This window comes from Carya illinoinensis, chromosome 15 (genome assembly GCF_018687715.1).
Source record: "Carya illinoinensis cultivar Pawnee chromosome 15, C.illinoinensisPawnee_v1, whole genome shotgun sequence".
Classification (NCBI taxonomy): domain Eukaryota; kingdom Viridiplantae; phylum Streptophyta; class Magnoliopsida; order Fagales; family Juglandaceae; genus Carya; species Carya illinoinensis.
In genome coordinates this window covers 9,425,158-9,569,336 of record NC_056766.1, presented here as the reverse complement: position 1 = coordinate 9,569,336, position 144,179 = coordinate 9,425,158, and the positions used below count along the sequence as shown (strand labels likewise).

General features: G+C 35.9%; 6 protein-coding genes, 1 long non-coding RNA gene and 1 other non-coding gene across 13 annotated transcripts; 3 read left to right on the top strand and 5 right to left on the bottom strand.

The window, feature by feature from the left end:
* Positions 1–12,042: 12,042 nt before the first annotated feature.
* On the bottom strand, positions 12,043–12,963 carry LOC122297663. The gene is made up of 2 exons (XR_006238852.1): positions 12,595–12,963; positions 12,043–12,234 (listed from the first exon to the last, which is right to left on the bottom strand). It is a non-coding gene; the product is annotated as an uncharacterized LOC122297663 (long non-coding RNA).
* Positions 12,964–67,169: 54,206 nt separating this feature from the next.
* Positions 67,170–69,437, top strand: LOC122295859. Its single transcript, XM_043105112.1, has 2 exons — positions 67,170–68,303; positions 68,682–69,437. The coding sequence occupies exons 1-2, from the start codon at positions 67,388–67,390 to the stop codon at positions 69,179–69,181; spliced, it is 1,416 nt and encodes a 471-aa protein (XP_042961046.1). The 5' UTR covers positions 67,170–67,387; the 3' UTR covers positions 69,182–69,437.
* Positions 69,438–80,490: 11,053 nt separating this feature from the next.
* On the top strand, positions 80,491–94,726 carry LOC122295992 (kinesin-like protein KIN-4A). 5 transcript variants are annotated; one of them, XM_043105308.1, is made up of 26 exons: positions 80,491–80,996; positions 82,289–82,435; positions 83,177–83,326; positions 83,892–84,145; positions 84,700–84,887; positions 84,974–85,098; positions 86,376–86,412; positions 87,323–87,414; positions 87,543–87,653; positions 87,930–88,043; positions 88,157–88,250; positions 88,471–88,586; positions 89,011–89,109; positions 89,191–89,304; positions 89,416–89,532; positions 89,607–89,687; positions 90,717–90,788; positions 91,275–91,368; positions 91,640–91,671; positions 91,757–91,854; positions 91,934–92,032; positions 92,213–92,434; positions 92,648–92,810; positions 93,188–93,358; positions 93,441–93,743; positions 94,151–94,726. In XM_043105308.1, exons 1-25 carry the CDS (start codon positions 80,874–80,876, stop codon positions 93,651–93,653), a joined length of 3,126 nt encoding a protein of 1,041 aa, XP_042961242.1. In that variant the 5' UTR covers positions 80,491–80,873; the 3' UTR covers positions 93,654–93,743; positions 94,151–94,726. The 5 variants fall into 5 exon arrangements, with proteins under 5 accessions (XP_042961242.1, XP_042961240.1, XP_042961244.1 ...); XM_043105306.1 differs by having other exon boundaries at positions 80,493–80,996; positions 94,158–94,726; XM_043105310.1 differs by having other exon boundaries at positions 80,495–80,996; positions 93,203–93,358; positions 94,158–94,726.
* A 600-nt stretch (positions 94,727–95,326) lies between these two features.
* LOC122295993 lies at positions 95,327–97,995 on the bottom strand. Its single transcript, XM_043105312.1, has 2 exons — positions 97,645–97,995; positions 95,327–96,079 (listed from the first exon to the last, which is right to left on the bottom strand). The coding sequence occupies exons 1-2, from the start codon at positions 97,810–97,812 to the stop codon at positions 95,711–95,713; spliced, it is 537 nt and encodes a 178-aa protein (XP_042961246.1). The 5' UTR covers positions 97,813–97,995; the 3' UTR covers positions 95,327–95,710.
* Positions 97,996–101,860: 3,865 nt separating this feature from the next.
* LOC122297670 (probable inactive receptor kinase At5g67200) lies at positions 101,861–105,852 on the bottom strand. The gene is made up of 2 exons (XM_043107808.1): positions 104,227–105,852; positions 101,861–102,517 (listed from the first exon to the last, which is right to left on the bottom strand). Exons 1-2 carry the CDS (start codon positions 105,659–105,661, stop codon positions 101,940–101,942), a joined length of 2,013 nt encoding a protein of 670 aa, XP_042963742.1. The 5' UTR covers positions 105,662–105,852; the 3' UTR covers positions 101,861–101,939.
* A 14,102-nt stretch (positions 105,853–119,954) lies between these two features.
* LOC122298041 lies at positions 119,955–120,093 on the top strand. The gene has a single exon (XR_006239098.1). It is a non-coding gene; the product is annotated as a small nucleolar RNA Z247 (small nucleolar RNA).
* A 3,226-nt stretch (positions 120,094–123,319) lies between these two features.
* On the bottom strand, positions 123,320–124,804 carry LOC122295633 (uncharacterized protein At4g06744-like). Of its 2 annotated transcripts, XM_043104712.1 has the most exons (2): positions 123,849–124,804; positions 123,320–123,767 (listed from the first exon to the last, which is right to left on the bottom strand). In XM_043104712.1, exons 1-2 carry the CDS (start codon positions 124,681–124,683, stop codon positions 123,352–123,354), a joined length of 1,251 nt encoding a protein of 416 aa, XP_042960646.1. In that variant the 5' UTR covers positions 124,684–124,804; the 3' UTR covers positions 123,320–123,351. The 2 variants fall into 2 exon arrangements, with proteins under 2 accessions (XP_042960646.1, XP_042960645.1); XM_043104711.1 differs by having other exon boundaries at positions 123,320–124,803.
* Positions 124,805–125,982: 1,178 nt separating this feature from the next.
* On the bottom strand, positions 125,983–127,710 carry LOC122297662 (uncharacterized protein At4g06744-like). The gene has a single exon (XM_043107797.1). It carries the CDS (start codon positions 127,652–127,654, stop codon positions 126,299–126,301), a length of 1,356 nt encoding a protein of 451 aa, XP_042963731.1. The 5' UTR covers positions 127,655–127,710; the 3' UTR covers positions 125,983–126,298.
* Between the last annotated feature and the right edge of the window lie 16,469 nt (positions 127,711–144,179).

The window sequence follows — 144,179 nt, the reverse complement described above, 5'->3', positions numbered from 1 at the left end:
TAAAAAAAGGTTATTTCTTTAAAGGGGAATTTCATTTTTTTTTTTAAATAATGCATGAGATTTATACATAATTATATCTAATATTATTCATTTTAATAATCAAAATCGATCAATAGTAATATTAATATTTTAAAATTAAAAAGTAAAAGAGATCAGTTTTAATAATTAAAGGTATGGAATATAGAACACCTAAAGGTTACATGTTACAAATATAATAGAATATTATTCCTCCGTGGAGTGGTTAGCTGGCAACAGGTGACTAACCATGAACAGACGTGGCAAGTGTGAAATGGTTGGGCAAAAAGATCAGAAAATTAAAGACTTTTTTAACACTTTAAAAGCCTTCAAGACAAAACTCACCGTCGAAGTGATAAATTAATTAGCATATAATTAAAATGGAATCAACAACTTTAACTTCATTTTTCTTGAGAAAAATGCAAAAGACCGTAGAATTTCAGGAATTACAACATCACATTTCTCAAAAAGAAAAGGAATTACAACGTCACACTTCGAAAATGTACCATGAAACAGTAATTATTGGAAAGGAAAGAAAAGGAAATTAAGATTCTATCAGTTGAGCTGTTGAAATATCTGGAATCAATAGAAACTATTCATGATCGGACTGATGGCACCAAAATTAATGCTACCAACACCATTTGCATATCACGATGTGGATTTCTGAATGGTTTGTTCTACTTTTAATGTAAAATTGTGAATTATTTGGAGAGAGAATTCTTTGGAGTTTGGCTTTTGTCTAATTCGTGGGAGAGGCATTTTATTCCGTTTAGACATTTAACTGAGAAATTTTATATATAATGATGAGATAAGACGAGGGAATAAATTATTTAGAGAGAGAAATTGTGAGAGTTTGGTTTTCTATTTAATTCGTGGAAGAGGCAATTTGTCTAGTTTAAATATTAAATTGAGTTGAGTTCTTTATAAATAATAGTAAATTTTAAAAGATTCATTTAAAATGAGTTTAAATGTATTTAAATGTTAAGATAAATTTAGATGTATTTATAAGAAATTAAAAAAAGTTCTGAATCTTGCGAGTAAAATGTGTTAAGGTAAAAAAAGTTATAGATTTCACGTATAAAGAAATTTAAAGTTGAGATAAATTTAATAATTTAAGAATTGAGTGTTTAGATATTAGACTCAGTTTAAAATTGAGTTTAATCCAAATTTCAAACGGGATCTGGCTCCATTTGGATGATGGGATCTTCTAAGAATATATTATTATTATTTATTATTTTATTATTATTTTTTAATATTTTTATTATTATTTAATATTTTATTATTATTTTTTTAATAATATTTATAAAATATCTAATATCACCTCACTGTCAATACACAGCCTAAGTCGGCAGTACCCAAAACCACACTAAATATATAAACATGTGGCAGTTGAGAGGTTCACTTTGGTTTGCATCTTAATGCAAATCATGTCAGTCATGGCTTTGATATCTCAGCTACTAGTGGATTATATTCTAATCAAGGAAGTGCTCAACTAAAAGAAAAGAAAAAGCTTTCTAGCATCAAAATTAAAGTGTACTGGACAGCGTACCGACACAGTCACTGATTTATATAGTATTCTTATAAAAGTAATTTTATAAATTAAATAAAATTTTTGGGTTAATTTTTTAAGATTTATATTGTTATTATCAAATCAACTTACATGGACGTACCGATTCTCATTTTTAATTATATAAACCTATTGTAATCAAAAGTCGGTAGAAAAATTCAGTATTAGGAATGTTCATGCAGCGTTTGTCAAAGTTGCATTGTCTTTAATCTTCTGACACAACTTCAATTCCGAAACGCCATTAAATTAAGTGGGTGGTCGGTCGGTTCCAATTGATCAAATCATGAGGTCAGGCTTCATGCATGTGCGGTAATTTTATCAGTAGCTGGTTTGAGTGGAGTTTTGATGATCTCTCCCCACCACAAGGCCTTTTGCACGCTCAATGAGTTCTTCCTTATGCACAGACTTTTCTCTTGCGAGAAAATGATAGGGACGATGAGGAAGAGTAGGAAGATGCTTTGGATCAGGGAGACAGAATCCTTAAGAAAAAACACGACAACGTTTAGACTTCTGATACTACTAAGTGATAACACACATACAGTTCCCTTGCTTCATGCAAATATATAAATCCTCCACATTGAAAGCTTCGGTCAACAATCCCATGAATCAAGCTCCAACTCACAAGCAGATATCATCCCCTTCAATTCATGCGGACAGTTAGCTACCATTTATATTTATATTGACAGATCCCCTCCTTTAATTATGGGATCATGGTTGACATACATTTGTATTTATTTGCCACCACATATCCTCTTTAATATTCATTGAAGAATAATATACAAACATTATTTTCAATCTCTTTTACTAAGAAGTAGAGTACGTAGAGATCTCTCTTAAATCATTAAAAAGATGAACTTATACATGGAAGAATGTAGTTTTTGGGGCTGCATGTATTATCCACTGCACTTGGAAATCAGGTCTAGCTGCTGTCCTCTACAATTAAACTGGGTTTTATTCACCTCTGTTTTTTGTAATGATTCTCATGCTATAGAGTTGTAAGGGCTGCTTGGACAAAGGATCAATGCGATGGGTGACCACACTATAATAGTCTTATGCAGTGCATCTTCACAAACTAGAGTCTCGAGAGTCTCAACAGGCCGCCTGTCGACTCGGAGGATTCTTGGTTTCTTAGCCGACTAGGATCGGGTTGTAAAGACTTATTTTATCGAGAAGTGTTAGATCCACAAAAAGAAGAATTACATAGATGATCCTACCATGTTGTAAATAGTGTGAAATAGGTATTGCCACCACTACATGGATCCTTGTATTGCAGCAACCTCTAAATACCATCGTGTCTCTTGGTCAAATTTCAACAAGAGCTTTAACTGGCCCCCTTTATTGAAAACTTTTGACCTCCTTTAAGCGGAGACTTTTGTCATTGCCGACATTCAATGAACATATATACCCCTCAGCCATTACTCTTCCAATGATTAATCTTTGAAATACATGGTCAACAAACAATTTCTTCGAGACTAAATGCATTATATAGCGTTTTATGTCCATAATCAAAACAAAGCGGGGAAAAGATTCCAAGACTATATTTAGCTTTCTCCTTTTGTTTTTTGAAGGGTGAATTGGTGTGTTGATAAGGGAGTGTTTGATTGTTGAAATCAACTCAACTTATCTTAAATTAATTAATAATGGGATCCACTATTTCTTCAACTTCTCATAAAAAAGTTAAATAAATCTTAACCGGCCTATTTCTTACATTCAAACACATCTTAATAAGACCTACAAAATACCACTATTCATAGATGAATTAAGATCATATGAGATCATCTCATCATTCAAAAGTAGAAATCATTGCCCAATTTGTGAAAAGTAATATTAGAAGTGACCTATCACAAGTGGACATGATACACATAATGATTGGTCGCTCGACCAAGTAAAGAACCAACCCATTCTTCAATGTTAATTGTGTTTGCCTGCAACAGATCATATACAAAACCCCAAAGCAATGCATCTTGTTTGCCTAAAACCTTGTTGTGAAGCAAAAGACGGGGGAATCCTAACTCCCCACTTGTTGATCAAGCCATATTTTGGACCCGATAGCCAACGTTTGGTCGGATGACATTAGAGATGGTGGTGGTGGAGGAGACGAGCAATTATAAACAAGACAATGAAGGAAAATGATTCAAAAAATAGGAGACATGAATTTATTTGGTTTAGCAGTAAATTCTATGCTCACAGAGTCTGGGGGAGAAGCTCCATTATGCAATATTTATAAATTAGGACATGTTTGGATGCTTTGAGTAGGGCTGTTCATCTGGGCCGGACCGGATTCCGGTTCCGGTTTTCGGCCCGGGTCAAATCCGGGCCAAAATTCGGATTTGAAAAACCGGATTAATCCGGTCTGGGTATCGGATTTAAAATCTGGAACCCGGGTTTTATAAACTAAAAAAAAGAAACCCTACTTCTGTTCTTCTACTCTAGCACCGCCCCCCCCCCCCCCGGATTCAGATCTCTCTCTCTCTCTCTCTCTCTCTCTCTCTCTGTGCGACGCGAACTCTTTCACCTCCCTACCCCAGTTTCCTCTCTCTCTCTCTCTCTCTCTCTCTCTCTCTCTCTCTCACTCTCATCCCTTCAAGCGCTAGCACTTTTGTTTTGTTCGGAACCTGAATTTGATCAAGCGGCTCACCGATCATCTTCTTTTGATCGCGCGGTTCACCGAACGGTGGAAGTGCTTTTGTTTGCAGCTAAGTTGATTTTGGTTTTTTTTTTTCTAAATATGTTTTCGTTTTTAAAATTATTACTTTTTGCTCTTGATCCCTTTCTTTGGCATTGATTCGTTGTTTTATTGTACCTTGATCTGTTGTTTTTCGTGGTCTCTGTTTGGTTGTTGTGGTGAAAAAGAAAACGCCGAGTAAAAGAAAATAGAGGTAGAAAGGGGAAAAAAAAAAGTTGTGGGTATGGGAAATAATATTATTTTTCAATTTTTACCCGTTTTTCTTGATGTCGATCTTGGTCCTCTGGGCTAAATCAGTTGCAGCTAAGTTGTGGAGATAGAAAGATTGTGCATCAGAATGAAAAACTTTACAAAAACCTGTCAGTAACAGACGATGTCTCTCATTCTAGTAAGACTTGATTTATGCAAAGCTAAAAAATACGTAGATATGGTTTCCAAGCCGCAAAATGCTTAATTTTTCTAATTATTTAGGTCCCTTTTCATTTTTGTTAAAATATCGTTTATGCTAATGAAGTCACTGTGAAACACGTTTGAACTCTGAATGATAGTTTTGGGGTTTTGAAGTTAGTCTTTATCTAATTGCCATTGATTTTTCTTTGCAATAGTCATTGCGTGTCTTGTATTGAATACTGCAATAAGACTTTTCTGAGTAATTATTGGAACGCCCTTTTGGCATGCTTGCGTATTTGTTGGTTTATAGAAATTGCATTTTGCCATGCTTTGCATATGAAACTTGCACCAAATGCCATTTGTTTGTTAAGCGGCACATAAATTTAGTAGTCTTTTTTTTCAACCAGAAGGCAATAGTAACTATCAAAAAGTAACTTTTAACTTAAGTTGCAGCTCAAACCCGGAGAGAAAACAACCAAAATGAGAGACAGACTGAAAAGACTTGGTGATTCTCAAGATCAGTCTCCCAACTAATATTCTTAGAATGCTGCGTGCGTGTGTTTGGGCTTGTGTTTGTCATAACTTTGGCAGGGAAAATGGGTTGGACCTGGTCAATCTTTTTGTTCAATGGCTTAAGTTTTATATCACTGTTGTTTCTTATATTTTTTTTTAACTTGTAATGTCATTATCTTTTGTTCTTGTAGGACATGTCATTCCATTTTTGGCCTGGACACTTTCTTTATCTTTATTATTATTATTATTGTTGTTGCTGTTGTTAGTATTATTACTATTATTTTTGCCTAGAACTTTTAACTTGTAGATAAGTCCAGTCCATATGGGTGGGGAGGTTGGAGCATATACTGTAGTAAACAAATTGGACTTGGAGACCGAAAGTAATGGTTATATATCTTTTAAGTAGTGGAGGATACATGTAAGTGTTAATGGGGATGGTGAAAATATACTCATCACAGAAGATCCAAATGGAGCAGTGAAGAAGGATATCTAGATCTGGCAGAGTATCGCAGAAGCTCTTCTGATTGAAATGATGATACAATGACTTGTAATTTTTTATTTTGTAATGTAATTAAATACCAAATAATGTAATATGAAGTAAGTTATACATATTGAATTTCTATTTTTTAGATGCATTTAGTTAAAAAGATAATTAGTTTTCTATATAAAAAAAAAATGTTTTTCAAATGTAATAGACTATAGGCTTTAGATTAAAACAAAAATGCTTTACAAGAACATCTTTTTCTGGGAAAAACATTTCATGGTATATAGCCTTTGTAGTGTTTTAAAAAAAAAAAAATCCGGGTAAAGGCCGGAACTCGGATTCTCGGGTTATCAAAACCCGGATTCATCTGGGTTTAGGCCCGGGTCATAACAGGGGTAGATCCGGTCCAGAACCCAATCCGGGTTCCGGGCCAGGTATATCCGATGAACAGTCTTAGCTTTGAGTATCTCATAACCAGTTTTGTGAATAGTAGTCAAATAGTTTGAGTTAAGATGTTTTATTAGATTTTGAAAAATAAAAATATTATAAAATTAAAAAATTGTTTGAATATAATTTTATTAATATTATTTTTGTTTTGAAGTTTATAAAAGTTGTGTTTGGATAATGATTAGATGAAAATATTACAAATTTGAAATTAAAAAGTATTTTATATTTGAGTGATATTTGAGAATAAGATTATGAGAAATTTTAAGAATTTTGAAAATTCTGTGTCTCATCTATGTGTCCAAACCCCTAGTCTCTCATGTGTCATCATGTTATAAGGTGAAGGGGAAGAGGATAAGAAGATGAAGGCAAATGTGAAATGGAAGAGGAAGAGCCCTCTATATATAAGCCGTAGTAGACTCTTTAAGAAGCCATCCTTTGCATGTCTTGTCGCTTTAAGAGTCATCGAGAATACCCTGCCCTTGGAGATGGATATGCATGCTCATGCGAGCATAATGTTCAAACAGCCATTCATAGACAAACAATATTCTACATTATATGATGCTTGTTAGGCATGTAAACTTGCTTTCTTGCTTGTTGTTCGTGACCCCAAGCATTGGCCTAAAGATGTCGTTTGGCACTTGCTGGTTTATCAGATTGTAATATTACTTTTATTATAAAGCAGATTTGATGAATCACACAAAATCATGTCAGATTATGAGATTATTTTTATGTAATCTATTTCTGACTATAGCATTCCTAACAAATAAATAATCATATTTAAAAAATTTGGGAATGAAGAAGGTTAAAGATCTGTATCTGACAATCAACCACCATGAGAGACTAGAGTCAGACATGCTTGGTTTCACCTTCTTTTAAAAAAAATTTCAAAATTTTAATTTTGTCCAAAAATCATCAAGAATCTTTGCAGTCTGCACCTTGTTCTATAGTCCCTCGATATTGGAGTCATTCCAACGTTGGCTTCCTTGGTCCTCGATCAACTCCTCAATAAAGCTAACATTTATGTTAGATGTCAATCGAAAATTACTGCCAAAATGTTCAACAAAAAGATTCAGATTCCTCCGTTAAGTTCTCTCTTTACTTCACTATCAAACGGGTTTTTCATTGAATTATAGGATTAAAGTGAGAGATATAAATAGAGTTCGTCCATAGTTACTGAATAATTCACTCCAAAAAGTGTCTCGAACACTATATTATATTTTTTCTTTTTTTATGAATTTTTTAATCATTATAAACATTTAAAAAAATAAAAAAAAATCACAACATTATTTAAAAACACTTCTTTAATCACTAAGTATATATATAAAAAAAAGACTCAGAACACTCAGACACATATTCGGGACAAATAGTATTTCTGATATAAATATATCAAGTGGATTTTATAGTATTATTGGATGTGTATATTTGGTAAATGAGATGAGACGAGAAATTCTTAAAACTTTTCATAATTTCTTTCTCAAATATAACTCAATAACAAAATATATTTTAATTATAAATCTTCAACTTTTTCATCTAATCATTATCTAATTATTACAATTTTTACAAGTTTCAAAACGAAACACAAATATCAATATGACTTTTTTAAATTTCAAAATAAAAATAATATTCAAATAATTTTTTAATTTTATAATATTTCTATTCAAAATTATCTCTCATTTTTTAAAATTTAATAAAATATCTTAACTCGAATTATTTTACTACTATTCATAGACTATTTTGCTATCATTCACAAAATTTTGAGATACTCCTAGTGTCGCTATCTGAAAAATTGTTCAAACAACTATAAATGGCATGTTGTGGGATCTATCTCATATATCCTATCTTTCTTTCCACTCTAGAAGTCTTAAAATTCGGTCAAGAGCTCAAGTACCGAAATTTCAAATGTTGGACCACAAAATAGGTCGAAATGCAAAACCAGCTAGCATGAAAGCTCCCACTTGGAATTTGGAAGCGCTTCTCATGGATCATGGCTTTATCCATGATGTCCAAAAGTTAACGGAGAAACGTCTACTTTAACAAGGAAATATTGTCTGATCCATGAGTTTCAATGAACTGGACAAATGAACAGTCTTCTGTGAACAAAATGCTTACGTCTTTGCCATTCACACTAGCTATCTCGTGGCTTTTTGTGCCAGCCCTGATCCAGTACTCCTGCCTGTAACATCTTCCCTGTACATGAGGAAGGATTTTTGATAATTTTGTGGAAGAAATGATTGGATATTTGATGCATGGGACATTAGTGTGCTGCTTTATGGATTTTGCATTGTTTTGGTTTTACAACAGTACTTGAGATTGTGCACAGAAGATTACAACGAAATCTTCAAGTGTTCATTTATTCAGATGACTTGAATATTCTTAACAACGTTGAAGAATGCTATATGGAGTGTATGTGTTTAAAACACACCAACTTGCACATCCAAGAATGAAAAAGACCCGATAGAATTGGCTTGGTCAACATACAGCATATCAACAACCTAATTTTCAAATGTAACATGCAAAGTATGAATGATGCTTTCTTGGATTTTATCTTGGAGAGTCAGATAGGATGACAATCGAGCTCAATATGTTTAATTTGTATGTTCTCTCATAAAATACAAGATTGGCAAAAATATGAAAGGTTGCTTGTTTATCACATAAGAGTAATACAACTTTATTACAACTGGTAGGAAAATCTTGAAGCATATAAAGAATCCAAGTGCATTGATCCATAGCTAAAACTATGGATCTATACTAAGCTTTAGTAGTTGATTGAGATATAGTGTATTGTTTCTTTGATTTCTAGGAAATCTAAGAGTCATTGAAAAACACAAATTGACCTAAAATGAAGAATCTAGTATCAAGGCAATTGGCTTAACCGGAGGAGTATGCAAATGCCTTAAGATGTATAGAAAAATGTATTTGAATACACTACAAGAAATATTATTATTTCCGGTGACTATAAATCGTTGCAAAAAGTCTCTACTTCGCCGCAAATACTTATTTGCGACTATTATTTCCCGCCGGTCTTGTGTTGCAATTGTTAAGTGCAGAAAAAAAATCACGGCGTGAGTTATCATAGCCGGAAATAGTTTTTTTTTTGCGGCGACAAAATGTGGTTGCTAAAACTCTAATAGTGCGTCGGAATAACATTTTAGTAACCCGTAGATATAAGAGTAAGCTTAGCATTTTGCGGCGAGAAAATAAGTATTTGTAGCGACAATTTGTCGCCGCAATAGCCTCTGATATGCCTATAGTCACGGCAAAAAGTTTTCCTGCTGAATTTCGAGATTTACCATTTTGGCCTCTCTTTTTTTAAACACCTGTAGTCCCCCATTAAATACAATAGCCAATGCATGTAAATTTGTAATAGATCAACATATTCCCTAATGAGCATACAATATCATGAACTAATCGTTTACATGATATAGATGTTTCAAATTCTCCCAACATGTATCGGTATATCATTCATGTAACAGCCCGCTAGAAATTTAATTGTGAAATTTCTATTAGCTTTAGGAACCTCGTGAAGACCCCATAAGTTTTCACGAATTGACTAATCGCATAGGTTTTAGCCTGTTAACATAGTTAGTGTTATCATTCACTATGGTGCCAGAAATGCGATTTTAATTATTTGAGATAGTTAGAAGTGTCAGAATACATTATAGTCTACATTACTAAACTTAATTGAATATTTAAGATTTTTCAGTACTAAGTTTATTACGTTTATTTTTGGAGTGAATAGTAACCTCGGTAAACGTACTAAGTGCAGTGTTTTCAAAATCAGAGTGTGTAATGTCCAAATTAGGTTAGCGAAATTTTATTTGGACACTTGGCAAGATCTTAACCACACATAATTAATAGTATTAGATACTTGGCACAAAAAGAAACCATTAGATGGAATTGTGAAGGAAATTAAGGTGTGAGATCATGACACCTAAGCAAAATTTTTTTCATCTGATCAATCAAATTGAGGCCCACTAAGGCCCACGAATTTGGCCACCTTGGCAAGGCTTCTTGGAGAAGTTTCCTCCCCCACTTGGCAGATCATTCATTGCCACAAGCTACACTCAATAGTATGGAGGAACCCACCCCATCAAGCACCCCCATAGCTTTTGTCCTTTGCCCCCCACTATCCTTCACTTCATGTCACACGTATACCTCCACTCAATGATCATTAAGGTCCAAATAATCCCCCTACAGAAGTCTTGAGTCGTGCAAGACACACTTACTTCACTTTAATAATTTCTTCACCCCGTTCTTAGAGAGAAACCCAAAAGAGCTCTCGAGCAGATTTATGGGTCTTTTTGCGTGGAGATTTTCAACCATTTTTCCTCGTGATCGCACTTGAAGTTTTATAAGAAATGCGGAGATCGATGTAAGTTAGCTTTTAACTTACTAGCAGTCTACTGTGTATGTGTGCTAAGTAAAGGAACTACAGTGTATGTATGTGTGTTATCATATATGTCATGCCATGCCAAGTTATCACGTAATTGTCTATTATACAGATTTTATTCTGTCATCAATTTTTATCTGTTACATAATATATTCTGTCATGTATTACTGTACCTTACAAGTACGTCATGCTAAGTATGTCATCTATTACATGTATGTCAAGTTATGTAATTTTCACTGTTACAAGTATGTCATGTTAAATATGTTGTCTATTATATGTTATGTCATGTTATGAAATGTTTCTATCTCAAGTTGGTCATGTATTTCAAGTTATGTTCAAATCATGTTATGTTACGTCAGGGCTTCAGTCCTTTCGTATTCCAGTCACGTTTCATCTTGAGTACATTCAGTTTGTGTAGAATACATGGGGCCACAACAATTGTGGAGTATGTATTTAACTACATGTGATGTGTAGAATACATGGGTCCACAACAACTGTGGAGTATGTATTTACGCGTAGAATACATGGGGCCACAACAACTGTGGAGTATGTATTTTTCATGTTAAGTCAAGTTTGTGTAGAATACATGGGGTCACAACAATTGTGGAGTATGTATTTACACGTAGAATACATGGGGCCACAACAACTGTGGAGTATGTATTTTTCATGTTAAGTCAAGTTTGTGTAGAATACATGGGGCCACAACAACTGTGGAGTATGTATTTTTCATGTTAAGTCAAGTTTCCGAACAAGTTCATGATAAGTCAAGTTTCATATCACGTTCATGTTAAGTCAAGTTTCAGAACAAGTTCATGATAAGTCAAGTTTCATATCATGTTCATGTTAAGTCAAGTTTCAGAGCAAGTTCATGCTAAGTCAAGTTTCAGATCAAGTTCATGTCAAGTCAAGTTCAATTCATGTTTCAATTTAAGTTATGTCAATTATGCTATGTTGTACACCAAGTTATGCTTTAATTACTTATGAATTTGATTATGCAATTATGCTTTTACTGTCATCCATGCATCATTAGCTTGTGTGGAAGTTTTTGTTAACATACTGAGATTTGTAATCAAATCTCACTGTGGTAGTCGCAACTACCATTCCTCCCGAATGGTAGATTTTGTTACAGGACCTGAAGGAGAATCAGAAGCTGACCAACCAGACACAGTTGACTGAGCGACGATGCGACGTCAATATTAATATAGTAGTTAACGTAAATTATTACTTGTACTATGGAGTTGCATCTCCAGTACTTTTTGGATCATAAGCATTTTGGACTAGTGTTATGATCTTAGCTGTTCAATGGGTATTTATGTATGAAGTATGTTTTAAGTATTTGAGATATTTTTAATTTGGTGCATAGTATTGCTAAAGAAAAAAATTATCCACTGCGAATATTGCATAATGTTAGGTGCATGTTAGGAATATTGCATCTTATATGTCATGAACGGGGGCAGGTAACCTTGTGTTGCATGTCTCGATGCTTCAAATGTCCGTCTGATCCCAAACGGAATTTGGGGGCGTCACAATTCATTTATCATAAAAAGGACTATTTGAAATTCACCCCAACATCCCACATTAATAGATCAATGTAAGTTTACATGTGTACTCCTCATCTTTATTGTGTAACAAGGATTTCCTAAGCAAGTCTTGATCATCATGGAAGCTGCCTTCTTCATCTCAAAACCTAAAGGTATACCTCTTCATCTGAAAATTGGAAGCCTCCTTCATTGATCTCAAAGCTGCAAAAATTTAGATTCACAAATTTTTCTTTAGTTTCCAAAGCCCAACAAAAATTTAAATTGCAACTACAAAATTGGAAAACCTAAAAACCATTATAAACCAAAAGAAAATGGGTGCATGCATGCTTTTCTTCACTTGTGACATGAGCTCAGTGTTCTATATTATGATTTATTCTTAAATGTTGCTTAATTAAGAAGTATAATTAAACTGCAATATTAATTATTGAGGTACTTAGAAAATCACAAAAAAATGCAATTCTGTGATATGATAAAAAGAAGAGCAATATTTAGGGGGACTAATTAATATTTTAGATGTGTATATATATATATATATAAGGTTAGAGGATCATAGATATGCACCTTTTCCACTTCTTGATTTGGTCCCAGCCTACAGAAACCAAAGTACTGCAAAACCAGACTTCCACATCAAAATCCTTCACAGTGAAGGTTGTACTGTGTGCAGCTCCAAGTCAGTGTAAACCATTTCAAAACATACAACCTAACACCAAATATCTAATAATCAAAAAAAGTTATACTAGGAGACACTTTTCTATGACATGTAAGGCACAAATCCATCTCCGCACAAAAAACTTATTGACTAAAAAAGGAATTGCCTATGCAGGTCCTTGAGTTTCTCTATGAGACTCTCCTTGGGTTTGCCTCTGTGATTCCATGTATGAACTTAATAATTTGTCGTACTCAGCTTGCTTCGCCAACACTTTCTCTACATTCCCCTGTAATTCTTCCAACTGATTCTTGTAATACTCAACATCCTTCTCATGCCTCTTTGCACGTTCTGTTAATGCTGCAAATTTTTCTGCAGTGTTCTGTCTAGATGACTCGGGGATAACCATCTCCCCCAACCCCCTTGCATACACTGGCCTGTGGCCTAGTACCTCCCTAAAGATTGATGCAACAACATCCTTAGTCTGTTTCTCAGGCTCTAACTTAGAGTACTTGGCAACCATTTCATTCTATTCAAGGAAGTGAAATCACATGTTAATATGTACACATGGATTCTTTCAAAACTACAAGGTAAATAATACGTACACTCGGATTCATTCAAAGTCACTCACATGTTTCTCTTCCATCGTTGGAGTCACAAATTTACTCTTCTTCTTACTCCACCTCACCTCTTTAAAAAAATCAATAAGGTGCTCATCACTCTCAGACTACAAATACAAGCAGGGATTAATACCATTTGTCGGTTAAAATCAGCAAATAATATGTTACTTCCTACATTTACATGTACAAATCTGAATAAAATTCGTACCCTCATTTGCATTAGTCTTACGAATGAGGTTCGTCCAGCCGTGTGGTTTGTTTGTTGTTTCGCTCTATTACTTTTATTTTTTTCAGATATCATCTACAATTCACAAACTTGTATTAACACAACTAGATCATAAACATATAAAAAATAGCACAATCAACATCGATTAGACTTACCCTAAATTCCGCGCTTGACCATCGAGCGCATAACTTCACCCAAGTAGCTGGTGTCACCAACTCTGGCACATTCGCAAGAGCTTCTTCGTTCGTCTTGTAACTCTTGTATATTTTGTGAAGTTCATACCGAATATGATTGAACCTCTTCCTAAGTGTCTTCGTTACTGTATCGCGGTGATTCTTCTTCGTCCAGTCAAGGACAAAGTCGGCCTAGAGACAAATAACAAACACATTAATTATTTGGTAACACAAATAATAACTAAAAATACACTGGAACATGTGCTAATATGAGTTTGTGTTATATTACCCGGACAAGAGCAATCAACTCTTCCTTCTCATTATCTGGTAAATCATGCTAGCTCGGGTGACTCAGGTCGACATGGTGCTTCACCAACCATGTAAGCCTACTTGTAAATATTGTATAGTTTTCACAACATGGTGATGTCTCACCATCCTTTATGGTTAGCGCTATCGGTCCAAACTTTCGAATCTTGTCAAACTCGAGGTTCTTTGAGGCTCCTCGTCCACGTTTTCGGGTAGGCGGTCCACACATTCAATCACATATTAAAGATAAAATTTGAAATAAATACAAATAGCAAACCATTACCATTTGTCGGTATGATTGAGTCCACCTCAACCCCCTGCTCTTGCGGTTCGGTGCTTGAGACGACATTTGGTGGCACGGTTGAGTCATCTGAGGTTGACATGCCATCACCTCTAAGATTCAATGTAGCAACGGGTGCTCTACCTCTAACGCTTGGTTCGCAGGAAGATCTCCCTCGACCATAGCATACACCACGTGATCGACCTCTACCTCTTCCACCTAAAGGCATGTTATGCACTGACCTGCATGGAAATATTTGTGGCTATACATCCAAACCATATAGAGTACTAAAGCAATTAATGGATGATGTAGAAAATAACAATAATCAATAGAAAAAGAATGAATAGTTCGACATTATCTTTGAGAAAAAATTTTACATTCAGCTAAAGTTCAACATTATCTTTGAGAAAAAATGAACATCTAGTTTGCCTCTTCGTCCATCGAGAGACTATCTTCTTCCGTGCTTCCCTCGTGTTCGGTGGTGTAAGGGGAACTAGATTCACTGCTATCGTCGTTGATAAATGTTCTGACATCAAGGTTGTGATTTTCAGCTTCCATTACTAACGATGCATCAATCTGAGTGGGCTCGACATCAAGCCTGTGCATGGGGTTAACTAGTCCATTGTCATCAGCATGGACTAATATGTATTCTTCAAAAGAATCATCCTCTTGGTACGCCTCCACGTCACTAGCATCATAAGCATCTTCTTCAATCAAATTTCTGAGGGGAAGATCATACACATTTCTATTGACAACCTTTTGTACTACATACCAATTACCAGGGATCATACGATTTTTTAAGTAGAACACCTGTGAAGCTTGACACGCCAAAACAAATGGCTCGTCCTTATAAAATGTTAGAGACATATTCACACTAGTAAGATGATCATCCAAACGTATCCCTCATCTAGAATCAGAGATGTCGAACCAGTCACATTTGAATAAGTACACACGGCGCCATCCCATGTAGCGAACTTCCAAGATGTCTATTAGGGAAATGTTTTCAGTTTAGAGTATAGAATCCCCTATTCAATTGTTGGAATGATATGTAATGTTAGAAGGCACATGTTGGGTGTTATATGACAGTTTTAGGTGTTTTTTTTTTCCAACTTTTTTATATTTAGTTTTTTTAACACTTTTAAATATTTTTTTAAAGAAAATTTACAACACTATTAAAAAAATACTTTCTTACTCATGAAGTAAAAAAATTTAAAAAAAAATCGGGAAGCCTAACATTATTCATCATTTTTTTATGGAAAGCGAAGCTGAACACTGGGGTCATGAAATAGGAGAGATGGACAGATAATGCCCAACCCACACAAATTGGGTGGCATTTTCAGAGGTGAGATAATGCTTTTGCCATCAAAAATTGGGAAAGGAGCACGTGTTCTAAGGTAGGTGAAGTCCATAAAAGCAAGCAGGACCCATTGTACAGCTAAGTATACAGTTCATTGCGGGATTAAAAGGTTGCTTTGTCCAAGATTCAATACTGGTGATTAATGCATATATGATTCATAGATCTAAGATCTAGACCAAACAGATGAAACTATTTTTGGTTATGATCTTCTTTGTTATTTCAACATCAATGGACAGCATGTCAGCAACCCAAACAAGCTAAGAAGGAAGTGCTATCATCTTGTCAAATAAAGACCATTGGTCCTTTTTTTAAAATTATTGGAAGTGGATGTTGAAACAAGTCTTATCCAGATTCCAGATAATGTTATGAAGAATGTGGGTGCTTACACTTGCTATCTGCCAAGAAGCTATGGCCTATCAAGCTTTGGGAGATTGATTATCATTTTCCTTTATATATATATAAACAAACGCAAATCTTTGAAAAAAATGATCGATTATCATTTTCCTTTATATATATATATATATATAATTTTGGCTTGTTTGTGTGATACTTAGAAATTGTCTTGGAGAAGGCTGCTCTTCCAGAAGAATCATATATATATATATATATATATATCCTTGTGGAAGGAAATATATAAACGTGTTAACCATACAAGTGGGTTTATCAAAAGAATAATTGAGAAGCTTCATAAACCTTTAAGATTTTGCGCAATGGGAAAATTGTTGAACAAAGTTGCATATTTTGACAGTTTGTAAGGTTGAATAAATTCAGTCTACTCTTTTAGTAGTCACAAAATGTCTTCACAGCTATCCTACACATTTCTATTGTGCTCTTTCAGTCATTAGATGAAACTTCCTATAGATCCCATGAGGTGGTGATCATTAATTTTCTAGCAGGATATAAATTCAATACTCTCGAAATTACAAAAAGAATATGAGTGAAGTCCTCAAAATTCAAGCAGAAGAAAGACCAGAACCTGTATAACATATATGACAGAGCATTCAAGGCATGCACAGATTAGCCTATTTTGACTTTACAGAAAAACATATGTACTCAAGCTTTGATTTAAAGTAGGAGATCACAAACCATAAGAGCAAGGATGGGTCAATTTCTGACTTCAGATCATGTTTACTTGAAGGAGTTAACACTGGTTGACTAAGTAGAAGTGGTGAAGCTGAATTTATGACCAGAATTTGATTACAGCAAATACTACCGAGCAGCATACTACAATTTCTTCTCAGCGGTTAGTTATTAATAAAAATTCTAGCAACAGTTTGCATACTTAATGATTTTAAACATATCAATAGCAAAATCACCCATTGCTCATGGCCCTAAATGCCTACGCATCATTTAGGATAATATGGATCATGGCTATATAAGGGTCTGAAATCCAGTCCACCAATAAGGGTCCTTGCAGCTGGATCCTATATGCAATGAAGATATGGGAATTAGGGAATAAGGGCAAGTTAACTTGTTACCCTCCCCTTCCTAATCCTATAGTCCTTTGAAATTTCAATTATATAAATTGAATGTATGTGCATCTAAAATTAAAAAATAAATAAACATCTCTATTCACTGCTTAGTTTTACAAACATAGCAGAGACATTATAGAAAATATCAAAGAAACAGTGGATATTCAATTTTGAATACTTGGCAAACAGAACTGGAATGAAGATCTGAATATTTAAGACAGTTTGCAACTCTGTATGTGGTCAAACTAGCTAATTACTAAGAATTATAACTAGAAATTCACCAAAAACAAAAAGTAAAAAGTAAATGAAGCAAATACCAGAAGAATAACATTAAAAAGAAGAAACTCAAACCAAGAGGCTATACAATTTCAGAAATTACAATCAAGAGGCTATACGATTGCATTGTATATATTATACAAAAATGCATTACAATCAAGAAGACAATTTCAGAAATTAGAAGTGCTTTGACAGAATATTTTGCCATTTCAAAAGCAACAGACCGAGAAAGCCCTAAGTACCAAGAGAGAAACATCGTTGAGACAGCTCGGAGAGTAAGAGAAACATGAGAGAGACTCACCTGCGTCGAGAGGGCACAGCAGCTGAATCGACGGCATACACAACCGGCACACGGTAGAGAGACAACGGAGAGAACTGAGTCTCACTATCGGTAAAGGATTAGGGGAAAGGAAAAACGCGCGGGCCGGTTGGGAGTTTTCCCACCATTTAACAGATTAAAGACTTGTTGCGGCAGTATATAGGTCGCCGTAATAAGCATTCTCATGCCACAATAAAAAACTTATTGCGTCGAAACTTATTACCGCGACATGAAACGCTGCTAAACGTACTTGTTCCAACGGCACTTCACAATGGACATATAATAAACGTGGAAAAATGGAAATGGTCTATTTCCGGCGGAATTTTACCCGCTGAAAATGTTTTCAGCCGCAAATACTAATTTTTTTTGTAGTGCTAGGAAAACTTTTGATGTATTGTTAAACTCCACGAGCAGCTTAAAAGTTTCATTTTCTATAACTTTACAATTATTATTGTAATTGTAAAGTTTCATTCTCTTCATATGCCTTGATGGTGAGTTTTACTTTTGTTAAAGTTGTGTTTCGCACACATTTGGACCGGGTTCTCAGTAACTCGGGTTTCGGTCTTGGGCCTATGAACATAGAGAAAGCTCCAAGAGACAGGGGCCTTGGTGGAGGCTAGGGAGTCTCCAATGCCAAAGTCAGTATAGTCTTAGTATTTTGTGCAAGTGAATATGGAGTTCAGAGAGACTTCTTTATACCTGATGATTGCTTATTTTACCTGGTTTTTGGGGATCAACTGCCCATACCTCGTGTCAGGGATACATGTCATTGCAACTGTCCCCTTGGTCAGAGTCCATTAATGCGGCGTGGCCTTCTAGGGTGGTAGAATAAATGTGGCTTGGCTTCCTATACCCTCTGCCCACTTGTAGATGCACTCTATCAGTTTCCTCCTTACTTGTTGTTAGAGAATCAAGGGCTTATCATGTTTACCGCCTGCCTGCCCACATAGGCTATCTAAGGCTAAGTGTCGTAGGGGAGGTCGGGGTGATGTGTCCCTTCCTTCCTCGTCTTTAGAGACTTTCCACACAATTGCAGCCATAGGCCAACCTCAGCCTTATGGTCGGGGGCCCTTGATGGGCCGATGGGTTGTTCGGCCAGTCTAGGCTCCCTGTATTTGGGCTTGTACTCTAGGCCTTTGGTTTGTAGAAAATTTTCATTATAGTTACCATGCGAGTTCCTATTGGACTGGTCCGATGGGAATTTCTATTTCCCTTTGTTTTCTTGTCTTCCCGTAGTTTTAGCCATTTGCTATCTTCTCCTTTCGGAGAGGGCGGCCATTTCACTTCCCGGATTTTCCAAGCATCAGGTCATAGGTTGCCCTTGGTTGGTCCTTTCATCTTCCAACACGTTGTGTGACGGTTCTCCTCCCAACTTTATTGGCATGTTTCGAGTAGTTGGGTTCAGGTACTTGATTATGTCTGTTACGTCCCCTCTGCATTGATGGTGTCAGGCGTCTCCTACCATGTCACGTCGTGCTGTGGGATTTGCACTGGGCTCGCTATCTCTATGGGGTGCACGTGTTCCCACAAATTTCGGGATATAAACCATCATCCAAGTCTATATAAATCCCTTCCCTTCACAATTGGTAGTCTATTTACTTCCTCTTCCATTCTCTAAGTGTTTTGAGCCCCTGTCTTTCCTTCTCGAATCCTTTCGTGTTTGTTTCACCTTTTGTCTCCATATACTCATGGCCTCAAAGAGTTATTCTCGTGCTATCCCAAAAATCCCCAAAGATCCAAAGCCCAGAGATTCGATGGCTTCTCATGGTGGTCGGTGGTGACTCCTAGCTAGTAGGAGTCGCTGAGGATGAAGTACAAGGTGCTCGGTGTCATCAATTTGGTGGTACCATCGCTGGACGGAGGCTTCGTGGACTCTGAGGGGTTCACGTCAAAGGTTTCACTATACCCTACCATGTTTTCTAGTGGTCTTAGACTGCCCTTTTGCTGTCCAATTTGTGGTCTGCTAGACTTCAAGGGCATGGCTCCTGCCGAACTCCACCCTAATGCATGAAGGATCCTGGTGTTCTGCTGCATCATTTGGCAGCATGCTCTGAAGGAGGCTGGGTTTGATCTCCCTGACCTTACTAGTCAAGAGTTCCTCCTTATCCACAACCTTCTAAAGCAGAACGAGAACGCCTGCATTTTCCACTCCCTCTAGGCATGGGCTTGTTTGGAGTCCCAATATAACAGGGTGAAAAGATGGAACAGATGCTTCTTCTTCATGTCAGGCAAGGGGTGGGAGTTCCCCATTGGGCAGGCTGATCGGGTGGAGTACCCTGTCTCGCTGCTGTTCTTGCCAACCTATTTGCCTTGTGGTTTTTGGCACTCTGAACTTACTAAATCTAGAATTATTTGAAGTAAGTATGCTTGGCCTCTATTAATGTTAAGTACTTTTTCAACTTCTCGCTCTTTGCAGCAAATTCCCCCTTGAACTTGGCTAACCACCACATGGGAATCCACTTGTACTTCTACTTCCTCGGTGCGCAAGGACTTCGCGATCGTTAGGTCAAGGAACAGCCCCTCGTATTCTACCTCATTGTTTGTAGTTTTGAACGTCAGTTTGATAGCGTAGTTATGCTCTTCGTCCTCGTCTGTAACCACATGCATTCTCACTCCCCCTTCAGTCCGGCAAGACTAGCCATTGACAAAGGCTTGCCAGGGCTTCACAGAATGTGCATGTTCGGCCTCCTCAGGGAAGCATGTGAATTCTACCACAAAATCCACCAACACCTACATCTTGATCGAAGTTCGTGGTGTGTACTCGTTGTCGTATAACTCAACTCCATGGCCCAATTGGTGAGGCGGCCTGAGGCATCCAGTCTTTGCAATATCTTCTTTAGGGGGGTCTCGGTGGGAACCCTGACTGGGTGGGCTTGAAAATGTGAGCGGAGTTTTCAAGTAGTTACCACCAAGGCAAAGGCGAGTTGCTCTATGTGCTGGTATCTGGCCTCTGCTCCCCAATAGGATCGGCTGGTGTAGTATATACGTCTTTAGACCTCGCCTTCGTCTCATATCAAGGCCGAGGAGGCAGCTTGTGGGAAGACCAATAGGTACAAGACCAAGAACTCTCTGCATCTAGGCTGGCTAAGCAACGGAGGGTTAATGAGGTGCTTTTTGAGGGCATTGAATGCTCAGTCGTACTCTTCATCCCAATTTTGAGCCTTCTACAATACTTTGAAGAAAGGGAGGCACTTATCAGTGGATCTTGACACGAAACGATTAAGGGCCGCTACCCGACCTGTGAGTTTCTGTACTTCATTTATTTTCTGAGGGGCGAGCATGTCTAGTATACCTTACACCTTCTTTGGGTTGGCCTCAGTTCCTCACTCCAACACCAGGAGGCCCAGGACCTTCCCAGAGCCCACACCGAAAGCACACTTTGTCGGGTTAGGTTCATCTGGTATTGCCTCAACACCGCAAAGACTTCTCCAAGGTCGTCTACATGCTACTCAGGAGTTTCACTTTTGACCAACAAATCTTCCATGCATACCTCCGTGTTTTTCCCGATCTGATCTTTGAACATGCGATTGACCAACCGCTAAAAGGTGGCCTCTGCGTTCTTAAGCCTGAACGACATGGTTAAGTAGCAGTATAGCCCTCAGTAGGTGATGAACGATGTCTTCTCCTCATCATCTAGGCTTATAAGGATTTGGTTTTACTCGGAGTAGGCATCCATGAAGCTCATCATACGATGACCCGTCGTCAAGTCAACAATCAGGTCAATGCAGGGAAGCGGGAAATTGTCCTTTGGGCAGGCCTTATTTAGGTTGGTGAAATCCACATACATTCTCCATCTGTCGTTTAGCTTTTTTACCAATACCACGATAGATAGCCAGTCTGGGTAATGGGCTTCTCATATGAACTCCATCGTAAGTAATCAGTCGACCTCCGCGGTGATGGCACCATTTTTCTCTATGTTGAAGCTTTGACGTTTCTATCTTACCCCCTTAGCCTTGGGGTTGACACTCAATGGTGTTGCATGAGATTTGGATTGATTCTTGGCATGTCCTCGTGACTCTAACCGAAGACATCCTGGTGCTCCATGAGGAGCCGTTGCATGGTGCCCCTCATTTTGAGAGTCATCCTGGTGTTGATCCTAGCAGTGGCTTCTAGGTGGCTCGGGTACAGCAGGACTAGCGCTAGCGGCTTATATGGCTCCACCTTCCTAAAAGCGTGCTCGTCTTGAATCTCGCCATCTGCTAGGGCACACTAAGGTGGGGGTGGGAGGATGTCCAATGCGCTCTTCCTTTTTCCTCGGTATTGGCTCCCCCTCCATCATTACCGGAGCCTATGCACTCATTTGGCTCCATGTTATCTCTCAGCTCATTGGTGGTTTCGTCAAGTGCCTCTTTCTCCTTCCCTTCTAGCTGGTCCATTGCCACGAGCCTTGCTTCCATCTTTACTGATGTTGCTTTCTCTTGTCCCCGAGTCGTCTGAGAATGGGTTGTTGTCGGCATATGCAGGACATGTGAAGTCTATGGTAATCCCATGGTGCCACTGTTAATGTCATGTTTCGCATACTTTTGGGCTAGGCTCTCAGGAACTTAGGTCTTCAATTTTGGGCTTGCGAACACAGAGAAAAAAACAAGAGATGGGGCCCTTGGTGGAGGCCGGGAAGTTTCCGATGTCAAAGTTAGTATTGTCTTAATATTTTGTGCCAATGAATAAGGAGTTTAGAGAGACTTCTTCATACATAAGAATTGCCTTTTATACTTAGTTTCTAGGGTCAATTGCCCATATCCCATGTCAGTGGTACATGTCATCTCAACTGCCCCCTTAGTCAGAGCCCATTAATGTGGTGTGGCTTCCTATCCCCTCTGCCCACTTGCAAATGCACTCCATTAGTTTCCTCCTTACTTTTTGTTAGAGGATCAAGGGTTCATCGTGTTTACCGCCTCCATGCCCGCACAAGCTCTTTGAGGCTAGGCGCCGTAGGGGGAGGCCGGGGTGACGTGTCCTCTGCTTCCCCTGCCTTTAGAGGCTTCTTGCACAATTGTGGCCATAGGCCAATCTCAACTTTATGGTTGGAGGCCCTTGATGGGCCAATAGGTCGTTCGGCCAACCTGGGCTCCCTGTATTAGGGTTGCACTCTAGGCCTTTGGCCCAGGAGAAAAATCCCCTTACAACTCTGATCCTCTTCAAAACTTTACAATTACAATAATGGAGATAGGATAAAGCATGGTCAATATTTACAATTACTTGTTGATGTAATTTTATGTCAAAGTCTCCTTGGACCCAATTCTAGCATTCGAAGTAAAGTCATGTCTTTGAACTTGTTGTGGTCAAAACTTTTCATTCTAACTCTTTAAAAGTCATATGTAATTTTCTCCCTATTATCCAAGTTGGAAGTCAATAGAACATCCATAAAGGTAATTTAAAATTTTGGCAAGACAATTGAGCAGGCAACAACTCTTTAGCTTAGGAAGGTTTCCCAGTTTTCAACCTTGCCTTATTTCTCAAAGATGTTTGCTCTACCTCTACGTTGATCACTAATAATCTCCTGAACACTGTTGACAGATCTTTATTGTAGGAAGTTAGCAACTCCCTTGTAACTCATAAATCGGGTTTTGATATCAGAGTTTGGAAGCATACTCAAGGCAATTTTACCTTAAAATATGTTTGGAACCATTTTAGAGACTAATTTATATCTTCCCTTTTAGGTCTTTTATTTGGTTTTAGGGGATCCCCACCAAGATTTCTATCTTTGTTTGGAAATTGTAGCACAATGGTATCGCTCTCAATGACAAGGTCCAACAATGTGGTATTCCCATAGTCTCTAATTATTCGTCTTACTTTGATGGCACTCTAGAGATTGCGAAACACGTCTTCATTTACTCCATTTTTAAGAGGGTGTGGCTTAATTTTGTCTCTCTCTTTGGCTATACACATATTGCTTCTAGCAGTTGGAACACCATTCAATGATGGTCCTCATTCCGTGGCTCTGATCAATTCCACTTGCTCACCCACTTGTTACCTTCTCGCATTCCTTGGGAGGTTTAGTTAACTAGGAACATGGCTAGGTTTGAAGATACCCACACTAGTGTTATCACTATAATTTACAAGAACAACAAATGGCTGTGTGATCTCAAACCCTTGCTTAAGCCCAAGTCCTTATTGTCTTGTTCCAATGCTTGAGTTATGTATGATTTCAACAGTAAGCAAAGTCCAAAAACTTTAAACAGAGTGCTACTTTTAATATTTAGTAATCTGATCAATTTAGTATAAAGATATAATATTTATATCATTTATTGTTCCAAAACTTTAGCCTAATGAAGAAAATATAAATTTAATCATTTCATTTATATTCTATGAATTCCCACAAGTATGAGTAATTAGGATTTTATATAATTTCTTGACACAAACATTTTTTAACAGTATAGAGATCAGACGTTAGACACAATACAGTGTAGGGAACCCCAGTCCACATGCAAGCCAAAATGTAATTAAGAATGATTCACTATTTTCGTACCAAGATATATCTCTCAACATCCAATATTTTAAGACAGAGTGTAATCATTTAATTTATAATATAGCACATTGGTGGTTGAGAACTCATTTTCCAAGAAACTCTAGTTGTCTCCCCTATATTTATTTGCTTGCGTTATTAAACTTTATTGACAAAATTTATCGGGAGAGGAGAGGAATTGAGAAGAGGAGTGGAGAGTAAATCCGGACTCAACAAAGGAGATAGAGAAAATTCTTTTAAATGCTTAAGTATCTGTCTGAATTATATGCTAAAACATAGGTTAGAGGTCAAGGCCATAAGATTCTTCAATATATTGCTTGGTCCCTGCATATTATGAAAATTACATGCTTGAAAGTAGAGGGAAAAAAAAAAAAAAAAAAAAAAAAAGAACCAAAAAAGAGCAGGCTTCATTCATGATAAAGAAAATCTCTGCCTACATCGGACAGTGTAGTTAAATATTACAAATAACAGGAGGGTCTTTCCTATTATGAAAGTTTAACATCTAAGGAAGTATTGAAAAAATGGGTATGCTTCCATAGAGCCTATTGGAAGCTGTCTACTGCGCAATAGAATGTGCGTATCGATTAAACTCTCAATATATTTTCCTGATATGCCAGCTTTGGAAGGATTGCAATGCATTCCTGATATAATGAATTATAGGTTGGACAATCTAGTCTATAATGTTTTCTAGTTCATTCACTGCTAACATTGTTCCCAATGAGTCGCCTACAGTCATAATCTTCTCAATAAGTTGTTCCTTTGCTTCCATTATTCCTATAAGCATTAATGTAGCCTCTCGCTAGTTTGGGTTCAGGCTTTGGATAAATTTGGTGATGACAAATATTGGAGAGCCATCCTCTGATCTCCATATGGCAACTGCATTGTTGCCGAAGCTTCTTGCCGCCACATCAAATGTTAAAATGTAGTGATCTCTTGATGTCGCACTCCAAGTATGGCTTATATTAATATGTTTATTGCTCTGATTTAGCTTAAATATTACATATTTTATACATTTAGAATCAATATATTTTATTTATTTTATTACATTATTATTAGTTTTAGATGAAAAAATGGTTAAGATGCATAAATCCAAATCGTGATTTAAATTGGTTAATAGCATGATTTATGCTTAATTTTATAACTTGTAATTTAATTATACTATACTTTTTTCACATGCATAACACATCTTCGATATTTTATTCTTCATTTTATTTTTTTTGATTTTTATTTATTTTTATATAAATAGATAAAGCATGTGGGTTGAAAAATATAAAAGTAAAAGGAAAAGTGGGCGCGCTTCAGTCTATTGGGTCTTTGATGCAGGAAGTCTTTGGTTTTTGCACACCACACGAGACCTGAATTCTAATGCCTAGCTTTTAGGTTTTTGCACGCCGATGGGATAGGAGAAAAAGAGTTTTGTTATATACAAGTACAGTTGCGCACTAATCTGTGTACCAATATTGATTTATTCATACTTAAGATTTAAATTAACACTATTTTCAATAAAATCTATTTTTTGACCAATCACATCACATTGGTGCACAGATTAGTGCACAATTATGCTTGTAACTATATTTTTTCGGAGAAAAAAGACTTCATTCGGGTTTCCAGAGAAAGGCACACCGCATGGATCAGAATTTAATTTTTGTGTTGGGTCTTCACAAGAGGGACTGAAGTTTTTGAGAAAAGACACTCTAGCACCGCCGTTGAAGAACTCCTCTGGGTCCAACATCTTCCGTTGCCTTCACTAATTTTCATCTCTATCTCCATCTATTTAGTTGACTCTTTTCATTCTCTACTTTTTATTTAATTTCAATTTAAATTTTATAGTGTATTTTTGAGATCTTTAGTTTAGAATCATTCAATTTTGGATATTTTATTTTCAGTATGTTTAAGTTTGATATCGTTATTTTTATGCTCTTTTAAGCTTTCATTTAACAATGATTACATTTGCTATGGATTGATTTTGAGAATATGTAATTTGAATATAAGGATGAAACCTAGAATCTTGATATTAGGACTTTTCAATTTTCAGCTCATATCTTGTCAATTACTTTCTAATCTAGTTTAATTCTTGATTTACTTTTATTAATCTCTTAGTTCCATTGCATTTTAGATTGATTAAAGGTTAATTATGACTTAAAAATTTTCAGTTTTATTATTTAATTTCAGGTTAATTAATGATGATTGTTTAGTTTAGTTGATTCTTTAATTGTTAATTTCAATTTGTTAGTTTTTTTACATTCCATTTTGACACTCAAAAATCCAAAAATATGAATCTAATCTATGACTAGTGCCATTTTTATTTTCGTTGCACTCTTCCATTCATTGTACATACCACCAATTTTGTTTGTGAAACTTTTTACCATTTTATACGAACTTGAATTTAGGCAAATTTTTCCGAGGAGACGATCTAGAAATTTTATTCCTAATTATAACATAACATCCTCCTACACTTGATATAGCATTTGTGCTACTCATTTTTGAGTAAGTCAAGTATTTGGCGCAGTTGTCGGAGATAGTTATCTAACTTAAATTTAAACTCATTATTTATTTTTTATTTTTTATTTTCACTATGTCATCTCTGATTACACATTTCATTTGCCATCTACTATTCAGTCACTTGAACCTTATTTATGCTATTTAGATTGATGCTTTATGTCATGGGTGAGAGACAGTTCAAATAGGTTGCTTAGAGTTGCATCGAGCATTGAGAGTAGTATACACAGCTCATAGATAGATAGCTTTCATGTCTCTTCTATGAGCGGGGATATTGAAATTGAACAAACCATGGCTACACTTGCACCACGCACTCTTAAGGATTATTTGCAACCCACTTGCACCACTACACCTTCATGTATTGTTTTACTCAATGATGCATTTAATTTTTCTATTAAGTATGGCATGATATCAGTGATATCTCAGTTCCACAGAATAGATTTTCAGAGTCCTTACTAGAACTTGACAGACTTTGAGTTGGCCTACACTACTTTTATTACTAGAGCTATTACTGATGAATTTATTAGACTTCGTTTATTTCCTTTCTCTTTAAAGGATAAAGCGAAAATTTGATTTAATTCTTTGAGGCCTAATTCTATTTCTAGTTGGTCTAATATATAGTGAGAATTCTTAAAAAAAAAATTTCCTTTTCAGATAACTCAGTTTTTCTAAGAGTAAATCAACCAATTCAATCAGAAACCTAACGAGACTTTTCAACCCAGTTGGAAAAAATTTAAAGATTTGGTAAACATCTTTCCTCATCATGGTTTCAAATCTTGGACGTTGGTGAGATATTTTTACACTGGTCTCACTTCAAAATGCAATCAGTTTGTTCAGACGATGTGCAATGGGGAATTCTTTAGCAAGGAACCCGATGAAGCACTATCATTTTTTGACTATCTTGATGAGAGTGCACAACAGTGGAATACTTGGACTGATTGAGTGCCGTTAACAGCACAGCTACTAAGGGCTATTTCTGGTGGAGGGATATATGAGCTTAAGGAGGAGACTGATGTTCAAGTCTGAATAGCTGCATTAACTAGAAGATTGGAGGTCATGGAAATGGAAAAAGTGAAGGCTGTGAAAGCAGTATAGGCATGCTCTATATGCACTAATTCGAACCATAAAACCCAGGACTGCCCGATTATTCTAGTATTTCAGGAAAGTGGGTCTGAGTAGATGCAATCAGCTAACTGAGTTAACAAAGCCCAGAATCAGCATTTTTCCAACACATATAATCTGGGGTGGAGGAATCACCCAAATTTATCATGGAGAAATGATCAGCCTGGCTGGTCTCCACCATCTTCGCAGCAGCCATTTCATTAGGGTGCTCCTCAGTACCAGTATCAACCATATCAGAGTTCCCAGAGCTATCCTTTTGTAGTGCCTACTGGATTTCAGCCTCACATAACTGCACAAAGTTCTTAGCCGTAATCATCTGCAAAAAAGTGTCAAGACGACAGTATGACATAGATGGCCAATACACTTAAGCAATTCATGCAGATTCAGGCCACCACAAACAATCAGAATACTCAAGCCATAAATGAGTTGCGGGGCACCATTAATAAGATAAGCACGACCTTGAGCACTCTAGATAAGAGAAAATTTTCAGCACAGCCTCAACCTAATTCTCAAGTATACAAGCAACAATAGCAAGTGCATAATGTCTGAGGGGACGTTATTGAGACAGTGAAGGTTGTTCTTACTTTGAGAATTGGAAAGGAAGTTCCCCAACCTGAGATGACCATGGACAGACAAGTAGTTGATTCTAAACATGAAGATATAATAGAGACTAATGAAGCTGAGAAAGAACTAGAGGAAGTAAGGCTAGAGTCAAAGAAGCCTGTGAGTGGAGGGACTGAAACTAGTAGAGGGTACCAACCTGTGGTTTCCTATCCTCAGAGATTGGCAACTGGCTAAAAGAATAAATATCACACTGAGATTCAGGAGATTTTCAAGCAAGTAAAGATTAATATTCCACTCTTAGATGCCATACAACAAGTGTCTTCGTATGCAAAATTTGTACACAGTGAAGAGGAAGTTGAATGTAAAGAAGAAAGCTTTCCTAACAGAACAAGTTAGTACATTGATATTGAACGAGACTCCTCAGAAGTTTGGAGATCCTGGCTCTTCCCACATTTTCATTATGATTGGTAAGTCATGCATTGGAAGAGCTTTACTTGATCTGGGGAGTTATGTGAACTTGCTACCAGTCTCAGTGTATGAGCAATTGAGATTGGGTGAGCTAAAAAAGACCTGCATCATGCTACAGTTGGCTGACAGATCAGTTAAAGTGCCAATGGGTATAGTTGAAGGCGTGCTAGTCCAGGTGGACAAATTTTATTACCCAGTGAATTTTGTAGTTCTTAACATGCAGCAGCTAGTTTCCATTATTCACCATGCGCCTGTCATTCTTGGGTGCCCATTCCTTGCTACTTCCAATGCATTTATCAATTGTCGAAGTGAAGTATTGAAGCTCAATTTTGGGAATATGACATGGGAGATGATGTGTTTAACGCTTGCAAGATAGCTTGTGGATGTGATGATTCAGATGTGAATACTATTGATATGGTGTATGATTTTGACAGTTTGAAGTTGTTATCAGTATTTGATTCTGAAAGTGAATCTGAATATAGCTTTCTTGAGCAGTTTGAGGTTCTTATTGAGACAATTCCTACATCATTAGAATTGACAGAATCAGATGGGCAGTTGACAGAGACAATCGGGTTTCTTCAGTTATTATATGTGAGTTACACAAGTAATTGGCATTGGCCAGTCTTTGAAGCTCTTGATTTACCAGGAGCCATGAATTCATAAGAAGAAGAAATCACAATACTAGAGTTGAAGCCACTACCCGAAAACTTGAAGTATATTTTTTTGAGCCCAATTGAGGATACATTTTCAGTTGTCATTTCTTCTTAGCTTACTTCAAAGGAGAAGCATAAATATTAACAATGTTGAGACATCATCGAGGTGCGATAGGCTGGACTATTGCAGACATCAAAGGTATTGATCCTTCAATTTGTACTCAAAATATTTTTTTGGAAGGAGATGTGAGACCAGTTCATGATGTACGGCGGAGGTTGAATCCTATCATGAAGGAGGTGGTGAAGAATGAAGTGCTAAAATTGTTAGATGTGGCGTTTATCCTATCTCCGATAGCAAGTGGGTAAGTCTGACACAAGTAGTCCAAAAAAAATCTGGTTTAACTGTTATTGAAAGTACTAATGGTGAATTGATCCCGACTAGGAAGGTAACAGACTGGAGAATGTGTATTGACTACTAAAAGTTGAATTTGGTCAATCGAAAAGATCACTCCCCATTACCTTTCCTAAATCAAATTTTCGAAAAAGTAGTTGGTAATGTTTTTTATGGTTTTTTGGATGATTTTTCTAGTTATTGTCAAATTTTCATAACACCAGATGATCAAGAGAAGACCACATTCACTTGTCCCTTTGGTACTTTTGGATTTAGAAGATTGTCATTTGGTTTATGTAATGCACTAGCTACTTTTTAGCGTTGTATGATGAGTATTTTTTTTATATACTTGATGACGTGTGGGGTTTTTATGAATGATTTTTCTGTATTTGGTAAATATTTTTATGTCTATTTAAAAAATCTTACTGTTGTGTTGAAAATATGTAAGGAGAAGAATTTTTGCTGAATTGGGAGAAATGTCAGTTTATGGTCACTAGTGGTTTGGTACTTGGACATTTACTTTATGAACGCATCATAGAGATTGATAGGGCCAAGATTGAATTAATATCTTAACTGCCTATTCCTAAAACAGTGAAGGATATTTGCTCTTTTCTTGATCACGTTGCCTTCTTATTGAGTTGAAATATTACATATTTTATATATTTAAAACCAATGTATTTTAATTATTTCGTGACATTATTATTAGTTTTAGATGAAAAAATGGTTAATAAGCATAAATACGAGTTGTGATTTTTAATTGATTGATACCATGTTTATGCTTAATTTTATAACTATAATTTAATTGGACAATATTTCCTCATATATATAACATATTTTTGATAATCTATTTTTCATTTTAATTTATTTTTGAGTGTTATTTTTATCTACTTATTTTTAGCTTAAATAAAATTCACATGGGATCCAGTTGGAACTTTTGACCAAAAGTGCATGCTAATTGAGAGGAATGAATATAAGGAAGGAAGCGGTGGACTTGGGCAGCTGAAAAGTACACAAAATGAAGATGACTTTGAACGTTAAATAACTTTCGGTGTTGACTTTCATACTTTGGTTGTTCATAGATGCATGCGGTCTTGAGTTATGGTTTGAACAAAAATCACGAAGGCAAGTTGAAAGTGGGTTTTACGTAAAGAAGAAAATAGTTTTTAGTAGACAGAAAAAGAAAGGGTTTACGAAAATGAAAGGAGGCTGAGGGCAAGGAGATCAAATAAAAAGAAAAAGACACTCTCCCATTCTGACTTTGGATTTAAAAACAAGGACTTATGTGAAGGAGGGTTATCATTGAGGAGAGAGACTGGTTTTACGAAAAAAAGAAGGAGAAAAAAATCCTTCTGGTTCTCGACGTGAAAACGAGGGGACTCAGCAGAGATAAGTAGTGTTATTATTGATGGAGAGAAATGGGGACTGAAGAAAAATATAGAAGGGAAAACAAAAAGGAAAAAATAGAAGGTACGAAGAAAAGAAAACACACAGAGATGGATGTTTAGGAGGGAGCGTTTATCTTTTCATTGGGGACCAAGAGGGAGTGATAATTTTTGTTTGAGGGAGAGTGAGACGGAAGAAGCAAACTGAGCACCTGGGGGGGCTCTGGATGTGAACAGAAACGAAAAAAGAGAGGAAAGAGGAGTGTGTTGTTTCTTTTTCATTCGGGTGAGAGAGCTGGAATTTCGGTTCTATTATAGAGGAAAGAAACAGAGCAGCTGCAGACTGCCAAATGCAAGTGTTCATTTTCTTTTAAAGTGGACATAAAAGAGGCTGAAGGACGTGAAGAGTTTTTCTTGGTTGAACAATACACGGAACTGGGACTGGTTTGGTAGGAGGGGATCATGCTGACCGGAAAAAAAAAAAAAAAAAAGGACTTCAGGGAAAAAAAAAAAAAAAAAAAGGCTGACGAGAGAAACTTGATCGTCTAACACAGGGACCCACATTTGAATGCACTTCATTTGGGGAGTTATTTTTTAGCTCAATCTTCTCTCCACTTTTACTTTATTGTAGTTATTTTCTTGTATTTAATTTTTGTATTATCATGTAAACTGTTTATTTAATTTCTACAGCACTTGTGATGAAAATGGTTGGCTAAATTTTCATACTAAGGTTAGAGGTGAAGTTTAATGATTTCGATATTGTTCTCGGATTGACATTGGAATTTCTATTATAAGCTTGACCGATTGAAGGATTTTATTATTGGATATTTTGATTATCTATATATTTATCTTGATTCATTGTGATTTTTGAATATAGTAAATGGTTGAAGAATCCCTGTGATAGTCAAATAGATTTATAAATGTTTTAATCATCAATCACTCTTGCTTAATCATTAGTGATTATTTTTTCTTAACCTTAAATGCTAAAATTTTCAATTAAACAGAATCATTATTCTAGTTTAATTGAAGTAAATCAATCGGAAACAATATTCTAAGTTATTAGACGAAACCTCAAAACCTTAGCCTTTCTCCATATCAATTCATTTTTTTTATTCTAGTTTTATTAAGTTATTTTAAAAAATTATCATCTTAGTAATTTTATTTTATATTCGAGCGCACGTTTCTTTTAGTATTTTCTTTTCATTTGTTTGAATTTATTTTCTTTATCACATAAGTCAATCCCTGTGGATTTGATCCTGTGAGGTACTACAATAATTGTATACTTGCAGGTAAAACTGTACTAAATTTTTGGTTCATTAGTTGAGTCAGAGTCTAGGCGCAACATCTTCTATCGACATTTCATTCAAGGCTTTAGTAGTATTGCAAAACCATTGTGTACTTTGTTGCAGAATAATACTACTTTTGTTTGGATTGATGTGTGCCAACATGCTTTTGAGACCCTGAAGGAACACATAATAGTTGCATCTATTATGCAAACTCCTCGATTCAACTTACCGTTTGAGATTATGACAGACGTTAATGATTTCGCTCTTAGTGCCATTCTTGGCCAAAGAGTGGATAATAAGTTTTCAGTAATTTATTATGCAAGTTGTACTTTGAATGATGCACGAAAAAATTACACCACCACTGAAAAGGAGTTATTAGCTGCTGTGTTTGCCTTAGATAAATTTTGTTCTTATATTATTGGGTCTCATGTTATCATTTTTACTGACCATATTTCTGCTCTTAAGTATTTGTTGGCAAAGAAAGATGCTAAACCCAGGTTGATTCATTGGATTCTTTTGCTCCAAAAATTTGACATCATTATTTGGGATAAGAAGGGAGTCGAGAATGTGGTAGCCGATCACTTGTCACGACTGCAGCTACCTGATGTGTCTACATCCATTCCTCCCTTGAATGAAGATTTTCCTGATGAGCATATTTTTGCAACGTCGCGCCCTCTATGGTTCGCAGACATTGTGAATTACCTTGTCACTGACTGGATGCTGAAGCACTAGACAGCTCAGGACAAGCGTAAATTCCTTGCAAAGGTACGATTTTATTACTTCAACACTCCTTATTGTTTTAAGTATTGTGTTGATTAATTGGTGTGTCGATGTATTCCTAATAATGAGTTTACCTTTGTTTTTCACTTTTGCCATACTGGGGCTTGTGGAGGCTATTTTGCAGCTAAGAAAGCTATTTCCAAAATTTTGCAAAGTGGACTCTACTGGCCTACTATTTTTAGAGATGTGGAGTCTTTTTGCAAGGCATGTGAGCCTTGTCAGAACTTGAAAAAATCACAGCATGTAACATGATGTCCCTTTCCCCTATTCTTACACTTGAAATATTTGATTGTTGGGGGATTGACTTTATGGGACCATTCTCAAATTCATTTGAAAATTCTTACATTTTAGTTGTTGTGGATTATGTTTCAAAATGGGTAGAGACCATACCTTGTAAAACAAATGATCATAAGGTTGTTATCCGTTTCTTAAAAGAATTATTTGCACGTTTTAGCATGCCCAAGGCGATCATTAGTAATGAGGGTTCACATTTTTATAACAAACATTTTCAAAAATTTATGTAGAAATATGGAGTGACCCACAAAGTCTCTACTCCATATCACCCCCAAACTAATGGTCAAGCTGAGTTGGCCAATATAGATATCAAAATTATTCTTGAAAAAACAGTTCGTCCCACTCGAAAGGACTGGCTTGAAAAACTGGTTAATGCTCTCTAAGCTAATAGGACTGCATTCATTACTAACTTAGAGATGTCACCTTATAGATTGGTTTATGATCGGGATTGTCATTTAACTGTTAAGATTCAGCATCGTGCTTTATGGGCTATTAAACAAATTAACTTTTCACTTGATGAAGCCAAAGATTTAAGAAATTTGCAAATTTTAGAACTTGATGAAGTAAGGAAGGGAGGCCTACAAAAATTCTCACTTGGCAAAGGAGCGAATGAAGGTCTGCATGACAAGAAGATCCATGATAAACATCTTATCCCTGATCAAAAAGTGCTCCTCTATAATTCTAGACTACATCTTTTTCCTGAAAAGCTGAAATCCCGATAGAGTGGGCTATACATTATAAAGGAGGTTCATCTTCACGGGGTGGTAGGCATTGTCAATCCGAAGAATGTGAATAGTTTCACTGTCAATTGACAACGTCTAAAGCCATTTATGACTGCTTTCGATCCAAACGAATAGATCTTGCTTGTGCAAGACCCCGGGGAAGTTTTTTGATTTTGATTTATTTATTTCTTCCTTTTACAACTTTCTTTAATTGCATTTTATCTTTTATTTATATTTGTTGTTTTGCTTTCATTTTATATCACATGATTGGTTGTCTGTGTTGCTTACTTATTCTTATTCACTTTGTTTTCTTTCGTTCGATTAATTGAGGATCATGTCTCTCACTAGTTGGGGGTAGCATGTGTGCACAGATTAAAAAAACAATTGTATTAATGTGATGTGCATTGATACATATATGATTCACATGCACTTTATTTCTAGTATTTTGTGAACTATGAGCACCTTGGTGGAGTGGTTGAGCAGAATTATTTTGTGAAGATTTATTTTCAAGCCTGAGCATAGAGCATGATTCTGATGTATCATATTTTGTTGATATATGGTTTGAAACGCTAAGCTGCTATATTTATTGAGATGAGACTTGGTAAGATTATATATAGAACGAAGGGAAAAGTTTGAAGGACATTTTGCACATGCTTACACTTGTAGTGTTCATCATTTACTGTTCACTGATTTAACACGGGAAAAGTAAACTGCATGACTACCGAGCTATGTTGAAAAAGAAAAAGAAGAAGAAAAAAAAATGAAAGAAAAAAAGAAGAAAAAAAAATGATTCAAAAAGAATCGAGAGAAAGAAGAAGAAGAAGAAGATAAAGGCAACCTAGTGAACTTTCTTAAGTAAAGGATTAGAAATAGTTACCTAAATTTGGGAATTGAGTGTTTAACCTTTAAACAGAATTGGTGTGAAAGCTGCTAGTCCTTTGGGCTTTGAGGTAGTTAGAATCAACAATTATTAATCTTAATGTTGAAAAATCCTATAACAAATCATGGCTAGTAATGAGAAACACACAACCGTGTAGCTACACACATCTAAATTCTGAGACATTTTCCTCAATTGTACGTGAATGATTGTTGAGATAGTCTTTGTGGGTATAGCTCCTGTTGTTTAGTAGTCATGGATCACCTTTTGTGAGAATTCAGAATTATGTTTGATTGCTTTTGTTTGGATTTCAATTTTTATGTAATGTTCATCTCAACTAATTTTTACTATTTTACTTAAGGATTAGCAAAACACTAGTTGTGGGTGATTGATCTGAAATATTATATATTTTATACATTTAGAATCAGTATATTTTATTTATTTTATTACATTATTATTGATTTTAGATGAAAAAATAGTTAAGATGTATAAATCTAAGTTGTGATTTAAATTGATTAATAGAATGGTTTATGCATAATTTTATAACTTGTGATTTAATTGGATTATATATTTTTTTCACATGCATAACACATCTTCGATATTTTATTCTTCATTTTTATTTTTTCTAATTTTTATTTTTTTTATATAAATAGATGAAGCATGTGGCTTGAAAAATATAAAAGTAAAAGGAAAAGTGGGTGGGCTCGAGTTTATTGGGTCTTTGACGAAGGAGGTCTTTGGTTTTTGCAAGCCCCACGAGACCTGCTTTTTGGTTTTTGCACGCTGCACAGGACAGGAGAAAAAATAATTCCTTTAATTTTCAAGAGAGGTATGCCACACGGATGAGAATTTAATTTCCATATTGGGTCTTCGCAAGAGGGACGGAAGTTTTTGAGAGAAGACACTCCAGCGTTGCCGTTGAAGAACTCCTCTGGGTCCAACGTCTTCTATTGTGTGACGCCCCCAAATCCCCACGCACGGACACGGGAAAATCGAGACGTCCGGATGATGACATCCCGGGTCACCACCCTAACAACGTGTGCCAAGTGTGTGCAAAAGCAACAATGTGCACGAGAAATACGCAGCGAAAAGCAAGTCAATAACTAAGTATCAGAATTTTTCTTGTTTAATACAAAGCTATTCCAAAACGTACATAAATAAAATATTACAAAACACGCATATAATATAATATCACATACAAAGCATAACATCAGCAACCCGGCGGAGCAGCATCCTCGGGCTCAGCCTCCTCCTCCTCATCCTCGAACTCTGCACCAAAAGCTACGGAACCAAAAATGGTACCGTAGGTAAGTAAAACCCAAACACCACCAGATAAAAACACATAGAACTCAAGCAACATGGATGCAAGAAAAGCCAATGCACATGTCCCGCAAAACCACATTTTTACCACGCACGCCAAAAACCCATTTGGCCCATAAAAACATATCCTCAAAACCAAGTCTTGCCATTATCCCAGATAATAGCCCAAACCACCATTTTCCCAGAAAATGGCCCACATCCGAAAACCATAAAAACAATCCAGTTATGCATGCACCATGATCTCCCCTAGGGATCATCCGCACACCCTGGCTCTGTGCCACATCGCAGGTAACGACTACGCATGTGACACCTAAACGAGCGATGCCCAGACTCGCGCCCCGCGCGTACCTGGCCAGGCCATCCTCTAGCCCTCGCCATCGAAGGGCCACGGAGTCGGTGAGTAGAGCGATGCCCAGACTCGCGCCCAGCGCGTACCTGGCCGAGCCATCCTCTAGCCCCGCTCCCGTCGTCACCCAGCGACAACTCAGGGGACGTCACTCAGTATTATCCACTCCCGAGTGACCAGAGGAGCTCCACCGAGATAATAACTCATCCCGGCTTGGGCTCGTGAGACACACGCACCCGAACACCCATTCACGCCAACAAAATAGGATTTCTCAAATAAAATAAAATACACGTGCATGCACCATGCAAATGCAATTATCAATGCACAAAACAAACAACCAACCATAATACAATAAATCAAGCAACTCCGTCCTCCATCCATCCGACCCCCGAACTCCTCGGACTCAGTCCGGAATCAACCAACCAGCAGATAAAATAAATTGAATGAGCGATATATATTTAAATCTGAAAATAGGGTTTGGAAAATACTTACAGCGCTATACGGTAATTTTAGAAAACACCCGGCGTTGCAAACGGCGGAGAAAAAGCAACGTTACAGTGAAAAATCACTGTGACCGTGGGTTGTGAAATACCCACTTTTGAATGGGGACAAACCAGGGCTTGGGATCGATGGGGAATGATCTAAGGATGATTGTGAAGCTATTGGAAGTGGTGGTTGGCTGTGGGTGGCGGCGAAAACGCCGGAGAGAGGCCGGATTTCCCAAAAAGGAAAGCTAGCTCGTGGGAGCTGTTCCGGTGGTCGTTGGAGGCCGAAAATAGGTGGGTTAGGACGGCAAGGGACCGGTGATGAAGTGGTGAAGAAATGGTGGCTGGAGGTGGAGCGACGGCGGCGGATCGAGCTAAAAACCGTGCAGGCTTTAAAGGGGTTTTCTGGCCAAACGGCCGGCCGGATGGGGCTGGAAATTGGTGGTGAGGTGCGCCGGAGGGAGGGGAGTCGACCGGTGGGGGCGGTGTGCCGCACGGTGGCCGGACGGCGGCAGTTCGAGGGCGGGAAGGAGTTCCGGCGTGGAGAGGAAGAGAGAGAGAGGGACGGGGTCGACGCGGGGAAAGGGGAAGAAAGAAAAAAAAAAGAAAAGAAAGAAGAAAAAGAGAAAAAGGAAAAAGGAAAAAAAGGAAAAGAGGCGTAGGGAAACAAAACTAGACCGCCACAACGAGATTTAAAAACCGTAAAAAGGAAAAAAACTAAAAGAAATAAAACACAACATCAATTAAATAAAAAAAACAATTTTAAAACGCAATAAATTAAAATACTAAACTAATATATTAATTAAAATAAAAACAACCATTTCAGTGAAAATACACGTGAAAGCGGGTCATCACATCCTCCCCCCCGTAAAAACAAATTTCATCCTCGAAATTTGCAAGATCAACCACCAACTTAAAAAGCCACATAAAAACACACAAACCATCTGTGACTAAGATTATGATACATACCTTCATTATTCAAACAAGTATGGGTACTGCTCCCTCATGTCCGCTACTCGCTCCCAAGAGAAGTCTTGAGCTAACGGATCTCCCCAAGCCACTTTAAGCAAAGGTATCGCCTTGGACCTCAACTGTTGCTCCTTCCAATCCATGATCTGTGATGGAACAACTTCATAAGTGAGATCCGGTTGCAACTGAATACCCTCTGGGTCAACGAAGCGTGGCTCTTGCTGTCCAAAACTCTTCTTCAGGGATGATACGTGGAAGACATTATGAACATCCCCAAAATATCCTGGCAAAGCAACTCTATAGGCGACGGACCCTACCTTCTCCAGAATCTGAAAAGGTCCGACATACCTTGGATCCAACTTCCTCTTCTTACTAAAACGCTTAACACCTCTCATGGGAGAGACTTTGAGATAAACTTAATCACCAACTTCAAAAGATAACTCTCTCCTCCTAGTATCAGCGTAACTTTTCTGGTGACTCTGAGCTGCCGCCATTTTATCTCTGATGATCCGGACTTGGCTTTGCATCTCTTGAATTATTTCGGGTCCAATTATCCTACTCTCCCCGACTTCATCCCAACACAAGGGCGACCTGCACTTTCTCCCATAAAGAGCTTCATAGGGAGCCAACTGAATGGTCGCATGGAAGCTGTTATTATAAGCAAACTCGATGAGCGGCAAATAGTTTTTCCAACTCCCTTGAAATTCCATGACACATGCTCGCAACATGTCTTCAAGGGTCTGAATGGTGCGCTCTGACTGGCCATCTGTCTGCGGGTGATATGCAGTACTGAACTTCAACTTAGTACCCAAAGCTGCCTGCAAACTCTTCCAGAACTTAGACGTGAACCTCGGGTCTCGATCCGACACTATACTCTTTGGTATGCCGTGTAGCCGCACTATCTCCTTGACATACAAGCGGGTCAACTTACCCAAAGAGTCGGTGTTATTAACAGGCAGAAAATGAGCACTTTTCGTTAATCGGTCAACAATCACCCAAAAAGAACTTTTCCCACTAGGCGTTCTCGGCAAACCCACTACAAAGTCCATCGTGATGTCATCCCATTTCCACTCGGGAATAGGGAGGGGTTGGAGCATACCTGCAGGTCTTTGATGCTCGGCCTTCACTTGACGGCATGTGTGGCATTTCTCAACATACAAGGCAATATCCTTCTTCATTTCATCCCACCAGTAACTTTTCTTCAAGTCCCGGTACATCTTTGTACTGCCGGGATGAACTGAATAAAGGGCCGCATGAGCTTCTGCCATGATCCGTTCTTTGAATTCTGAGTCTTTAGGGACCACTCTGCGATCTCGGAACCGAAGTATCCCATCGTTATCCATGCTATAATGCAACGGCCCTCGAGATTTTCTGACTCTTTTCCTGATGTTCAGCAGCTTCGGATCCTTCCTTTGGAGAGTCTTCAATTCTTCAAAATCAGTTACTCGAATATCAAGAACTGAAGATAATATCTCTTCTTGCTGCGAACTCTCTATAAGGAGCCTTCTCATCCCACAAAGCAACGAATCCAACTCTGACGGCTCGACTTCATCCTCCAAGTGTGACTTACGGCTCAAAGCATCAGCAACTATGTTAGCCTTCCCTGGATGGTACTTGATCTCACACTGATAGTCACTGATTAGCTCCAGCCATCGCCTCTACCTCATATTCAGATTTTTCTAGGAAAACAAATGCTTCAAGCTCTTGTGATCAGTAAATACCTCGCAAGCTTCCCCATACAAGAAGTGCCGCCAGATCTTGAGAGCAAAAACAATCGCAGCCAATTCTAGATCGTGCGTCGGATAATTCTTTTCATGGTCCTTTAGCTGACGAGATGCATAGGCAACAACCCGTCCTTCCTGCATAAGGACACAACCCAAACCAAACTTAGACACATCACTGAAGACTACGAATGGCTTATGCGGTTCTGGGAGCGCTAACACTGGTGCAGTCGTCAACCTGTTTTTTAATTCTTGGAAGCTTCTCTCACATTTTTCTGACCAAACAAATTCTGTATTCTTCTGAGTCAAAGCTGTGAGAGGTCCGGATAGGCGAGCAAAAGCCTCTACAAATCTTCGGTAGTACCCGGCGAGCCCCAAGAAACTCCGGATCTCGCGCACTGTAGTCGGGCGCTGCCATGACAAAATGGCTTCTACCTTACTAGGATCAACAGCCACTCCGTCTCGGGAAATTACATGCCCAAAAAATTTAACTTCTTCCAACCAGAATTCACACTTGCTGAGCTTGGCGTACAACCGGTGTTCTCTCAATTTCCCAAGTACCAGACGAAGATGATACACATGCTCTTCAACATCTCGGGAATAAATCAGAATATCATCAATAAATACTACCACAAAGGAATCCAGATAAGGTTGAAACACTCGATTTATTAAATCCATGAAAGCAGCAGGGGCATTAGCTAATCCAAACGGCATCACCTTAAATTCATAATGCCCATACCTCGACTTGAAGGCAGTTTTAGGCACATCCTTGTCTCTGATCCTCAGCTGATAGTATCCCGACCTCAAATCAATTTTAGAGAACACGGCTGCTCCTTGAAGCTGATCAAATAAATCATCTATCCACAGAAGAGGATATTTATTTTTTATAGTCACCTTGTTCAATTCCCGATAATCAATGCACATACGGAGGGTTCCATCTTTCTTTTTAACAAATAAAACTGGTGCACCCCACGGTGACGTACTAGGCTGAATAAATCCCTTCTCTACCAGCTCTTGCAACTGAGTCTTCAACTCTTTTAATTTAGCCGGTGCCATGCGATAAGGAGCTTTATGCACAGGAGCCGCTCCAGGTTCCAAGTCTATAACAAACTCCATTTCCCGAACAGGGGGTAGTCCGGGCAAGTCATCCACAAACACATCGGGGAATTCTTCCACAACTGGAATGTCTGCCAACGACTTCTCTTCAGACGGCGTGGACACCATCTGAACCAAGAATGCATCCGCTCCCCATGCAATCTCTCTTCTTGCTTGAATTGCCGATATAATTATCGGCTTTTCTTTTAATTTACTCCCCGCAAATTCCAGACAATCACCATCTGGAAGCTGAAAGCTAATTATCCGACTTCTGCAATTAATATTAGCAGAATATCGGTATAGCCAATCCATTCTGAGGATGATATCAAAACCCAACAGCTTGAATACCACCAAATCAACATCCAAGAACCTTCCCTCAAAATTTAACGGGCATCCCAAAGCAACCTTGGAACACCACACCATTTCACCATCGGGTAGAGCCACTACCATAGCCTTCGGCAACGGTTCCGTGACCAAATTACACACCCGTGTAAACGTGGAAGATACAAATGACTGCGACGCACCGGAATCAAACAAAGTACAAGCATAAAACTCATACAAACGGACTCTTCCTGAACCAAACACATCAACCCATGAAATCCAAAAAAAAACAAAGAAGAAACCAAATACACCAAAAATTAAATCCAACTTAAAATTAAAGTAATCCATACCTGTAATTGCTCCAGCATCATGGGTCGCTGGCGCCTCATCATCCACCTCTCCGGGTGTGACAGCATAAACCCGGGCTTGCACTATTTGTCTCAGGTTTGTTCTTCCACCGCGTCTACCTCCACGGCTTCCTTGAACTGTTCTTGGACATTCTCGGGCAAAGTGACCCTGCTGGCCACAATTATAGCATCGAGCCCCACCAGAAGGGCACTCACCCACATGGGCTCTATTACAAACTCCGCAAACAGGCACACGTCCTCCCATGCGAACACTTGAGGATGCTTGCGGTCGAGTCCCGGTCCGCTGAACAAATTTCTGAGGCGAACCCGAACTGCTTCCTTCACCAGAAAAACTCCGCCTCTTATGCCCTGGAGGGGAACCCATACTCAGATTATTTTCTCGTTCCACTAGGGTGGCCACATCCACTAATTCCTGAAAAGTGGATATCCGATGGCTGACCACCATACGGCGTATATCAGGGCGTAGTCCCTCCTGAAAATGATCAGCTCGCATCTCCTCTGTGGCGATAAGGTGAGGAGCAAATCGCCCAAGTTCTATGAATCTCCGGGCGTACTGTTCCACCGTCGCGCCCCCTTGGACCAAATCTGAGAACTCTCTCGCCTTTTGCTTCCTTACCGATGCGGGAAAGAAGCGGTCATTAAATTCCTTCTTGAAGCACTGCCAAGTCACCGCAGCGAAAGATCCCAATTCTAATTCCAGCATCACCCTCTTGGTATCCCACCAATCAGAAGCGGTACCTTGCAAGAGATAGCTGGCGTAGAGTACCTGTTGCGCCTCGGTGCATCCACACACCTCAAATGTTCTCTCGAGGTCTTTGATCCATTTTCCAGCTTGAAGTGGATCCTCTTCTCCAGTGAAGTGTGGAGTCCTATGCGCTAGGAAGCGCTCATAGGTGCACCCGGCTTGCACCATGCTACTGGACCCTCCCGGGTACATCCAAGGCCCTCCCTGATATGGCCAAGGACCTCCTGGTTGCGGCCAAAATCCTTCTTGTTGTGGACAAGGCCCTCCTTGTGGCGGCCAGGGACCCCCTTGTGGTGGCCAAGGTCCTCTTTGTGGCCAAGGCCCTGCCTGTTGTGGCCTAATATTCTGCTGCATAAACTCCGTCATCTGCCGTATTGCTTCGGCTATGGAGTCATCCCTTGAGGTATTGTCTCGTGGCTCCTGAGTAGATTTCTTTGGCCTTCCCATTTTCTTGCCACCACAACCTTTGACCCCCTTTCAGAAAACAAAAACAAATAAAACCAACAACAAACAAAAACAGAACCACAGACCAACACCACATCATAGAAAACAAGAGAAACCAACTTGCAAAAACATAACCAAATAAATAAAAACAAACAAACAAGCTCAAACAAATAAAACAAATAAAACAAATCAAATAACTTTACTTAACATAATTTTCAAAACACAACTTTAAAAGCATTCTGGTACTGCCTACGGGACATGTGGTTTTACCCAGAGCCAAACCGCTCTGATACCACCTGTGACGGCCCCAAATCCCCACGCACGGACACAGGGAAATCGAGACGTCTGGATGATGACATCCCGGGTCACCACCCTAACAACGTGTGCCAAGTGTGTGCAAAAGCAACAATGTGCACGAGAAATACGCAGCGAAAAGCAAGTCAATAACTAAGTACCAAAATTTTTCTTATTTAATACAAAGCTATTCCAAAACGTACATAAATAAAATATTACAAAACACGCATATAATATAATATCAAATACAAAGCATAACATCAGCAACCCGGCGGAGCCGCATCCTCGGGCTCAGCCTCCTCCTCCTCATCCTCGAACTCTGCACCAAAAGCTACGGAACCAAAAATGGTACCGCAGGTAAGTAAAACCCAAACACCACCAGATAAAAACACATAGAACTCAAGCAACATGGATGCAAGAAAAGCCAATGCACATGTCCCGCAAAACCACATTTTTACCACGCACGCCAAAAACTGATTTGGCCCATAAAAATATATCCTCAAAACCAAGCCTTGCCATTATCCCAGATAATGGCCCAAACCACCATTTTCCCAGAAAATGGCCCACATCTGAAAACCATAAAAACAATCCGGTTATGCATGCACCATGATCTCCCCTAGGGATCATCCGCACACCCTGGCTCTGTGCCACACCGCAGGTAACGACTACGCATGTGACACCTAAACGAGCGATGCCCAGACTCGCGCCCCGCGCGTACCTAGCCAGGCCATCCTCTAGCCCTCGCAAGCGAAGGGCCACGGAGTCGGTGAGTAGAGCGATGCCCAGACTCGCGCCCAGCGCGTACCTGGCCGGGCCATCCTCTAGCCCCGCTCCCGTCGTCACCCAGCGACAACTCAGGGGACGTCACTCAGTATTATCCACTCCCGAGTGACCAGAGGAGCTCCACCGAGATAATAACCCATCCCGGTTTGGGCTCGTGAGACACACGCACCCGAAAACCCATTCACGCCAACAAAACAGGATTTCTCAAATAAAATAAAATACACGTGCATGCACCATGCAAATGCAATTATCAATGCACAAAACAAACAACCAACCATAATACAATAAATCAAGCAACTCCGTCCTCCATCCATCCGACCCCCGAACTACTCGAACTCAGTCCGGAATCAACCAACCAGCAGATAAAATAAATTGAATGAGTGATATATATTTAAATCTGGAAATAGGGTTTGGAAAATACTTACAGCGCTATACGGTAATTTTAGAAAACACCCGGCGTTGCAAACGGCGGAGAAAAAGCAACGTTACAGTGAAAAATCACTGTGGCCGTGGGTTGTGAAATACCCACTTTTGAACGGGGACAAACCAGGGCTTGGGATCGATGGGGAATGGTCTAAGGATGATTGTGAAGCTATTGGAAGTGGTGGTTGGCCGTGGGTGGCAGCGAAAACGCCGGAGAGAGGCCGGATTTCCCAAAAAGGAAAGCTAGCTCGTGGGAGCTGTTCCGGTGGTCGTTGGAGGCCGAAAATAGGTGGGTTAGGACGGCAAGGGACCGGTGATGAAGTGGTGAAGAAATGGTGGCCGGAGGTGGAGCGACGGCGGCGGATCGAGCTAAAACCGTGCAGGCTTTAAAGGGATTTTTCGGCCAAACGGCTGGCCAGATGGGGCTGGAAATCGGTGGTGAGGTGCGCCGGAGGGAGGGGAGTCGACCGGTGGGGGCGGTGTGCCGCACGGTGGCCGGACGGCGGCGGTTCGAGGGTGGGAAGGAGTTTCGGCGTGAAGAGGAAGAGAGAGAGAGAGGGACAGGGTAGACGCGGGGAAAGGGGAAGAAAGAAAAAAAAAAAAAAAAAAAAGAAGAAAAAGAGAAAAAGGAAAAAGGAAAAGGGAAAAAAGGAAAAGAGGTGTAGGGAAAGAAGATGAGGTCCAATCCTCATTTCGGGAAAACAAAACTAGACTGCTGCAACGAGATTTAAAAACCGTAAAAAGGAAAAAAACTAAAAGAAATAAAACACAACATCAATTAAATAAAAATAATAATTTTAAAACGCAATAAATTAAAATACTAAACTAATATATTAATTAAAATAAAAACAACTATTTCAGTGAAAATACACGCGAAAGCGGGTCATCACATATTGGCTCTACTGATTTCCATCTCCATCTCTCTATTTGACTTGCTCATTTTATTCTCTACTTTTTATTTAATTTCAATTTGAAGTTTATAGTTTATTTTTGAGATTTTTAGTTTAGAATCATTCAATTTTAGATATTTTATTTTCAGTATGTTTAAGTTTGATGTCATTATTTTTCATGCCCTTTTAAGCTTTTATTTAACAATAATTACAATTGCTATGTATTGATTTTGAGAATTTGTGATTTGAATATAAGGATGAACCCTAAAATCTTGATTTTGGAAAATTTCAATTTTCAGCTTGTATCTTGTCAATTTCTTTCTAATCTAGTGTAATACTTGGTTTAGTTTTATTAATATCTTAGTTTCATTGCATTTTAGATTGATTAAAGGTTAATTAGCATTTAAATTGTGACGCCCCCAAATCTCCATGCACGGACACGGGCGAGACGTCTGGATGATGACATCACGGGTCATCATCCTATCGACGAGTGTCAAGTGTGTATAAAAGCAACAAATGTGCAAAAAGAAATACGCAGCGGGTAACGAAAGTCATGACTAAGTACCAGAATTTTTCTTGTTTAATACAAAGCTGTTCAAAACATATAGAATAGAATATTACAAAACATAAATATTATTTCAAAGCCAAATACAAAACATAAACTTCACTCAGAACTCCGGCGGAGCCGCATCCTCGGGCTATGCCTCCTCCTCCTCATCGAAGTCTGCACCAAAATCTACAGAACCAAAAATGGTGCTGCAGGTAAGTAAAATCCAAACACCACTAGATAAAAACATATAAAACTCAAACAATATGCATGAAAGAAAAACCAATGCATATGCCCCATAAAATCATAATTTTTCCACGCACGCCAAAAACTCATTTGGCCCAAAAACATTACCATTAAAACCATTCCTCGCCATTATCTCAGATAATGGCCCAAAACCGCTACCACCATTTTCCCAGAAAATGGATAAAAAACCTCAACACATCCTCGTCATTTTCCCAGAAAATGGCCCGTATCCAAAAACCATAAAAACGATCCAATTATGCATGCACCATGATCTCCCCTAGGGATCATCCGCACACCCTAGCTCTGTGCCACACCGTAGGTAACGACTACGCATGTGACACCTAAACGAGCGATGCCCAGACTCGCGCCCTGTGTGTACCTGGCCAGGCCATCCTCTAGTCCCCGCCACTCTAGAGACCACGGAGTCGACACGACAGCGTTACCATATCGTGCGATCCGGTCGTCGCCCTACGACAACCTAGGGGATGTCACTCAGTATTATCCACTCCCGAGTAATCAGAGAAGCTCAAACCGATATAATAACCCATCCCGGCTTAGGCTTGTGAGACACACGCACAAAAAAAAACATTTATGCCAATAAAACGGGATTTTCTCGATTAAAATAAAATGCACAAATATGCAATATGCAACACACGCCTAATGACATGAATAGCCAACCAAATCACAAACAAACATAACCAAGCACTCTGTCCTCAAACCATCCGACCTCTGAACTCCTCGGACTCAGTCCGGAATCAGCCAACCAACAACAAATAGTTATTGAATGAGCAAAATATATTTAAATCTAATAGTAGATTTTGGAAAATACTTACAGCGCTATATGGTATTTTTAGAAAGCTCGCGGCGTTGCAAACGGCAGAAGAAAAGCAACGTAACAGTAAAATTTCACTATGGTCATGGGTTGTAAAATACCCACTTTTGAACGGGGACAAACCAAAGCTCGGGATTGATAGGGAATAGCCTAAGGATGTTTATGAAGCTAGTAGAAGTGGAGTTTGCTCGTGGGTGGCGGCGAAAATGGTGGTTGAAGGGCTGAAATACCCAAATCAGAAACTAGCTCGTGGGAGCTGTTCCGGCGACAGTTAGAGGCTGGAAATGGGTGGGTTAGGACGGCAAGGAGTCAGTGATGAAGTGGTGAAGAGGTGGTGGCCGGAGGTGGAGCGATGGCGGCAGATCAGAGCAAAAACCATGTGGCTTGAAAGTGGTTTTCCGGCTAAATGGCGGCTCCGTTGGTGGTGGAAATTTGTGGAGTGGTTCACTAGAGGGAGGGGAAGAAAATGGTGGGGGTGGTGTGCCGCACGGTGGCCGGCGGCGGTGGGTCTGGGTGATAGGGGCGTTCGGCGTGAAGGAGAGGAGAGGAGAGGAGAGGAGAGAGAGAGAGAGAGAGAGAGAGAGAGAGAGAGAGAGAGAGAGAGAGAGAGAGAGAGAGAGAGAGAGAGAGAGAGAGAGAGAGAGAGAGAAGACGCACGGGGGGGATCGCACGGGAAAGAAAGGGAAAAAGAAAGAAAGAGAAAAAGAAAAAGAAAGAAAAAAGAAAAAAGAGAAAAAGGAAAAAGAGAAAAGAAAAGATGGAGGGAAGAAATGAGGTCCAATCCTCACTCCGGAAACGAAAACAGATCCGTCGAAAATGATGTTAAAAAACCGTAAAACGACTAAATAAATAAAACACAATAGCAAATAAATAAAAATCAATTTAAAACGCAATAATTTAAAATAAATAAACCACTATATTAATTAAATTAAAAACAACCCTTCAGTGAAAATACACGTAAAAGCGGGTCATCACATAAATAATTTTAATTTTATTATTTAATTTTTAGGTTAATTAATGATGATTGTTTAGCTTAGTTAATTTTTTAATTTTTAATTTCAATTTGTTAGTCTTTTACATTCTATTTCGACAGTCAAAAATCCAAAAATATGAATCTAGTTTATGACTAGTACTCTTTTTATTTCCGTTGCACTCTCTCATTCATTGTACATACTACCACTTTTGTTTGTAAAACTTTCACCATTTTATACAAGTTTGAATTTAAGCAACTTTTTCAGAGGAGATGATATAGGAATTTTATGCTTAATTATTATACGACATTCTCCTGCACTTGTGATAGTATTTGTACTACTCATTTTTTAGTGAGTCATGCCCTAAGCATCACCGTGTTCTTTGTAAATCTTTAGAGTTGTAGATACAAAATTATCAAGGTTGGGTGAAAAGGCCTCGTGTACAATCTTATTCCTAAGGAACCAAATATTGTCCATAACAATAGTGGCAAATATTTGAAAGTGATGCTCATCTCTGTTTGGAATATTGAGGCTCCTTGAGAGACTGATTATGCATTGGATCCATTGCCTAATGTTGTTATTGGCAAAGCAAGAGATGTTCAGAGGCCAAGGGGGGTGTCTCCATAGAATTCTTGTGAAAGTGCAGGTTAAGAACAGATGATTCTGTGTTTCTTCCTTACTGTTACAAATCGGGCACTGGATTTTCTTATTGTTTAGAAAGAAATATCTTTTTAAAAGAGTTCTTCTAAGAATGATGTTCTTGAGGATTTTCCATCAAAAAAATTTCAGTCTATCTTGGATGATGATTTTCCAGAATTACTAGATTGATCAGGGGTGTTGTGATTATGGTTGATTGAGAGAAGCATTAGCTGATTCGACAATGAATTTCCCGAAAGTGTGACGAGTCCAAATCTGTTTATCATCCAAATTATGATAATTTGTTTGACCAAGAGGGATTTTCACGATTTCATTCATTGAATCTTGATGGAAAAGTGCTTGTAACAAGATTGTATTCTATCTTCTGAGTTATTCCATGGTTAATTCAGAAACTTTTAATAGAAGGTCCTTCTAGATGGAAGCAATTTTTGGAGTGGGTTGATATGATAATGCACACTATTTTTGAAAAATTCACAAGGATCCGACCATACCCTTGTGCCAACCCCATTGTTGATATGATAACGTACACTATTTTTGAAAAAATCCTTTTTTTAAATACGCTCCTATATCCATGAATTAGTGGGCTTTGGACTAGTTGTAAAGAAGGAGATGTTTCTCAAGTATTCTTCTATAAGCACCTTTTTTTCCAAATAACAGTGTTACCATTGATCATCTGCCAGGCAATTTTGCTAAGTAAAGCTATGTTAAAATCAGAGGTTAACCTTATGTAAAGGCCACGAACAGATTTGGGCCTGCAAATAGACTTCCAAGATTTAAGAGGGAGATTGTAAGTCTTTTCAGAAGGGAACCCCCCCAAAATTTCATGAATTCTCTATTCATGTTGTCGATCACAATTTTTGGAATGGAGATGGTGGACATTAGATAAAAGGGTATAGAGCTAGCCATTGATCTTGTTAAAGTGGTTCTATCAACTTCTGAAAGTAGCTTAGCTTTCCACCTTGCTAATCTCTGAGTAATTTTTTCTTGCACCCCTTGAAAGTTGATTTTTTTTTTTAAGCATTGAAAGAGAGGGGGAGGCCCAGATATTTGATTTTTGAAGTCAAAAATTTCTTTCACTTCCCTTTTTAGCCGTGGTAGTATGTTACCACTGAATTTTGAATAGATGATTTGCCAACATGAACTTTCTGGCTTGTTGATAAAGATTCCCCTAAGGTGACCCAGATTCTCTTCTTTTGTTATGAGTCTTGTGAAAACTTTAGTTTCAAGGATGAATAGGAATTGGTAAAGTGGATCACCTTGTCTAAGACGTTTGGATGGATGGAAAAAACCACAAGGGTTGCCATTAATGAGCACTGAATAGGAAACTGTTGTGATACATTCTTGGATCCAATTGATCCATTTGTTATGAAAACCAAGGCTTGAAATTATTTTAAAGAGAAAATTCTACTCCATAAATTCAAAAGCCTTTTCTATATCTATTTTAATAGCCATAAGACCATTTCACCCCCTTTTATTCTTGAGATGATGAAAGACCTCTTAAGCTAGAATTGTGTTTTCCTGAATGATTTGATCAGTGACAAATGCTATTTGATGGAAAGAGATGATTTTGGGAATGATTTTCTTAAGTCTGTTTGCATGAATTTTGTCTATCACTTTAAAATAGACATTGGAGAGGCTAATGGGCCTAAATTGATGAACAATGTTTGGGTTGTTTGTTTTTGGGATTAAAACAATGTGTAGTATGATTTATTTCTTTGCGAAGCTTCCTATTTGATTTGAGAAAGCTTTTTATGGCAACATTGAAGTTTGTTTTGATGATTTCCCAATAATGCTTGTAGAACAGCCTAGTAAAGCCATCAGGGCTAGGAGTTTTTTTTTAGAGAGTTTGTTTCAAAGTGGAGAGAATCTCCTCTTTAGTGGGAATCTCATAGAGGAAGTGGTTGTCATGTTCAGAAACGTTTTCTAAAAAGAGTTCTCTCAACTCAAACTGGATCATGGAATTGGATGATTGGAATATCTCCCTGAAATGGACCAAAAATTTATTTTGAATTACCATTTGATCAGTAGTCCAATTGTTAGAACTGATCGTAAAGCTCTCAATAGAATTAGTGCGCCTCCTCATAGTGGTTGACATATGAAAAAATTTGGTGTTAAGATCAATAGTGGTCAACCATTGCAATCTAGATTTTTGCCTCTAAAGGATTTCATCTCTTCTGAGTTTTTAATTGAGATTTTCTTCCATGTCGGCTTCCTTGACCACATAGATTGAATGTTTGGATCATTAGTCTTGATTTGTGGCAGGGCTTTGGTCTAGCTTTTTATGGAAGATTGAATGTGCCCAAAATGGTTTTTATTACAAGATTTTAGCACTTTTTTTTACTTCTTTCAATTTTTTTTTTTTTTTTTTTTTGAGAGAATGTAACTAGGATTGCCAATGAAGGTGGTGTTCCCAGCTCTTTGTATGACCATTTGGCTTGTATGATCTCTAGTTCAAAATTCTTCAAATATGAAGGGATTTGTGTGGTACCTTCTTTAGAAGGTATCCAAAAGGATGGGTGAATGATCAGAAGCACTAAAAGGAAGAAACTGGAGATTAACATTAGGGAAATGGGTCATCGAAGAATGGTTAGCAATATCTCTGTCAAGAATTTCTCTGATGTTTCCTAAACCTTGCCTGTTATTAGACCATGTATACTTAGGACCATGAAAACCTAAGTCCATCATCCCATTCCTATCCATGTAAGCTCTAAGACCATTGGTGTGTGAGGAACATGCAAAATGCCTTCCTCCTCTTTTCTCTATTTGACTCAAAATCGAATTGAAATCTCCTGTGTCTAACCTGAGGCCCTCATAATTATTAGCAACCTTTCTTATTACGTCCCAAAACTACCATTTTTTATTGTTTTGTGCAGGGAAATAAACCAAATTTATAAGCCAAGGGTTATGGGAAGGATCCAAGTACACAAACATAGATATTGCATTATTATTTACAAACACAAGTTCTACATCCAGTCCATTCATCGAAATAAACAAAAAGCCACCCCATTTATCATTTAGAGGGGCATTTATATACAGAGAGAAGCCTAGTCTATTCACAATGGTTGAGATATTAACATTTATCAAAATTGTCTCCGAAAGGAAGACTGCATCAAGTTTATGCTTTCTGATAAATGCCCTCAAACTTCTAATTGCATGCGGTAGGGCAAAGCCCCTACAATTCCATAATAAAAATTTCATTTCTGACTTGGTGGCGGCCTCATCATCAAAAGAGAAAATATTTAGAGTGTGGGTCTGAGTCAGATTACCTGAGTATTGGTCTTCTTTTTGGTAAGGAAAAAATCTAATTTTCTTTGCTTTCCTATTGATTACATCAATATTCTTGTTCTTTGTTGTATGAAGATAATTTGCAATAGGGATATCATCTTCCTGTGTCTAGGCTTTACTGAGTTCCTCTCCAGGAAAAGTTTATCCCGCCCCTCGTAAATAAACACGATCCTTGTTTCTATGTCTGATGGGATATCCGTTGCTTGATTGGGATTGAGGGAATGCTTTTTTGTTGAATTTGTGGTTCTGGAAGAAGAAGACAGGTTGTGGCTCATGCTTTTGTTGTCTTTGTTTATAGGTTTAGATGAGTGTGGTTTGGGCCTTATTGCAAAACAGGATTTTCCTTATGGATTGACTATGAGTGAAATGGAGTGATATTTTGGGATCAGCTCAGTTAGGCTTGAAAGATGCTCGAATTGGGCTATGATCTGTTTGAAAAGATTAGGACTCAGTTACGCTGATCTACTCTGGTGAAGACTTACTGTGTTGAGTTGATGAGTTTTTAACATTGCAGGCTATGGTTTAATGAAGGGGACATGTTGTTCACTATTAGATCACTGAAGCTTCTTTGAATGGATGAGATTCTCTTGGCTATCTTGATTGGGGGACCAGATTGTACACATTGAGTCTGCGGAGGGATCTTCCAATTTGACGGAAAGAAGTGACTATCCCCACTCTCTTTAATCTTTTTTTCTCTCTCCCTTGTCTGCTCTATTAGTAAGCTGCCATGTGGTCCACTCAACAACTCAGTGAAGCCCATGCTCATGCAGGTTTGGCTTTCATGGAAGAGTTGCACCCTGGGATCTAGTTGATTGTAGTTTCCATTCTTGATGTTTTTTAGTATAGTTGTCATTTGATTCTACCAGATTTTGGAGATGACTGCAAGATTTCATTTTCTTGATACACTTTTTCCTTCCCTTTGCTGTAGGCTAATGGAAAGAATTGCCTTATTTCCAATGCTAGTGTGTTCATTCGAAAGTTACCATTTCAGACTGTTTAATCTTGAGAGGAGATTGTTGATTTTCCGCTAGGGTACTTCTTATGGTTGTTGGGGGGTTATCCCCTCGTATCCATGGACTAAAATTTGAAACTTCTATCTGGATTTGTAGAAATGGACATACTTGTTGCATGTGACCTAAAAAACCACGACATTAACAAAAATCTGATAGTCCTTCGTACTTGAAGCTTATCCAAGTGGTTGGCCTTCTTGGTTTTATGAGTGGGAAACCTTCTAGCAATGGGTTAATGTGAATCTTGACTTGGATTCTCTTGTATCTTCGAAAAAGTATCCCCTGGACTTGATGCTTTTTCTACTTGAATTAATCATCCCAGCTTCCTCGCGATTTTTTTCGCATTTTGGTTTGTCATAATTTCTAAAGGAAGGCCGTGAATTTGTACCGTAAAAATAGACATTTTTAGATCAATTTCTTGTAAGCTCAAACTTGGAGTCTAGTCACAAACTAGCATGTAAATCCCTTTATGTTCCATGGATGTTGGTCCATCACTCTGTGTTTGTCTTGTTGCATTGGGAAGGTGAAGGTGATGACATTCAAGTCTTCAATGATGAGCCCTGTGACAAAGCTCCATACCAATCTAATGGTTGAATACAGTGTGTGGTTGTTTAGTGGTTTGGATGAAATGATCCTACCAATGAGCACCTGATCTGAGAGATGTGAAGCAAATTTTGTTTCAGGTTCAAAGGTCAAATCATTCCAGTTTAGGACAATGTTTTTTGTTGGTAGGTTTTCTATTCCTTGAACATACTTCATGGTTGTGTGTGATGCCTCTGGTTGTACTATTGAGGGTGTTCTGAAAGTGGGAGTGTTCTAAGGGTGGAGATGTTCTAAAATTGGGAGTGATGTGAGAGTGAGAGTATGAGTGTTCTGAAATTAGTAGTTTGCAGAAGTTTTGGAATTTGTTTTCATATATTGTGTTGGGATGTTGTCAAAAGTTGTGGAGGTTCATGCAGTTGAGAGGTAGTTGTGGAAAAGGTAGATCTGGTCTAGTTTGATTACAGTAAGGAGATCTTCAAAGAAACTTCGTTTAGGAAGGGTTTAACTCACTAGAGAGATGGAGAGAACTCATCTTGAAGAGAGATGGCCGGAAGCTTAGCTAATCTACTCTTGGCTCCTCTTATTTGTCTTTTCTTCTATTCCTTCTTTTGTCCATAGGACTGTTCATTCAGGTTCCGACCCAAAAACCTGGATGTACCCAGATTGGAACCCAAGTTTCAAATCTGGGCGGAACCCGCACCGGATTGGCCCCATTCTATTTTTTTTTTCCCAGAAATAGAAGAACAAAAACAGCAGAACCCCATGTTTGACAAGAAAGAGTAGATCTAGCAAAACAGAACCCTTGTTCGACTACTGATAGCATATAAACACATCTATTCCATAAAAATACTCAAATATTCTCATCAAAATAAACCTAAAATCAACAAAGAGAAAACAATACAAATAGAGAAGAAAGAAAAATACACAAATCGAACAGAACCTAAAAATAAAATAGCAGACCTAGCCAAATGGAGTGAAAAGTAGAAGACGACGGCCATGAAGAATAGATCTTCGATCGGTAGAGGAAGACTAACACGAGCTACATTTCGACACGAGAGAGAGAGAGAGAGAGAGAGAGAGAGAGAGAGAGAGAGAGAGAGAGAGAGAGAGAGAGAGAGAGAGAGAGAGAGAGAGAGAGAGAGAGAGAGAAGACAACAAAGCAACAAATGAGAGACAACGGCCGACGGTTAGGGTTTCGAAACTCAGTAGAGGAAGCTAGGTTTCGCCACTAGAAAGGGGCTTCCGAGTTTTGGCGATGAAAGAGATGAAGACAATTCAGTTATAAAAGAGATGAAGATGACTTGGCGATGGGGTCACGATGAGGGATCACGCCGTCACAGGGTCAGTGGGCACAATGAAGGAGGCTAGGGTTTGAAGTTTCTAAGTTCGTAACGAGAGAGAGAGAGAGAGAGAGAGAGAGAGAGAGAGAGAGAGAGAGAGAGAGAGAGAGAGAGAGAGAGATAGATAGACAGACAGAGATAGAGATAGAGAGAGTTGGTCTATCAAATCAAAATAGAAGTGGCTTTTCCTTTTAAAGTTCGCGGGTACCAGATTATCAAGGTTTTAAAACCTGTACCCAAACCACATTGGTCTAAGTTTTGTAATCTAGTTTTTGGCCCGGATTTAACCCAGGCCGAAAGCTGTAATCGAGTTTCGGGGCATCCAGCCCAAATGAACAGTCTTATTTGTCCATATAGTTTTTTTGTTTTTTTGTCTTTTTTCTCTACTAAGCAGGAGATGCTTGGTCCATCTCTTTCTGGTAACCAAATTTACACACGCTCCAGAACATACCATTCCCCAAGCGTCGATCTACAAGATGGGCCAAGACCTATTGCCTTTTGACGGCCAGTGCATGAAGCTAAAGAATTGCCCATGTCGGCAAATCCTCAACTCCAAGTCCAAGGACTACATGCACGGCACTGACAAACTTTTTGACCTTAGAGCTTCAAAGAATGGCCAACCCCACTCTCTTCCCATGGCACACGAGTCTCATACGCTGATATAGTGGTCAATGTTTATTTTGAGATGTCGAGAATCTATTTTCTATTCCTATCACCATAATAGATGATCGCACAAAATGCACTATAATGGAAGTGGAATTCTCCTACAAAATGCACCATAATAGACGTTGGCAATGTCTTTCTACCAATTGTGATTTAAAGTCACAATCAATCGATTTACTTGTTAGATCAATGCAAAAGTATTCGGCGGTCCCCTCTTGTGCTCAACCAAGGAATATAAGCCGAACCTAAAGCTCATTGCTCCCTATTTTTTTTTAAATTTACCCCCTTCTCCTTTTGAGGGTCGCAATCAATGTGGTGAGCTTTTTATATGGGACACTCAATCTCTCCTTTTTATATCTCTAATTTTAATGCATGATTATTAAAAAAGACAAACATGTAAGGGAGGCTAGGAGCATGTCAAACCAGATTGAAATATCGTTTGCTTTTTTCTGGAAAAGTTAATGTTACGTCCTTAAATAGTAAACCAACATTGAAAAAACAAAATACCAATCCTCTCCGAATTGAAGGCACACCAAATGGTTATGCATGTCCCAGCAAAATAACCAAATTGTGAAAAAAACAAACACCAAAAATAACGCAAGGAGTCTATTTCCATAATAGTAATTGGAGTGTGTAAATGTCATGCAATCGCTTTGAAAAAAAAATATGATTTACTATTAAAAAATTAATTTTTTTATGTAGATCCCATAATTATTTAATTTTTTCGAGTTTTGCTATATACAGTCACTAATAATTATTTTATATTAAAAAATGAAGTAGCTATTTACATTAGCTAGTGGAGTTCATAAAAGTGATTACACATAAAGTTTCTATTTTCGAATTGATTGCACAATATTTATACACTCATTACTGTAATTATCATTTATCTTTCCATAATGACAAAAACCAACCAATACTACTATTTACTCCTTTACTATTTTATTTTATTGATTAAGGTCGCAAGCTGGTAAAATTATCTTTATACGATTTCAAAACTCGTTAAAAAAAATTAATATAATAATTGTTGTAAAAATAACTATATATTCACCCATCTGGTTGTTGGGTCTAAATTAAACTTCCTTAATTGTAAACTTCCAATGGTGCATTTGGTTAATGTTCTAAGAAATTGGATTGCCATTAAATATTTTAAATTAATGTAAATTGTAGAAGTGGTAAACATATGGTAAAAAAATTAAAATTTTTATTTTAATTATTATTTTTCCTTGATTTATGGCAATTATTATCACTGAAATTATGAAACAAACTTTCCTGATCTCAACTACTACCACCATTACTTCAAAGGATTATGTTAGTAACATGTTTTCATCAAATTGATTGGTCAAGAGATGATTATTATTATTAATTACTCGAATGGTTGTTCTTTCTTTTTCTTAATGGATAATTGACGATGAAAGATGAGAATTAAGTAATCTACTTTGGTGGGTTGTAGCCAGTATTTGAGTCAATGCTATGCAATCTGAGTTGTCATGAACTATCATTCTATATATATATATATATATATATGTCCAATGACTGGAGGACCACAGAGTGCACAACATTATCTTCTGCTTTCTCATGTAAAATGAAGTACTCTATAATTTTATCAGTGAGCAGTTGCATTCAACTAACTTCCAGTTTTTCTTTTTCCCCCCTAGAATTATAGTTTTTGGAAGTTCCCCTTTAAATGAGTAGAATGCTTCCATTCTCAAGAAAATGAATCAGTTCATTTTAAATGAGTAAAATGGAGACTTCCACAGTAAGACAAAATCAAAATAATGATGTTTGAATAAAATAATAATCTAAGCATCTTGTAATGAGATAAGGTTGGAGATGGTAGGGGAAGGAATCAAACTATTGAATAGAAAATAATAGTTGATCATTGTTTATAACAAAGTTAGTTATCCATTATAAGAGATCTATTCGAGTTTAACCTTCACTACAACGAAAATCATTTTTTGGGACGAAATTGCTTTGGGACAAATTAGAAATCGTCCCAAAAAGTGAGATTTTGGAATGAAATTTGAATTTCGTTCCAAAATAACGATGAAATGCCAGACCGTTTGAACGCTATTCTTAGGGATGAAATTTTTTGTCCCAAATAAGTTAACCGTTCGACCGTTAATGATTAACCATTCGAACGTTTAATTGTTACTGTTTGAACGTAATATTAGCGCGATAGGTAAAATTATTTTGCAGGGAAATTGACAAACCGTTCGAACGGTAAATTATAAACATTCGAATGATACATATTCACCGTTCAAACGTTATTTGAAGCGGTCGAACAGTGACCAGGGTTTTAATTTTTTAAGTTTTTTGCCAAATTATATTTAGATTAACTAATAATTATAAAAAATTGGTTAATTAAATAATATGAATAATCTAAATTAAGAATTAGTTTAGAAAATATAAAACAATACTATTTCATACTTAAATACTGAATTACAAAACATAAAATGTTGTCCATATAAAAAACAGTAAATAAATAAATAAAATATATCATAAACTAATTAAGACCCCAAGTCTTTGCACATTTCCTCGACTGCAGCTATACGTTCCTCTATTTGTGTCAGTCGAGTATTGATGGTGACCTGAGTCGCAAACGTGGCTGCAAACTCTGTACGAAGCTCAGACACAGCAGAATGGATCTCCATACGCACTGCATCGATCACTGCTGATATCTGCTCGTTGATCGCTGCACGCACTATCTCAGCCATCTCCTCACGAGTAACACTGTGGACTGATGCCTCGGCCCGTGTAGATGTCTCAGCAGCTGCAGCTGAGACTCCATGATCTCCCGGCTGTGCATCCCTGTGAGGATCAACTGGTTTTGGAACATGTGCATGAAAATGTAGTCTCGAGTGTCCCATGCTGCATGAGAGGGTGGTGTTGTTCATCGGTCCCATTGGCTCCCGTTTACGCTCGGCAACATCTGGCACAACACCAGCACATAGTAGATATCGGGTGATCAGGACTCCGAATGGTAGTATATCCATCAAAATGTACCGAGACTCTGATCGAATCCTATCGAATATATACCCCACCAAGTTGATAGGAATGCCACGAGTGACCTGTATCATAAATTTCGTCCGATCAATGCCAACTTCTGTCTTGTGCTGCCGAGGGTCAATGTTATTGGCAATTATCAAATTTAATATCTTAAAGAAAGAAGATAAATCTGCCTGTTTGATGCTCTTCATCCTGTCATAAACTGATGCCTCCTCCTCAGCTGTCTCCTCCTCAACTGAAGGATCAGACTCTCTAGGCACCACATTCGGATATGCATCTGGCAGCCTAGGAATACCGAGATGCTTAGCAAGTCCATCCCGTGAAAATACAACGGGTACTCCTCGGACAGTGATCTTGTAGGCCCCAGAATCATCTGCGCTGGCACTGCCGAGTTCTCTATAGAACTCAGCAACAATGTCAATGTAGGAGACTGGCTCCCATGCTTCCTCCCGCTCATCCAAGATAGGTCTCCAACCACGATCACTGAATACTGAGGGCAATGAATGACCCTCCCAGAGAAGACTTTGGAAATCAGAAATCTTCACTGGTCGCTCCAGTGAAACTGTCCTCTACCAAACTGGACCACTACTACTCTCACCAAGATTGCATCGCTTACGTGCCGGTCTAGAAGTAGACATTATAATCAACCTGAAATTTATAATTACAAATTAGATATATAACACTAACAAGAAAAATACAATAAAGAACTATTTACAGTAGTTTGAAACAAATAGCAATTTAATAATATTTGATATTATGAACAACATTATTTTTAATAAATATATCTCTCAACATCAATATTAATTAGATAAATATTAATAGAAATATAATATTAAAAAAAGACTGGAAAATATTAGATTTCTAATATTAATGTATTGGAAAATAGGCTGATCGTTTGACCGTATGAATAACCGTTCGAACGATTCGTGTAACGGTCAAACGGTAACAGACCGACCATTCGACCGTTACGTTATATCATTTGACCGTTAATGAATATCGTTCAAACGCTACTCATAGCGTTCGAACGACATTCGTGTCGATTGAGATTCCAGGCCGAGTCGACTCTGCCATTGAAATCCATGGAATTCTTCGATTCCCTAGATTTTACACCAAAATAAATGCAATAGAAACCTAAATAAACGTTCCTAACATGGATTTATGCAAATCTACCGATTATTTTGATGTATAAATCGGTTTATCCTAACTTAAACAATTAATCTATCAAAAACCTAAATCTAAACGGGAAAATGCTTTAAAAATGAAAAATACCAGTAGTTAGAGGTAGAGGCTTTGAGTGGGCACTGTTGACGGCGGCGAAGACGGCGTTCAACGGCGGAGATTGACAGTTTGGAGGCTTAGAATGGAGGAAATGCATATGTAAACTTCCGTAAAAATGATGTCGAGATGGGCTTATATATGCAGTACCGTTCGAACGTTAAGTTAATACATTTATAATACAAATAGTTATAATTATTAACAAGAATGTTAATTAAAATACAAATAGTTATAATTATTAACAAGAATGTTAATTAAAATACAAATAGTTATAATTATTAAGTAGAATGTTAATTAAAATACAAATAGTTATAATTAATAAAATATTTTGGACTAAGATATAAAACAACTATCTAATTATTTAATAATATAAATACTTAATTAACATATGCTGCATTGTTTGTTTGATACATGTTAAATATTGGCATATCTTATATTGCTTGTTCATCAAAATTAGCCTTAGACCCGTTCGAGAGTTATCAATCCGCCTTAATTGAAAGATAGATAACTCTTGAATTGTCCAGAGTGGACAGTTTGGAATTGTAAGATCATTCTTGCAAACTATCGATCTATATCTGTTATACGTCCAGCATTAAGATTTTGGCAGATTTATCCCTTGTTCTCCGGATATGCAGTTTCGGTGATGTTGTATCAACGATTAACAAGTCGGTGCACACAACCAGACGAGCATATTTGGAGAACTATGGGGAGATGCTGCCAGAATTTTGTTGGGCGTGATAGATTATAGAGGATAGGTTTGCGACTATGATCTTACAATTCCGAATGGGATAGGACCAACTACCCGGTGTAAGGTGGCATACTCCTTGATTGATACATGATACATGCTTGTTTGTTTATGCACACGTGATTGTTTATAATGAAGATAGTCAGCATGGATAAGAGTTGGATGCGAGTTAGTGATCGTTTGGGTCAGAATTACAACGTATATGCTGAAGGTGTTAAGAAATTCTTAGAGTTTGCATTGGGTACATGTGATAGTGATGGACGTATTAGATGCCCATGTAAAGAATGCAGGAATTTGCGCTCTCATAAGATAGACTTGGTGAGAGAGCATCTGTTTGTGAAAGGTATTATCAAGGGTTATACTGATTGGGTCTTACACGGCAAACCATATCCAACTTCATTCGATGCTCCACATGAAGAAGAAGAAATCAATGAAGATGTACAACCAGATGTTGTTGGAGATGAGTATGATGAGGATATGGAAGAAATGTTAGGTGACATCGGTGCGGGAATGTTTATGAATGAAGGTGGCACGGACACATCAAGTTAAAATGATGGGGGTCATAATACTTTTGCACGATTGTGGAATGAGTCACAACGTGAGCTATATCCAGGATGCAGAAGACACAGTAAGTTGTCATTTACTGTAAGACTGCTTCACATAAAATCAATGTGCCGATTATCAATTAAGGCTGTCAATATGTTACTCGAGTTGTTTAAGGAGGCACTGCTATCAGATAATACACTTCCTCGTAACTTCTATGAAGCAAAAAAATTGAAACGAAGACTTGGATTTGATTACAACGTAATACATGCATGTAAGAATGACTGCATATTATTTTGGCAAGAGAATGAGCAGTTGAATGAATGTCCCATATGCCACGAATCAAGATGGACATCTGACAAACAAAATGTGCCGCAAAAGGTAGTACGCCACTTTCCATTGACACCTAAATTACAACGATTATATATATCACGTGCAACGGTGGCAAACATGATATGGCACTCATCAGCCAGGTGTGGAAGGAATTTGATAAGGAACACGCATGGTTTGCAGAAGAACCACGTAATGTGAGACTTGGGTTGGCAACAGATGGATTTAATCCGTTTGGGAACATGAGTACTAGTCACAGTACTTGGTCAGTTGTACTTATGCCATATAATCTACCACCGTGGAAGTGTATGAAAGATCCATATTTCATAATGAGTTTGCTCATTCCAGATCTGAGATCACCGGGAAATAATATAGACATACACTTACAGTCATTGATTGCAGAATTGAAAGATTTGTGGGAGAATGGGGTTGTCACATTTGATTCATCAACAGGCAAGTCGTTCAAGATGCATGCTGCCGTTTTATGGACAATAAATGATTTTTCAGCTTATGGAAACTTGTCAGGTTGGAGTACTAAGGGGAAAATGGCATGTCCAACTTGTAACAAACATACTAAATCTGAATGGCTCACTTATGGAAGGAAATTATGTTTCATAGGTCATCGTCGATTTCTACCTGGTGATCATAAATGGCGAGAAAATTCACAAATGTTTGATGGTACTGTTGAATGGGGCCAACCTCCGCCATATTTGTTTGGTGAAGATTTACTTGCACAATTTGTAGATGTTGGTTGTAATGAATTTGGTAAAAAGCATCGAAAGAGAAAACGAGCTACATCTGAGTTGAATTGGACTAAGAAGAGTTTATTTTTCGATCTTCCATATTGGTCAAAGTTAAAATTACGGCACAGTCTTGATGTTATGCATATCGAAAAAAAATATATGCGAATACGTATTGGGAACATTGATGTCAATTGAAGGAAAAACGAAGGATACATTAAACTCAAGGAAGGATTTGAAGTGGTTGGGAATAAGACTGGAAATGCAGTTACAAGAAAATGGTTCGTCCGTTTATACGCCGATTGGGTGGTATACATTGTCAAGGAATGAAAGGGCTACTTTTTGTGAGTGGATAATGAAAATTAAATTACCGGATGGTTATACCTCGAATTTGACACGGTGTGTGCGAACAAATAACTGGAAAATAACTGGGTTAAAAAGGCATGATTGTCATGTCTTTTTGCAGCGTATCTACCTATTGGTATCCGTGGGTACTTGACTAGAGACATGCGCGTGGCTTTGACTGAGTTGGGTTTATTTTTCAAAGACTTATGTGCACGGACATTAAATGTAGAAGCTTTGGATCAAATGGAGCGGGAAATTCCCATAATATTGTGTAAGCTATAAAGTATTTACCCACCGTCATTTTTCGATGTCATGGTTCACCTAGCCGTCCATTTGCCACGTGAGGCTCGACTTGCAGGACCAATTCAGTATAGATGGATGTATCCCATTGAACGATTTCTTGGGAAGTTGAAACGAACAGTTGGTAACAAGGCTCACCCAGAAGGATCAATTGCAGAAGCATATATTGATGATGAGTGGCATACCTTCTGTTCCAAATATTTCCACAGAGTTGATACTAGGTTTGATCGGCCAGAAAGAAACTTTGACGTTGACAGAGCAAGACAACGAAATGTGTTTTCAGTGTTTTCCCAACAAGTACGTCCACTTGCTGCAATGCGTGGTTATGACTTATGTGGAAGAGAGTTTGAGAAAGCTCAGTGGTACGTGCTGAACAATTGCCCTGAGATAGAGAATTACTTGAAGTAAGTATTAATCTTTTCTTAATTTAGTATTCGCTCATTTACTTTCGCAAAATTCTAAGAATATAAAATACATATGGTAATCATCAATTTCAGTGATCATATTAACATGCTCAAGGAATTAGGAGTAAATGATATAGACCAAAAACATAAAGAGGAGTTTCCGAGATGGTTTGAACAACGAGTAATGACATTACATATGCGACACTCATTCAATACAAATAGAAAATATTGATTGTTTTTTTATTGATATAATAGAAACTTTACTTAATATGTAGGTTGTACAAATGCATGCCAATAATCCAAACGATATATCAGATGAACTGTATGCATTAGCGAGTGGCCCATCGAGACGGGCTACAAGATATTCTGCATGTATTTTTCGGGGAAGTAGGTATCACACAATAGATCGAGATCATTATAGGAAAACATAAAATAGTGGTGTCCTAGTTTAGGGAAGTCATGATGGAGAAAATATTGATTTCTATGGAGTGATTGTTGATATAATTGGAATGAAATATTTGGGGGAGCTTGCAGTGTATCTGTTTAAGTATGATTGGTGGGATTTAAGCAATCCTCGAACTGAAGTCCGTGATGATGAATATTTTTTGAGTATTAATACATCAAGAAAATGGTACGAGGATGATCCATTTATTTTAGCTTCTCAAGCATCTCAAGTATTCTACTTAGATGACTCGAAGTTAGGAAATCAATGGCGAGTAGTACAAAAATATTCTCCAAGAAATATATATGATGTTATCCCTCAGGCAGAAGGGCGAGATGAAGAAGAAGATGATGCCTCTACTCAAGAAGCATACCAAGAGAGTCAGCCCATCTTTAATTTGTTTGTGGATTTGAGCCAATATGAGATGATTCCATTGAATAAAGAAGATATTGAGGCTAAAATTGTTGATGCGACACTTGAGCAAAATGTTGATTCATCTGAAGTATCTACAGATGATGAGACTGAATTGTCAAATGATACTGATACAGATAGTGATTGACGAATTATGTTTTCACATTACGTGATGATGAGCACTATTTTACTTAATGAATATTGTATTAATTTTTTGAAATTATGCCTCCGAAGATAAAGAAAGTTCGCAACCCATCTCCACCTGTTCCTAGCTCTCCTTCAGACTCACCATTAGAGATTGACTCTACAGAATAAGGTAAAATTCTAATAGTCATAAAAGTTATTAATTAAGATTATAATAAAAAATTGATTATAATGTTATATATCATGATGACTTCACAGTACAATCTCATCAAGGTCGAGGCATTACGAGAGGCGTGACGTTGGAAAAATATCGTAAGGTGGGTAAGATCAAAATTAACATTCTTGATGAACATACCAGAGGCGAAGGACAACCAGCAGCTTGGCTTGCATCGCATGTAGGTGCTCTTACACGAACTTATGCACCTTTGGCAACAAGTTCATGGAAAAAAGTCCCCCAAGATGTTAAAGACCTTATCAAGAAGCGTTGTTTGGTAATGTTTAATAAACGAAATTTAATTGGTAAATGATTTTATTTTACTTTAAAGTTAGAATATTATAAATGATAATATCTTTGTCTAAATTTTTTCTGTAAGTATGATTTTGAATTAAATTTTGGTCGAAGAGAGGAGCGTAAAACTGTGGAAGAGCTTATGTGTAATGCATTCCACAAGTATAAGGCGATGTGTCATGAGCATTATAATAAGTTTGAGAATAGTGAAGAAGCACGCCAACATCCTTTTCAAGATATGAAACCTTCTAATTGGAAAAAATTTTGTGACATATTTGAGGATCCATCATATAAGGTATAATTAATTTAATTATTTTAGTCGTCCTATTTTTAATTTCCCTTTCTAATATTTTCAATTCTTATGTAGGAGCGAAGTTCTATAAACAAAACAAATAGATCAAAATTGAAGATTACTCATCATGCAGGCTCAAGATCTTTCCACCACCTCTCTAAGAAATTGGAATTGCTATTCTTTTATTTGTATATAGTTAACTGAATATATGAATCATAATGACTTTATATCTTAACAAATCTTTATTATAGCAAGATTCAGATGCCAATTATGATCTGACAAAATTCTATGCTGCATCACATACTAATCGTAATGGAGAGTGGAGTCATCCTGATGCCCGTGAAAATTATGTAAGTATTATAATTTATTTTACATAAATATATTTAAATATTTATGATGATATTAACTTTTTATCTTATGTGTAAGATAAAATGGTTGCCCTGCGTGTTGAATTTGCGTCAGATCAAAATTCCTCAAATAATGATGTTAAGATTTTTACACAAGTTCTGGGTGAACGTTCAGGATATTTGAGGGGTTTGGGTCGCTGTGTAAAACCTTCTCCCTCTTCCTCTTCTTCCAGGTCTGCCTCTATAGCGCAAGAGAGTGCGAATCGCATAATTGAAGAATTGGTTGCAAAACAACAAGAGTTAGAGGCTCAATTGGCGAGACAAGGAGACATGAAGATGCGCTTCAAACAACATGAAGAAGAATAAGCAAAGTTCAGGAGAGATATGTAACTCCAAATGCAACAGCTTATGCAATAGTACAGGCCTCCAACCAACTGATGGTTTTTTACGTCTAGCTTATGACATTATCTAATTATGTATGAATAATGCTAGTCTCATGGTTATTTATTTTTTCGCACTTATTGTAAAACTTTTGTGAGTAATTAAACAGTTCCTAATTTATGTTTTTCAAATATTATGGATGTCTATTTAGTTTTTTTATAATTATTGGTTTTAATAAAAATAATATCCGTTCGAACGACTGTGTCACGTTCGAACATTAATGGGTAGGCCGTTCAAATGATAATGTACCGTTTAAACATTAATGACCAAACCGTTCGAACGATACCAGATGCTCAAAAAAACGTTCAAACGCAGGTCATTACCATAACGTTCGAACATTGATCAGCACCGTTCAATCTCTTCTACCGTTCGATCTGTTTCTTTAACGTTTGAACGTAATTCTATTGATCGTTTGAACGTATCTTGATAACTGTTCAAAAGATACATTAACGTTCGAACGGTAACTGAGAAGCATTCGAACGCCATTCTGGAACGAATTTTAACCGTGAGAAAAAATGTCATCGTTCGAACGGTATCGAATGGTCAATTTCAAAATCGTTCCAAAAGATATATTTTGGGATGAAATTGTAATTTTCGTCCCAATATATCTTCTGGGACAGTGATGTTGGGACGACCTTGGGACGAAATTTTTTCATCCCAAAAAATGTTTTTTGTTGTAGTGCTTGCAATAGCCTTTCATATTTATAAATGGTCTGAGTTGCGATAACAAGTTTGGTTCATATCTAATTCTTGATGGAACTCTCGAATGAGAGAATGCTGTTGTCTTTGATAATTAGGCAACCATTTGCTATCTGCTTCTAGGAAAATAAAAATAAAATAAAAAATTCTATATTTGATATGGAATTGCGCACCAAAGCCTCTCCTGTAAATTGCACGAGGCCAACAACTGAAAAAAAGGCAACACAAAACGTTGGATTTAACTGTTGATAGGCAAATAACTACCAGAACAAACAACAAAAAGATTCATGTTCCTTTGTTTTTTCTCTCCCTCTCTTCTCACTTTCTCTAACAGTCAACGTCTTCGCCGGAATGGCGGCATTTCCAAATGCTCCCATTGTCCCCTCCCAAGACCCAAATGTCAAACAACAAAATTGGGGAAAAGTAAAAAAAGAAAACGACATTTAAAGCCCTCCCAGTTAGAATTTGGACCTCTGGGGCTTAATTGGCTTTCTACAAGTGCTTTTGAACACATGCCCCCATCTTGACTTTATGTTTGGCATCGAAGAAAAAAAGAATGAAAATAAACGAAATTAATGTGTATTTTTTTTATGAAAGAACGTCGGTTTAGGCCCAATAAATTAAAGAATTGGAAAATAAAGTCGTGTGCTATTTTGAAAGAGATAATGCCATCTCTCAAGCGAAGTGCTTTCGTCTTTCCCACCTTTACTGTATTGTTAGCACCACGCTCCTGACTTTCTTGAACAGGTCTTAGTCCACGCCTTCCTGTCTATTCTTCTTCCTTATAATCTTCTCCTACCACGAAAATAATCGATAGAAAATTCTTTGTTTTATAATCATTTATACTATTCAAAGCATAGGGAATTGAGGGAAAATTTTAGAAGGGCTAAAGGGAAGAGGAAGAAATGCTTGGATTGACGCTGGTTATAGTGGTGGCCCTGTCCGTCGGAATTGTTACGTTCCTTTTGATTCTTTTGGTTTGGCGGTGTTTTTGTTTAAGAGAACGTAAAGATTTCGCACCAAAAGCTCCGAGCTTTCGAGCAACAGTTGGGAGTTCTGCAAGAGTTCAACAAACTGCGAGCGTTCATCATCAACCTCGATACTTAGATGTCAGAAGAAGAGGGAATCAGTACGGTTTCTCACGAGGGGTTTCGGTGAAACCTCTGTTTAGTTGGGCTGATCATCCATCGCTGGTTAACGATGCCGTCGAGAATGGATGGTCTCAATTTGCTTTCACCGGCAACAAATCGTCGACGACAAGATCAACGTTGTTGGGTTTATGCGCTGTCGGTGATCAGGGAATCGAGACCGAGGCTGAGATGATGTGGGAAGTTGGTCAGGGATCGTTGGAATTCATGCAGAAGATAAGGTTCAATTCTGGGGTGAAAAAAGTGAGCATAAGCCAACCTTCCATGGCTGCTGCGTCTGTAGTTAGGGCAGCTTTGCCTTTGCCAGGCCCGCCCTTGGGAAACAATTCTTCTTCTTTTCCTCAAGAAGCCTATTTCGAGATCACAATTCTGCATACTCATGGTGATTACAAGGAATCGGTTGGCAAGGCGAAGGAGGAAGGTGAGAAGACTAAACTAATACAAGAGAATTCAAATGCGAAAGCCATTTCAGATTCCTTAATCCATGTTACCAGCAGTCAAAGAGTTAACAACATTGAAGAATTGAAGGTTGACATTTTTGAAGAAAGTGGGAACGGTGAAGCAGTAAAGCTTTCACTGGGGCTGACTGCCGGAGGCTCTCTTCCTTCGAAACTTCCCGGCAGCTATCCAGGAAGCATCGGATACAACTCCGACGGTTCTCTCTATCTTGATGGTGAGTTCTATTCTCTTTTATGTAGGATTTCAACAGTTCCATATTGCAGAGGGATAAAGCAGGGATGCTTATAATAAACGGTATAAAAGAGAACAGTCTGCATATGAAATAGCGATTGGAAGGAATACCCATAATCTAAAACAAAAGCAAAAAGAAAAAAGTACAATGTTGGAATAATTCATGTTTCGTTTTAATAATTCATGTGCCAATTTTTTCGTTTATTTGGGAGGAGTTGACCAAAAACAATGGAGAATTTCCTTGCATATGCATACATCTCTGCTACATTACTTCTTGCTTACCTTTCTGCAGATAACAGCAAACTTTTTTTATTGCCTAATATTAATGTTGAAATGTGACATCTTGGGTTTCTTCTTTCAGGAATCAAACTGGTGTTCGAATCGAAAGAAGCAGATTGGGGAAGAACAGATAAAGTGATTGGTTGTGGATTTGATCCTCGGCAGAAGAAGGTGTATTTCACAGTAGATTCAGAGCTGGTACATGTTGTCCATTGCAAGTCAGAAGAATTTGGGACACCATTGTATCCAACTCTAGCTGCAAACACTGATATCTTGGTTCTGGTTAATCTGGGACAAAGCGTCTTCGCCTATGGCCCTGCAAATGCGCAGAGGACAGCAAATCCTTGCTTTGTTCGCCCGCATGATGATCTGAATTCCCCTGCTGTCGATGTGGGGTATGAAGACAGCAGAGATCTCTTCTCAATGACATTCGATTCCCAGAGGCTTAATTCGAGTACAATCAGAGGCAGCCAGAATAGCACTGCTAAACAGGCAAGAGGTTCTGAACAAGAAACAGAGGTTGATCAACTGTTTGAAATTGTCTTGGAAGATAGCGGAAGACCCTCAAATGCGATGTCGTAAAATAGAAAAAACAAGAGGCTCTTTGATCAATTCAAAAGCAAACCTCAAGTGGCTTCCTCATCTCCGAGAAATGCAGATAGAACACCTTGCAGATGCTGACCACATTTGGGTTGTCATTTTTGGCCAATCAACTTCTTGTTTTGTTTGTTTCTTTATTTATTTATTTTCCCTTTGAGAAACCATTTTATTCCCTTGTGAATATCAAGATACTGTTGGTAACTTTTTGAAATAATACAAATAGAAGTTACAGGGTGTACAAGTTTCTTACTCTCTTAGATAAAAAAAATTTTGTTAAATACAAATAAAATTATGTATTAATTTACGTACAAATACTGATTCCTTCGTATTTAAAATTTAAATTAACATTATTTTTAATAAAATTTACTTTTTGACTAATCACATTAGAGTAGTGTACATATTAATACGCAATTGTATTCGTAATTAGATTTTTTTCTAGATAAAAAGTGAGGCTCGTAATGAAAATTCATGTGAATTCTAATAATCTCTTACACCACAGATCAATATATGATTTGTCATTTTTATCTTTTTATCTAAGTACATATATTAATGTGTAAATATATGAGTTTAAATACAATGAGAAAAATGACAAACCATATATGGGTATTGATGTAAAGATGATAAGTAGTATTTCTATATATTTTTTAAGAAAACATAATAAAAAATGTTCGGGTTGGACATGATCAGGTAAGAAAAATAGTTTGACCACGAAGATATTCTATCAAGGACGCGGTCCATTAGGCCAAGTCGAGCTTGCTTGTGTTCGATTGTAAACACCATGGAGTCTTTGGACTCTTTGATCACAGCGGTAAACAAAGATTTGGTTAAGAATTATGACAACTTGCTTAGTTTATTGGTAAAATTAATGCAAAGCATTAAAAAAAAAGTATATAATCTATACAATTAAGAGAATATTATCCATTTCACTTGAAATTTAAAAGGTTTTATTCCTCATATCGCTGTTCAATTGCTTTGGAGAGATGAAGAAAAGAAATTGTGGTATGCAAACGGGAATGAGAAGAATATTTTCAAAGCACAGACATGTGTGAATTCTTTGCTAAAAGGTAGGTGGGAGATCAATATAAGATATACACATATATTTATAGGTTGAAGAATACGAAGGGAAACCAAAAAGTGAGAATTTGGGGCATGCATGTGCTCCAAAATTCAGAGTTTTATCACAATACATGCGAACCACCACAAATTCAAACGTCATGTTAATGACTTTGCCATTGTTGACTTCAATATGATTTGTAAATAGATATATTATATTAATTTTAGTAATATTATATACAATCATGAATTATGCAAGTATCATATATTTTTTTAAAAAAAATTTGGTTCTATTATTAAAAAATTAATTTTTTTTATGTGGGTATCATATTTACTCATATTTTTTAAAAAGAGTGCTCGGCACTTGTATATTTTATGACTGTAAATATTATTTTTCAATTGTAAAACTTTATTACTGTGAAAAATCTAAGGTACACATCACATCTAACTTATCAATTTATTTTTTTTCTTGTAAAATTAGCCCTTCTTTAACCCAATAATCAATGGTGTTTGATATTTTCTTTCTAATAAATTAATAATATATGCAATGGCTCATAAAGAAGATAATAATATATGCAATGACCAATGAAGGACCGATTTCTCTGCCTGATTTCCATCAACAATTGCTGTTTTGATGTAAGAATATTGAGGATTTGACCTGAAATAGAAATGAAGAAAAATGGACAGACATTGAACTAACGGGCCTCGCGTACTTTAAGAGGGAATTTATTAATATTGGTAGGGTGCTATCTTCAAGTAAGACTATTATATGGTTTTGAAGTTTTATATAAAGTTAGCTTAGAGTGTCCATATCATATATAATCTTGTGAACAAATCTACAAATTATAATATATATAATTTGTAAAATATAAATATATATATATATATAAATATATATTTATAAATATAAATATTGAATGCAGGGAGGGAGAAATTGGGGCGGGGTTGAACCCTACTCGCCCCTTGCCCCCGCTTAGAATATTTCATGCGGGGGTGGGGTCCCCACATGAGCCCGTCCGCCCATGCAGGGGTAAGGTGGATAGGGTGGGGTTAGCGGGCAGACTCCGCTGCCCACCCCTAATATTGGGAAACAAAAGATTTGGAAATTGGCAAGATTTCTAGGATGCATGTGCCATTACTTAGTATATCTCATGAATTGTAGGAATTCTGTTAAGAAAAATTCTAAACATAAACCTACACATCATATTTTTATTAATTTATTTTTTACTAAATGTTTGGCATATGGATAATTAATAAAAGAATTAAATTAGTTTAAAAAGAATAAACTCAAAAAAAATTAAAAAAAAAAAAAAGTGTGTTTGGCCATAGAGATGAGAATTCTCAAAGTTTTGAAAATTTCTTATAATTTTATTCACAAATATCCCTTAAGAGAAATTCTACTTGCAGTCCTAAGTGAGGGACTGCCTCTTCAATCCTCTTGATAAATAAGGATAAAAATATATATATATATATATATATATATATATATATATATATATATATATCATTTTAAAAAAAGATATTATTATAATTTTGAAATTTTTTTAAATATAATTGCATGAGTAATCCTCAAATGAGGATTGTATGTACTCTAACTCTATTGCTCAAACATAAAATACTTTTCAATTTTCAAATCTTTAATTTTTTACCTAATCATTACCTAAATACAAAAACTAATATAACTTTTACAAATTTTAAAACAAAACACAAAACTCAATAAAATATCTTTAACATAAATTATTTTATTATTATTTATAAAATTTTGAAATATTCCAAGTGTCCAACCGAGCCATAAATCTGCCAATGTGATCAAGTCCGTGCGGTATAACATTGTACGGGCTAAAGATTATAAAAAATTACGCATTACCGTTACGTGGGTCTCTTTTATAAAAGAAAATAATATGTATAGGTTTAGAACGTGCAAACCTTTTTAAATAAACAATGAAATCCATTTATTTTTAAATAGTAGACTATCTTTTTCTTTTTTCTTATTTTTTGGTGTAAGGACGGCATAAGATTTGCATTTTCTAGACTTATATATAACATTATTATTAAAAAAAATAGTTATGTATTATATGTATGAGATAAATTAAGTTGGAAAAAAATTTAATTGTAAGTATAATTACGTATTAATATGTGTATAATTTAATATTATTAATAAAAAATAAATTTTATTAAAAATAATATTAATTTAAATATCAAATATAAAAAAATTAATATTAATATATAAATTAATATGTGAATTTATTTATACTTAATAAACTTTTTAATGGTGGGAGTTAGGCAAGCAAAAATAGTGTTTATCCTGTTGAGCCGCCCCTGCCTTAGACAAGTGGAATGACGTGGGTCAACATATAACAAAAAGAAAACATCGTGACAGATCGCATTAATTTACTGGTTTATCAATGTAATGCACGAGGTAGGGGATGTTCCAACTATCCTTGTGCTTGATACATTATGGGATGAGCTAGGTAGAGTTGGACGTGCAAGGTCGTAAGCTGCCTTGTCTTTGCCTGTCTTTATGAAAGTTTTCTTCAGTATTTAGTACGGAGTTTGGGAGAATTGTAATGGATGTCATCCATGACTCATATATTTTGATAGGGATTTTTCTTCTAAATTAGATTGGAGGAAAGTTTTGTTGGGTTGTCTCACGTTAATTGTAGAAGGAATTTGTGATCAGTTTATAAATGGAAGAGAAAACATCATCTCTTGAATTAGTTTTTGAAGTTAAAAGAGATTCAAAACTAACTAATATTAGTATCAGAATTCAAGTTTATTAACAGTTTTAGGCCAAACAACTTGCAGGAGAAATAGATTGTCGCTGCTTAGACCCAAAACCTAATGTGCGAGGGTGAAATTATTAGGATTATCCCACATCGATTGTAGAAAAAAAAAATTAGCAGTCAGTTTATAAGTGTGAGAGAAGAACTCACATCTTGAGATAATTTTTGAGATTGTGAAAGAGCCAAAACTACTCAACAACTTCTCTAAACCATTTAAAAAATTGTCAGGAATCACTTATTTTCTTAGCTTATATGGCATCAGTCGCATCTTCTCAGGATCGCTTGTGTCAATGTGGTAAGTTTTATATGCCAAGTTTTGGAAAATAATTTTTTATAAAAAAAAAAAAAAAAAAAAGTCTTTAAAAATTGTGTATGCTGATAATTAAGCTATAAAATGACTTGCCTATATCTGTTAGGTCTAGAGATGGTTAAAATTAAAAATAAAAAAATAAAAAAAAAATAAATTAAATAAAATTAAATTAAATTTTTAAAAAAAAAAAAAAAAGGAACTTTTTGTGTGGATTATGGAGCATATCCTCACCCATTGGGCCCAAAAACTTATGAAAAAAGAGCCCACAAGATATGCATCAAGAATTCGTGCACCTCATTTGATCCGTGAGGAAATGCAACTAGAATTGGGCCTTGGCCCGTGGTTTGAACCGTCAGTGAGAAAGAAGACACGTAGTCCCAGATTGCATGGATGATTATGCATCCCAGTCAAACCTACCCCAAAACGAACAGTCATCTTCTTGCTTTGGAGGGTCAGAGCTGTAGCATTTATACAACTACAGACAACATCAAGCTCGAGCTCATCAAGCTCTGTCAATGGCTGGAATTGAGCTGCTCTCAACTAAATTTTTTCTGTAAATGTAGAATGCGATCCAGCTGTTCTGTCAGTCAGTTTCATAATGGGCGTGGCTTGAGTGAATTGGCATATCCCAACGGGCCGAAAATTTGAAGACGTGTGGCATACAGCAGAACAAATAAACTCAGCTTAGCTGCGACCACTTGTCCTTTCAGTTATTCATAGTTTGGTTAGATGATTTTTTTAGGTAAGTAATTTGAATTCAATGCCACTTCAGCATTTGCAGCGTCCTTGTCCATAAAAATGTTATTATTTTATCTTAATTATTATTTAAAAATTAAACTAAATTGAGATGAGTTAAATTTTTTATAAATAGTAATAAGTTAAGATAATAAAATAAATTTTATAGAATCCACTTAAAATGAATTTAAATATATTTAAATATTAATATGAGTTTATATATATATTTATAAAAAGTTATAAAATTATGAATCTAACGTGTAAAGAAGTGTTGAATTGAAAAAAAATTATTTGTCTAATAAATAAAGAGATTTTGAGTTAAAATAAATATAATAATTTAAGAGTTAGGTGTTTAAATACTAAGATTTAATTTAAAATTAGACTAAACCGACATCATACTTAGACTTTATTGAATGTGATCGTATTTATTGATGTGATATATTTTAATAACCACGTAGAAAGTCATTTAGAATATACTAAACTAAATAATGCTATGGATAGACTATGGTTTTCATGTCTAGGCCGTGGCCTAAGGTCCTCTGGGCCAAAAGGCTGGCTCTAAAGTAAACAATTGATGTAAAAAAAGAAAAAAGAAATGGATCCCACTACTGAATAGATTTCTCACAGAGCAAGCGACCCCATAGCCAAGTATCCCATGCAAAGCCCGAGTACAGAAAATATATACCTCCAGTGCTTGACCACATTTGAGGCATCTTCATGATAATCTACAAGGCAGTGATGCACATGTTCTGTCTCCCCTACCTTAAGCTTTTGAAGTTAGAGCTCCAAATGAGGGAGTGCAGTACTAGTACTAGTACTAGGGCTTTAGAGTGCATTGCAGTCGTCATCCAAGACAGGATATGGTGGAAGACAAAAACTAAAAAAGAAGAATAATTTGATTGCCTATTCTCCATGAGTAGTGGACAAGAGGACCGCATTGATAATTATGCCATCAGAATCATATGTATATATTATATATACACATCTCTCCTTTGACGCCATAATTTTATGTTTTTAATGTCCGTAGAATGAGTGCAAATGACTAAGAAACTGCCCAAATTGGACCACAAGATTAGTCCAAACCAGCGACAGTTATGGTATTAATATTTATGATAACTAAAAAGGATTTGCTTATGAGAGAATGACAGAATGAAAGGGGACAGAAAGATGCATTGGGTGGAGGAGCTTGGATGAAAAGGAGGATTGAAATGAGAATAATGTTATGATGTGAAGGACCGAGGTGGTGGGAGCATGTGATGCAAAGCTCCACATGGGTAAAAAGCACAGGGGAAAGAAAAGGCTGGATGAAGGGTGGGGGGTGATGCCGCAGAATAATAATCTATAAAGAAAACCCTTCTGCAGAAGTAACAGCCTCTCTGAAAAAGACCACTGTTTTGCCTTTTTTTCTTTTTTGGAAAAAAAATGAATTTTTCTGGATCCTGTGTGGCTGTACTCAATGTCCATGATCTACTAAGAGTTTTGTATTGCGTTACAGTCAGTATTTTGGACGGCCGTTCACGTTAAGGGAACTTTCCTCTCAGAACATTGTTCCCTTGACCATATAACCTATAAGAAATAAAAAATATTGAGGATGATAGCCTTAGTTTGCAAACCACACTGTCTGGGTGTCTAAATTACATCTTTTGATGTATTATATCCTCAAACTATCAAAAAGTTGCAAAGAAAAGCAACAATTTTAAGGTGCAAGGTGTTTTTTCCAACTGTTTCAGATGATACCATGATTACCTTTAACACCATTCTATACAATAATCAATGGCTCTTGAGAAACTTGTTTCCAAGTTCCATGCCACGCAGTTCTATCAAGGTGCAAGGGAGCTACCATTTCTATTTCATCTTTCGATGATAATCATTAATTACTTGTTGAAATGACATGTATAACATCATTAATTAATCTAGATCATTTGTTAACGAGGTTGGTAAGATTGGATCAGACTCAGGTGGTGGGTCCTAGGAATGGATCGAGTTGCTTGGTCTGCTTCCAAGCAAACGGGCGGAACCAAAAAACCCAATGAATTGGTGGAGTTAGGTTGTGAAAAAGAGAACTTGGGGTTTGGTGTCCTTTTATGATCACTTCTGATCTTTTGATATCTATCTCTTCTGGTTGATCTTCCTTCCTGAGAAAGGAGTCGAGAAAACTGCAGAAAGAGTCAGTTTTTGGAGCAGTTTGCTAAACTTGCAGTCTACCACTACTTCGAACCACATATGAAATCATGAGGGTCTGATCTCATTTCATGTCATAGCACAAGAACATGCACGATAGATAATATATAATATAATGATATATATATCACATTATAAATTTGAATCAGGCATCAATGTAATCAAAGTAACGGTAAACAACAACATCATAATGGAAAAGTTCCTTCGAAGTATAGGAATGAGTTTCCCAATCTTCTTCAGTAATAATATATAGGATGTAAATACTATGATAAATCAATTTGATTTTATCGGTCTTATCATAGATGAGTTTAATAATGAGAGATTCTGTTTGGAGCAAAATGCCAGAGTAATATTGAAGGTTCATATATATATATATATATATATAATTGCATGCTATTCATGATAATAAATATTTTAGAAACGACTTCACGAAAAGTGAACATTTAAAATGAGTTATCTGTAATAAGAATGACTATTTGTGACGAGAATATATTCATTTTAACAAGATATAACTAGCCACAAATTATAAGCAGTTTTCAGCTTGTAGTGACAGCTAATTTTACACTTTGTACCTCAAATTATCAATACTAACACTCTATATATAGTACCCGAATCGAATTAAGACAGTTGAAATGAAAGAAAAATTGGTGACGCAGTACAATCTTGACTATCCGATAATGCAGGATGCAAAGTGTCAATATTAATAATTTAGGGTGTGTACGTACTACGTAGTGCAAACTTTTTGATAGTTCGAGTGTACAGAGTCATGTGTTTTTCTCATTATTTAAAAATCCGGATTGTCATAGGTAGCATGCAAGGAATCATGTAAGAATTGGTACATGATTTTATCTTGTCTGATACCAGACCTCTAACAATCCATACAATTTAAAAGTACCACAGTACTCACTTTATTAGAAAATTATTAGGTATAGATTGTAGTTAGGTCCTTTTTTTTTTTTTTTTTAAACATATAACAATAATATGTTTCAGTTATTCAATATGCATACAAAAGAATGATATTGTGACATGATAGTAAGAGACCCAAAGAAAAAGGAAAAAGAATATTTCAGTTGTGCCCCACTTAAAAAGTTTGGCACGCTCCATGATATGTACATATATATATATATATATATATATATATATATGTATATATGTATATGTATATGTGTGTGTATATATATATACATATGATGGACTCATGCCTTTGTGTGTGAGGCAATCCCATAGTTGAATCGCTTAAAGGAATGAGAAGTAACTATAGTCGTAAAAGATTTTATAAAATAAATTTACAAACTGATGTGATTTCATGTTATACGTTATATTTACTTTATAATAAAAATAGTTTTATAATCTGAGACACCACGTAATTACGTCAATTTGTGAGTTTACTTTTATAAAAAAATTTGTAGCTAAAACGCTTCTTTTAATGAGAAGCCCCTTAAAGTGTAATACATAATCAAGTAATGTATTTGAAATGAAAAAAATACAAGATGAAGAACGCCATTTCTCTAAATCATATGAATCCCAATCATGATCGATCTCAAGTTAGATTTACTTTATAATAAAAATGGATTTTACAATCTGATGAACCTCATAAAGTTATGTCAGCTTGAACATTTACTTCTATAAAATTCTTTTGTGGCTAAAGCACTTCTTGATCTCATTGAGAAGCCACTTAAAATTTAACATATCATCAACCAATCATATGATTGGAATGGTAAACTCCAAGATGAAAAACGTCATTTCTCCAAATCATACGAATCCCAATCATGATCGATCGATCCCGAGTACGAATCGACATGATTAGATTATTAATCTGGTGTGGTCCTATGATTTGAACTGTGGACATGCATGCAGCTAGTATGCATATAATATTATATATAAGCATGGAACTCATGAGCAGGCTTGAAATTGAAGATGCCTCCAAGTGACACAAACTATATAGTTACCAATTAGGGTAAAAACAAACTTTCAACTATAGTCTTACTTTTTAAAGTGTCATTGATAGACGTTCTCCCTTAACAAAAACCCAAAAACAAAGTGAGTGATAGTGCTTTCTTAACTACTTCGATCGCTCGTTTTAATCCTCTTAATGATCCAACAACTCTTCAACTAGCAACTTAATAACAATAATAATAGTTAAGTACTTTGCGAGGGCTACTAGTGATCCAATGCCGTCCTATCTACCAATCTTCATTGATCAGCAGCTCCTTAAAGTCGCTCTGATCGAGCCTCATCTCTAATGGTTGCAGAAAAGATTCATTAAGTTCACATAATTAATACTACTACTGTTAGGCCGACTCGTTTGTTTTTGTAGATGAAATGAGATAAAAGTTGAAAGTTATATAAAATATTATTAGAATATATTTTTTTTAATATTTTTTTTAAGATTTGAAAAAGTTAGATTATTTATTATATTTTTTGTGAGAATTTAAAAAAATTATAATGATAAAATTAAATAAAATGAGAAATTTTATGAAAGTGAACGAATTGGATTCCCTCTCCAGCCTCTTATTTTGGTCCTAACAAAAAAACACTTGATTTTACCATTTATATCATGCATGTATTAAAAAGGTACAAAACTAACTAGACAAGTGTGTTGTTACTTTTTTGTCATTTCTAATAGTTTTAGTAATTTCATATATCATTGGAATTAAAGAAATTATGTTTACAATCTTTGTATACTCACTTGAACAAATGTAGGTAAATCTGATATTCACGTGAAAAAATTATTTTTTAATGATAGATTTCACTTTTTTCAATAAAACATGCAAGGCTTGTCCATATCTTAAGACTATATCTAGCATTACTCATTTATATTTTTTAAAATTATCAAATTAAAATAATTTCAAAAAAAAAAACTTGAATCATTGAATTTCTATTCGAACAATACTAATGTGCCTACCAAATGTACACACTAGTATAGATGGGTTTTTTTCTTTAAATATTTTTTAAACATCCTTAACTATTAAGAAAAAAATAAATATATATTCACTAATAATCATTTCCTTACCCATTAAGAAGAAACTAAAAAATAAAAATACATAAATAAAAATTCTATATATAATCATTTTTACTTATTTTTTATACACTCTAATGATAGATAGTGATATTTTTTTAATATAAAATAACTTATTTGACTAATTATATTAATAAAATATATACAAAATATATACAAAAATAATTATATATAACAAAACTTCTATATATTTAATTATCATACTATCATTTTTATAATAAAGATAAAATTTTGTCCCAACAGCCGTACCAATTAAAAAGAAAAATTGTGACCACATCTCTGGTGGATAAAAAAAGTAGCAAAGTACAAGGAGTTGTATGTATTAAAACAGCCATGAAATCTGTAAAAGGTGGGGCCATCCAAGTTCTGACCGAGTGATTGTAGGGTCCACTGGGTTATAGCCACTAAAGGCCCATGTGCTCAGAGGAGACCACCAGCTGGCTATGTCCACTGTGTGGGTCTCTCTCCCTCTCTCCCCCCTTCTTTCTCTCCTCTTTTCCTTCCATTTTTCTTATGGTTTTTTCTCCTATCCACAAATTACGCCCTACTCCCAAAATTCTCTTAATGCTATTTATTATCTATTTAATTTATAAAATATAAAAATTAGAGAATAATTTTTCATAATATTTATAATCAAATAATTCATTGATTCCAAAAAATTATTGAATAAAGGATCGTATTAAATTATAAATCTAAACATCATTAAGTTATATAGATGAGATGCGATGTATTATTTTAAAATTTTAAAATTTGAATTATTTATTATATTTTATGTAAAAACTTAAGAAAATTATTATAATTATATGATATGAGGTAGTTTGATTTTGTATAATTAAATTAGTTTTTAATATTCTCGAAAAATGTGATTATGACCACGCGTAGATAGAAAAATCTTAATTGATTTTTCTGATGCGTATTAGATGATCCCTTGTCACGTGGGTTGTGACAAACTGATATATAATAATCAAAACTATAGATTAGTATATACAACTAATGAGTCATTAAAAAAAAAATAGGGTTTAAGATTATTTAAAGAGAACAAAATCAACATGGAAAGAGGAATAGTAGACGAGGGGTAAAATGGTAAAACAAATAGGTGACGGAGTAGGAGAAGGTGGACTTGGAGGAGCCGTTGTGTATGGGAAGAGAGGAGAGGGAAGGAGGGGGCAATTTGGGAAAGAGTGCCATAAAAGTTTCGCCAAACGCAAACCGTCGAAGCTGGTGGTGTAGTGAAGCTTAAGGAAAAATGATAGTGGTTGTTGTCGTTGCAGTTACCCTCCTACTTTCTTTTTTCTATATTTCCCCAACTACCCCTCACTCCCTTTCCTCTCACTCTCTCTCTCTCTCTCACAGTGTTTTAACTATTTCTACTAGTTTCTCTCTCTAGCATTTGTCAGTGAAAGAACTCTCTCAGCTTCTTCCTTTCCTCCGTTGTTGGCTAGCAGCTGCCCTATCGCTTTCTGGTATTGGAATTATCAGACAATGAGAACGGTTTTCCTTTGGGATTGAAGAAGCTTTCTGTGAATTTCTGTTCCTTTTTCTCATTCTCTTCTCTCTGTCTAGAGAGCTAGCTGGCTGGCTGGCTGCTTCCTAATGGAAGCCGGGGAAGATAAAGATTGTTGTGTGAAAGTAGCGGTTCACATCCGACCGCTCATCGGCGATGAACGACTCCAAGGGTGTAAAGACTGTGTCACTGTCGTCCCCGGGAAGCCACAGGTACGTACAAAGCCTATACATCTCTTTCTCTTGCGCACAAACTCGACAAGCTAATGTTAACAATTTAAAGTGGAAAGCTAGACCAATTCTCGTTCGAGTGCTTGTCCATGAATTTGGTCATTACACAGTATGTATTCTTTTCTTCTCCTGCTTTTTTAGCTGAGAATTCTGGACTTTTATATCTTGGGAGATCTGGATCGATATGTGGTTGGTTATCGGTCATTGATGGCTTACTCGTTGTCTTTCTTTGACGGAGAAAAGTGGAGTCTTTTGCATCCCATTGACCCAAAGGGTTATGCTTGATAATATGATTTTGGATCGGAGTTCAATTACTGGCTGAAATAGTTGCAATGGAGATGTCAGTTATGGAAATGGATTGTCTCCTTATTAGAACGGTGGATTACATAGAACTCCTTGCAATTCGGTTAAATTTTCTGAAAGCTTTAAGCAGTTGTCATCTTGTAGTGACTATTTGGGAAAGCAAGATAGGCTAATGGGGCACCCTTTTGCATTTTGCTGTCTTTGGCTCGGAGTTTATCGGTTATTGGGGTTCAGGTGGCAATCGATTCTGTTCAGAACAGTGCCAACGCAGGGTTTTGTTTTTTTCACATGGGACAATCTGGATTCTGCCACTTACTCTGACAGTTGTGTCGTTCATGTTTTCCAACTTATAAGTTCCTAATATGTGTTAGACTTTGAAGTGCTATATTATTCTGTTTATTTCTAGCGTAAGACCAGGCCAAAGTTTCTGCTACATTAGGAATTATCCGCTTATCAAACCACAATCTTTGCTGTTAGCTTTGCATGTACCATATATATATATACCTATTTTCTCTCTCTTAATTTTGACTTTAATAAGCCAAAACCTACTATATCAGGTCTTATTTTGGTGTTCCTTGTTGCACTTTGAATTTTCTACTTCAAGTTGACATGCATTGTTTTGTTTGATAAATATGGTTTATGTACTTGCTCAGTCGGTTGTATTTAGTAGTTGTTAATAGTAATTTCATTGAAGTTTCCTGTCCTAGATAAGAATTAAATGGTTTCTATAGGAAAGACAAGATAATTTCTATGACTTGTATTTGTGCTGTCCTAACCTATGCATGACTACCTCAGAAATACACAGCTAATTTAGAATTTTATTTCCTCCATGTCAACACATTCTGTTTCTTGAGCATGCATCGGCACACACACATGTAACATTGGGTTTTTAAGTTTGTATGCAAAACTCCATGTATTTTCCTGAGTTTAATCTCAAGAAATTATACACGCTTGTTCTGACTGTCGTGCAGGTACAGATTGGTACACATTCCTTTACCTTCGATCATGTATATGGGAGCACAGGTTCTCCCTCATCTGACATGTTTGAAGATTGTGTTGCTTCACTTGTTGATGGTTTGTTCCAAGGATACAATGCTACAGTTCTCGCTTATGGTCAGGTAAAGCTTTGTTGCTCAATACTTCAAACAAAGAAAAAACAAAAACAAAAAAGCTTTACTTCTTGACCCCCTACTTGTTTTAATTTTAGAGCAATACCATTTTGCATCCTAAAGCTTGTCATCCCTAATCACACTTGCTGATGTGCCACAATTCAAGTGGTTTTTTCTATCAACCTTTTAAATGGAGCCACTTAAAATGTGTCTAGTAGCAAGTGTGATCAAGGATGACAACATCTAGCATGATGGACAGCATTACTCTTAATTTTAGGGCATGTTTGAATGCTTGGAGTATCTCAAAATTTTGTGAACAATAGTGAAATGGTTTGAGTAACCATATTTTATTGAATTTTGGAAAAAGAGAGAAAATTTTGAATAAAAATATTTTTTAAAGTGTATTATTTTGTATTGGAGTTTGTGGAAATGAATATATAAAGTTAAAAAGTTGTTTGAACATAATTTTTTAATATTATTTTTGTTTTGAAGTTTCTAAAAGTTTCATTGAAGTTTGTAAAAGCTGTATTATTTTTGTGTTTGAATAATGATTAGATGAAAAGTTTAAAATTTGAAATAGAGAAGTATTTTGTGTTTAAATGATGTTTGGGAATGAAGTTGTGAAATTTTGAGAATTTTGGGAATATTTGGTGTTAACCAAACATGCCCTTAATCTATTAGGAGGCAAGCAATGCTCACATTCTTTTCCATTTCCTTTTCCTTGTGGTTGACATTTTCAATTTGTTACAGACGGGTTCTGGTAAGACATACACCATGGGAACTGGCTTCAAAGATGGTTTCCAGACAGGAATAATCCCTCAAGTTATGAATGTACTGTTCAGCAAGATTGAAACTCTAAAGCATCAAACTGAATTCCAATTGCATGTTTCCTTTATTGAGGTCCGTCGAAGTACTTGCTTCCCTGTATTTTCTTCTTGTATGTTTAATATTGAAAGTCATGTTCCATAGAAGTATTTTTCATGCAGTATATTTATGGATTTTAGGGGAGAAAACTCTCTCATGAAGGGTTTATGCATCACCAATTATTAGATGACTTTCATGTTGGCTGCATATGTATTTGTCAACGATTTGTGCATCTGCAGTAAACTATTTAATATGAGATTTAGAATGTAATTAGTTAGACTTCGAGGTTTCTTCTATGGTTTTGTCTTCACTTAAATTATGTAGTGCAGCATACTCGTACCAAGTTTATGGATCAACATAACTTATCCCAAAAAAAAAAAAGTTGCTAGATCAGCATATTTGTTTAACTAATTCTATGAAATGGCTGGCCTATCCTATTTCCGAATGTGCCTTCTAATCTTGATGATTTGGACTTGGCTGTGGATGACAATACCACCGTCCTTTTTGTGTAGTTTCTTCATACTAGCTAGTGTCAATGCTATGCATCTGAAGCTATTCTACCTAATGCAAGTATCTGACTGAAAGATTTCGATATGAACAGATTCTAAAAGAAGAAGTACGCGACCTGCTGGACCCCACTTCTTTGAGCAAATCAGAGACTGCAAATGGCCATTCCGGGAAAGTTCCTGTTACTGGGAAACCACCTATTCAAATCCGTGAAACATCAAATGGTGTGATTACACTAGCAGGTTCCACTGAATTCAGTGTGAGTACACTAAAGGAAATGGCCACGTGCCTGGAACAAGGATCATTATGCCGGGCAACTGGGAGTACAAATATGAACAACCAGTCAAGGTTAGTTGAGCATTTACCTTTTTTTTTTTCTAAATTATACTGTGTTCAAATTTTTATGTGTTTTAGTGTTTCTTAAGTGAAGAATCTATGCTATCCGGTTATATATTCCTGATGGATAATTTCTTTTCATCTTTATTAATACAAGGGAGATTGGATTATGAATATTGTGAGCTTATGATTGGTGCCATAGGTATAGAAAAGTAAGCATAGATTTACAAACAGGGAAGTAAATGTTCAGCGAGACTTATTGCCTGGGTTTACCAGTGTTAAAAAAAGGGATGTTCTTACATTTTCATCCATAGAACCTCTTAAATGCAAATCTTTTGGGAAATGTTTATGTACTAGAATTTAAATCACACTGCAAAATACAGTTTGAGAAACAAATCTATATCTTTTTTTCTCATATTAACCTTTCTGACCACTTATCCAATATTTTAATTCTGTCTACGAACCTGGCTTTTACAAACATTGTATTTAAGTAAGTTCTTATTGTTCACTCTGCAGTCGAAACTATTGACTTCAGTGACATTTATCTTTTTTGCTTGTCTTTATAGTCGATCTCATGCCATCTTCACCATAACACTAGAGCATATGCGCAAGTTCAGTCCATCTATTTGTAGTGATAGCAGTCTTAATGAGACTATGAATGAAGAATATCTATGTGCCAAGTTGCATTTGGTAGATCTTGCTGGATCAGAGCGAGCTAAAAGAACAGGTTCCGATGGTCTGCGTTTTAAGGAAGGTAGGTGGCAATGTACATGAACAGTGGAATCTAGATGAGCTTTCTGGTCATAGAAACTTACATGGACACTTTCATCTTTCAATCAGGTGTTCACATTAACAAGGGCCTTCTAGCACTAGGTAATGTTATCAGTGCACTTGGTGATGAGAAAAAGCGCAAAGAAGGTGTTCACGTTCCTTACAGGGACAGCAAACTTACTCGGCTTTTGCAGGTTCGATATGTTTGAATGTGTAAATCTCTATTTATAAAGGCTGAATTATCCAGTATTATATTGAGGGAGGTTAAGGGTGTGAAGAGTTGGATTCTGATGGGAAGTTTTGTTCCTAAACAGCTCTCATAGCAATTTTTTATTATCCTTTCAAGTTAGTAATTTTGTGATAATTGTGGAAATAAGATCCATTTAGGGCTTGTTTGGACAGTTAGAGTATCTCAGAATTTTGTAAATAACATCAAAATAGTTTGAATGAAGATATTTTATCAGGTTTTGGGAAAGGAGGGAGAAATAATTGAATAAAAATATTTATAAAATTAAAAAATGTTTGAATATAAGTTTTTAATATTATTTTTGTTTTAAAGTCTGTAAAAGTTGTATTGATTTTTGTATTTTGTTTTGAAGTTTGTAAAAGTTGTATTGACATGGAAAAGTGTTTTTTGTTTTAGTGACATCCACACGAGATATTAGCATTAACGTGGAGCCATTAACTTATTGCATTTTTTTATAGCTATAGTTTAGAGAAAAGGTACGAATTATATATTTGAGTATTTAGTTTATTGGATCTTTTGAGGTTTACTTTTATCTCCAAGCTAAAGTAAGTCTAATATCTCATGTGGATGTTGGGAAGAGATGAGATGAGATGAAATTAAAAATCTGTGTTTGTGAATAGTAGTGAAATGGTTTGAGTTGTTATAATATAACTTTTTAATATTATTTTGGTTTTGGAATTTGAAAGAGTTGAATTTCTTTTTGTGTTTTGTTTGGAAGTTTGAAAAAGTTGTAATGATTAGGTAAATTATTAGATAAAAAAGTTGAATATTTGAAATTGAAAAGTTTTTAAGTTAGAGTGGCGCATCTCAACATCCAAACGGGACCTTACAATCAAAAAAGTCCTGGCTAATTTTTGTCCAGTATCTATTCTTACAGAACTTACTTGGCAGGATTGGACATTTTTATCGTTATTATTCATGATCAATAATAACAAAGAATGTGAGAGGATCGCTTCGAATCATATATGGCTAGGAGGAACCCCCACAAAATTGAATAACTATTAGTATAGCTACTTATCAAAAAATACTATTAGTATAGCTTTTGCTTTTACTTTTAAAATTTACAAAGGAGCTCTACAAACGTGATGCTCCCTTTTCTTGTTTGATTATATTTTATGTTTATTTATATTCGTTGCTATTGCTTTGTATTTATGTTTAAACCTGACATATACTCTGTTAGTTTTTAGGGTTTTATAATTAAATTAAACCTAATGCATTTGGCAGGATTCACTTGGCGGCAACAGCAGAACTGTTATGATAGGCAAGTTACTTACATGCCATTATTTTGATTTGCTCATGTGCAGCATCTTACTTTTGGGAACGGGGGTGACCAAACCTTCAGCTATGTTTTGGTTTCCAAAATCTTTCAGAAAAGCTTTAAACTTCAATCCAAATATCTTTAAACACTGACAATTTTTGTATTTCTTAACAAAACATTTCATCTAAATGTTTGCCCAAGTTTCCATAACAAATATACAAAAACCAAAACAACTTTCACAAAAACCCGAAAAAACACCACAAGAATTTTATCTTACCAGATTTTCAAATTTCTCTACCCACTTTCAACACCCCAATATCAACACCCCAATACGGGATGCATCTAAAAAACTTTATCTAGACAACTTCTCATTATTCCCACCCACATTAACTAAAACCAATACAAAACAAAGCTTTCAAAAATTTTAAAAATTTCACCAAGCATGCCCTTTTTGTATATTGGTGCAACAATTGGTCATAATTTACAAATTAGTCAAATGACTTAAATTTTCTCATCTTGTTCCCAAGAGGTGTGACCTCCATAGTCTCGTAAACATGCCATGTTGCATAGAAGGTAAAGTAAAGGCATACACTTCACATGTTCTGGCATTGACCTTGACCTTGCCTTGCAGTCAATAACGCTAAAGCTCAATAATCTACAATGCTCATCCAGGCATCTTGTTTTTTTTCGATCTAGAACATGCTTTTTCAACATATTAAAGTGGTTTCAGGTTTTATGCAACTTCCATAAGATCCTACAATAATAACTAATGTTCTATTTCTGTGTTTCCTGGTCTTTCTGTATCTCCTACAGAAGTATTCTCTTTCTTTCCCAACACTTTTTTGTGAATTGTTTACTTTTTTTCTGTGGCTCAAAGTTTATCTTGTTTTCCTATACCTCATCATTTTTCCAGCCTGCATTAGTCCTGCTGATATCAATGCTGAAGAAACTCTTAACACTTTGAAGTATGCAAACCGTGCTCGCAACATCCAAAATAAGCCGGTTGTAAGTCTTTCAGATAGACTCTTCTTTCTTTCTTCCCATTTCCTTTTCCTCTTTGAGAAATCTAGATAAAGATTGTTTCAATTGCAAATATGCCATGAATATTACCTCTTTAATTTATCATTGCACAGGTCAATAGAGATCCTATGTCCAATGAGATGGTAAAAATGCGTCAACAACTAGAGTATTTGCAAGCTGAGCTTTGTGCCCGGATGGGAGGATCTTCTTCTGATGAAGTACAGGTATTTGGCCACTTATAGCTCTGTTTGTTATTGATTACTTCAAGGTACTGACCATATTTTCAAATATCTTCTTGAAAATAATTGAGGGATAGCCAAAAATTAAAAACAAATAATCACGCAGGTTGTTTAGAACTTGTTACTGGGCTTATTTCAAGTTATATCTCTCATCGTTTATTATTGCTAGAATGAACTTAACGATTCTTTCTTCAATCTTTTGATGGAGATAATGTGTATTTTATTAGTTAAATAAGTTATCTAGTTGGGCTGATTGTGTAGGTTCTTAAGGAAAGGATTGCTTGGCTTGAAGCTGCCAATGAGGATCTTTGTCGGGAACTTCATGAATACCGCAGCAGATGCCCCGTTGCTGAGCAATATGAAACAGATGTTCAAGTAGGTTCTTCATTATCCTACCAATGTTCTTTTGTGATTTTTATTATCATTTACCACAAGGCTGGGTTACTACATCAGCGGGATACATATGTGAACCTAAAACTGTGTTCCAGGATGGCAGTACCTGCCCTGTAAAAAATGATGGGCTTAAAAGGGGCTTGCACAGCATGGAGTCATCTGATTATCAAATGGGTGAAACAATCACAGGTATGACTCATCTCTAGTTTAGGACTTGCTCAATATGTGTGTGCGCGCGCGCGCACATTTGGCAATTAATTATGTATGTTAAATTAGGTTTAAACTTCTTCTCTGGTTTATTGTAATTGGTTTACTGCCTATTTATCATCAGTCTTCCTCTCCTTTTCCATTGTTACATAATATATGTCAGTTGGAACCATTTTATCTAGGCTGCGATTGCACATTTTAGCAGGTGATTCAAGGGAAATTGAAGAAGAAGTAGCAAAGGAGTGGGAGCACACACTTCTGCAAAATACTATGGACAAAGAGTTAAATGAATTAAATAAACGTTTAGAAGAGAAAGAGGTAGTGGTTTTTTTTTTTTAATGCATTTTGTGGTTATAGTTATATGGATGGCATTTGCTGCTATCTGATTCTACATCTACTCATCCTTACTAATGTCTGTGAAGACCAGGAAGAAATTATATATCAGTTTTCGTTTGAATAATATTCTGAAAGTATATATAATAAGAAAAATTGCATTCTCTGATTATGGAATAGAAGTGGAAAAGTATGAATCTGGTGGAACTCTTTAGTGGTACAGTTGAGAATTTATCCTTTACATATTTACTTGCATTCTACTTTATTTGAGCAGATAATGTTTAGACACATTAATATTATCTGTTTAAGAACCTCTGTTCATAATGCTCAATTTAAACATGAACATGGAACAGAATTCACATGACATGTATTTGTTGCTTGTCACTCTTTGGGGTGTATATTGGTGCAGTCGGAGATGAAGCTTTTTGGAGAGTTTGGCACTGCAGCACTAAAACAGCACTTTGGAAAGAAAATCATGGAACTTGAGGACGAGAAAAAAACAGTGCAGGTTCAATTGCACTTTTTCTAAAGTTGCATAATTTTATAGAGAAGACAAATATTTACTTGTTCATCTGTTTTGTTGGTGCAGCAAGAGAGGGATCGTTTGTTGGCTGAAGTTGAAAACCTTGCTGCTGGTTCTGATGGACAAAAGCAGAGGTTGCAAGATATCCATGCGCAGAAACTGAAGGCACTTGAGGCTCAGGTGGAAAATCTTCCCTCTCTTTTTTCTTCCTAAATTTCTCAGACTTTTCTTTTTAAAAGGTATTCCTCTCAACTGAAATTATAACTATATTGAACAAATCATACACATCAGATTTCAGATCTTAAGAAGAAACAGGAGAGCCAGGTTCAACTTTTAAAGCAAAAACAAAAGAGTGATGAAGCGGCAAAGCGATTGCAAGATGAAATTCAATCTATAAAGGCGCAAAAGGTAGTATCATTTGTTCTTTATGTCTTTTTTTCCCTATCTATTTTTCACCATATGTGCTACTTTAATGCTTCTAGGTTCAATTGCAACAAAGGATAAAACAAGAGGCAGAACAATTTCGGCAGTGGAAGGCCTCTCGAGAGAAGGAGCTGCTGCAGGTACTCCACATTCTCCCTAGCTTTCCTTTTTTATAAGAAAAAAGTTCTTTATAGTATCAAAGAGACAAGCTAGTCCACCAACTCTTTAGCCCTTATGAGTCTTACTGTCGAATTCTTTTTCAGCTAGAGGTGTGGTCTATGTCTATTGGCTTTTGCTTTTAATTGAAATTCAACTTGTGGTGTAGTTGCAATTTATTTGCTAAAGGCCACCAGCTGCTTATGGGCGTAAACTATTGACCTAAGTTTAATTATTAGAAAACTCTTGCTTGTGAAGGCTCGTAGTAGCCTAAAATTAATTACATTCTGGATAATTTGTTGTTGATGACTTCAATTAAATAATTCCAAAGTTATAAGAGCTACACCTCATCCTTTGCGGGGGGAAAGGTTTATTTCTATTACTTGTGAAAAATATTCTAATATTCATGTTGCACGATGCCAAAATCAAATTTGAAGCATGCAATAAGGGCCTCCTGCTGGGGGACTGTGGTGCTTTAGGTGATAGATCTTAATGTAAATTAGATATGTTTTCCATATTAGCTGACTGTACGAACCCTTGACAACTCAGGAGGTAACAATAAATTTTTTTTTTTGATAGGCAGTCAAGAAATTTTATTCATAATAATAGGCATAGCCAAGTACACAGGAACGATAAATTTTAAATTGAAGTGAGATGAGGGTCACTTGTGATAAGACTAAGGATTCAGGTGTGAACTTTTGGTTAATCTATCTTGTTTGTGAAAAGTGCTAATGAAAATACACCTCCATCCCCATATTAATGCGTTTTTGGGCAAGATCATGGATTTAGGTCCCATGGAATGTGCATTGCACAGCAATGAAAAGGGATCTGTATGATAGAATAGCAACTTATGTGAATTTTGCTATAATGCCACTTCTTTATGACATTTCCTACATAGGGTACAGGTTTCCATCATGAATGCTTTTGGATTTTAATTAAATGTATGTCTTAATTCGACTTACAATGTTATTTGTGTTGTATAACCTTGTTCTTATATATGTTTGCAAAATCAGCTACGGAAGGAAGGGAGGAGAAATGAGTATGAACGGCATAAGCTTCAAGCTTTAAACCAGCGCCAGAAAATGGTATCTCTCTGTTTCTTGCTTGTTTATTTACTTCTACATGTCTCTCTGACACACTCCCATTTAATATTTGATATGCTACTTCCATAAATTGGGTTTCTATGGATGTCAAGTAGTTCCATTACTCACTGATGGTCTGGAATTAAGGGCTTTCTTATTGAGAATGTGCCTCAGATGATGCCATCAAACAAGGGATGCTGCTAAATATGTTACCTCATCTCTTCAGGGTCAATTTTTTTAGATGTAGGAGAAATAAATCAAGGACCATCGCCACCAAACATGAGGAATAGCAGAAATTACTTTCTGAACTCCTAAGGCTTCTAATGATGAGTTTCAAACTTAATGTAGAAAACAAAACTCAGAAGAAGTTTTGCATTTTTTATGGGTGTAGGATACATATATGTGACAAAGCAAACTACTTCTATTTATTGGAATAATTTCTTTTACTTTCTAAGGGTTGCTATTTTGTGTATGTGTGTTTTTATTCAGGTTCTTCAAAGAAAGACAGAAGAGGCAGCAGTGGCCACCAAGAGGCTAAAAGAATTACTTGAAGCCCGAAAGTCTTCTGCCCGTGACAGCTCAGGTCTGTCATCTTAATTGATTAAAAATTATTTGTTAATATGGAAGCTCCCTTGTTTTTACTTATCTGCAACTCGTCTATGAAACAAAATTTGTCAACTTCCTCTAATAAATATTAAAATATCAACTTTACTCTTCATTGGATCAAGTGTATTCAGTAGTTAGAGTAGTGACTTGAACGGCGTGTTCATCCATCATAAAAATATGTGGAGCAGTAACTAGATGGCTTCTTCTCTTTTAACTCTCCAGGTTTCTAATTGTGTGTTTTCTTTCAGTTATTACCAATGGAAATGGGACAAATGGGCAGGTAATGATGTTTGCTTCATCTTCTTGTTGTATGTTTGATTCTATTTCATGATTTAAATCCATCCTGACATAATTTGCATCTTTAGAGCAATGAGAAAGCTTTGCAACGTTGGGTTGATCATGAGCTAGAAGTCATGGTGAATGTGCAGGAAGTTCGTAATGAATATGAGAAGCAAAGTCAAGTGTATGTTCAATATATTTTCGTTAATAGTATTACTGATGTGTAGCGATAGCATATTTACGAGTTTTGCTGCAATCTCCAGGAGAGCTGCGCTGGCAGAAGAGTTGGCCATGCTGAAGCAAGTGGATGACTACACTTCCAAAGGCCTTAGTCCTCCAAGAGGAAAGAATGGCTTTTCTAGGTAACTTTTGAGCAACAATTTAGATTAATTGCTTCTGAACTTTTCTTTGTTGTAGTCTATGATTTAACATATATGATACAATGAAGCAGGTAGAACAGAATGTTTTCAGCTCTCTCTCTCTCTCTCTCTCTCTCTCTCTCTCTCTCTCTCATCTTTTACTGCTCTACCTTTCTTGTTCAGAGCATCCTCCATGTCCCCAAATGCAAGAATGGCCAGAATATCTTCGCTTGAGAGCATGCTGAGTATTGCCTCCAATTCACTTGTAGCTATGGCCTCGCAACTTTCAGAGGCAGAAGAGCGGGAGCGTGCCTTCATGAACCGTGGACGTTGGAACCAGTTGCGCTCAATGGGAGATGCAAAGAATTTGCTTCAATATATGTTCAATTCTATTGCGGATGCTAGGTTCTTTCTCAGACCTAGAAGCCTTCTAATAACTTCAATTTTAACCTGATGTAATGTTGGCCAGGTTGTTTGATCCTATAAATTATCATTGATATGCATAACTTTAATTTCAGAATGAATGTAGTAGCTATGGGTAATTCCTTTTGAATAATGGGGGTTAGGCGCAATTTGCTTTCCTTGATTGAAATTTCAAGTTTCCATGTTTTCTTACAGGTGTCAACTATGGGAGAAGGATATGGAAACCATGGAAATGAAAGAGCAACTTAAAGAACTAGTAGGGATATTGCGACAAAGCGAGGCACAAAGAAAGGAAGTTGAGAAGGAACTAAAATTGAGAGAGCAAGCTGTTGCAATAGCACTGGCTTCATCTGCTACAGTGAGATTACTTGTTATTGTGTTTGAAATTCCTTCATGCACTAGCTTATAACTCAAGTTTATGTAGCTGATTATAACTGCCATATCTATAACATTGAATTTTTATACTGATCCCCATACACAACTTCATGAATTGGTCAAGCAAGTTTGAAGGAGGTTAATCAAGTGACTTTAAAGCAACCTTTGGAGTTGCAAATTTACTCACAAAAAATATATTATATAATCTGTAGCATGCATAGAATTTGTGGCTCTTTCTACATGTCTAAGAAACTATTGTTGGTCTTGTCATGGTTTCCTTAACCTATGATTTAAGATTCTTTGTGTTATTTTTTTATTATTATTATTACTATTATTATTGTCTCTATTAAAACTCTTCAGGCTGACCTTGAACAGGTGAACTCCCAGAATTCATTGAAACACTTTGCTGATGACATGAGTGGTCCCTTGTCTCCAATGTCTGTACCGGCACAAAAACAGCTGAAATATACACCAGGCGTTGCTAATGGCTCGGTCAGAGAATCAGCAGCATTTATAGACCCTACAAGAAAGGTTAATGCTCTGGTCCTTTAATTGTATAATTGCCATCTGGTTTTCTGTTTGGCTAAGAAAGATTGATTTGCTGTTAATGCAGATGGTACCAATTGGGCAGTTGTCGATGAAAAAATTGGCAGTTGTGGGACAGGCAGGGAAGCTCTGGAGGTGGAAGAGAAGCCATCACCAGTGGCTCGTACAATTTAAATGGAAATGGCAGAAGCCATGGAGACTTTCAGAATGGATAAGGCACAGCGATGAAACAATTATCAGGGCAAGGCCTCGTCCACAGGCTCTGCCAAATATGATGTAATCCTCTGAGGTCACCAGCAGTTGCTATTCATCTTTGACCTATAACTATGACCCAACACATACCACGGGGATAGAATAAAAATAAGTGCAGGTAATATTTCTCTGAAAAGCTCATATTGAGATATATTTACTACTGAATATTTAAGCTATTCTCTTTTCTGTTTATCTTTCTTTTTCCTTGAATGGTGGGAAAAGAGGTGGTTTGATTTGAATGAATGGACAGCCCTTGCAAGTAAAAATAAAAAATAAAAAAAAGAAGCCCAATAGCCAACAATTATGTGGATATATGTTATAGAACACGCACTTACTGGAAATTTCCTGTAAAAATTACTCTTGGCTGTCAAGTACTTGAACTAGGGATGTTATGTAGATTGCCAAGTTAACTAGGGATCAGCCTGTCGCCAATGATTTTGTTCCTCACTGAAATATATAATTAAAAAAAAAAGGATTGAAACAACTAAATAATCATGATTGGGGCTGACCTTGCTATTCTCTAAGTATGCAGTGTGCTGTAAGTGGTTGTGGAGGATATCTGCTTGTAGCAGTCATGGATGAGTTGATTTTGAAGATGTTAGTTTGTAATCTTGAATTCTTTTGCGGTGGTTGCTGCATAGGGAGCATCTTGTAAAGCTGTGTTGATGCTGCCAATCATACGAAGATAATCAAAAGATGACATTGAAAGCTGAGATAATGCATATGGTGAAAACAGTGGTGAAATGATATCTCGCTTAACGTGTCACCAATGTTTTGGTATTTTCTCTCCATTATCATACTTAGATGGAAGAAATTCTTTAGACAAGTCATATAATTGTGTATATAAGGTTGTCTTTCTCCATTTTGTTCTCTTTTCTTTTTTTCAATTTTAATTGTAATTTGACTTGCTAATTTGTTGTAGTGTTTAGCTTTCTACTGTGTGTAAGCACGATATGGATATTGTGGAAAGAATTGAACTCTGAAGAATTTCTACTATATCACAACAAAAGAAATTCTTCAATAGTCTCTATATTTACGGTTCTTCTGTGTATAAGCTATATTGAAAGCAAAGGGAAAAAGATACTCGGAAGTTGGTTGAAATTATCATGTTTCTTTTGCCCTTTTGTGTATGATTTCATTGTTCTGCGACTCCGCTGTACAGGCTCTCCACTCATCTAATTTACTTTTTCTTTTTATTGGCACCGGATTTCTGATAAGAGAGTCCTGACTAATCTTGAGATGTACTTATCCTCGACAAAGACTTTCTCGCAAGTGCATGTTAAATAATTCAAATGAAAATTTCCTCAGTCCCCACTTCTTAGAAATTATTTGCACTCAAGAATATTCGAACTTTAGACTAAGGGAACATACCACTAAAACCAAGACCTTCACCACGAGTCAACCCCTAAGGGTTATCTATCTAAGTTCCTTCAAAGGCACTCCATAGGAGCAAAGGTTACCGTGTTCACATTTGATGGCAAATTCCATCATCTAATCCCCCTCTTAAAAAAAAAAAAAAAAAAAAAACAAATCAAAAGACCGAAACCATTTTGCCGTATCAAGTTTACCTCTTCACAAATGAACTGGATGCCGACGGGAGAAAGTGAAGGGAGTGAATTTGATTATTTTACAGCATTTAGCTTCAACCATCATGTGTAGTTGATAATCTGAATACAACTAACATCACTGAGACGAAAGAAATAGTAGAAATCTGCCAGCACCATCATTATTTCCCAAAACCTTAAATGTTAAATTACATATATAGACACAATAGCTCAAAATATCACATCTGACATTTTGAAATGACTATAAAATTACAAGATTCTACAGTACTCGTACAAGGTAACAAATTTTAGCATTCACCCCAGCAGATATATGACCTGTAAATCCTAGAGCAGCCATTGTATGTTTTGCCTGCAAATGACCACGCCTAGCATATGCGACCTTTAGATTATCAGAAATCAAGGAAACTGCACTGTAAGTACAAGAGGGGAACATCGGTTTTGTAATCATGCTGTAACCACACATTTAGAGAAGCATCGCATTTTGAGCAAGATAAAATTACCCATCCCATATCTCTGGGCGTCAGATTTGGCAACACCAGTAGGCATAGTGCTCCTCTTTCCGATGGTTACTAACAAGACCCCCACACTGCAAGCAAATGAAGCTGCTCCCATCTGAGAATGCATCCAGCACTACTTGCATCCTCCCGGTTTCTGCCAGTATAGAAGCACCATGGGCATCCTCTGGTAAAACTGATGGGACAACCACATTATTCAACGATGATCCAGTTTTTAAAGGCTGGGCTTCAGCAATTGCACACTCGGCAAACAAAGAAGCCAGCTGATCAGCAGCAGCATTTTCTTGCAGTCTACTTCTGTAAAGTTCACGAGCACGATGCAGAGACTGAAATACAGCTTCATCCCCACCTTCAGCTCTCATTGCCATTACAACCTGTTTCAAAATCGAGATCAGTACTCTCTCCGAGGCAAATTAATATACTGGGGTCAGTTTCTCCTTTAATTTACCATTAGCAGAGGTGGAACGAATAATGTGCCACCTGGTACACATACATTGTAATTCAGACCCTTCTGACCACTGGCCAGTTAGTGGTCAAGGCCAGAGATGAGTGATGAATAAACAAGCGCATGAAATATCTTGCCATTACCCTTTTTTTTTTTTTGATAAGTAATAATTTTATTGAAGAAATACGCATAAGCCCAAGTACACAAGATGTATATCTTACCATAACTTTCTAAGGATAAATGACCGATCAAAATGAATCAAGATACATTTGAATCATATATTTGATGTCTTTCAACACACCATCTGGAAGTAATAGTTTATAGATTTATGCAGTGGGAAATTAAAAAAAAAAGGTCCTTCAAGATATCTTTCTCAGCCCTTAGGACAAACTTAATTTTTTTTATATAAGTAAAATGATTAGGCCAAACTTAATGGAACCACATGTTAATGAAAAAATAAAGAATAAAGAATTGGAACACCAAGTTAGCGTGGAAAATCATTGAATTCTAAGGCCCTTTGATGCTGAAATGAACTAGGCGGCTTTAGATCTGAATGAATGGGCACAAGTGTTGACAATGAAATCTTTACCTTGGAAACTGTCCAAGATTGCTGCACAATCATATAACCTAGATAACAGATAGTGTTGAACCAATTCAGCATCTGAGATAGTCAAGAACAAAATATTTTATCTTCGGGTCCCATTGGGATTCCATTCAAATAGTCCTTGATACATGATCATTGTCAATGAATATGGTAGGTGGCCCAATTACTGAGACTGTAAATCCACAACTGAGTAATCTACCATTGACAGCAATATTTGATAATATATCAAACCGCATTGAAAAATGAGCTTCTCGCAAATTGCAAGCAAATTTATCTTAGAACGATATTCCCTCCAAGATCCATTGAACTGACTTCTGCTAATATAGAAGCATGAGATAAAGCTTACTTGACGGCCCTTGCTTCTTCTAGATGCATCTACCCTTATTTTAAAGATTCACACTTTTTATGGGACTCTAAAGTTAGACAGATTTCAAAATTAAACTTGGTATGACCTCTCCTAATTGACATTGCTAACTGCAATCACAAACACACGAATGTTATGTCCTAGCAAAACCTAAGGTAAATACATATTGGGATCTGTTGGAAGTTGAAAGATACTATCCAAGATAACTATTAGACTAACTGTACAATCCCCAAGGAAAAGGACAACCAAAAAAAAAACAAGGTTCAGCCACAACTGATTGGACCCAAAACAAGATCAACATCACTAATTCTTAACAAATTTCGCTCAACCGACCTGGGAAGAAGAAAATTAGCAGAAAATAACCTGAAGACAAAATGATTAGCAAATTTTCGCTTGGAAGCTTCATATGAAACATCAACAATCTTTCAGCATATTTACCAGACTTCGGAAAAAACAAGAAAGACAAGAATTTAAACACAACATAAGATAAACAGAAAGGGAAAGAGAGTGACTGAATATGGATTACCGCTTGGAGGGCCTGGGAAGGTTTTCCTTGATCGATGAGTTGGCGAGCCAATGTGAGGAACCCTCTGACTACGTCATTTTGGCAGGTGTTGGATGCCAGCTCCAGCTGTGCGGCGCCGGTCTCGGTCTCCATCATTTCTGTGTCCGCACGGTCCATGGCATTCGGCATTTCAAAAAATTTTTACTTGTCTTAAAACAGAGTGCTGGAGAGAGAGTTGGGTTTTCTTTGTCTATCCAAGAAGATTAGGGCTTCTCAGGCTGCTAGATGATTCTAGCAATTTCCGCAGTGCAATCTTCCTCTGTCTCCTTTTTCTCTGTTTCTGGCATTTCTCGGTGACGGAATTGGATTTTCATTTGGACTCGGTTTCTTACTTTTAGGCCTTTTTTGTTACTGGCCCATGTTGGGTTGTGACAATTCCGTAATACGGATCGGATTTGTATTATATTATTAAAAAAAGAAAGAAAGAAAGAAAGAGAATAGTGATACGTGTATTTATAATTTTTTATTTATAAAAATAGATTTTTTCAGTATTTTTTAAAAATTCAAATTTTATAATTTTCAACATATTAATAATTAATATGTGAAGAAATAAATCTTTTGTAAATTTTTCTTCAGCACAATTAAGCATTTTTCTTTAAAAAAAAAAAATAAAGATCACCTACAATCTTTTATATAATTATATTTTAAATGTCATGATCTTTAGAGATTTTATACTCTTTATGTAAAGGGTTTCTGGATACGATTCCGTGTACATAACACCGCTCACATCATTGTGATTGTACAGTTTAATTATAAAATAATATTAAATACAGTTATAAAGTGAGCAAATGCCATGTAGTCATACTCACGACTACAACTACATTTCTCTTAATCATAATTCAATACATTAATTAAACAAAATAAATTCTTAATCTTGCCATAAATTGTTGAATGTGTTGTTTGGGTTATTCATTTAATAAATGAATCATGTTGGATTGACATAAATATAGCTTGTTCCAACCCATTTTGGCAGAGTTAGCATAAATTGATTGATTGTAATTAATTAAATTGGGTACTGACCTTTTCAAAAAATATAAATTGTGTTAAATGATTATATCATTTAAACGATCTATATCAAGATATGTCAATTTGCGTGATTACTTTTATATAATCTTTTTATGGTTAGAATATTTCTCATATTGGATATGTTCAACGATGGATTAGGTTAATTCTCTCGGTTTTCAAAAAAGCAAACCAAAACCCAAAATGGATAGGTAAAATATCCAACTGAAATCAATCCGTTTAGTCCAGTTTAGCAATTATTTGACCAATCCTAGCCAAAATAAAAACTTGCAAAAGGCAATAAATGGGGGAAAAAAAAAAAGAAAAAAAAATCAACACTAGGAGTTAGTTAAGCTCATGAGAAAATTAAATGTTATAATACGTAGAGTTAGATTTCAAAATTCAAGACCTCTACTCTAATATAGTGTTATTAGAGAGACACAATACGGAGCTTGACTTGAAGACAAACTAGTGGCACTATTCCAATATCATGTTGTTCCCACCATGGGCAGCACCAAACGAAATCTCTTGCTTTATCTTCCTTTTTTTTTATTTTTTTCCTTGAAAATAAGACTTTTTTATTCATCAAATCCTTTAGAGCAAAGAAAGAATGCAATCATCCATATCTACTATACACATCCGACACATGTAAAACAAATTTAGCTAAAGTATGAGCTACAATATTAGCCTCTCTTCTCACATGATGAGTAGACCATCTTGAAAAACTTAGCAACATAACCTTGATATCACTGATGACCATCACAGTGCTAGACAAATTCTCCTCCTCCTTAGAGATGTCTGAACTAACTTGTAGTGAATCACCCCTCAAGTATTATATCACTAAGACCCAGCTCCAAACCAAACTGACTAGCATGTAGAGCTCCAATTGCTTCTGCCATAAGGGATCAAGAAATAAAGATCTTTTCATCCTCATAGTTACTAAGTCGTTGCCTTCCTAGTTTTTTACTATAATTCCAATTCCACAAACGCATTGGTTCCTATCAATAGCAATATCCCAATTAATTTTGAAAGAGTGCAAGGGAGGAGACTCCCACTTTTGATCCATGTTGCTAGAAGATGCTGGAGTGCTGGTCCCTTTTGTATGAACTTCCTAAAGCTCCTTAAGAATCTCCTGAGATTGCTGAACTATTACATTCGGGTGTTTAAATTATCTTTGAAAAACAAAATTATTTCTTCTCTGCCATACTCTTCTTACTACCACTGCAATCTCATCCACAACTGTTGTCTTGAATCTAGAACATATGTCTTCAAAGAGTTCTATAAATGTCTTCTTCCAACAGGCACTCTTTTGGCTTTGTTTGGAACATTGGCCCCAAATATCTTGTGATGCTGGACATTACCAAAGAGCATGAACCATTGATTCTTCCATTTCAAAGCAAATAGGATAATTTGGACTATCCACTGCCTTCTTTTTAAACAGGTTTTGATTAGTGAGTGGGCCATCTTGACAAACTCTCTAAAAGAAGATCACTCTATTAGCTAGAGATATGTTCAGCTTTCATATAACTGACCACACTATACTTTGATTCATAGAGCATGAAGGTTGGCCATTTGATTGTTCTTACAGTTCTTTATGAAAGTGGTAAGCACTTCCTAGTGTGAATTGACCATTAGAAAAACCATTCCAAATTAATTTATTTGGTCTATTGGAACAACTTTATCTTCATATTAATCTCAGCTTCCTACAATCAGTGAAGTTCTCCAATGATTAGTATCAAGATCAATTAGCTCATTTACTTTAGCATTTTCATCTAAGCCCTTTACTATACTCTAAGTTTTGAAAGTAGTGGATTTTGGAATCAACTTGTCTTTCCAAATGTGAACTTCTCTTTCATTTCCTATTCTCCATAATGTGCCCTTATCTAATAAAGATCGTACTATAAGGATACTTCTCCAAATATAAAAAGGTCTGTTACCAAGCTTAGCTTGAAAGAAATGAACATTTGGGAAGTATTTCAATTTTAGAACCTAAGAAGCTAACGAATGATCGATCACCTTACCTAATCCCTCTTGTAGGTTTGAATAGCTAATGAATAGGTAACTTACCTAATCACTCTTGTAAGTTTAAAAGCAAGTTGATGAAGACTACTAATCAGGATTAAGTATGATACTAAATCAACACACTTCATCAATAATTCGATCCATCTTTGTGCAAAACCCATCTTGCTCATGACAACTCTTAAAAATTCTCATTCAATTCGATCATATGTCTTACTCATATCGAGTTTCAAGACCATATATCCATATTTTTCTGATGATCTGCTAGTCATAGTGTGCATGGCTTCATAAGTTACAATGATATTATTTATTCAGAGTTTTGCTAGGTATAAGGAAGTTTATACACCAATTCGCATACCGATGATCTTTTTTATTTAAAAAAATAAAATAAAAAATTAAGAGAAGAACATTTCCTATCTCATGAAAATTATTTCCATTTTCAATTCATATCATTTCGTTAAACATATGTTTTACATATCAATATTAGTACACGAATTGGTGCACAAACTCTACTTGCAAGAAGATTTTTCATTCAAGATTAATCTCTCAAAAACAAAATAGACTAAGTAGCTGAAATAATATTTGGTAAGATCCTTTTCAATCTATAGGCTAGAATTTTTTAAATAATTTTGTAAATAACATTGCAAAGATTAAGGGCTTCTATGGAAATAAATCTCATCTCAAAATTATTATCTCATATCTTTCTCAAACATAATTCAAATATACAATTTTGAAACTAATCCATCACCACTTTTTTCAAACTAATAATCATTACAATTTTCTCAAACTTTCAAATAAAAAATAACAAATCATTCAACTTTTTCAAATTTTCAAAAAAAAAAAATAATATTATAAAACTATATTCTAATAATATTTTAATTTTATAATATTTTTTATTTCACTTTTCCTCTTTTCTTTCTCAAAACTCAAAAAAATACTCAACTCAAACTATTTTACTACTATTCACAAATTATCTTATTATTATTTACAAAATTTTCATCTCATCTAATACTCCAAATGAACCCGAATTACACCTTTGTGGGAGACTAATTGCTTTATCCTTTTACCCAAGATTGCATGGCTTTGCAATATTCTTCTCTTAATAAAGAGATGTATTTGCTCAAAAAGTAGAAGTCAGCATTGGAGGGATAGCAAGGAAACGAAACATTGCATTTGCTGTCATCTGTGTATTTTCTATGAATCACTGGTGGAAAGCAGTACAAATAATATAATTACTAGGGCACGACCTGTGTTTGGGGGTCCAATTCACCGTCCTCCATTAATACACTCTCTTTAATCTCATGTAACATTTTCAATACCTGCCACATAGTGGGCCTCCGCTCAGCCGAGATTACGCTACAAGTAGTGGCCACCTCCACAAGCATTTCCATTCTATTATCTACCCCACCAAAACCATCTTCTTCCCTCCTCGATCTAACCCAATTCACCATCTCTCCTGGCACCAAATGTGGCAGCTGTTCTGGTGTCTTCCCGGTGATGAGCTCCAGCAACAGAATCCCAAACGAGTATACGTCGGATTTCGAGGTTGCTTGCTGAGCTGGGTTCCGAGTTTCTGGGGCTTTGCATGCGGCGGAGTCGTTGTCTTCGTTGGAGGTCGGGTTGGCGAGGACAGAGAGGCAGTAGTCAGAGATGCAGGCCTCGAAGTCAGGGCCGAGGAGGACGTTGGAGGACTTGAGATTGCCATGGACGAGCCTCCATGCTTGGTGGATGTAAGCGAGGCCTTTGGCTACGTCCTCTGCTATTTTTAAGCATGATGTCCAATGCAGTGGCTTTGCCCTGGTGGATTTTGAGCCTGCATGGCAGTTTTTTTTTTTTGTACGTAGAGGGTAGATGGTGAGTTCCATTAGCAAAAGAGAATATTGAGGAAGAATATATGCATCCTGACATGATCTTGAAGGTCAGATTTAAAAGAAAGAAAAAGAGTTAGAGATGATAATTTGGGAGTGATGTGTTTGCTTTGATAGTTTAGTGCAGTAGTTTGAAGTTCCTAACTTAAATGTACATCTATAGAAATCTTTGATCTACACACAAGTCTTACATAAGGAGCCTTATACATTGACCGGATTTAATATGATCCATCATATTGTAAAATTCTTTTTATTATAAAGTGAATCTATCATATTATATTAATTCGCGCTAATGTGTAAAACTTTCTTTTATAAGATTCGGGTATAGACCTAACATTTCTTGTATATCAATTTTTTTTTTAAAGGGGTTGGAGGTTTGAACTCAGGTTTTCCATTTAAAAAATCGGGTTATATGTCATCAGGTAGGCTCTTAAACTCGTATATCTATTATGTACTCTATAATATATATTTGTAAGTTAAAAATAACAATAATCTACTTACCTTCACTATTCTAATCAAGTTATTTTTATGTTTCGTTGAATTATCATTGACAAAACCTGTCAAAAACGAAAGTTTTGTTGCCATGTTATGCTATCCATATCAAACATGATAAAATTCATAGTTGTTTTTTTAAATATATATATATATATATATATTAATGTAGAGACTTTCTACTAATTGCGTAATTTCACTATATATTAGTGACATTTAAAATGTCAACTAAGATAAACTCAAGTAAAACTCAAATCTAGATATAGACGTACATATATATTTTGATGTCGGGGAATCTCTCCAAGGTAGTGCCCTTCTGACCCACCCCCACACATACATATATAACTAAGTACCTATTAATGTAGGCAAATTATTGAATGAAAATATTTTTGAGAAATAAAAATTTTCTAAGATTTTTAAAAGGTGTTTTGATTAAATTTGAAATTATTTTTTTAAAAGATTTGTAAGAGAAAATTTGGTTAAGAAGCACAAGTAATGATCCTTTTAAATATCATCCTTTCATTAATGAGCACTCTTATTGGATTAATAGCTAAATTCAAATCTAAATTTTAGCTAATATGACATGAATTTATCTTTATATATTTCATTCTTATCCACTTCTTATATTAAAATGTCCATATATTTTTTATATAATAATAAAATAATATTAATTTATTTTATTAAAATTATTTAATTTTATTATATTTTATCATTCTACATATGTTAATTAATAATAATATTATGTTACAGCCAATTCATAGTAAGAAATAATAAAAAAATAAATTTCCTTTTAATTATGCACAGTCGAGGTCAGATGTGTTCACGTGCGGAGCTAATCAAGGAGCTAAATGTACTTTAGGCTGGGACTCCGACATGTCAACCACGAGAAAGTAGCTTTACAAATCAATTATTAGTTAATCGTCAAATCAAAGTCCCAACGTAGTCAGCCCCAAGATTCTCGCTAGTAATTGAAAATCCTGCCCCAAATCCAGTAGCAGCAACAAACTCCAAACAAATCATGCCGTGTTAGAAAAATAATTCATGTTCAATATTCTCGTACGTGTTTCTATGGATCCTAAACCCCGAGTCCACCCGGCATGGACTCGTACGTTCTGCTAGTAACCCAGAAAAATGAAGCAGAGAGCTAGAAAGAGAAGTTTACCGTGAATGAGGGAGAAGAGACTGCCATTGGGTTGGTAATCATAAACCAGAAGCCTTTCTTCCTTTGCATGAAAATAAGCTCTAAGCGGAACCAGATTTGGATGCCGAAGTCCTCCCACCGATTCCATGTGCCGATCGAAAACTTCCTTGCTTGTGCAGGATAATTTCCCGGCGTCGAGCCTCTTCACGCAGACAATCAGCCGGTTGTCCAACACTGCCTTGTAGGTGCTGCCAATGGTGCCTCTTCCCAGCAACTCTGCGGAACCTCTCATCAGCTGGTCCAGCGTATACAGCTGCGCCTCACCTGCGCAGAAAACCAAGCTCCCACTCTTTGCCACTTGCATTCCTTGCATTCTCTTCACCTTCTCCTCCAGCTCCTTCTCTTGCTCTATCTGCATTACCGCCGCGGCTTGAGCCGTCGCCGCCTCGTCCTCCGAAGCCGTTGCAGGCGTCGACGACTCTGTCTTGTTTCTCTTCTTCAAGGCCATCACGAAGCAGACAAGGGAACAGATGAAGACCACAACACCGGCTGAGAACCCCACAATCACGGCGGTCCTCTTGTGCTTCTTTCGAAACGCTTGGTGGGTCAACTCTTCGCCGTGTACTTGCGCGCTTTCACCGAGCGACGACGATGGCGGCGGAGAAGCCAACGGCGCCGATTGTCCGAAAAAGGGCGAGCCGGGATGGCACTCCTTGTTTATGATCTCGCCGCAGAGATTGGGGTTCCATGAGAACGAGGATGGACCGAAGCGTACCAGAGTAGCTGTAACTGGGACAGGACCGGAGAGATTGTTTCCCGAGACGTTGAAACTTTGGAGGGAGGGCTGGTTGAGCGGAGGAACGGTTCCGTTGAACCGATTCCACTCGAGACGGAGGTAGGAAAGCCGGTCTATTATGGCCAGCGAGGCCGGTAACGGTCCGGTGAGGTTATTGTAGGAAATATCTATTGTTCGTAGTCTATGTAGGGATAGGATCGAAGGTGGGAAAGAGCCCGTGAAAGAGTTATGGTCAAGAAAGAGGGCTTTGAGGTTAACGAGACCTGAGAGGTCAGGAATGAGTCCGGTGAGCGAGTTTTTCTGCAAACTCAGGACTCGGAGCTGGTCAAGACGAGACAATGTGTCAGCAGCGAAAACTCCACCTAGATCTAGACCTTCGAGGACAAGGCGAACAACTTTCTGTTTCACGCATTCGACTCCTCGCCATTGACAGAAATGGAAGCTCGTATTTGGGGAGAAGAAAAGATTACCATTCTGATCGGCTTTGGATTTGAATGCCAGAAGAGCGAGTGCATCTTGGGGTCGGGCGAAGTGGAGAGGAGGAGGAGGAGTGAGAAAACTCCTGTTAGAAGCAACTAAGGTGCAAAATGACAGCAAAAGAGAGGCATTTGATACAAAGAAGAAGAAGAAGAGTCGATGGGGATGGCTTCTCCTCAGCATTATTGGAGATCAAACAAGGTAATGCATATGTAAAAGCCTAAAGCAGAAGCTCTTAACCCGTTCGTTTCTGTCTGTCTCTTCAAAAGGAAGACGGAGTTGGTGACACTGGTGGTTTGGCCATGCTTGCATTCCCCATTAGGCGAGGAGTAGGGTTCTACACAAGGTAGAGGAGAGAGTATGGGAATTGTAGAAGGTGACAAAAGCTTGGAAGAGCTGTCTGTCAGACTGCAAAATTGATCAGAAATCACGTGAAGCTAAAAAGAGTTAACTGATAAGTTACTCGGAAGACGTACCGTTCTACTGCCCCAGTAATATTATTAATTTTTTAATTTTCATACTCATCATTCAACAAACCATACGTTATAGGAAAAAGCCATTTGCCGCTCAAGCGGTACAGCTCAAGTGTATTTTTTTTTTTTAAATAATAATTTTTTACTTAATAATTAAGAAATAAATTTTAAATATATTGATATATTTTTTTATTTAATAATTAAAAAAGTGATTAAAAATTTCTAAAAGGAAAATTAGAAAAAAAAAATTTACGCCAACACTTAGCCACCTTTGAGGATGGGCAGCAGAATAGTCCCACCCTTATAAAAAAAATATAATATATAATATTTGAGAATGATATATAAAATTTTTATTAATTTATTTTTAAAGAATATAATTTTTAATAATAAAAAATAATTATTAATAAATTTATATATTTTTTATTATTTAAAAATGTTTTTTAGAAAAATACAATGTATTATGGTGGACATCAACTATAAAACTACAAAATTTTATATTTAAAATTATTTTTTCATTTTAATTGAAAAATATTATCCTTACAACAGTTTAAAGTACATAAAAAAATTTTTTTAATGCTTAAATATAATTGGATTGTGGTATAATTGTGATTATATTATTTCATGAAAAATATTAGTACCGATACGAGCTTTATTACAATAAAATATATATAATTAAATATTTTTTATTAATTTAAACTTTTAGAATTTTTAAGCAATTATTTTAATGCAATGAGCAAATTATACCACAATTCAAAGCAAATGAGCAAATAAAGATTGAAGATAGTCTAATGCAGATTATGTTTACTGTTTTGTTAGAACAGTCTATGTAATGTTGACAGATTGTTTTCTATCTTTGCATTTTTACATCAATACAATGGTTCTATGTTTTCCCCCAAAAAAAAAAAAAAAAAAAAAAAATTGATACATGATAATTTTTTTAGTTTTATATTTTAAAATTGTATGCTCAAAAGTTTTACATTAAAGTTTTATATATGGCTGGGAGGAAACATACTCCAATCTAATTTGGTGTATATAAAAATTTTATGTCCAGTCATTTTTATATATTTTTTACATACTCTATTAATATGATTAGCTGTATTATTATTTTAATATAAAATAATTATTTTGATCAATTACATCAATAAAATATGTAAATAACATGTAAAAATGATTATATATACATAGCATAACTCATTGTCACATCACATGATAAGCGAACAAAGTATTAAGGTCCAGTTATAACTTTTAGGCTTAATCTCATTTAATCATATATTATATCTAACTAAATTTAATTAAATATTACAATTTAAATTTAAAGAAATGATATTTGTAGTCGTGGAGTGTGCAAATGCTGAATAATTATTTTAAAAAAATGAGTATATACGAAATCCACATAAAAAAAAATTAATTTTTTAATCGTAGATCCCATTCTTTCTGAAAAAGAATACATGACGACTACGCATTTTACGACTATATCTAATATTACTCTTAAACTTATATAACTTTAGAGGGTGTAAGTGTCATATCAACACTTTTAAAAAATAAGATCCACTATAAAAAAAAAAAAAAATTTAAATCTCTCTTTCTCTCTCTCTCTCTCTCATATATATATATATATAAGAAGTCGTTTAGTCAAGAAGAGATATAAAAGCAAATCAATAAATTGACGTGGTTTGATGTAGCACTTAAATTTTAAAATTATTTTTATTTTAAAATAAGTTTAATATATCATATTAAATATTTTAATTTTTAAGAAAAGTGCTACAATTACAAAGATATTCATTTTATAAAATTAAACTAATAAATTGATATAATTTTATATGATACGTTAGATTTATTTTATAAAAAAATAATTTTATAATTTAATTATGTTGACTTCTGAAAATTTTTTTTTTTTTTTTTTGAAATCTTTGTTATGGCTAAAACATTTGTCAAATATTAATAGTATTAATGTATTTTTATATTTATGGTTGGCTGTCCTCTCCATTGAGCCATTTTATTGGTCGAGTCAACCAATGCTCGATCTACTGTCATAACTCAGGGCTTTCTTTCTCTCGAGAGTCGAGACTGTGTCACCCTTGTCGCTTTGTGTTGGATACATTATTTTAGTGCTTGGTAGGTGTACTATAATTGAATTTTACTAAGTTTAAATAATATAAATAAAATTACGTATTAATTTATATATTAATATTAATTTTTTTATATTTAAAATTTAAATTAATATTATTTTTAATAAAATTTATTTTTTAATTAATTATATTAAATTAATATAAATATTAATACGTAGTTGTGCTTAGAATTAGATTTTTTTCATTATAATTTAAGTCAATTGGATTGAAATGATCAAAATGTCATAAGAATTAAAATATATATATATATATAAGTTAAATATTTATTAACGCATCATGTTAATATTATCACATAAGTTAATAAATATAATATATATTTATGTTTTGTTTTTTCTTTTTTGTGGTTGACTATAATAAAACTAATATATAGTGTCTTCTCGTAAGGAGCAAAATTCAATATGAATAAAGTCACTTATCATGTCTTATTAGCTGTACATTGACATCTAGATTACTTGCATCATGTGCTTCTTTTATCAAAACATAACGCTAACAAACAAAAAAAATAAAAAGAAGTAACTGTTTAAATTTTATAAAAATAAATTTATAGATAACATGACTTTACGTGATACGTTAGAAAAAATATATTTTACAATAAAGTTTGACTGAAATGAAATCAACTTAGTTCAGTCTAATTTTAAATTGAGTTTAACATCCAAACATTCAGCTCTCAAATTACTAAACTTATCTCAATTCAAAATCTCTTCACACGTGGTGCCCACAACCTTTTTTTAACTCAATATCTCTTTACACGCAAAATTTATAATCTTTTTTAACTTCTCATAAATACATCTAAATTCATTTTAATATCCAAACATATCTAAATTTATCTTAGACGGGCCTCACAAAAATCATTACTATTTATAAAAACATCAATTCATCTCAACTCAACTTAACTCATCGTCCAAACATGACTGCTCAAAGACAATGACTAGCTTTAATGTCAATAAATGAGTTATAAACTTATGCAGAGGAGTGACAACGACCAAGTGTAATGTTGTAGGGTTTGGGGGCGTGGCAATAGCAGAGAAATGTAGTGTTGTGGTGGGAGAGTTGTTGCAGCAGTGTGGTAATTATTTGATCTAGATTGTTGAATCTCTTCACTCCCTAAGATACGAGAGAATGAGCAAATGCCAACTCTTGATAAAACCGGAGACTGTTCCCACTTCTAAGGAGGGTAAATAAGATGAGATCCTCTTTTCAAATAATGGACTAAAAATTATGAAATTATGAAATAGTTGTGTATCTATCATTTTCTTAAAAAGACTGGTAAATAATACAACTTGAGCTTCATTGAAATATTATTTTAAAGAGTAAGAATTTTTTTCGCAAACAATATGAGATTTCATATGAATTTTTTTCTCAAATAATGTGAGATTTCATATATCACTCACACTTATCACTTATCATAACGAGATATCACATGAAGGAATGCAGTGGCTTTTTGAAGGGAAAGAAGATTGGTAAATTTCATTAAAATATTATAAAGAGTAAGAGTTTTTTATTTTTTCAAACAATGTGAGATCTTATATATCACCCACCCTTATCACTTTTCAAAATGAGGCCGTATTACACGAAGAAATGCAGTGATTTTTGAAGGGAAGTTCATTTCACTCACACAAGTTATAAGGGATGCAAAGAACAAAACAACTAATGGTTTAAAAAAATCAATGAAAGTAGGCAAATAATGGTATAACATCCATGCAGCCATATAATAAGAGACATGTTTGATTTATAAAAATATCTCATAAAAAGCAAACTCACAAATATCGTAACGAAACATAGATAATATTTTTGTTTAAAAGTTGTATAAAAATTATAAAAGACTTATATATCATTGTATCTATCATTTTTTGAAAGAGTGCTGCCAAAGTCATAGAAAAAATATATCAAAAATTTCTATCGACTATGTAAAAAGTTATTTTCTTTTTCAAACATTTTTTAAAAACCTTTTAAACATTTTAAAAATATTAAAAAATAATAATTTATTAAAAAATACTTCCTTAACTCTTAAGTGAAAATAATAATAATAATAATAATAATAATAATAATAATAATCCAATACATTTTTTCGATAGATAATTTATGTAGAAGTAGTGTTTTCATTTTTTAAAAGAGTACATTTGGGCTAAGCCCAACCTTTGCCTCAGTCCAATAGAAAATATCTAGTCGAAAAAATTTAGGTCTCAAGACAGGATATATAGAAAAGTGAGATATGTGACCTCTTTTTCTTTGATACTTTACACTTTGCCACCATATTAAAAATTAAGATGTGTTTCTTAGCTGAACTGGAATGGTCCATGAACTCACATTACCAAACACCTATTTGCCTTTAAATCCTCAAAATCTGTTTTCTATTTCGTAATGGTAATTGGACAAACCAAGGTTTGGTTGAATATTAAAAGAGTTTTCAAGTATGATAATGTATTATACAAAAAAAATATAGTTAGAAGCCTAAAGCTAAAGCGACCTTATTGGCTGGTTCAACAATTTTTGCAAGTCTTAAGATGGCTGAGAAAAGTGGAGCACCAAGTCTAATATGGACAAAGTGGTGATGAGTTACTATCTAAATTTTATATTTACATGTATGGACGAAGAGCTAGGGCTGTACATCTAGATCGGTTTTTTCATGTTCGATCTAGAATATAGAGAATGGGGTTCATCTGGATTGGAATCTGGATACCTGCCCCTATCCAGATGTGGATACTAGATAAATACTCAGTACTTGTAAGTGGTTTTCACATTTTAAAAAAACTTGCCTTATAGATGAAATAACATCGTTTTGATCTTTAAAACGACGTTGGTTAGTGTTTATAACCCTTATTTTAAAAACAAATTTTTGTGAAATTTGAGTGTCTATTTACAACATTTGGATCAACCCAGACAAATATATGGACCAAATTATAAACTTGGATGCGAATTCGAGTATAACCAAGTACTCGAATTTCATGCTTATAAGGTGAGTATCACTCCTAACTATATATGTGCATATTAGAGCAACTAATACCTCTGCTTCCTCTGCTCCATCTCAGCACTCCCAAGTGCCATTCGACTCCAACAAGATAGAGCAAAGCATTACCTAATGCCAACATGGTCTCGTATTCAGCATCTACTTTTCCTCTTAATATGCTTGTCTGTTTATTTCTGATTGGTTGTATAAAAGGGAAGGCTGTTATAACGGCATTGTACTCTGCTGCTTCCAGAAATTCTGTGCACGCCATCTGGTTGTTGTAATGCCAGACTGTTCTGGAAAAAACTTGCCCTTAAATACCGTGTAAACGTCCTTCTCAAGAAATGAAACACTTCATTTTACACTTCTAACATGATATCAAGAGCCTTTTTTTAAGGACTAACGTCCATGGCTGAAAATCCTCCTCCCCCTCCTCCTCCTCCACTTCCTGGAAAACAACCCTCTCAATTTCTTCCTCATCTTTCCCACCTTGTCACTGTCAAACTCACCTCTGAAAACTATATTTTGTGGCGCACACAGCTGGTGCCTTACCTTTGTGGCCAGCGCCTATTTCACTACGTCGATGGCTCTGTTACTCCCCCCTCACGTTTTCTTCCCAATTCTACCACCCCCAACCCCGAATATATCACTTGGTCTGAAATTGATCAACTTATAATGAGTGCCCTTATTTCCTCCTTTTCCGATAATGTCATTGCTTAGATTGTCGGCAAAACTACTGCTCGTGAAGTCTGGACTGCTATTGAACACCTGTTCAACTCTCAATCTCATGCTCGTGTTATTCAGCTTCGCTGCCAATTAGCCACCATCTCGAAAGGATCCAGCTCCATTTCTGACTATTATCGCAAGCTCAAGCATCTCTCTGACACAATGAGTGCTGCTGGGACTCCCCTAACCTCTGAAGAATTTATTTCTTATTTGTTTGCAGGTCTCAACAATGATTATGATGGCCTTGTCACATCTGTCACCGCCCGTCTGGAACCGCTGTCTCCTGAATCCCTCTACAACCTTTTGCTCACCCATGAAAGTCAGCTTTCCCACTCTCATCATCTTCCTGCCACAACCAATCTTTCTGCAAATCTCACCACTGCTGCTCCCTCTCGTGGTCGCGGTGGTTATCGCGGTACCAACCGTGGTTTCCAACGTGGTCATGGTCGTGGACGCACTCAACCCTTCAATCCTCCTCTTCTCCCTAACCCATCAACCACTTCTCCCTATTCTCCTCTCCCTCATTCCCGACCCACATGTCAGGTTTGTGGTCGTGTTGGCCACATTGACATCAAATGCTACTATCGGTATGACCATGCCTATCAAACCGACCCACCTCGTTCCATACAAGCTCACTACACCAGTTCTCTACCCTCCCCCGATAAAACTTGGTACCCCGATACAGCTGCTACAAATCACCTGACCTCCGACTTAGCCAACCTCAACGTCCATTCCAACCCATATACTGGCACTGAGACTGTCCGTGTAGGTGATGGCACTGAGCTTCCGATTGCTAATATTGGTGAATCCGTTCTCTCAACTTCCACTCATTCTTTCTCCCTTAAAAAACTCCTGCATGTTCCCAACATCACCAAAAATTTTTCTGTTCAGCAATTCTGTTTAGACAATTCTGTGTTCTTTGAATTTCATAGTTCTTTTTTTCTTGTGAAGGATGTCAAAACTAGGAACCTTCTTCTTCGTGGTCCCATGCTTAATGGGCTCTACACTCTTCCTCAACCGTCAGCTTCCTCCTCTGTTCATGCCTACGTTAGTGAGCGCACATTCTCTTCCCAATGGCACTCAAGACTTGGACATCCCTCCATGCAAATTGTGCGCCACATCCTCTCTACTTATCATCTTCCTGTTACGTCTACCGCTGCTCAAACCTCATGTTCTGCCTGTTGTCAAGCCAAGAGCACTCATTTACCTTTTAAATCGACTCATTTACCTTCTTCGAAACCTTTGCAATTAATATATTCTGATATATGGGGTCCAGCCCCTGTCCTTTCTCGTGAAGGTTTTTGGTTTTATGTTTCCTTTATGGATGATTTTACCAAATATACTTGGTGGTTTCCCTTGGTTCAAAAATCTAATGTTATCTCAACCTTTATCAAATTTCAAAAAAATGTTGAATTACAATTTAACGCAAAAATAATTTCTGTTCAAAGTGATTGGGGTGGTGAATATCGCCCCCTCCACACATATTTTCAAACAACTGGAATCTCTCATCGCTTAACTTGCCCCCACACACATCAACAAAATGGGGCCATGGAACGAAAGCATCGACACATTGTTGAAACTGGTCTTGCTCTCCTTGCGCATGCTTCCCTCCCTCAGTCCTTTTGGGCTGATGCTTTTCATACTGCTGTTTTTTTGATAAATCGACTTCCAACTCCAGTTTTATTTCACAAATCACCCTATGAAAAACTCTTCTTAAAATCTCCAGATTACAATTTTCTTAGTACTTTCGGCACTGCATGCTGGCCTCATCTCCGGCCATAAAATAAACATAAGCTTGATCTTCGTTCCACCCAATGTCTTTTTATTGGCTACAGTTCCACTCACAAAGGGTATCGCTGTCTTCATATCCCTACAAATTGATTGTACATCTCTCGTGATGTTGTTTTTGATGAAAATATTTTTCCTGCTACTAACGTTAACTCCATGAGTTCATTACCGTCCCCTTCTCAGTCCACCACTTCTTTAGTCGGCCCACTATTTTTAGCTCAACCCACCACTTCTTCATATCCCACTCGATCAGACCCACTGGCCTTTACCCAGCCCATTACCCAAACCCCCACCCAATCCATCTCTAATAATATCTCGTCCAGTCCTTCCCCGTCTACTGAGTCTAGCTCATCTTCTATTTTCTCCTCAGCATCGTCTTCTTCTCATCCTTCCGAAAATGTTTCTTCCTCTGTTCCTAACATCTCTGCTTCATCTCAGATTATTACTCGGTCGAAAACCAACTCTCTTCGTCCCAAAAAATTCACTGATGGCACGATGCTCTGGCCTCCACCTCGCGGGTACCTCACCCACGCCTCTCCCATTCCCGAAGAGCCCAGATCCTACACAGAAGCCTCCAAGTACCAAGAATGGCGCTCGGCCATGTCCACCGAATTTCAAGTTCTTCTTCAAACCAACACCTGGTCTCTAGTCCCCTCTACTGGTATTTCTAATATCGTTGGTTGTCGTTGGGTGTATAGGACTAAGCGACTCTCAGACGGCATGATTGACAGACGAAAGGCTCGTTTGGTGGCAAAGGGGTATCATCAGCAGGAAGGGGTTGACTATTTTGAGACTTTCAGTCTCGTAGTTAAACCCACAACGATCAGAACCATTCTCTCACTTGCTGTTTCCGAAGGTTGGGCTATACGATAGCTGGACATCAGCAATGCATTCCTACACGGAGAGCTTCAAGAACAGGTTTTCATGTCCCAACCTCCTGGCTTTATCAATCTCAATTTTTCCAACCATGTTTGTAGACTCAACAAGGCCATTTATGGCCTTAAACAAGCCCCACGGGCTTGTTTTTATCCCCTCAGTTTCAGATTCTTCCCTCTTCATTTACAAACATGCGTTAGTCACACTTTTGTTTCTTGTTTATGTGGATGATATCATCCTCACTGGCTCAGATTCTAATGCCATTTCTTCGGTCCTTACCTCTCTCGGTGTCTCCTTCCCTGTTAAAGATCTCGGCCCTCTTAGTTTTTTTTTGGTAGTCGAAATTACTCCTCTACCTACTGGCTTGCATCTCTTTCAAACCAAATACATATGTGATCTGTTAAACAAAACGAAAATGGAACTTGCAAAGCCCGTTACTTCTCCTTTGGCTGCATTTACCCGACTGTCACTATCTGATGGACCTGACTTTGAGGATCCACCCCTCTATCGAAGCACGGTTGGGAGTCTACAATACCTGTCTCTAACACGTCCTGATGTTGCATTTGCTGTCAATAAAGTCTACCAGTTTATGCATGCTCCTAAAGTCCCTCACTGGCAGGCTGTGAAACGCATCCTCCGATATTTAAAGCACACTACCCCTTTTGGTTTGCACATCAAACCCTCTGCTGATCACTCTCTCAGTGCTTTTTCTGACGCCGATTGGGCTGGATGCCCTGACGATAGGCGATCCACAGGTGGCTTCTGCGTGTTTCTTGGAGCCAACATCATTTCCTGGAGCTCAAAAAAACAAACCATCATTGCCCGGTCCAGTACAGAGGCCGAGTACAAGTCTTTCGCTAACACCACTGTTGAACTATCCTGGCTTCAAGGTCTACTGAAAGAGCTTGGCATCTTCCTCTCTAAACCTCCTACTTTGTGGTGTGATAATATCAGTGCCACTTATCTTTCTGCCAATCCGGTTATGCACTCCAGAACTAAGCATGTGGAAATTGACTTCCACTTTGTCTGTGACCGTGTTGCCTCTTAAGCTCTCAATGTTGCCTTTATTTCCTCCAAAGATCAAGTCGCAGACATTTTTACCAAGCCATTAGTCTCTACCAGATTTCACTTACTGCGTACGAGTCTCAACATGGTCCCCTTGTTGGACTCGCGGGGGCCTATTAGAGCAACTAATACCTCTGCTTCCTCTGCTCCATCTCAGCACTCCCAAGTGCCATTCGACTCCAACAAGGAAGAGCAAAGCATTGCCTAATGCCAGCATGGTCTCCTATTCAGCATCTACTTTTCCTCTTAATATGCTTGTCTGTCTATTTCTGATTGGTTGTATAAAAGGGAAGGCTGTTATAACGGCATTGTACTCTGCTGCTTCCAAAAATTCTGTGCACGCCATCTGGTTGTTGTAATGCCAGAATATTCTGGAACAAACTTGCCCTTAAATACCACACTGTGTAAACGCCCTTCTCAAGAAATGAAACACTTCATTTTACACTTCTAACAATGCAAGAAAGGTGCTTTTGAGGCCAAGTTCCATGTTCTAAAGTTTGCACATGAAGACTATGGTTGCAGCATTCATAATTACCAAGATGGCAATTGAATTAAGACACGACTCCTACACAATGCTCAAAAGATTGAAATCAGCTTCATAATCAAGTAAGGACCTTGTCATTGCATTGTATGATTCGCAAAGTTTGATTTTGGTATTTTAGAATTAATAAATGAGTATAAATACATATAAAATTCAATCTAGACATTTTAGAGCTATCTTAACTCATCTAAACTCATTCATTCTAATTATTACAACTTTCTCAAATTTCAACATAAAATATAATAAGTAATTTAAAATTTTCAAATATCAAAATAATAATAATAAGCGTATAACTCGCGCAATGCGCGGACTGTTATTTATGTTGAATTTTATAAATCTAAATAGTTCATTATACATAATCACAACCGTAACTATTAAAAAAATTATATATCAAATATGTGTAATGCATAGATAAATTGTATATACTATAAACAAACATGTTAAACTCACTTGTTTAATTTTCCATCATGAAAATTATGAATATTTTCTTGTGTCTCGGTAAAATGAGTCACATTTTATTTCTTTAGCTAGGCACGAACACATGCACCCGTATAAGGAAAGTTTCATACCTCATCGGCCCCTTGATTACCCCACAGAGATCCCTAATTCTCACCACGTTGCTCCTCATCGACATTTGCACCGTCAATGTCATCAATATCGCCGTTGGCACCGCTAGTAGTATGAAGCAATTCGGCCTTTAAGGTCTCTCTCTTCACGCGGAGCTTATCTTTCTCAACCGAATCCTCTCTTCGGATTCTACCGAGGGCCAAAGATATCAATCCCGCCGCATCGATCTCCATACGCCTTAGAATAAGACACAATTCAAAGGGTATGAAGTCAAGTCAGATTTTAACCTAAATACGCCTTTTTCCTTCGTAAACTAATGAGTTCTATACCATCCATGAATGGAGAAACCCTACCACAGTTATATTAATGGTTGAAATAACATAGTTATATTAATGGTGCTTGGCCATTCGGTTGCCTCTTCGTGTTTTATGTTCGCTATTGTGCCGTTTAGCCATTCAGTTGCCTCTGTGTTTTTAATATTTTCATAGCAAATCAAACCGCTGATGCAGCAGCCGATGTGATTTTGTGGAGTAATGGAAATGGTGTGCCCATGTATAAAGAATACGCCGTTTCGATGTGTGAAGGAACTGAGAAGAAAGCGGGCATAGGCTCGTATTTTTGGTGCCGAAGTTTGAGTCAGAGGTGAAGCAGAGCATTGCAGAACTCGAAAGAATTCAACCTATCTGCTTGAGGATGTGGTGGTGAGAATTCTCTCATGTCTGCCTCCAAAACCCTTGATCCGATTCAGCTCCATCTCCATCTCCAAAGCTTGGCTTTTTTTTCATCGGGATCCTTGATTTTTTTTCCAAAAACCTCCTCAATCAATCTATTCTTATTTTTCCCTCTCAAAACTGCCTACAGTTTCTTCTTCCCCCAAATTTTCTCTTAACCGAACAACATCATCCCCACTCACTTCCTTTTTCATTTCCATACAGTTACTCAACTCACACTTCTTTTCCTCTCAGCAGATTCTCTTCCTCTCTCATTCTCTATTTCTAGTGTAGCATTTTGTGAGTGGTTTCACTTGTAGTAGTAGCGACGTCGCGAAGCACACTTACAATAATAAAAGAGAGGGCGAGAGAGACAAGAGATCTAGAGAGAGATTATTGGCATGTGGAGTGGAAGACAAAACCAAAATCTGAAAGCTTCCAAAATCGCAGCAACCAGAGATCACTGAAAGTGAAATGGCACGCTAAAGAAAGACGCGATTCTGCAAAAACAAGTGGGTGCGTAGAGAGGTGTGATGCAAGGAAAAAAATGGAACTCGGAAAGAGAGAAAGAAAAGCTTTCGGAAGGTATAACCAAGAGAGAGAGAAGAAGAAGAAGAGATCTGAAAATTTAAGGAAAAGCTTTCAAATCATTCTCACATACTTAAAATCTCTCATGGGAACCTTGAACCCTCCAACAATTACGCCATCAGTTCGTGTAAGATGCCAAAACATTTTATACGTAGAAGCAATTTGGTTTCGGGAGTTTGGAACCGAACCGCTGCCTGGGAATCGTGGCATCCCTTCCACGTGTTAAATACCTTATATACTAATGAGAAAGTCTGCAGAAAGGAGAAGACGTCAAGCGCTACATGTGAAAGGGGGCAACCAATGAGGTACTTACATGTGACGCGGTATGCGGTTTGGGGCAAATTTTTGACCGAATAATGAGGCATGGATGCCAAGTGAGGAAGTCAAAACTTGGCTTTTATATAATTAAATAGATTGTAAAAAATAATATTTTATTTAACTTTTAACTTTCATCTCAATTCTTTAATTCTTGTCAATTGTTTGAATGAAGATTCTGAGTGTCTAACAGAATTTGATTTTATTTTACAAGATATTCGAAGGCTTATGCATGGGTTTGAAGAAACAAGACTTGAGCATATCCATCGATTTGGTAATGGTGCTGCCCATCAATTGGCAAGATATGCAAGGGAAGTTAAAGACATTGTTATGTGGTGAGATTCATGTCCTTCTTTTGCAAGTCAAGCTATTTGACTTGATAAAAACTCTATTTGTAAGGCTCTTTGATATGAATGAATGTTTTGGCTTGTTATAAAAAAAAAAAAAAAACTTTCATCTCAATTCAATTAAACCAAACTCAACATCCAAATGTGGCTTTAATAAGATCATGATGTATAAATGAATTTAAACTAATTTCATTAATAAGTTTCAATAAGAATAAAAAGCATCAAAATTTTATTCTTTTTTGGCTTCAAACATTTCGATGAAGAAAATAATTATTCTTAGGCTATAAAAGTATTCATTTCTCTTCAACCAAATATAGTAAATAATTTTATCTCTCATTCTTTAAATTCTCCACCATTCTTCTCTAACACAAGGATAACGTTTTCTCATATAAAAAGCTCACATATGAAACATTATTTAAAAAAGAAACACATTTAAATCAGTTAAATCGGTATGAATTGGCTGATTTATTCGATTTTGTGACCAAATTTAATAATGCACTAAAATGGCTATCTTGTTCAAGTTGAGTCAAGTACTAAATCCTAATGTTTTCTCAAACCATGGTTGATTGATAGCTTGCAATCTGTCCACATATCCTCTCCAGTAAATACCAACACATCCTCTCTAGTAAATACTTTGGTCAAAGCTTCACCAACTCATCAAGCAATAATTTCCGCAAATCATGCTCCTACCTAACGTTCAGCTTGTGTTATCAATTTTGCTTTTATTATATCATGTTTGCCACCATCCATTACGGGATACACTTGCATATATATTGTACTCATATATTTATGAAGCAATATGACAGAAAACAATATTTTCTCAATCTGTTATATGCTATCTAGAGCCTTTTACGACTAACGTCTTCAATTCCTTGTTTTTTTTTTTTCATGGCATCATCTTCAACAATGAGCTCCACTTCTGCTTCCTCTATCTACCCTCTCCCTCTTATCAATATCAATCATCTTATTACCATTAAACTTAAACGAGAAAATTACCTCCTATGGAAAACACAATTGGTTTCCTATCTCAAGGTACATCACCTATATGGCTTTGTTGATAGCTCCATGCCAGCACCTCTTTTGCTGCTTCTTGCACTTGCAAATGACCCAATTGGTTCAGACTTTCTTTGTAATCCTAAATATCATCATTGGCAGTAGTCAGACCAACTTCTTCTTTTAGCCCTTGTTTCTTCCTTGTCTGAAGATATCTTGGCTCATGTAATTGGTCTTCACACTTCTTGTGAAGTGTGACATGCACTGGAGAATATTTTCTATGTTCAATCTAATGCTCGGATAATTAACTTGCAAGTAAATTTATCCTCTACCAAAAAGGACAGCAACTCCTTTGGAGAATACTTCCAGAAGATGAAGTGCTATGCTGACACCTTGGCAGCCATAGGCCAACCTCTCATTGATTGTGAGCTCATTAGTTTTATTCTTGCAGGGCTTAGTTCGAACTATGATCCACTTATAACCTCCCTCACAACTCGACTTAAATACATGAACCTCTAGAAGACATATGGGCACCTACTCAATTATGAGCTTCGATTGGAACAACAACAAACAACCTTGAACCAATCCTTGAACCAATCCAATAATCAAGGTTCACGAGGATGTGGGCATGGACGCAATCAGTCCTTTACTGGATCATGACCAGTTTGCCAAGTTTGTCATAAACCTGGCCATAGTACACTCAGGTGCTTGCACAAATTCGACTTTGCTCATCAAGCTGAGTAGAACAATAGTCCCCAAGTTCACATGGCCACCGTACCAACCTCAGTAGATTCAAGTTGGTACCTTGTTACTGCAACAACACATCATCTTACCTTTGATCTCAACAATTTAACACTTCAAGCTGATGATTATGTTGGCACAAATCAAATAAGGGTCAGAAATGGTGCTGGTTTGCCTATTCATCATATTGGTGTCTCTCAATTTTGATATCCTTCCAAAAAATTATTTCTCAAACACCTCTTGCATGTTCATTCAATTAAAAAAAAATTGGTATCAATTACCAAATTTACTCGTGATAATGGTGTATTTTTTAAATTTCATCCATCATTTTTTTGTGTGAAAGATCTCAATACAAGGAAACTCCTCCTCTGTGGACCAACTAAAGATGGGCTTTATATCTTTCCACCATAGTCTTCCGGTATGCAAAATCAGATCATGGAATAAACCATAAAACAAGTTGAAAATGGCTTTTATTTCGAAGGAACAACTTCCTTCGGATTCCACCCAAACCTTCTACCTTTCTAGCTTTCTGTAAATTAAATGCACTGAGTCTTACATGTAATCCATATTGGCCCCAAGCTATTTGCAAATCTCTCCTAAATCAAGTCTTGAAATTCAAGACTTTGGAGCTAGTTACCATTGATTAATGTTAAATACAGAGCTAGTTACCATTGATTAATGTTAAATACAACGTTAAGGTATAAATCTCACGTATTTCTTTTGAAAAAGTATAGATTCATCATTAAAAATTATTATTTTTTCATTTAGATCTCATATTGAAAATTGAATCTTGATTAAGCTCTCAACATATCAAATGCAAAGGATTTAAGATCATGTTAGAAGTACGGAAGATGCGTCCTCTACACTTACAAACATAAAAAACTTATTTTTAAATAGAGTAATACTACTACAACTCCTAATTTATAACACTTTGTTCCTTGATGTAGCAACACAATATAGTGCTATGTGAATTTTTAAAAAAATTAAAAAAATATATATATTTTAAAAACAAAATGAACAGGAGGAATAAAAATAAAATAAAATACAAAATGAGCCATATAAATTAGGATATAATTGCAATACTCTTTCAAATATGGCTCCACAAATTTAATACACCAATCATTTGTAGTTAGACTCCTAAATGTAGAGATTAATTGCTCTGAATCATCCGAACTACTTTGGTCAGACAGTCCATCCAATCACCTATACCCCTTCCAATTAGTTGTGCCCGTTGAAGGCCATTAAGGTGGTCAGCAACTTCAAGGTTCGAGATAATTAATGAATCTTACCCAAAAAAACCTAATCCCATGATGTTTATAAAATGAAAAAATTTATACAACCTCTCAAAACCCTAACATTCCACTTTTTTTTAATTTTTTAATTTTTTTAATAATTTTTTTGAATTTATTCTTTTTAAATTAATTTAATTATTTTATTCATTATTTATATATTAAATATTTGATAAAAAATTAAAATAATAAAAATTAAAAAAAAAATAGGATGTTGGGATGTTAGGAGGTTGTGTAGCAAAACCCTTATAAAATGGCCAAGCTGGGTATCTGCGCCTTTCCATTATTCTTTAAAAACGTTAGAAAACCAAGAATAGTGGCCGGTGACATAGCTTGCTGCCAATTATTATTAGGAGTGGTAATATATTACATTAATTTAACACGAATACGATACAATAGTAACGGATTAAGATTTAGTCTTAATGGATTCGGATCAAAATGAATTGACCTTTATTAAAACAAGATTACTTAATGGATTGATAACGGGTCAACTTATTTTAACTCGTTATAATCTGCTATAACACGTTAAGAAAGTTAAAGTTACAATTTTACTTATAATTATACCCTTATACCTAAAATTAAAATTGTTATAATTTCAAATTATTTGAATTGTAATTTTAGAATTGTAGTTAGCTTTCTAATTTTTATAAATATTATGATTTTAAAATTTATATAAAATTATGTTAAATTTAATTAGATCAAACAGATTAATTTTAAACATATTCAACCTATTTATATAAATAATTTGAAACGGGTCGTATTTTATCGTGTTAACTTATTTTATAATATTTATTAATAAATACTTATTTTATAATATTTATTAATTGATCAAAATAGATTGATACAATACAATCTGTTATATTAATAAATTTTATTAAATTTTAAAATTTTATTTCGATAAATTTAATAATCAAAATTAAAATTAAATTATATAATATAATATATATATTTTGACGTGGTACGAATGGTTAATACAATTTGACAACCTGCCCTGAATTATGATTTATCTTTTTTATAGGCTCTATTTAAAGCTGCACCACATAGTTGTATTTTTGGAGATGAGATGTGTACTGCGTTGCGTTGGTTGGCAATGACCTTTCAGAACGATCATCACTTTTGGGATGTCCTCGAAAAAAGTGCGTGCAGGTTCCAGACATGCAGCAGCAAAAAAGAAGGCACTCCGTGACAAATTCCATCCCTCTCGCTTACAAATTTCTGGACCATCTCTCTTTTGAAAAGAACTTTGCCCATTGAGTTGTGGATCCTCATTATGTTACTCTTTTCTCATCTAGCTATGATGGGTCAATTCAAGAGTGCAGAGGACTTGTAAAAAAGGGTTAATTTATAAATTGTAAATAAGGCATTATCTCTTATCAACTGGGCTATGAGCAGTAGCTCCTTTGATGTTCCTCAGGTGTTCGTTCAACCGGGATGCACCCTATTATTACACCATGACCTCAAATCGGATGACTACCATGGCTTCTTACACTATAGGCGATGACAATGCCAGCATTCATCATGTAACTGAGCAAATCTTCTCACATCTCTTCATAGCAATCCATTTGAGATGTTGACGGTCAGTTGATTGGTGAGAATAGCAGATACCATGCCCGTGATTCACGCTTTCAGTAATTTCAACACCTTGAAAGACGTAAATGATGGTTTATCATTCACACAAATGATAGCTCCATGTTACAAGATAAAAATAAAAAAAAAAAAAAAAAAAAAAATTGAAAACTGAAAGCCTTCTCTAAACAGGGTAAGAAATTGGCTCCATTTCAGGGTGTAGGAGCCATTTCTGGAATTGAAGTTACAGGGGGGCCGAAGTGAAGAACACAGGGTATGTAAGTATAACTCCACATGTAGGGGCAAGTTCTCGGGTAAGAGAGAAAATCCACGCATTCAACTACTGATCTTTGAGATGGAAGACCGGGAATGCAGTTGTTTCTAACATCAAGCACTCCTCTCTCAATCAAGAACAAACAATATGGCCCTATATTCGTAAAATAATTGGAGGACAATGATAAATTCATCAAATTCTCTAGCTTACAGACCACCTCCGGCACCATGCCATACAACTGGTTACCGGTAAAATTCAACTGCTCCACCTTCTTCAGACAACCCAACGAGAGTGGTAAAGGACCAGTCAAATGATTCTCGCTGGCATCAAACACTGTGGCTTCCTTTAGAAAACCTAGTTCATAAGGTAGACAGCCTGTCAACTGGTTGTTAAACAACAGGACCTCAGTTAGAGAGGACAGAGATTTTGCAATACCTCCTGGGATTGGACCCGTGAACTTGTTGTTGGCTAGAGTGAGATAGAGAACATGAGAGATGCTTAGGCTATCGGGAAGCATCTGCATGAAATTGTTGTTGTTGATAAAGAGGACGTCGAGGTTCTCTGTGAATATTTGAGGTGGGACTGACCCAGAGAATCGATTGAACCGAATATCCAAGAATGTTAGGCTGTTCATGCCTAGGACAGCCATGGGAAATGGACCAGAGAATTGGTTGTTACTTATGTCAAACTCGTAGAGATAAGGGAGTTTACAAATATTGGGAGATATGGTGCCGCAAAACTTGTTGGAATTCGCATGGAAGAGAGCAATATCAGGAAGCTGATCAAGAAAGCCGTCGAGAGTAGGAGCGCCAATTTGGAAGCCATTAAAGTCTATGGAAGCGAGAGCTATTGCAGATTGGTTGTCTGGGGGGTGGTCACAGTAGAATCCTCTGTAACTGCATATATCTGAGCCTACCCAGGATTTGGTAACGCCCAGATGATCTGAGGTAATGATGGATTTGAATTTTTGGATGACAGGGTAGACCGCCTTAAGCCTCTGGTCTGCAAATACCAAAGTTGCAGTTTCTTGAGGTAAAGTTAGTGGCGCATGAGAAGTGGTTGTTGATTTCTGACATCGGAGTTTGATGGAATTACTGTGAAATTCGTTGTTGCTTTTGCTTCTACCCTCACCACTTCTGCTTCCGATAAAGTATTCTTGAGTAGTTTTTCTGTCACTGCTGGTTGCTAACACGGTGTTGAAAACCAGAGAGGTAAGAAGGAAGCTGAGAGCAGTAAGTGCCGCAGCCATGGTGGATCTGCTGCTGATCATCTTCTTATTGTTTACCCATTTGGCCTCTGTTTGGAAGGTTTCACAGCAAAAGGCAGGGGATTGGGAAAAGCACCGAAAGAAGCTCGATGTATATATTGAAGGGAAGAGTAATTAGAAAGAGAAAAATTCTACCTATCATTTATTATTCGTATATCACGTATAATTTTTTAATTTTCAAATTTTTTTCTTATTAAATATATGATAATAAGTAAAATAATTTAATTAATTTAAAAAATTAAAATTAAAAAAATAAAAATAAATATGATGTATAATTTGTGAAGATAAATAGTAACAAAACTGGATAAGAAAGAGCGGCACGGGTAAATACCACATTATCTTGAATCTTTATTTTCCACTTCTTTAAGCTCTACCATGATATGATATTAGAAGATGAACTCTTAAAATTTATAGAAATTTAGACATATTTAAATGAGATAAGATGATATATAAATGATAATAAAATAAAATTTGAATAATAATAAAATTATTTGAGTTAAGATATTTTATAGAATTTTGAAAAATAAGAGATGAAAAGTAGAATAAAAATATTATAAAAGTAAAAATATCGTTAAAATATAATTTTTTAAATAATTTTTATTTTAAAATTTTAAAATTTAAATTATTTTTTATGTTTTAGTTGAAAATTTGATTAAATTGTAATGATTTAATAACTACTAAATTAAAAATTAAAAATTAAAAAATATTTATATTTATGATATTTAAATATTGAAACGAAATAAAAAGATATTACAACACTAAGCCTAGTAAAAAGGTCCTATAAAATTTATTATACATTTAATATTACACAATCCTATCTAATTTATATAATTATATCTATTTTATTCCTTTTAAATAATACAGAAGAGCTAAAAAATTTTAAGAAAATATTATATATTAGATATTTTATTTTAGAACAAAAATAATTTTATAATATAAAATATTTTATGAATAAAACTTTTGTCACCATTTTGAAGGTTGAGGCAGGTTCTTTCAATCATTTCACACATACGATGATTTATAGCCCCTTGTACCTAATGGATTACTTTATCAATAGGGTCCAGCTGTTGCTAAAACTGAGAGATCAAAATTTTCTATGACGATGGACATGGGAGATAGTGCAAACACGACAGGGTGCTTTGTCCAGCCATCAATTCAATCAAAATATTTTGACTCCCACTCACAGCGTGAAGAATTATCCACTTACCAGCTAGATATTCACAGGAATAGTAGCAGTCTTTATACGCAAGATCGAATGCCAGTTCAAATTGTTAGAGGGATGTGAGTGGTTGGAGACACACGTACAAAGCCAACGTGAAATTGTTGAACTGAATTACAAAGGAGACTGCCACAATATTCCAATTTTGAAAGAATAAAAAGGTCAAAAAAAAAAAGGAAAAAAGGAACAGGAGCTGAGAGCACAAGCTTTGCTGCAACATTCACCAAAAAGGAGAATAATTGCAACGAAGATTAGCTCTCTTACGACATTGACAGAGCTAGAAAACATGACATAAACTAGCTAAAAGATCACCTGATTACCCACTCTCATGAAAACTTTATTTCTTAGTTCACGAACTGACTCACTACGTACACATACATATATACCATGATCAGATTATCAATGGTGTGGATTCACGAGTGCAGAGTAGGTTTTCGGGGAAGGAGGGGTCATTTCATCGATTGTAGGGATAACCACACCTTCTTCATCTTCCTCCTCTTCTTCGAAAGCCGAAGAAGCAGTGCGTAATCTGCATGGAACAATGTTGAAAGTACTCTCTCTTGGGCAGCTTCTTGGCCTCGAGAAGAAACGTGAACACTCTGCAGCAGACTTCTGCTGCGGTAGCCCTATAATGCAGTTCCTCCTCACGTCAAGCCTCCTTGCCCTTATCAACCTCCTGCAGGCTGGCCCGACTTGGCTGAAGTAATTGTACGATAGCGAAAAGTTGTACGCATTCGGAAGTCTGCACAAGGACTCGGGAATCGTCCCGTAGAACTCGTTATGCGCCAGGTTGAGTAACTCCAGTTTTGCTAGGCACCCGAATGACTGCGGTATTGGCCCTGTCAAGAGATTTCCCCCCACGTCGAACACGGTGGCCTTGATCAAATACCCGATTTCGAAAGGGAGACAGCCGGTCAATCTGTTGTTCAAGAACAGCACCTCGAGTAGGGTGTTCCAAGCCCGGCCAATACTGCGAGGGATTGTTCCGGTGAACTTGTTGTTGGCAAGGGTGAGAAACAGAGCCGGCGTGTTCCCCAATGTGGCTGGAATTGTTCGATTGAACCCGTTGTTGTTGATGAACAAAACGTCCGTGTCGATGTTGAATAATGGAGCCGGGACTGCCCCGGCATAGGTGTTGAACCTAAGGTCCACGAAGGTCAGATTGGTGGCGCCTAGGACATTTGACGGGAATCCTCCGGGGAACTTGTTGTTACTCAAGTCGAGCTCGTACAAGTAGCGCAACTGGTTGATGTTCCGGTTGATTGCGCCGGTAAAGTTATTGGAGTTAGCATGGAAGATAGCAATGTCGGGCAAATTGCGGATAAAACGATAGAAGTTCAAGAAGCGACCCCCAAATCTTGCACCATTGAAGACAATGCCAGCAAGTCCGGTGATGTTTAAGTCTGGCACGGTATCGCAATAGAAACCCTTGAAGAGGCAGTAATTGTTGCCAACCCAAGTGCGGGTGTAGCCTTGAGGGTCGTAAGTGATGTTTCTTTTGAGCTCCTGAGTGATGAACAGAATCCTAGCTCTGTTGGACAAGGGCCCGGGATTGTTTGGCGGGCGACGCGGCATAAGATTGAGGGATGGAGGATACAAAGGAGGTCGAGGACGGATCCGAGTAATTAAAGGATTCGGACGAGGTGGGGGAGATATTAGTGGACATCTTGGTGCTGGGGGACATTTAGGTTGGGCGTATCCGTGCGAGAAAAAGGAGCAAAGGATGAACAGAGCTGAAACAAGTGAAAGCAGCATCTTGGTGTGTGAGGGTAGAAAGTAGAAACAAGAGAGGAAGAGTTTTGTGCATGCAGCAGCAGTTCTACTCACTGCTTATATAGTACAGATGTGTCGGTGAAGCTAGCCCTTGGTATAAATCGTTGTCAGCTTTTGATAAACGAATTATTGCCGACACATGTTCTGGAGAGAAATGACAGGGCTATCAGTTTTGTTATCTATTTATTATTATTTTTATTTGATTTTTTTAATTTTTAATTTTATTTAATAAATAAAGAAGTAACTATTAATAATATAATATATTTTTTAATTTTTTTAATAAATATTAAAAAAATACTTAAAAGAAAATGATAATTTTTTTTTTAAAATTTTTGATAAAGAAATGATGGTAATAATTGGGGTATTAACCCTATCACTATCCTTCTTAACAATGTAGCCACTTCTCTTTGCTGTCAATTATAAACATTCGACGATCGATTGGAAATGCATTATGGGTCTTTACTTTAATCTACAATCATTTGGGGGAATTAGGTACGTCTCTCTTTATCGAATTAACAATGTATATTCACTTAAATAGTGATCATTATGTCGTCGTGGGAGGACCTTAGGCTTTAGTATGTAAAAGATAAAGTATAAAGTTTTGGGGTCTGCTCAAAAAATGAAAAGATTAATACAACTTGAATTGGAAATTAATATAGAACTTAGTGTAGGAAGAATAACATGATCTTCTCTTTTTCTGGTATTTGGATCACAAGGACCACAACATCTACTTCATGATGATCTTGATAATGTAGAGAAACTCTTTTTCCAATTTCGATAGAGAGAAAATAAAGATAACAACTCAAGATAATACAAAAAAATACTTATTTATAGTAAATTATTTATTATGAAAATGATTATTTCATATTAAAATGAGTTTACTAATCTTATCTAGGTGTATAAGCCAGTCAGTCTGGATTGAGAAAATCGACCAGACCAAACTTTAGACCAATTGGTCTTGATCCAATAAATTGTAGACCGAGACCATTTGGTCTGATCCCGAGGTCTATAAATTTTAGACTAGACTGAACTGAACTGAACTTCTATATATTGTTTTAAAAAATATTTTTAATAATTTAATATATTATTTTTATATAGTAATTATATAAATTAATGATATAATTTTCATCTAATTTATTATTATTGGTCATATAAAATATTTTTTAATAAGTTAGTTACATAATCTATATTAATAATTTATTTAATTTTAATTTAATAATTTAAATAATTTTTTTATTAATTTACTTAAAAGAAGAAGAAAAAAATAATTAAGCAGGATTGAACGGCCTAACCAGACTAATAGTTATCAGTCCGGTCTGGTCTAGAAAAAATAGTCCACCACCCTCCCAAACTGGACTGATTTATACATCTAATTTTACCATAATTAATTATTTTCTTTGTAAATAAATTGTTAGGAATAATTAATTTAGCGTGATCTAATCAAGAACCTAATGGAGCAGGTGAAAAAGATGACATTACCAAATCAATTCATGTCGTTCAATGAGTGACCCAAATTACCAAAACAAGAATACAAAATCATCATGCATTTAATTTCAGTCAATCTTACAAAAACCCTTCCACGTGATTTTTGCTGCTCTTTACGTACAAATAAAAGAGGGGGGTCTCCACCCAGAAAAGAAGTGGACCAATCCAATACCCTCACTACGATAGATATAATATTTTATAAAATAGTTCAACTTTTGCTTTTAACGTATATATATGTGTCAATAATGGGTAACGATGCTGTGTGTTCTGTTCTTTCTTGGCAGAGCAGAGATAAAAGCAGCTAATCAGAGGCATCTGGAGGAAGAAAGCAAAGCAAAAGCTATAGCACCGACGACTTTTAAATAAAAAGAAAGTAAACAGGATAAGATGAACACATGGGTAAAAATATTTATACGAGGGAAAAGACTCGGAGAATAAGGTTCTTTGTGCTATGCAGGAACTCAAGAGTGAGCAGGAAGATATATACGTGACCACCGACAGCCAAGAGTGACACATGAGAACAAAGGCTATGTTCGGTCTCCTGTATTATGTGTTAGAGCATTGGCATCCGGTTGATCAAAACTACTCACACTTACCTAAATTTTAGTCATTTTGGGTCAAGCTTTGTGAAATTTGGCCCTGCATCCGACTGATCAAAATAAGAAAAAAATTTTGAGTTATTAAAGTTACTCTTTATTTAAAAAAAAAATAGTAAAGAATATTTTTTTTTTATTAATGTTATATACAATCGTAGTGTGTAAGTACCGTATAATCGTTTTGAAAAAGAGTAAAGTTTATTATTAAAAAATTAATTTTTTTTTTTTATGTAGATCTCTTATTTTTTCATTTTTTTCAAAGTGATTATACGATACTTGTATACTTATCACTCATTTCTTTTTTCTAATCCTATATACATGGAAATTTCCTCCTGCATTTTTATTCTCTCTTACATCCACTCACATGACCTTGTTTATCATTTATAATAATCAAATATTTTTTTCTAAAATCTTATAATTTTTTAAAATAATATTATCATTAAAAATAATAAATTTTGAAAATATTATCATTTTCGAGAGATAAATAATTATTATTTTTTAAAATTCATTAAAGATTACTTGTGACGCCCCCAAATCCCCACGCCCGAACACGGGAAAATCGAGACGTCCGGAAGGTGACAACCCCGGGTCACCATCCTATCGACGGGTGCCAAGTGTGTGCAAAGGCAACAAATGTGCACGAAAGAACACGCAGCGGATAACGAAAGTCATAACTAAGTACCAGAATTTTTCTTAACGTAATACAAGCTGTTTAAAACGTACATAGATAAAATATTACAAAACACAAATACAGTTTTATACAAATATAAAACACAGCATCAGCAGCCCGGCGGAGCCGCATCCTCGGGCTCAGCCTCCTCCTCTTCGTCCCCTAACTCTGCACCAAAAGCTACGGAACCAAAATGGTACCGCAGGTAAGTAAAACCCAAACACTACCAGATAAAAACACATAAAACTCAAACAAGATGCATGAAACATGCCCAATGCACAAAGCCCATAAAACACCCGTTTTCCACACACGCCAAAAACTCATTTGGCCTCTCAAACCATTAACCAATTTTAACCGCATGCACCATGACCTCCCCTAGGGGTCATTCGCACACCCTGGCTCCAGTGCCACACCGCAGAGTACCACCACGCATGTGACACCTAACGAGCGATGCCCAGTTCCGTGCCCCGCACGTTCGTAGCCAAACATCCTCTAGCCCTCACCAGCAAAAGGCCACGGAGTCGGTGCGTAGGGCGATGCCCGGTTCCGCGCCCGGCGCGTTCGTAGCCAAGCAACCCCTAGCCCCCGCTCCCGTCGTCTAGCGACAACTCAGGGGACATCACTCAGTTTATTCCGCTCCCGAGTGACCAGAGGAGCTCCACCGGGATAATACCCCATCCCGGCTTGGGGTCGTGATACACACGCACCCGTAAAACCACTCACGCCAATACACAGGTTTTTCACACAAATCCACAAACACACGTGCATGCGCCATGTAATGCCATAACAATGCATAATAAAATAATCCAACAATCATAAATCAAATAAACAAGCAACTCCGTCCTCCATCCATCCGACCCCCGAAACTCCTCGGACTCAGTCCGGAATCAACAACCAACCACAATAAATAAATGAATGAGCAATATATATTAAAATCTGAAAATAGGGTTTGGAAAATACTTACAGCGCTATACGGTAATTTTAGAAAACAAGCGGCGTTGCAAACGGCGGAAAAACAGCAACGTCACAGTGAAAATTCACTGTGGCCGTGGGTTGTGAAAAACCCACTTTTGAACGGGGACAAACTAGAACACGAGATTGATAGGGTATGGTCTAGGGATGGTTGTGAAGCTATTGGAAGTGATGAATGGCCGTGGGTGGCGGCGGAATCGCCGGAAATGGCCGGAAAATGCAAATCGGAAACTAAGCTCGTAGGAGCTGTTTCGGTGGTCGTTGGAGGCCGGAAATGGGTGGGTTAGGACGGCAAGGAGTCGGTGATGAAGTGGTGAAGAAATGGTGGCCGAAGGTGGAGCGACGGCGGCGGATCGGAGCAAAATCCGTGCGCCCTTCTTGGAGCTTTTCCGGCCAAACGGCCGGCCGGTTGGGGGTGGGCTTTGGAGGGGTGGTGCACCGGAGGGAGGGGAAGAGAATGGGACCGGTGGGGGGCCGAACGGTGGCCGGACGGTAGCGGTCTGGGCTGTTGAAGGGACGCCCGGCGTGAGGGAGAGGGAGGAGAGAGAGAGAGAGAGCTCGGGGGGGGTTCGGACGCGGGGGAGAGAAAGAAAAAAAGAAAAGAAGAAAAAAGAAAAAAAGAAAAAAAGAAAGGAAAAAGAAAAGAAGGAAAAGGAAAAAGAAAAAAGAGAAAAAGGAAAAAAAGATGTGAAAAGAAATGAGGTCCAATCCTCACTCCGGGAAAACGAAGCAAACCGTCGAAAAAGATTAAAAACCACAAAAACAACTAAAAGAAATAAAACACAACATCAATTAAATTAAAAACCAATTTTAAAACGCAAATAAATTAAAATAAATAACTAATATATTAATTAAAATAAAAACAATTATTTCAGCGAAAATACGCTTAAAAGCGGGTCATCACATTACTAGTCCAAAACAAAAGTTAAATAATTCAATATATGACAAAATGTTAAAAAAAGAGTTAAAAATAATAATAAAGAAAGAATAGAGAAAGACTATTTTAATATAATAGAGAAAAAATAGAGAGTGAAATACATGAAGTTTTGGAAAGAGAAGTAAAATTTAAGAAAATATGATTTTTTAAAATTTAGAAAAAAATTTATTCATCCAGATGTGAATGCTGTTAGAGGAGAAATAATGTTATATATTTTGTTACTTTATATGAAAAATTTAGTTGTAAGTGTAACTGTGTATTAATATGTATATCAATCTAATGTGATTGATTAAAAAATAAATTTTATTAAACAATATTAATTTAACTTTTGAATATCAAATAATTAGTATTCATATACAGATTAGTATGTAATTTTATTTGTACATAGCAAAACTCTATTTTATAATACTAGTAAATCATGTATTATAAAAATTAATATATTTATCTTTATATTACTTGGCCCCACATGACAAGATTTTCCAAAGCTATGTTCTTGACATAGAACGTCGTCCGGCCTATTATAAACTAATCCATGCACGTAATAAAATAATTAATATTTGACATAATGTTGGAACCAGCTCATGCTCGCATGCTCTCTCATTCTCAATAAAAAAAGCAAAAAAAAAGAAAAAATGAGAATAATTTGTGATGGAAAAGAAGAAGTAAGGAATCATCCGTACCTTTAAAGCATTATTAATCGTCGGCAACGTCAAGAAAAAAGCGAAAAAGAAAAAAAAGTAGCGCACAATTATTATTAGTCGGAAAAAGTTATAAATTTTATATTAAAAAAATTATATTATTAAAAATTAATTTTTTAAATATAAATTTTATATTTATTTATTTAAAATAATTATACATACTTTTACATTCATGATTATAATTATTATTATTTTTAATTTTAATTATTAAGTTCTATTTAAATAATAAAATTGTGTTATCTCATATTTCTTATCATTATAATTTTTTTAAATTTTTAAATAAAATATAATAAATAATTTAATTTTTTATAATTTAAAAATAATAATAATATTAAAAATATTTTATTTAACTTTTAATTTATATTTTAATTTATCTATTCTCGATTCACTATCAAATCGATTCTAAAATTGTATTTAAATATTGAGTTGAATTAAGTTAAATTGTAATAAAAATTAAAAGTTAAAAATTAAATAAAATATTATTTTTTAATATTATTATTATTTTAAAATATTAAATTATTTATTATATTTTATATTAAAATTAAAAAAATTTATAATAATTAAATGAGTTGAATTAAAAAGAATTAATAAAGAAACCGATCCAAAACTTCTTGACTTTAACCTAGTCAAGAGCAGTCTTATAGCTCTCACTCTTTTTATTTTATTTTTATTTATATTTTCTTCTAAAGAGGAAATGAACAAAATTCAAAAGTGCAAAACAGTACAATAGTACACCTTTGGTGACCTGGACCTTTGGTGACGTCGGAAGAAATTGCGTCACAAAGCCACTAATAAAGCCATGCCAGTAAATAATACATATTTCTGTCACATTTCTTGTTTTGTTTTGTTTGATTCGTCTTTGTCAAGATCTGCCATGTCAGCTGAAAATGATACGCGATTAATAAATCCTGTGGCCATAGATCACAACAAAAGTCTCAAATTTTATAAGTATATGCTAATTTTAATTTTATCACATTACTTAAGATTATTAATTGTGATTTTTATATTAATGTTTTATTACAAAAAAATCAAAATAAAATATTTATTTACTTAAAAGGATAATAGTTTTAATATGTTTTAACTACTCCGCTAGAATGTGAGATTTGTAATCTCTATTTTAGATAGAATACTGACTCTAAGATATTTTGTCCAGAATGAGTTGCATTAATAAATAAGATCATATTAGTCACAATAATATTTATGTATTGAAGAGTTTGAAAAGTAGTGTAACAGCGTACTAGAAATTCAATTATGAAATTTCTATTAGTTTTAAGAATCTCGTGAAGATCCCATAAGTTTTCACGAATCCATTAATTGTATAGGTTTTAGTCTAACTACATAGTTAGTGTTATTATTTACTATGGTATCAGAAGTGTGTTTTAATTATTGGAGATAGTTAGAAGTGTCAAAATGTATTATGGTTTGTGCCATTAGACTCGGAGGGTTATTTAAAGTCTTATGATGAAATAACTCTTTTTCATATTTTCGGACGAAACGTTTGTTCAAAATTGTAGATATTATTGGATAAAAATATCTTGAACTAATTTTTGTGGATATTATTGGATAAAAATATCTTAAACTAATTTTGTAGATATTATTAGATAAAAATATTTTAAACTAATTTCGTAGATATTATTGAGTAAAAATATCTTGAGTTGATTTTTGTAGATATTATTGGGTAAGAGAATCTTACACTTAACTCTCACTCCGAGTAGGAGAGACCTACACTTAACTCTCACTCCGAGTAAGAGAGACTTACACTCAACTCTCACTTCAATCTCATCTTTTCCATACCTCGTCTATAAGTATCTCCAGCCACCCCCCACGAAATTATTTTCATTTACACTTTCCATTGAAAGAATACCAAATATTCTCTCTCGGACAGCTTTTAGGTGTTCTTTTGCACACTCATTTCGAAGCTTTTGTAAGTATTTTATCATAAAGTATCCTTCATACAAGTTGTTCATTTTTTAGTCTAATTTACGTGGATATCTTATTTGTTCCATTTGAAGGTCATTTGGTCAGTCAAATATTGTTTAAACTCTAGAAAGGTCATTCTGGGAGATAAACTAGAGAATATGTTATAGTTTGGAGTTTTTGACAAAGCTAATAGATAGATATTGGTCCAAAATTTTTATGGAATATTGTTAACATGTGTATATGATTATGAGTTGAGGAGTTTTTCATGATTAAAGGTTTTGTTGAAAGATTTTCTTAGATCTAGAAACTTAGAAACTGGAAGAGAAAAAACAATTTCTGTTTTGAGAAAGTTTAAATCTTTAGTGGTTTAAACCTATTCAAATGGTTTTGATAATTTTCTTGAAGGATCCTAATCCTCTTATATACATATTAGAATATTATTTTGAAAATATTTAATATTAGTTTCAAAGATATGAAATACTATGCAAAGAAATGTTCTGATAGGCCAAAGTGTGGATGTTCTTGGCTCAATTTATGTTTTGGTTAATGTTTAACTATGTGATCTTGAATTAGAAGCTTATATATGTTTTAGGACACCTTTTTAAATCATGTGATGGTTTGGTTTGAAGATCACATCTTTATAAGTCATAAATCAAAAGGTTAATCAAAACAAATTAGAAATAAAAATCAATGGAAATAGCATATAGGAATTTCGGCCCTATGAAGTTTTAATAGTTGTGATTAGTTTTAAATTTTTATAAATTGATATTTGAGTTGAGGATAAAGATTACATGAGGCATGTAAATTTTGGTGACTTTTAGAGTTAGCATGCAAGATCCTTAAGTTATGGGTAAAACAGTCATTTTCCTACATGTAGAGAGTAAAATGAAAATTTTACTCTTTAAGTTAGTATTTTTCATGTTTCAAATTATTAGTGATTTAGTACTAATTTTTAGAATCACTAATTACAGTTTCTCGTGATCGCGCTTGAGGTTTTATAAGAAACGCGAAGATCGAGGTAAGTTAGCTTTTAACTTACTAGCAGTCTACTGTGTATGTGTGCTAAGTAAAGGAACTATAGTGTATGTATGTGTGTTATCATATATGCCATGCCATGTCAAGTTATTACATATTTGTCTGTTACACAGAATTTATTCTGTCATGAGTTTCATCTGTTACACAAGATATTCTGTCATATATTGCAAGTACATGATGTTAAATATGCCATCTATTACATGTATGTCATGCCATGTTCACTGTTGCAAGTATGTCTTGTTAATTATGCTTCCGTTACATATGATATCATGATATGAAATTGTCTGTTACGTGTTTAAGTCATGTTACGATATAACCCTATCTCAAGTTGGTCATATCTTTCAAGTTATGTTCAAGTCACGTTATGTTACGTCAGGACTTCTGTCCTTTCGTATTCCAGTCACGTTTCATCTTGAGTTACATTCAGTTTCGTGGGGTCCACAATAACTGTGGCACATGAAGTATGAGGTCACAACAATTGTGACTTATACACTACGTGAGACACAACAATTGTGACACATAGAATACGTGGGGCCATAACAACTGTGGAGTATGTATTTAATTGCATTGTGATGTGTAGAATACCTGGGGTCACAACAATTGTAAAGTATGTATTTACACGTAGAATACATAGGGTCACAACAACTGTGGAGTATGTATTTTTCATGTTAAGTCAAGTTTCAGAACAAGTTCATGATAAGTTAAGTTTCAGATCAAGTTCATGTCAAGTCAAGTTCAGTTCATGTTTCAATTTAAGTTATGTCAATTATGCTATGTTGTACGTCAAGTTATGCTTTAATTATTTATGAATTTGATTATGCATTCATGCTTTTACTATCATCCATGCATCATTAGCCTGTATGGAAGTTTTTTGTTAACTTGCTGAGATTTGTAATCAAATCTCACTTTGATAGTCCCAACTACCATTCCCCCCGAATGGTAGATCTTGTTACAAGACCTGAAGGAGAATCAGGAGCTGACCAACTAGACACAGTTGACTGAGAGACGATGCGACGTCAATGTTAATATAGTAGTTAACGTAAATTACTACTTGTATGATGGAGTTGCATCTTCAGTACTTTTTGGATCATAAATATTTTGGACTAGTGTTATGATCTTAATTGTTCAATGAATTTTTATATATGAAGTATATTTTAAGCATTTGAGATATTTTCAATTTGGTGCATAGTATTGCTAAAAAAAAATTTATCCGCTGCGAATATTACATAATATTAGATGTATGTTAGGAACATTGCATCTTATATGTCATGAACGGAGGCAAGTAACCTTGTGTTGCATGTCTCGACGTTTCAAATATCCGTCCAATTCCAAACAGAATTTAGGGGCGTCACAAGTAGTATTTGGCTTGTAATGTTTCTGATAAAAAATGTAATAACCCGTTTATAAATAAATGAACAATATTTTACCATAATATATATATATATATATATATATATATTGTATATATGTTTAAACAATATACATGAATGATTCCTAGTACTGCTCCCAAAGCACCGCTATCAAGGTGAATTTTTATTGGGTGCTTAAATGTTTATCTATAATTATTGCTCAATTAAGATAAATTACATTGAACTTGACAAAATATACGGAGTGGTTTCAGCGTCGATGTTTTAATTGGATATGTCGTTTAATTTCTTGTTCGTAGAACTTTTCAATTTTTTTTATACACGGGGATGGAAAGGGGGATTTTCTCGTGAGAATTCAAGATGTAGCCAATTGATATATGAAATTAATTTCTACTCCTTCCCTTTCCCTCTCTCTTAAAAATTCAAAAACTTTAGATATGATTTTTGCTTAAAGAGGAGGAGGAGGTTTTGCCTTTTTTCTCATTCTTCCTCTCATTTCCCTCGTTCTTCAATCCACCCACATTGTCTATCAAGATAGTTCTTTTTATTTACTTTATTTTGCTTCCTTCAAAGCAGAAAAAGACAAATCTATAGTTTTTTGGCAACTCTTAATAGATATGCGCAGCAGAAGCAAACTCCCAAGCTATAAATCGTTCAGAAGAAAATGACAGTTTTGCAAAAAATACCATGCATGGTCCTTACCCGCTGTGCAGATTTGCTCGTGGTCCTCACACGCCACCCCTTCTGACAATTTTTCTCGCCACACGTGCCAAATCACTAGATTTACCACCACAAGATCTTTCAGACATGACCTTTGTGGCTGAAAAGAGTCAAGCGTGTTGCCTTCACGCGTCATCACAGAGTCTGAAATCTACTAGAGCTGGTCCAATTTATAATCCATTATTTTTCGCATCTATGTTACTACTTTCCTTTTTGGTTAAATAAAATAAAAGAGGAGTTCGCCTCTCAGACTTTCATCTATATAGGTCAAATCATCTCCTTCTATGGAGGGTGAGGTTAAGTCTTTGTTTAGGCAAAGAGTGTTATCTTTTGGATATTTGCCTGTAGAAAGTATCAATAGTAGTGAAAATCAGATCAATCACAAAGAAAATAGTGTATTAGATGAGCTCCAAATGTATTATTTTGATTTATGGTGTCATGTTTAATATGGAGACATTCTAGAATGTATTCGATCATAAATGTAACATTTCTTGATGAATGAATCATGATAGTTTTCTTTAAAAATATAAAGGTGTTGCCACTTGGTCTAAAGGATTTCGGCCATAGGACTTTTCAATTATAATTACGCTTCTTAGGAAAATACCAATTTAGGCCCTTAAAAAAAAAAAAAAAAAAAAAAAAACCAATACAGTAATAGTCATTACTTCCTTAATCATTAAGTAAAAAAAATTTAAAAATAAAATAAAATATATGAGTCATTAAATTGAGAGAACAAACTTAAGCGGCATAGTATCATTTTCCAACTATATATTTGTTGGCACATGAAAATGTATTACATGCGGTGGTTCTATGGTTACAAGCAAATTTGGTAAAACAACCACAACAATTTAAAGTACACTAATGCAGCTTTTCCTAATATTTTTATCATGCAATCATATAACTGCTCATTTATCTTATGTTTTTTTATCAATAAGAATTACTATTAATTAAGTGCATTAGACGGAACATCTCTCTCTCTCTCTCTCTCTCTCTCTCTCTCTCTCTCTCTCTCTCTCTCTCTCTCTCTCTCTCTCTCAATATATATATATATATGTATATATCAAGGTTGGAGTACCTTTAGAAGATAAACCTATATATATACCACAACAGAAAGGGAGAAATCTGCACATATGTACTACGTTTATCCGCACAGGATACGCAATTTTTCAATACTTTAGCTAGTTGTAAAGACTGATGCAGGTAGAGTGCTTTGAGATGCAACAATATCTAAGAGAAACGAATTGAGAGTTCTTCAATATGGTGTAATTCACATATTGTCATTATATTATTTTATTAATAAACAATCAATGTGCTAAAAGTTTTTAGATTACATAACAAATTAGGAGTACATTGTCTTCAAGCATAGTTGGAGTTTTCATTTACACGCAAAATTGAATAAGAGCAAGCCAATTGACATTTGAGATTCATTGGCCGTTGTGGAGAGTTAAGAGGAGGAGAATTAAAGTCGTATGCCTTGATTTGTACCCAGGGTGAGTGAACCCTTTTAAACTAAAATCCACAAAATATAAAACTTAGATATTACAATAATCCTCCAAAATCAAATACCTCCAAAACCCTTCCGAAGAAAGTAAACTTGATGCTACTATATATTCTCTAAAATCTCATAAATCCACTTATGCCACTTGGAACTTATCTCAAATTTATCTTATAATCCTATCACGTGCCATCTATTCCAACTATCATAACAATCAAACTCATCGAAAAAGAAATAGTGGAGATAAACAGGTGAGTCCACCAACTCAATAAGTAGTGAAACTATACCAGTGTGTAAACTTGAGCCAGTTACAAATGCAGAACAGAACAATCTAAAAAATTAACCATGGTATTTCAGAAGACTTTCATTACAATAATAATACATACAAAATACCTTAGGCATAACCATAACCGAAACAGAATAAAAAATAGTAATAGAGACTATATTTATCCTTGTATTAGAATTGTGCATATATGTAATTAGCTAAGCAGAACAAAAAACATTTTGTCGCCAAGGTGAGTGCACTTAGCATAGATATTTACCCCATGGTAGGGTTGTACATATATGTTGTTGCCCAAATGACTAATATAAGAGGGGGAGTGAATTGAATTGTATTAAAAAAAAAATAACAATTATAAATCAAATATATAATATAAAATATAAACAAAATATTAAATAGCAATAAATATAAAGAGTAAGGGTAAGAGAGAAGCAAACTCAGTATGTTAACGAAGTTCGGCCCCACTGCCTACGTCCTCGTCTCAAGCTACCTCTTAAGGATTCCCGAATTCACTATTCAATCTCCTTCAGGTGGAGATATAAACCTATTACACCTTTGAACAACACCGCTACAAAGGATCCGTGTAGAACACCCTCTACACTTGCAATCACCTTACACGTGGTGATTCAACTATTCCCCGTGTAGAATACTTTCTACACGCACAAGGGTTATACACACCATTTTTCTGATACAAGAGCTGATAGTGGGTCGGTTATCAGAAAACACTCATCAATGAGTGAAATAAGAACAATACAGCGCAAACTATATCTCTCAAAATGAACAAGAATTAAAGCTCAATGCTTAGAGAAGAGAGAATGAAAGTTTTGAATGAATGTTGTATGCTCTGGATGTTGTGAATGTGAAGCTCTCAAATGATCTATTTATAGGCATATGAGACTTAATATTCAAATTTAAAAAGATTCACATGTCAAAGACAACATCATTCACTTTTTCAAAAAATTCAAATAAAAAGTTCTTTCTTTTCAATTGTCAAAGACAACATTATTCATTTTTCAAAAACTTCAAACCTAATCTTTTACTTTTGGCATATGATAAAAGAAACACACTTTCCTTTTTCAAAAATTCAAACCTAATCTTTTACTTTTTGCATATGACAAAAGGAGCACACTTTACTTTTCAAAATTTTCAAACAAAATCATCTACCTTTTGTATAAGTCTAAAAAAGCATCAATCACTTTTGAAAATATTTAAATAAAACATGCACATGTGAAAGATGACAATCAATCATCTTTAATATTTTCAAAATTCAACCCTTTAATCAAGGTATGCACATGTGAAAGATGACAATCAATCATTTTTCAAAATTTTTAAATTTAATTTACAAAATATTCATGCACATGTGGAAAATGTATTTTAATGCTTTATGATAAAATATTAATTTTGAGCCTTAATCCTAATTTCGAATTTAAGAGATTTACAACATTACTCTATGACTTTAATGTGAATTTGTTCCCTTCTTGCTCATGCTTGTTTCCTTGATGTGCTTGACTTTATTGTGTAGGCAACTTTAGCTTGAGACTTCTTTATTCTTTAAATTCATTTGTTATCATCAAAATCCATATGTAGATATATAATTATTCAAAACTTGAAACATTGGGTTCAACAATCTCCCCCTTTTTGATGATGACAAATACTTGATAGAACCTGAAGTCTGTATTAATACTTAAGCTCCTCCTGAGAATATGCGTTAGTTTTTCAAGCAAAAGTATAAATATAATTCCAAGCATATATAATAAGTTTAGCAATTCAAACAATGTTAATGTTCTAATCTAAAACTTCTCCCCCTTTTGGCATCATTAAAAAGGATTAGCAGCAAATAAATGGATTGAAGAAAACGTTGCGTTAATAGACACTGTAGATAGTTGAAAAATGGAGCCGTCCGTGACCCGACAAGTGCTGCAAAGCCTCGAGGCCTAACTCTATGAATTTAGTGCGGCTGAAGATTTAAACAATCGCCTGATGTTGTTGACAAACGAGATTGAAGGCTCTAAGTTTCTATAAAAAAATGATCATTTTCACCTATCGGATACCAAAAAAATACATCGCTTCTTGACCTGAGTTCTGTTTTTCCATAACGATAGAATGACCAAACAATTCTCTTCCACTAATATTCCAGACTTGAATCAGGAACTCTTGACGCATCAACCATCAATCTTCTCTCCTGAGGTCGTCAATACCATGATAGGAGTAGAGAACTGTTTTTCTAGTAGGACTGATTCTGAGATTATTGCAGAATCAAGAATGCTCAGTAGTCAATATGCTGCCTCTGTTACGATCATGTCTTGGAGGTTAATGGCGAGGATGAGTGAGATTGATCATCTTAACATCCAAATATCTGAGTTACGACAGAAGCTTGCTAATAAGGATAGAGAGAATAAAAGGTTAAAGCAGGAAAACAAAGAGTTGAAAAAATTTACAGATTGGTATGCTCATGATTTGCAACCACGGATAGAGGAGCTGGAACGAGAAAGGGTTCAGATACAAGGTCAATATCGGCAGATAACAGCAGAGGTTCATCGTTTACTAGAAAAATAGGGACAATCTACTGTTAATCTCGCTGGCTTAGTAAGAAAACTTTTGACAATGTGTATCCAGCATATCTTGTATTTCTTTTGAATAAATAAGATTTGAAAAGACAATTGTTTGTCTTGTTCTTTATGCTATCTCTATAAAATCAGTCTTAAAGTTCATCCGATTTGTATCAAATCTTATTCTCATCTCTATAACTCATCTGCATTCCTTCAACATTCTCGCTTTAAGTTTTCAATTCTTTTCTCAATGGTTCATTCTTCTAACATTCATTTAGATTCATCTATGAGGTATTCAGCACCTCAACCTCTTGTCCTTTCTGCAGCTACCATTGGTGCCATGTTGCAGCAAGAGAATAATAGTTTGGCTAATAAGTCAGACTCCGATGCTATCTACAACTTGGTGAGTCTTGGGACTCGCTACTCATCCTCTATTGTTGCTTTTTCCCAGCGAGTACAAGCCAAAAATCATGAAGTTGAAAAGCTCAAAGAACAAATTGTTGTACTTCAACGAATTGTTCAAAAGTCTCACACAAGGGAAGGAATCATTCGGTAGAAGAATAAACAGTTGAAATCTTTATTGGATTCTTCATTCCGCGCCGGCTCCCATGGATAAGAATGACATGATATTGTATGAAGAGAATGAGCGTCTCAAACATGAGGCTAAGAATCTCAAGTTTATGTAAAAGTATTTAAAAAAAATCTATCTCTATTTTTATTGACTCTGGTCTATCTTTTAAGAGATATTCATAGCATGCATCATACCTATTTCTCTTCTGATCATACATAATCTATCTTCTGATAAAGGCTTTGTGAAAATATCTGCTAACTGATCGTGTGTGTTTGTGAACTCTAGTACTATATCGCCTTTCTGCACATGATCTCGAAGAAAATGATATCTTATTTCAATATGCTTAGTTCTAGAATGTTGTATTGGGTTCTTTGAAAGATTTATAGCACTTGTATTATCACATTTGATTGGAATGTGATTATACATGAGTTTAAAATCTTCAAGTTGTTGCTTCATGTAGAGAACTTGAGCACAACAACTACCCGCAGCAACATATTCTGCCTCAGCAGTAGATAGTGCAACAGAATTTTGTTTTTTACTAAACCAGAAAACTAGTGCATGACCTAAGAAATGACATGCTCCACTAGTGCTTTTTCGATCTATTTTACAGCCAGCATAATCAGCATCTGTGTAGCTGATTAGATCAAAAGATGTGTGCTTAGGGTACCATAACCCTAGGTTAATTATACCACTAAGATATCTAAGAATGCGCTTAACTGCAATTAAATGTGATTCTTTTGGAGATGATTGAAAGCGTGCACATAAACACACACTAAACATAATATCTGGTCTACTGGCTGTTAAATATAATAAGCTACCAATCATACCTCGATATATCTTCGAGTCAACTGGCTTACCGGATTCATCTTTATCAAGTTTAGTTGATGGGCTCATTGGTGTTCCAATTTCCTTAGCACCTTCCATCCCAAACTTCTTCAGTAATTCCTTAATATATTTTGATTGATTGATGAATGTCCCACTTTTTGCTTGCTTAATTTGCAATCCGAGAAAGAATGTAAGTTCTCCCATCGTGCTCATCTCAAATTCTTCCTGCATAGTCTTAGCAAAAACTTGACACATATTTTCATTAGTAGCACCGAATATTATATCATCAACATAAATCTGAATCAAAAGAATATCATCATTTTCATATTTAATGAAAAGAGTTGTGTCGATTTTTCCACTTGAAAAACTTTTTTCAATCAAGAAACC

Coding starts and splice junctions, on each gene's coding strand:
- LOC122295992 (XM_043105308.1), top strand. CDS start 80,874: ATGGAAGCCGGGGAAGATAAAGATTGTTGTGTGAAAGTAGCGGTTCAC. Junction 89,305..89,415: donor TGAAGGCACTTGAGGCTCAG/GTGGAAAATCTT, acceptor CATACACATCAG/ATTTCAGATCTTAAGAAGAA. Junction 91,855..91,933: donor TATGAGAAGCAAAGTCAAGT/GTATGTTCAATA, acceptor TGCAATCTCCAG/GAGAGCTGCGCTGGCAGAAG.
- LOC122297670 (XM_043107808.1), bottom strand. CDS start 105,661: ATGCTGAGGAGAAGCCATCCCCATCGACTCTTCTTCTTCTTCTTTGTA. Junction 102,518..104,226: donor TCTCTTCTCCCTCATTCACG/GTAAACTTCTCT, acceptor ACTGCCATGCAG/GCTCAAAATCCACCAGGGCA.
- LOC122295859 (XM_043105112.1), top strand. CDS start 67,388: ATGCTTGGATTGACGCTGGTTATAGTGGTGGCCCTGTCCGTCGGAATT. Junction 68,304..68,681: donor CGGTTCTCTCTATCTTGATG/GTGAGTTCTATT, acceptor TTCTTCTTTCAG/GAATCAAACTGGTGTTCGAA.
- LOC122297662 (XM_043107797.1), bottom strand. CDS start 127,654: ATGCTGCTTTCACTTGTTTCAGCTCTGTTCATCCTTTGCTCCTTTTTC.
- LOC122295633 (XM_043104711.1), bottom strand. CDS start 124,683: ATGATCAGCAGCAGATCCACCATGGCTGCGGCACTTACTGCTCTCAGC.
- LOC122295993 (XM_043105312.1), bottom strand. CDS start 97,812: ATGCCGAATGCCATGGACCGTGCGGACACAGAAATGATGGAGACCGAG. Junction 96,080..97,644: donor CTTCCCAGGCCCTCCAAGCG/GTAATCCATATT, acceptor ATTTTGAAACAG/GTTGTAATGGCAATGAGAGC.